Source organism: Pavona decussata, unplaced genomic scaffold (assembly GCF_977016875.1).
Source record: "Pavona decussata unplaced genomic scaffold, jaPavDecu1.1 SCAFFOLD_237, whole genome shotgun sequence".
NCBI lineage: Eukaryota > Metazoa > Cnidaria > Anthozoa > Scleractinia > Agariciidae > Pavona > Pavona decussata.
This window is the reverse complement of record NW_028145642.1, coordinates 1098178-1237591: the sequence shown is the minus strand read 5'-3', so window position 1 is coordinate 1237591 and position 139414 is coordinate 1098178. Positions and strand designations below refer to the sequence as shown.

At 39.7% G+C, this 139414-nt stretch overlaps 8 protein-coding genes, 2 long non-coding RNA genes and 6 pseudogenes across 15 annotated transcripts; 10 read left to right on the top strand and 6 right to left on the bottom strand.

The window, feature by feature from the left end:
- Window positions 1-16527: 16527 nt before the first annotated feature.
- Window positions 16528-17815, top strand: LOC146457800 (uncharacterized). 2 transcript variants are annotated; one of them, XR_014858379.1, is made up of 3 exons: window positions 16528-16693; window positions 16989-17190; window positions 17600-17815. XR_014858379.1 is itself a non-coding variant. In XM_085091495.1 (3 exons), exons 1-3 carry the CDS (start codon window positions 16787-16789, stop codon window positions 17768-17770), a joined length of 423 nt encoding a protein of 140 aa, XP_084947621.1. In that variant the 5' UTR covers window positions 16528-16786; the 3' UTR covers window positions 17771-17815. The 2 variants fall into 2 exon arrangements, 1 of the variants encoding a protein (XP_084947621.1); XM_085091495.1 differs by having other exon boundaries at window positions 16528-16836.
- Window positions 17816-22820: 5005 nt separating this feature from the next.
- Window positions 22821-28989, top strand: LOC146457799 (uncharacterized). The gene is made up of 3 exons (XM_085091493.1): window positions 22821-23279; window positions 23823-24001; window positions 27245-28989. Exons 1-3 carry the CDS (start codon window positions 22970-22972, stop codon window positions 28457-28459), a joined length of 1704 nt encoding a protein of 567 aa, XP_084947619.1. The 5' UTR covers window positions 22821-22969; the 3' UTR covers window positions 28460-28989.
- A 125-nt stretch (window positions 28990-29114) lies between these two features.
- On the top strand, window positions 29115-33575 carry LOC146457798 (uncharacterized; annotated as a pseudogene). Its single transcript, XR_014858378.1, has 3 exons — window positions 29115-30805; window positions 31297-31386; window positions 31847-33575. The product of XR_014858378.1 is annotated as an uncharacterized LOC146457798 (transcript).
- Window positions 33576-33716: 141 nt separating this feature from the next.
- Window positions 33717-36055, bottom strand: LOC146457797 (uncharacterized). The gene has a single exon (XM_085091494.1). The coding sequence runs from the start codon at window positions 35722-35724 to the stop codon at window positions 34204-34206; it is 1521 nt and encodes a 506-aa protein (XP_084947620.1). The 5' UTR covers window positions 35725-36055; the 3' UTR covers window positions 33717-34203.
- Window positions 36056-43717: 7662 nt separating this feature from the next.
- LOC146457796 (uncharacterized) lies at window positions 43718-45020 on the bottom strand. The gene is made up of 4 exons (XR_014858393.1): window positions 44966-45020; window positions 44290-44652; window positions 43867-43923; window positions 43718-43725 (listed from the first exon to the last, which is right to left on the bottom strand). It is a non-coding gene; the product is annotated as an uncharacterized LOC146457796 (long non-coding RNA).
- A 113-nt stretch (window positions 45021-45133) lies between these two features.
- LOC146457795 (uncharacterized) lies at window positions 45134-45967 on the bottom strand. Its single transcript, XR_014858390.1, has 3 exons — window positions 45863-45967; window positions 45696-45743; window positions 45134-45271 (listed from the first exon to the last, which is right to left on the bottom strand). It is a non-coding gene; the product is annotated as an uncharacterized LOC146457795 (long non-coding RNA).
- Window positions 45968-53620: 7653 nt separating this feature from the next.
- Window positions 53621-57342, top strand: LOC146457794 (uncharacterized). Its single transcript, XM_085091522.1, has 2 exons — window positions 53621-54094; window positions 57106-57342. Exons 1-2 carry the CDS (start codon window positions 53873-53875, stop codon window positions 57325-57327), a joined length of 444 nt encoding a protein of 147 aa, XP_084947648.1. The 5' UTR covers window positions 53621-53872; the 3' UTR covers window positions 57328-57342.
- A 17782-nt stretch (window positions 57343-75124) lies between these two features.
- On the bottom strand, window positions 75125-75871 carry LOC146457793 (uncharacterized; annotated as a pseudogene).
- An 8253-nt stretch (window positions 75872-84124) lies between these two features.
- LOC146457785 (uncharacterized) lies at window positions 84125-137222 on the bottom strand. 2 transcript variants are annotated; one of them, XM_085091536.1, is made up of 4 exons: window positions 136854-137222; window positions 130594-130757; window positions 87849-88036; window positions 84125-87546 (listed from the first exon to the last, which is right to left on the bottom strand). In XM_085091536.1, the coding sequence occupies exons 3-4, from the start codon at window positions 88008-88010 to the stop codon at window positions 86560-86562; spliced, it is 1149 nt and encodes a 382-aa protein (XP_084947662.1). In that variant the 5' UTR covers window positions 88011-88036; window positions 130594-130757; window positions 136854-137222; the 3' UTR covers window positions 84125-86559. The 2 variants fall into 2 exon arrangements, with proteins under 2 accessions (XP_084947662.1, XP_084947663.1); XM_085091537.1 differs by lacking the exon at window positions 136854-137222 and adding an exon at window positions 131523-131663.
- LOC146457792 (uncharacterized) lies at window positions 88225-91843 on the top strand (annotated as a pseudogene).
- On the top strand, window positions 96447-99400 carry LOC146457791 (uncharacterized). Its single transcript, XM_085091546.1, has 3 exons — window positions 96447-96582; window positions 97217-97308; window positions 98170-99400. Exons 1-3 carry the CDS (start codon window positions 96447-96449, stop codon window positions 99253-99255), a joined length of 1314 nt encoding a protein of 437 aa, XP_084947672.1. The 3' UTR covers window positions 99256-99400.
- On the top strand, window positions 110522-116002 carry LOC146457790 (bifunctional 3'-5' exonuclease/ATP-dependent helicase WRN-like; annotated as a pseudogene). The gene is made up of 3 exons (XR_014858387.1): window positions 110522-110771; window positions 111626-112478; window positions 114500-116002. The product of XR_014858387.1 is annotated as a bifunctional 3'-5' exonuclease/ATP-dependent helicase WRN-like (transcript).
- LOC146457789 (uncharacterized) lies at window positions 120994-122178 on the top strand. The gene is made up of 3 exons (XM_085091545.1): window positions 120994-121240; window positions 121351-122130; window positions 122165-122178. The coding sequence occupies exons 1-3, from the start codon at window positions 121234-121236 to the stop codon at window positions 122176-122178; spliced, it is 801 nt and encodes a 266-aa protein (XP_084947671.1). The 5' UTR covers window positions 120994-121233.
- On the top strand, window positions 122251-126100 carry LOC146457788 (uncharacterized). 2 transcript variants are annotated; one of them, XM_085091497.1, is made up of 4 exons: window positions 122251-122585; window positions 123172-123298; window positions 124203-124675; window positions 125022-126100. In XM_085091497.1, the coding sequence occupies exons 1-4, from the start codon at window positions 122253-122255 to the stop codon at window positions 125133-125135; spliced, it is 1047 nt and encodes a 348-aa protein (XP_084947623.1). In that variant the 5' UTR covers window positions 122251-122252; the 3' UTR covers window positions 125136-126100. The 2 variants fall into 2 exon arrangements, with proteins under 2 accessions (XP_084947623.1, XP_084947622.1); XM_085091496.1 differs by having other exon boundaries at window positions 124200-124675; window positions 125022-126091.
- Window positions 126122-128082, bottom strand: LOC146457787 (uncharacterized; annotated as a pseudogene).
- LOC146457786 (uncharacterized) lies at window positions 130792-132976 on the top strand (annotated as a pseudogene).
- Window positions 137223-139414: the final 2192 nt, after the last annotated feature.

The window sequence follows — 139414 nt, the reverse complement described above, 5'->3', positions numbered from 1 at the left end:
TGTTTTCCATCCACAGCTCTGATACAGTGTAGGAAGTACCAGATTTCTTCAAAACCTCTGGAGATATTCTTCCAGTCTTCACTGCATTGTGGTTTTCGTAGATACACCTGGTGTAGGGCATCCCGTATGGCTGTGCATGTTTCCTTAACAATTAGTGATACAGTTGATCGAGATATTCGATACGGAAAAGACAGATTGTTGCAGCCCTTCATATGCAAGATAGTGGACAGTCTGTGTGAGACGTTCTGTGGCACTAATAGCTTTCCTCATTACAGTACCACAGGAAAAAAAATACGTACTCCAATATGGTAAATCTTTGGTAATAAGGTTTATAGAGGTCCAACATTGGATAATCATTGGTTAAATTTAGAATACCAATAAAAGTCCAATAACATTCCAAGAAAGCAGCATTTGGTTTTCCTTCCTAGAATGACAGTTGGAGTATCATTGGAGTTTAATTGGAACAGAACACATGTAGTCTTCCAACATTGGATGATAACGTAAAATCAGTGGAAGAAAATTCTTCAGAAACCAATGATAGCACAATGATATACCAAGCTTTTACAATATGCTTGCTATATTAGGAATATCATTGTGCTATTATTGGAATGAAATATTCACAAGTTTCCAATATTGGATAATATAAAACTATTGGAAGACAATTCTTCTGTAACCAAAGAGAGCACCATCATACACCAAGCTTTTACGATATCCTTGTTAAAATTGGAATATCATTGTGCTATTATTGAAACGAAATATTCACAAGTTTCCAATATTGAATGTAAAACCATCAGAAGACAATTCTTCAGTACGCTTTTAAGAAAGGGAACTAAAATATCTTGATTTTCCTTGTTTGTATATTATTTTATTGATAGGGATAGATCTGATGTGGAAACTACAGTCTGAAAACCCCATTTCAACAGCACATTAAGGTGACTCGACCCAGGCCATACCAATATTTTACAATCTCCTTAAAAGTGTTTTATTCCTTGTCCGATCACCATAAAATTTTCACCAGTAATTGGCGTTGGATTGAAATTTGTAAAAATGTAGTTTTAAGTAAAATCGATATTACTATGACAACAATAAACAAACGAAATGGAAATTGATAAAAGTCGAATTTTGCGCAATCTAGACCCACTACTAAAAATCCGACACTACGATGTTACAGTTTGGTGATTAGCAAATAACCTCCGCGAGAAGTAAAAAATTCTGTATGTTTGAATTCAAATAAAACGTAAATATATTTCAAATCTCGAACTTTCAATAGCCGTGATAAATTATTTAATAAAAAAGTTTAAAACAACTTAAGTTAACCTTGAGTAGCTTCACAATGTTGCTTAATATCATATTTCGATGCTAGGAACGTTTGGTGTATTTTCATTCTTGTGATCTTAAAAAACCAACCTGCTTTCTCAACACCTGTCTAAGCGCAACTATATTCTAAATCTTGACTTTTAGCGCTTTTTTGTATATATCTGAAACTACTCGAACGAATTCTTTTAAAATCAAATCCCATAATCTTCACGATGTGTGTAATAATGTCTGAAACTTTCATTAAGATTGATTTACTTTAACATTTTGAAATTTTGAGGTGAACCTAGCCTACGAGCCGGCCAAAAATCTGCGTTACAAATTCACTGTTTTGACGTTATGCTAATGTTTGCTAATTAATGCGCACGGTACATACCTCCATGACCAGTACATTTCAGCGTGACAGAATATTTCGTAAAAAATTAAGCCGCATGTTTTTCTTCTTCGGTTGGTGTTTTCAAAATGCCTTCGGTAAGAAAGTATTTGCAAAGGAAAAGGAAACAGTTTGCCAGAAATATTGCTAGTCGTCATGATAAGTTTGTTGAAGAAAATACAGGAAGGTGACATCAGGAGAAACAAAAAGTTATCAAATGCTGGAATACAGAAGAAAGTGCTTACGAGCCCTCAGAGCTAAGCGTTGGAAGAAAGCCGGGCCAAGAAGCTCACAACAACTATCGAGCCAAGAGAGCATGGAACTTCGCTCTGCACATCCTAAAACTTTACCAGAATTAGATGAAAATTACATCATTAATCTAAAATTATTACGTGAAGGATTAAGGCAGTGCCAAAAGTGCCATGCTGGACCATTATCACTCCACGACATATGCAAGACACCCATGCGTATAGGACTTGGTGTGGTTTTGCATGTTAAGTGCAAGGATTGCAAAGAAGAGAACAAGATCAAGCCATACCATTCTCACAGAACGGGGAGACGAGGCCCTAAAACAGTCACATTGAATTCAAGGGCAGCATTGGCAATGATTCACACTGGTCAGGGGCACAGTCACCTGAGAGCCGATTTATCTATACTTGGGTTGGCGCAATGACCAGTGCTACATTCAAAGCAAGGGAGCGTGAAGTGGGATCAGCCATTGAGAGTGTCTGTCAGGAAAGTTGCGCACGTTACAGGGCGAAGGAGAAGGCAGAATCTGACATGGTAGACAGCAATGGGGACGCACTTATATCAGTGGCATATGACGGGGCGTGGCAGAAGCGCGGAAAGGCACAAGATTAAATAACAGGGTTTGGGACAGTGATTGGAGAGTCCACCGGAAAAGCTCTTGACTATGGCATCAGATCTACACGTTGCCGCAAACGTGAGATTGCTGGTGAATCAAACGCAGTGTCGCATAACTGCAGAAAAAATCACAGCCGCTCTTCAAAGTCTATGGAGCCTGAAATAGCGGTGGCGTGCTTCAACAATGCTACAAATCTTGGTCTTAACCCATTACGCACCAGCCGTTTCCAGAGGTTTTTCAAAATTCAGCAAAATTGGCAAAGTGGTTATTTCCTACCCCATGTGCAGTAAAAATACATAACTTAGAGGGCAAAAAAAAACAACACCCCTTTAGTCTAAGATAGTTAAAATTACTTATTATGGAATAAAATACACTAGTTGCCAATTCAAAATTTTCCAAAAAACAAACTAAAAATTTCCAAAATTTTGATGAAATTTGATCCGCGCGTCACATGGATCAAATCTGATCCGTCTCGAGAGCATGTTTGTTTACGCAAGATTACACAGTTGTCACGTTTTCTCAATAAAAATAGAAAGAAAAACACACAGAAAGCCTTCCTAAATGAAAAATTTATTCAGAAAAGTCTTTATTTACGCTTTAGAAAGAAACGCGTATGATTATAAAGGCAAGACGAGCGACGCGCAAGCGATTTGAAGGAACAACAACTCTAATTCCAAACAAATTTATCGGCCCGTCCGGGGTACGTTTTTCAAATATTTCACAAAAACTGTTCAGAGTACAAAGAATCAGTCAATTAGAATAGTATTTCAGTACAAATTCACAATCAAACCTGTAATTTTTTGGCTGTTGAATTACTCTAGAAGTACTCTAAATTTTTGCAGAAAGTCCGAGGCCTGAATAATGATTTGACCTGTCCACTCGCTCATCGCCTAGATAAACGGCAATTCGTACTCGAAGCGCAATTTCTTCGCCGTTACTTCTCGGATTTTCGCCGTCGAAACTGTCAAGTATTTCTTAGCAGTTCTTCTTTCGATTTACCATTTCGAAAAGATGTGTTTTCCTTTGGACAACGCGAAAATCGGCGACTAAAAATTTAGCCGCGCGGCCCACAAGGGGAAAAAAATTGAAATTGGACACCGCTTCTAAAGACAAAAAGCTCTCTTGTCTGGGCCTCCCTAAGACCTAAGAATATATGCGCAGTAAGTGGATTCTGATTGGTCATTCCTTTCTGAAGGCAATGAGAACAATAGGGGACAAAAAATCTCTTCTAGGGAGGGGTAGGACCTGAACGCGGACCCAGCACGAGGATGGCCAAAATCACGGGTGGTTTTGGCAGGCACGGTGCATTATGGGTTAAGTATTCTTCTTACACCGGTGACAAAGACGCAACAACGGAAAGTCATGTCAAATGTCGAGTTAATTATGAGACGGCGAAGAAAATGGATAAAAACCATGCAACCAGGACACTGGGAAGTCGGTTGTACAGTGCACAAAAGACTGTTAAGGGTCTCACTTCCGTAATTATTAATTATTTTCTAAAGTTGTTTGCATATTGCATTTCAACTAAACAAGAAGAACCAAAGAAGATAAACCAAGGGCTAAACTCCTTGGTGTGCCACGCACTTGGCGATCATTGCAAATGTGACGTAAGCTGGTGTGGCGCTCTCAAAGATCCATCCAACTACAAGTTTAAAGACTTGCCAGGAGGGAAGCTGTTGTCAGATGAAAACCTTCGAGCTGCAATAGAAAGTGCCGTAAAACCATTTCAAACAGACGAATGGTGTGAAAAGCTTGTGAATTGTGGCTCAAGCCAGGCAAATGAATGTATTAATGTAATCGTAGGAACTAAGGCTCCCAAAATAAGACACTACGGAAGTTCAGAGAGCCTGAATTTCTACGTGGCGTCAGGGGTGTGTCATTTCAATGAGGGCTATGGATATCTGACCCAGACCACGAAAGCCCTTTGGATTAGAAGAGTCAAAATAAACCTCAGTGTTTGTATAAAGGCAATTGAAAAAGCGGAAGAGGGAACAAGAACGTAAAAAGAAACCCGGGGTGAAGAGAAGGAGGAAGGAACTGAAGAAGATGAAAATTACAAAGAAGGAACGACTAGAAGGAAATGAGGGAAGCACGTATGGAACTGGTATTGGAGTAACTGAAGAGGGAAAGACTGTAACGAAAGAGATTATCGATGGGTTACAGAAAAGTATGTCGCAACAGGAGATAGACGAGATATGCAGTAACCTCGATATTGAATCCTCATCAAGAGAGTCTAAGACAGTTGAAAAAGACGGCGTGTTCTCCTATTTTTCCGTCGACCTGGAGACGACAAGCTTGAAACGCAACAGTGAAATAATAAAAATAGCTTGTGTCTCTGTTGCAGATAATCATTCTTCTTTCAGTACCTACGCTGTTCCCGACAATAACGTATCGGCTCATGCAACAAAAGTGGATAAACTGTCCACTACTTACTCTGGTGGAAAGAAGGTCCTTCTTAAAGGCAACGTCGTAGTTTCTGACATTTCCGAAGAACAAGCCGTTCATAATTTTGTTACATTTTTAGAACAAATAAAGAAGGCATCGAGTGGCTCCACAATGGTGCTCATTGCCCACAACGGAAATGGTTTTCACTTCCCAGTTTTAGTTAATTCATTGGCAAAGCATTCCCTTCTTCAGAGGTTAGAAGATCTGGGAGTTCTTTTCTTAGACAGTTTGAAAGTCCTTGCGAGTTTCAATGAGTTAAAAGGAAAAGGCAAAGAAAGCCGAAGCTTGAGTCTTCCGAGTTTGTATAATAGCCTCTTCGCTACAGACTTTGATGCACATGATGCGCTTGGGGATTGTAAGGCCTTGTCAGAGGTTTTGTTAGCTGTGATTCCTGGTGAGAATTTCGTGAAATATGGCAGTCTACGTACCATGGAAGAGGTGAAAAATGACATTTCCAAACGATCTGTTATACGCAGGACAATAATTTCCCTTTAAGATCTGCCTGTCTCTAAGGGAATAAAAGAAAAGTTGGCGAAGGCAGGAATTGGTCTACAGCAACTCAATGAAGTATTTGCTAAACATGGAACACGAGGACTTTTGAGTCTTTTGGCAATTCCACCAAATGGATTAAAGGCTCCACGTGTAACAAAGAATAAAAACATCCTCACAAGAATAATCAATTTCTTTGAGAACAGACGTCAATAAGAGCCATACTAGTAACTGTTTCTTTTTTTTGTTTCGTTTCTTTTGCATGTAGTTTTAGGGGAACGTCAAACAGCGGGTGAAAAATTGAGACGTCAAAAGCGAAAATGTTATCATTTAATGAGATGCAATAAAATTCTCACTGAAATGTACTGGTCATGGAGGTATGTACCGTGCGCATTAATTAGCAAACATTAGCATAACGTCAAAACAGTCAATTTGTAACGCAGATTTTTGGCCGGCTCGTAGGCTAGGTTCGTCTTGAAATTTCAAAATGTTAAAGTGAATCAATCTTAATGAAAGTTTCAGACATTATTAAACACATCATGACGATTATGGGATTTGATTTGGGACTGGGACTGGACACTATGTGGTAAAGACGTGTCGTGTTGAGCTCCGTGCCGAGCAAACGTATTTTCGACTTAGAATTAGCCTTACTCGTTACCACTCATTCTGTATGTCTGGTGTACGACTTAGATCAGGAAAAAGAACAGGCAAAGCAGGAATTGTTGAGCGGAAACCAAAAGAAAAGTCAAAGGTAACGAGGGAAGAGTCGACCATGAACGACGCCATTCTTGAAGAGCTCAAATCCCTTCGAAGTGACCTTACAAAACAATGCAAATAATTAGTGACGAACTCGCAACTTTTAAAAACACCACCGATGCCCAACTTGCGAAGATTGAAAACGTCATTTCAAAAATTGATGAAATCGACCAGTTGAAGCCGAAAGTAGAGAAGCTCGAAGAAGATGTTGGCGGCTTGAATACAACGCTAAATGAAACAGAGAAATCTTTTCAAGAATGTAACATGGAGTTGAAGAAAAGAGTAGAACGCTTGGAAAGATATTCACGAGATTTTAATATTCGGGTGCTGGGTGTGGCTGAAGAGGATGGCGACAATTGCTTTATGATAATACAGAATTACTTTACTCTTCTTGGTTTCCAAGATGACATCGGCAAAATAGAAAACGTACACCGTACCGGCAAGAAACAAGATGGCAAACCCAGACAAATCATTGCTAAACTCTATAGCAGACCTTTCAAGAGACAATTTCTTCGTGTCGCTAAGAGGCCTGAAATTAAAGAAGCATTGAACGGAATTCGATTTGTGGAAGATTTCACTCCTTATGACTTCGAAACCCCAAAAAAAGCACTCCCAATCATGAAAGAGGCTTTCGACAATGGCAAGAAGGTGCGATTTACAAGAGAAAAGCTTTTCATAGACGGTAAGACAGTACCTGCTGAATAACTGTTATTAAATTTGCTTACTTCGGAGCACAACAATGGCAACGCTCTTTACAATTAATTCCTGGCGATGAATTCGCTTGTGTTGAGACGGCCTGTGCCAAAGGGCACAGGAGCGAACTTTGTAAGCTCTAGAAAAGTTTTGTTATTCTATTTTTTAGTATTCGCTTTTGTTTTAAGATTAATTCTGTGTGTACTAAATTTTTCTGTTTGGTTTGACAACAAAAGTTTTAATTGTAAGCCTACAACTATTAACATATCTTTACTTCGTGCATACAATATTTATTTTCGATCCGTCCCTCCTTGTAGTCTTAAGTTTATTTTTCCTTTGTTTGTATTTATCCTTACACATGGTAGTTGGTAAATTTCTCTCTCTAAATGTAAGAGGCATCAGCAACTTCCGTAAAAGAAGGACAACTTTTACTTGGTGTAAAACACAAAAAGTGGATGTCATTTTTCTGCAGGAAACACATTCCACAAAGGATAATGAGTTATTCTGGAAAAGGGATGGGGCGCTCCTTTCTATTGTTCGCATGGGGCTAGTAACCCTCGCGGGGGAGCGATACTAATAAGGAATAATTTTGATTGCACAGTTGAAGAAATAGTCACGGACGTAAATGGTAGATATATTATGCTCAAGGTACTCTTGAAAGGTGAACGGGCTATTTTAGTTAACATATATGGTCCAAATCAAGATAATAGATTAGTTGACTTTTATTATTCGGTTCTCCAAAGTATAAAGACAAATGATTTCGAAACTGAAAACATCATAATGGGTGGGGACTTCAACTGTTCGTTAAATCCTATTGTTGACAAAAAAGGTGGGATTCTTGTCCCCAGGCAGTGTGTAATCAATGCCATAGAACATTTACAATGGGAACTTGACTTGCATGATATTTGGCGTATCAAAAATCCCACAAAGCGGAGTTATACTTGGAGTCAATCACAACCTTTAATTTTTTGTCTTGGATTACTGGTTTATTTCAAACTCTTTATCAGATAACGTATGTGATATTGATATCATACGATCAATAAAAACTGACCACTGCGCAATTATTATAGAATTTAAAGATGTCGGCGATACTGTCAAGGGCCCTGGACTTTGGAAATTAAATTGTTCTTTTTTTAAGAGATTATTTGTATGTTGACGAAATAAATCGTTTGATTCCCACGTGGATACAAGAAGGAAGGGTAGATCTGTCTGATCCGCGTTCAGTATGGGACTGGGTTAAGTATAATATTAAGAAGCATTCGAGAAAATATTCTATGAATAAATGCAAACAAAGACGAGAAAAAGAGCAACAACTTAACGAAGAACTTCAAACAGAGCATTTAGTTTTTGAAAGTGACCCATGTGAACAAAATTTGGTTGCTCTAAATATCTTGAAAGAAAAGATGGAAAAACTGGATGAAGTAAAAGTTGAAGGTATAATTGTAAGATCCCGAGCACGCTGGCATGAACACGGGGAAAAGAACTCTAAATATTTTCTTAATCTAGAGAAACGGAATTACATTAGAAAACATGTTTGAAAACTTCAGCTAAGTGGCGTTATCACATCAAATCCTTTTGAAATTCTACAAGCAGAAAAGGAATTTTACGAAAGTCTGTATAAATCTCGCCGTGATGGTATGCAACAAAATGAAGCGTACTTTAATTACGAAGAACTACCAATACCAAGACTTTCCGAAGAATGTAAAAAGTTTGGCAAAGGATTTATCACCTTAGAAGAATGCTCAAAGGTATTGAATTCTTTTGCATTAAATAAGGCTCCTGGGAATGATGGATTACCAGTAGAATTTTATCGAACTTTTTGGGACTCAGTCGGAAAACGTTTAGTGGAATGTTTCAATGAGTCTTTTATAAAAGGAGAAATGAGTCCATCACAGAGACAGGCTGTTATTACGCTTATTGAGAAAAACGATCAAGACCGCTGCGATCTTAAAGACTGGCGACCAATTTCTCTTCTAAATGTTGATGCAAAAATAGCCTCTTAAGTCATTGCGGAAAGACTGAAGCGTGTTCTGCCAGATTTAATCCACGAGAATCAATCAGGACACATTCCGGGTAGAAATATTTGTGATAATATTCGCTCAATCCTTGACATAATGGAATATACAAAAGACAAAAACGAACCTGGTATTTTATTTTTTATTGACTTTGAGAAGGTTTTGACAGCTTAGAATGGGACTTTCTTAATAAATGTCTCGAACTATTCAATTTTGGACCGGATTTTATTAAATGGGTAAATATTTTCTACAAGAATATTCAAAGTTGTGTTATAAATAATGGTCTGTGTTCCCATTACTTCAGAATAGAGCGTGGAGTGAGACAAGGAGACCCTCTCTTCTTACCTGTTCATAACAGCGGTTGAATTTTTGGCTATCTCCATAAGAAATAGAGAGAGTATCAAAGGGGTCAAAATCAATGGTTTAGAGACTAAACTTTTGCAGTTTGCGGATGATACGACAGCTATTTTATCGCGCTTGAACTCTGCTAATGCCCTTTTTAGCTTACTTGAAGATTTTGAGAAAGCCTCTGGTTTAAAACTGAATGTTAAAAAGACTGAAGCAATGTGGATTGGTTCTCTTAGGAGCTGTGAAGATCAACCACTTGGAGTTAAATGGCAAACATGTGTTACATTCTTAGGAATACATATAACGTATGACGTCAAGCTATTAGTCGAGAAGAATCTTAAACAAAGACTGAAGAAATTAGGAATACGATTAACCTTTGGAAAGTCAGACTGTCCATCCATGATAAAGTTACTATTATCAAGGCCTTTTTCCTTTAAAAAATGTGACCTTGCACAGGAAAACGTACTTTAACGCTTATCCGTTAAACAGGCAATGCCGTTAAGTATCCGTTAGTCATCCGTTAAAGAACTCGATCAAAAACGTTAGAGGCGTTAGCGTACCCGTTAAACGTTCACATCAAACCGTTGGCACCGTTAGCGTAACCGTTAAAGAGAATTTGGTAGCCGTTAGAGCGGCTTAGTAAGCCGTTAGGAAAATCCAGCATCCGTTTAACGTGTAAAGTAGCCGTTAAGAAACTTTGCATCCGTTAGAACAGATGAAGCGCTCTCCATCCTTAAGTCTATCCGCTAAACGATGTCACAAAAACAGTTAATATGAATCTTTTGTTAATTCCCAAGTCCTCTTGCTCTACAATAAGATGTCGAGAAATAACACCCGAAACTATTGTGCATTTTTTAATCAAGGAAATGCTGTTTTCAAGTTTTGATTCGAAAGATTAAAGTACAATCGAGCATAATTATGTGCAGCGTACTGGTAGCGATCGCGCGTGTTTCCATTCTTAGCTTCTTCCATTTTTTCGCTTCTTTCACCGTTTATTACTGGGTTTAGTGGACAGGTATTCCAGTCATCTGTCAGAGGAAGACACAGTTACAATTTGAAATGAAGAAAACGTGACATTGCCTTTTGAGATTCGATGATCTCGATAATATTTCTGCAAATGTGTAACGCTACGCCCAAGATGTAAACAAAGTCTGCTCAAAGGCACGCAAACGGCTACGTTGAAGTTTCCCCGGTTCCTTGCCGAATTCTACTGTAAACGTTGTACGTTTTTAAATAAGGAAATGCTTTTTTTTTTTGTTTTCATCATTTTAGTATCTGGGTAACTTACCTTGGAAGTCAGATTCTTAGAACACTGAAAATATTTTTCTCTTCGAAAAATTCGAATTAATGAGTCGCGACTCAAGTTCATAAGCCAACTAGACCGAGCGACTCGATTATTTCTCGCTTGGGTTTGATCTGTTATTCGGTTGAGAAAAGCCTGTTTTCAGTCTGTCGTGAATTTGACGCTTGGTTTGTGGGCAGTGTTGGGTTTAGTTTCGTTTGAGTCGCTTCACTCGTTTCCTTCAATCGTTTCGTCTCAGGTTTTCGCTTCTAACTGTAAATCTTTATCGTATTGTTTTTGCCATCGGCTGCGCCTTTTTTGTCATAACTCCACCGTTAAACGCTTTCAGGTGGCCGTTAAGCAAACCGTTAAACGCTTTCAGGTGGCCGTTAAGCAAATCGTTTAACGCCTTTGCAGCATCCGTTAGATATTTTGCTCAACCGTTTAACGGCTCAAGCTATCCGTTAGAACTGATTGCGCAACCGTTAGAATGCTTTTGCAATCCGTTAGGCATTGCGTATTATGCGTTAGAACGTGAGAACAAAACGTTAGAACGCTTTGGAAGCCGTTAACCATCCGTTAGCTATCCGTCCGTTTTTACCCGTTTAACGGATAAGCGTTAAAGTATGTTTTCCTGTGCAAGGTCACAAATGATCTACCCTAGCTCTGTGCTACCTACTCCGCCTGAAATTATAAAAGAGTTTAATACTTTGGTGTTTCAATTCTTATGGAATGGAAAAGATAAAGTCACTAGACGTTCTACTTGCGAGCCCTACGATTCTGGTGGTATCAGAATGGTTGATTATAAAAACATGATAAAAGCCCACACAAGTACACACACACACAAAAAAAACCTTTGTACAACCTTTAAAATTTATTGCGAAACTTACTAGTGAAACTTATGTAGAAGTATTGTTATACAAAAACTGTACGCTGATACTCTGTCAAGCTCTCCCTGGGCTTTTTTTTCCTTTTTTTTCTGAGTGTTTTAATAATAATATTATTTACAATTAAGGTTGTAAAGTAAAAGCGGTATAGGTAACCTAACAAAGTTAACTGTTTATATTGAAAAAAAAAAAAAAGGATTTAATTTTAAAAGAATTTGTTCGAGTAGTTTCAGAGATATACAAAAAAGCGCTAAAAGTCAAGATTTAGAACATAGTTGCACTTAGACAGGTGTTGAGAAAGCAGGTTGGTTTTTTAAGATCGCAAGAATGAAAATACACCAAACTTTCCTAGCATCAAAATATGATATTAAGCAACATTCTGAAGCTACTCAAGATTAACTGAAGTTATTTTAAACTTTTTATTAAATAATTTATCACGGCTATTGAAAATACGAGATTTGAAATATATTTACGTTTTATTTGAATTCAAACATACAGAATTTTTTACTTCTCGCGGAGGTTATTTGCTAATCACCAAACTGTAATATCCTAGTGTTAGATTTTTAGTAGCGGGTCTAGATTGCGGAAAATTCGACTTTTATCAATTTCCATTTTGTTTGTTTATTGTTGTCATAGTAATATCGATTTTACTTAAAACTACATTTTTACAAATTTCAATCCAACGCCAATTACTGGTGAAAATTTTATGGTGATTGGACAAGGAATAAAACACTTTTAAGGCGATTGAAAAATATCGGTATGGCCTCTGAAAAACTGGGTCGAGTCACCTTAAACCAAACCTTGAACCATTAATGAGTCGGTGGCAACTCAAAACGTGCAAAAATTGGAATGCTAAAACTAGAAGATGAATTATAATACATTTACACATTTGTGCATAAAGCTGGATTCCCTTGCAAAAACAGTCCTATTTTATTTCTATTTTATGGCTATTTTAAGGGGCGGATTTAGGGGGGGCGAGAGGGCCCGGTCCCCCCTTTCAGCTCATCAGAGTTTTTTTTTTGGTCCAAATGTACAATAATTTTATCATTTTGTAAGCAGTCTGTTGGAGCTTTTGATTTTTTAGCTAAAGCATGAATTTTCGCTAATAGGATGACAAAAGTTGTGCGAAAAAGCTTTCAACTTTACAGACGTTAATATTATCCTTTTGAAACACCCACACAATTCTGCGTCTGCTGTTGATCGCCCCTCTCACAAGTGCAACTGTGGAACGTAGAAATTCATCATATGATTGCACTTTGTGAAGAATGTTTATCGAAGCACCATGAGGGAAGAGCGCCTAAACGCACCGTTGCTGCTCTTTATTTACGAGGAGATAGCTTTGGATTATGCGGCATTCGTTGATGACTATGCCAAGCATAACCAGCGACGAATGACATTTATCAATCCCCTGCAGTGACTCTTAAAGTCATTTTGTTGAGATAAATGAATGCAATTACACCATAATGCAAAGCTAAGTGTCCTTATACAGTAATGCCATAGCCTTCAGTTATAGTGCAATTGCATTCAGTCCATTTCTTCATTCGTTTCTTACAAGGCTGTTGTGACTTTTGAGCGAAGAGTCACAAACCATGCATCATTATAACTAACTTATAATTGTATTCAATATGGAATCCTGATATTTTTCTTTCCAGATTGCATGTAAGAGTACCAAAATTTTCGGGGGGGGGGGGTGGGGTGGCATGCCCCCAGACCCCCCTAGAAAGTAGCGCCTAAGACGCTACTGAGGCGCGCTTACGCGCGCTGATTAGTATTCTTGTTCAGCCCCCACTTTCAAAAAATTCTAGATCCGCCACTGATTTTAATCCTATCACATCTATTTTTATACTATTTTATTCACACTTAATTATATTTTATTTATATTTTACCTGGTAAGGAAAATAAAGCATCTATTTTATTGGGGTTTTACTTTTATTTTAAACCTATTTTAAAGCAAGATTGAACCAGGTGGGGTATTTTATTTCTATTTTTTCATAACAAGCTGAAAAATAGCTTGTTCAACAGGCTATTTTAATCTTATTTTAATTTGAAACATCACTGTTGCTCAGTAAAATAGCAATAAATTAGACTGTTTTATTTCTATTTTTCTGCACATAGGATTGACTATGGCTAGTTCCTTTGGAAAATATGAAGAAAATAGGCTATTATAATCCCATTTTATCGATGACAACCTTGAACAAATGGCAAAATAGATTTAAAATACTATTTTATTCCTATTTTTGCAGGTAGACTCTATTCCATTGCAAAATATGTATAAAATAGTCTATTTTAATTCTGTTTTTTTCCTATGCAAGGTTAGCCTATCATACTTTATTTCTATTTTATTCAGCAATTCAAACTTGGCTTACAATGTAAGTAAAAATGTAATTTTGAGCCGGCTGTTTTGTACTCACACAAACTGGAACTAGTTCCACTATACATTGGAATTCATAATTCACAGCTTTTTTCTTGAAGGTTTTCTGAACCATACATAAATGGGCAAATTAAGACACTGAAATGCATTTGTGAAAATACTATTACCTTCAATGAATCTCGAGCTCATTAAATGCCAAAAACATCAGCAATGCTTTGAATCGTAAATCGTTCAAGTACAATGCTAGCTTTTTACAACGGACAAAAAAAAACGGTGAAGTCACTGCACAGCAACAATGGCAGCCATCTTGGATTTCAGTCAGACTGGGAAGACTAGGCATGAACAAAGCTATTTTGGTTAGCAACCATGCCACTGCAGGCTCGTAGAAAAACCGTTTCATTTTAGATTTTAAGCAGGATTCAAGTTTACAGGGATCTTTCCCCTGGTTTTTTTACTTCTGTTAAGCTAAGAATGATGGCTTCATGCCTCATTCATGTTTTTTTTGTCAGGGTAGCATTGAAACATTTAGTTATAGGCACATTTATAATAAAATTCTTTGTGTCCCCTCATACTGCCTGTTTGTCTCTTTGCGTGCAGCCAAGGGGCAAATTGTCTCCTGAGGCAAGAAAGCGGGCTCAAACCCTGTGGAAGTTATTGTTTACCAGTAGTTGTTAAAACTCAATAAAAGAAAACTTAGTGACTAAACATTTTCTGACCTAACCCTACCACACTTTTTTTGAGCAAAGTTCAACAAGGCAGTTTATACCCTGATAATACCAGATTGTTAGCATTCTTGCCATCTGTCAAACTCTCTAAGCCAATTGCCACTTGCAATAGCAAGTATGCTGATAAAGGAGATGTTCTGATTGTGAGTGGGTCAGTACATTTCGCTGACCCCCAGTCCACAGTCTACGCCAATGGACTACCGAAATGGACTACCTTAAAATGGACTGCTAAATGGACTACCCTAAATTACCTACCTTGAAAAATAAAAGATAACTAAAGCTTGGTTGTTTTGATCTATCTCCGCCATCTTTTCTTTTTAAATGCTGCTGATCAGCTGTTCTGCAGGCGCATTTATTCGTCGCGCAAGATGGCTGACACGCTGGATGGTGAGTGAAAATTTGAATTTTTTATCGTTTGCATCTCTGTCCTATGAGTAAGTTTTGGAATCCGTGCACTTGCAAGTTGGAGACCAAATCTTTCCTTGATATTTTCTTTACTATTTTTTTTTTGTAGACGATTCCTTGCCTGGCTTTCTTAATGCTCAAGATGATAAGTGAAAGATTCTATTAAGGTTACTGTTTTTAGGTCTTCTCAGGTCAGGTGATCACCAACGTTTTAAGACTTTTAACTAATGCATAAACTGTTTGAAAATTACCTAAGAATTTGTGGGATATCGGATGTGATATCATAAACGATTATTTTCTTCAAAACATAATGTGGTGGCTTTTTTTGTCCACCTTTACCATGTTGAAATGAGTCAGTCTTATTGTAAATAATTATTATGCACCAACTAAAACACACAAGAAAATCGTTTTATATGCTACTGACTTATTGTGATGTATTGTGATACACAAAAAAGGAGACATTTATTCTTATGGCAGTTGTGAAATTTTTTGTAGATGATGATAGGAGTGAACATAATGATGTTGTTCACCAGCTCAGTGTGTTGTTAGATGAGAGAGATCAAAAAAGGTGGGGTAGCTGCCTCATTTAGTTACCATTTAAAAGAGGCATTAAGATTGTGGTCTTTATTTAATATCAAAAAGTCAACAAAATCATGCAAAGAGGTAATATCCATAGGTCATTGGCAATTTCAAGGGGGGTGGGGGTGGTCTCAAAAACCAATCTTACTCCATTTATGTCTGTAATAAGGCTAACCACGGGCGTCATTTGATCACTTCTGTTATATTTTGCAGTAGCTGAAAGCAAAGTTTATTTACATTATACTTGTCAAAAAACTCGAGTCATTATTTTCAAGGTCATGATTTGCTTCCACAAGTAACAATTTTGTGCACTGTGTTCGGTATTTCTTTCTTCCTTTCCAAAAAAATTAATTATGCACAATATTCTGCACAGTAAGTATGCACAATAAAGGGTTAGGTGAGGGTAACTTTATTTTCTGTGCATGGAAAGTTTGCAAATTAATTTAAGTAATAGGCACTATTGCTGCGATAGGCCATACAAGTTCTCATGGAGATGTTATTTCTAATCTATAGAGCCACTAATGTAATAGTATTGAGTGAAGATGAGGCGCCTAACACTTGTGCAGAGAGTAGCAGCTTCCCTCAGAGCATTGAGGTACATTAACTTAGTGCACTTTATAGGAGGAGTTGTAAGAGTTTGAAATGTCAACTGGATCCCATTCTTTCAGAAAATGTGTTACTCATAGAGGCATGAATACTTTTCCCCACCCCCTATTTTTTTTCGAGGTCCCTATTTTAGGGTTCAGGGAAACTCTATTATCAACAAAATTGTATTGGTTGTTCATTGATGCTATTGACTGTTTAGCCATGGTTTAAAATTTTATTGAATATATTGTTCACTAAAATAAATGTCTGATCGCGCAAAAGAACTTTCTTTTGATGTTATTGAATTTACAATGCACGCAAATGAAAGTTGCTTTGACGAATTTGAATTTCGCAAGACGTTAATGAAAGTCTTGGGACTTAATTGAATGTTCACATCGGGGCCAGACCACCCCTTTAATGGGTCATCAGCGCGTGGGCTTTCATTTTCAAGATGGCGGTATGTGAGTGCGCAAAGGCTTCTGGGCGTTCAAGAATATGGACCTTAGGCAAAACCGGTCGGTTTCAACCGAACATTTTGTAGCCTGGGTACAATACAAGCGAGTAAGGCGCCTTTTTTCAGATTCTCCAGTTCAGTAGCTTTCTGTTGATATACATTGAGGCTATTTTATTGAAAACTTTACAGGGAAATTGACTATGATTGGAGTCAAAACTGTAACAGAATATTCAGCTGAAGAGTGTTCAAGGTGGTGCTGTCCTATTATGATTTTCTCTTAATGTAAAAACTTTTATTAAAATCGAAAGTCATATGAAGTTTCTTCGATGTCTATTCTTATTAAATATGTACATATTTATGGTATTTATCCCAATGAAAAAAAAAATCTATGGGTCCCTTTAGGTTAGGCCCGAGTGGCCGAAGACAACGCTTCCCGCTTGCCAAATACAACCGCCTAAGGAAAGAGAGAACACAAGCTTTAATTGAATGTGATGCCAAAATAAGCAGTCTGAGGTCACAACTACTTGAGAAAACGACAGAACTTGAAGCTCTGAAGTCGAAACTTCATAAAACTGAAGAACGTATTCGAAGAGGAAAGCAAAAGGTAATTGTTCATTTCATTTTATTTATCATCGCTGCTAGCTTGTGACTACGTGATAGTGATCATAAGATCATTTTTCAGTAAGCTTAACATTTTGATTGCATGAGTCAACAATTCAAATACGCCCAAGTTCCCCCTTGAATTATATGAAACTAACAGATCATAGACTTTGTATAGTGATTCGGTGACAAATTAAAAACAAACTAAGTGTAAATTTATTGTCTCATTGAATTTGGAGTCTCATTGTTTACCTCTTCAGGTAAGGAGAGTTGAGGCTATGATCTTATCTACAGACTTGACACAGTACTTGTGGTTACCTTTTCAATTATACTTACTTTTCATATTTATTTTTACTTTTGAACCATTTGTCTATAATTTTGCTTGAATTAATTTCATAATTATTTATACACAGCTTGCTGAATTGGAAAATGTAGAGGATGATCATGATGGTGGTGATCAGGCCAAAAAGAAAAAAAACATGATGACAGAGGGGCCACTATCTCAAGTGAAATCCATACAGCCAACAGTGAAAAGCTTAATCTTTCTAGGAAGCAGTTCTTCCCACGGAGAAAGAAGACACTAGCTGCACTTGGTCCCATCCATACTAAGTCTTGTGCTCAAGCCAAGGTAAAATTGCCCAGAGAAAACAAACCGGTGCTTGATGGTATGTGGACGACATTAACATGCACGGCATCAAAACCTGAGATGACCACTTATATTAAGAACTCAAATATTTGCATGCAAGAAATAATTCCAAGTATTATCAAAGGCAAAATTACAGATTCTATCTGTCATCAGTCCTACGTCACTACGGAGTACCATGAGAAGCACGCGCGCTAGCTTATTGGGCCATTGTACGCTCGCTTTCAGAGCCAACATAACGGAACCCTAGTGGTGAGTATATTCGACAAAAGCAACCATGAACTATTTGTTCTTATTTTCTTTGCCCTTTTACTATATCCATAGGCTTTGCCGTAACCTCTTAGTCACATTATTATCATGTCAGCTGACAACGGTGAACTTGCCCCTAATAGCCAACCAACAGACAGCCAACATGGCAATAATTCTCAACATGAGATTGCTCGCCCTGCTGAAACAGGTTCATCTAACAGCCAACCTGGCGAAACACTAGCGAAAAACGCTTTCCGACATCAGTGTAAATATGGGTACAATGGCCTCTCTATTACAAACGATTGTTGTGCGCCAAGACTCAAAGCGGGAAAAGAAACGGCGGCATGGCCTCAACGACCTTTCAGGCACCGACTCTGAGTCTGAAGACAACGACCACGAGAGGTCAAGTAAAACCGGGAGTAAATGAAGGCGCGAGGATGACGAATTAAGTCTTTCGCCCTCGGATGCAGACATCACTGAACTCCTTGCGGAGTGGAACACCAAAGAGGTCGAGGTGATAGCTAAAATAGCTGTCGAGCCGGCCAAAGACAAAGCCAGGCTTCTCAAGTCTCTCGAGGCTGACTTCATTGACGATGAACTTGTTGGCGCCAAAATAAACCAACGCTTGGCTTACATAGCGTCCAAACGCTGGGGCATTACCCTCCCCAGCGACAAACTAAAACCACTGCAGGCTAAACACGTTAAACCAGAAAATTGCTCCGACATAACCATGTTAAGAGTCAACCCAGAAATCTGGGAACAACTGAATAATTTTAGGCGCAAAGCCGACCTGACAGTCAGCAACATAAAAGTCTTACAGAAAGCAACCTTTGGCATTCTCAAAGTATGTGATAAATAATATTAATGACTCAGCAACCGACCACAGATAAGGAAACACTGGCTGCTAACGTGGACGCCATTGCCCTCTTAGGACACGCTGTTGGGGAACTTTCCCGCTTACGCCGAGAACAGATTAAACTAGCCCTTAAACCCGAATTTCATTCGCTTTGCACCCAGGCAAACGGGTCGAGCAGTCGTTCCGATCTGCTATTTGGGGCCGACTTAGCAAATCAAGTATGTGATGCCAAAGATACAAACAAAATTGGGAGACATAGGCGTAAGCAAAACTGGTGCGACACGTTTTTCGCGCCCATACAATTCCCATCATGATAAGCGCAAGCCACAAAAGAACAATGGCAGATACTACAGGGCTGGAGAGAACAAGCAGCCTTTTTCGGGGAAGGGCCAGAAAAAACCCACCTTCTCCAAGAACCGAACTGCGAGGACATAATACAATCTTTGGAAAACATTAGAAAATCGGTAAGTGAATTCCCCTCTTTGGTACGTGATGTCAAGGAATATTTGCACAATAGATGCACTTATTTTAGAGCCGGTTGCATAACCAAGTACATTAGCAACTGGCAGATGATTACCTCTGATAAGGAAATTCTGACGTCCGTCAGAGGGGCAACGATTGAATTTGACACCCTACCGTAGAACACTAAACGCCCACTATCTACTTTCTCTGTTGAAGAAAGTGGTATTATCGACAGTGAAGTTGCAAAACTGCTGTCTAAAAACATTATTGAAACAACAGTTCATGCTCCTTATGAGGTGATCTCCAACATTTTTATTAGACCTAAGAAAGATGGAGGCCACAGACTAATTCTAAACCTCAAGGGATTAAACAAATTGGTCACTTATCACCATTTTAAAATGGAGACACTTCAGTCAATAGTGCGATTAGTAGAATAAAATTGCTATATGGCCTCACTAGACCTCAAGGATGCTTATTATACGGTTGGCGTGAATCCCTCGCATAGGAAATACCTACGTTTCTTATGGAAAAATGTTTTGTATCAGTTCACGTGCCTACCCAACGGGTTATCTTCTTGCCCCAGGAAATTCACAAAATTGCTATAACCGCCGCTTACCGAGTTACACAAAAAGGGTCACATATCAGCTAGTTACATCGATGACCTTTACCTCCGAGGGAGAACATACAATGTTTGTGTCTCTAACGTGATTGACACCTTTATTCAATTTGATTTGTTGGGGTTTACAATCCATCCAGACAAATCTGTGTTTATCCCATCCCAACGCTTGGTTGTATTGGGTTTTATTATCGACTCAGTTGCCATGACTATCACATTGACCCCTGAAAAGGCCTTGAAAGTTAAAGAAGCTTGTGCCACCCTTCTGGGACAAGGCCTTCCGACAATACGACAAGTAGTCTGTGTGATACGAAAACTTATCTCATCATTCCCTGGGGTCATGTATGGACAACTTCATTATAGAGTCCTTGAACACACTAAAACCGTAGCTCTAAAATCCGCCAAAGGCATTTTTGACAGTTTGATGTCCTTAACGGGAGGTTGCAAAAGGGAACTCCAGTGGTGGGTGGACAACATCGTGAGTTCCCATAATGTCATAACCCATGGACAGCCCTCAAACATCCTCACCGCCGACGCATCCCAGCGTGGATGGGGGGCGGTTTACAATGACACAAGCACTAGAGAGTTTTGGTCCGATGAGGAAAAATCGCATCACATAAACTACCTCGAATTATTAGCAGTGTTCAAGGGCCTACAAACTTTTTGTAAAACACATTACAACACCCACCTTCGAATTCTGACTGATAACAACTACAATAGCAGTCCTAAACCACATGGGGACTAGCCATTCAGACCCTTGCAACCATTTAGGGAAAGAAATTTGGGAATGGTGCATCGAACAAAACATATGGCTCAGTGCTGCTCACATCCCCGGGGTTCGCAATATCAGGGCTGATTTCGAATCAAGACGAATCAACAATAACACGGAATGGATGCTTGATAGTGACTCCCTAAACAATGCACCGTTGAAACTAAGCTTGCGCCCGAATATAGACCTTATCGCCTCACGACTAAATAATCAATTTCCTCAATATGTATCGTTTAAGCCTGACCCAGGCGCAGTTGCTGTTGATGCTTTTTCACTGAACTTACGCTATCTTAAATTCTATGCTTTTCCCCCATTCAGTGTAATCAGCGCATTTCTTCAGCAAGTGCGGGAGGACCGAGCATCAGGAATTCTTATCATGCCCAATTGGCCGACACAAGCTTGGTTTCCCCAAGCCATGCAGATGTGCGTGGAGCCACCGATTACACTCCATCCAGCCAAGCACCTCCTTCAACTACCCGGGAAACCCGAGTAACTACATCCACTTCACAAGAACCTGACGCTGCTAGTATGCCACTTGTCCGGGAGCAATTACAAAAGCTAGGTTTATCCCCTGATACCATAGACATCCTCATGGCCTCTTGGAGAAAATCCACCGGGAAACAGTACACAACCTACCTCTCTCGATGGGTGACCTATTGCAAAAACAAACAATTGGACGTCGCCCATGCCACCATTAACGACGGTCTGGATTTTCTCACTTACTTTACAAACAAGGCGTCGGTTACAGTGCTATCAACACTGCACAATCCGCTTTGTCCTCGGTTGTAACACCCGCTGATAAGACCACTTTCAGAGAACATCCCCTGGTATTGCGTTTCTCAAAGGAACTTTTGAACTTAGCCCATCTCTGCCCAGGTACTCCACTATATGGGACGTTGGCACTGTCCTATCTTATCTCTGATCATTTCAGGCCCTTAACGACTTGACATTAAAACAACTTACACGGAATCTTACAATGTTACTTGCTCTTGTCACGGCACAGCGAACTCAAACACTCTCCAAACTGGACACCTCATGTATGCAGGAAACCACGACCGGAATTATCTTTACGATACGGGACACCCTGAAAACAACTCCACCTGGCAAACACCTTGCGCCCATTGAAATCCGATCATTCTCCCAAGACAGCCGTCTTTGCCTGGTAACCCACATAAAACATTACATCACGAAAATGCACTTGCTTTGCAGCGACTCATGCCTCCTGATTAGTTATACGAAATGGCACAAGCCCATCACCAACTCTACTGTTGCTCGATGGATTAAATCAACGCTCAAGGATGCTGGAATCAACGTCAGCATATTCTCAGCACATAGTAGTCGAACAGCCTCCACCTCTTACAGCGCCAACGCACAACTTCCTCTAGTGGACATTCTCAAGGCTGGGGGATGGGCGAACGCTCGAACATTCGCTGAACACTATAACAAGCCTATTAGCGGCAACCTGGGTCAAACTCTTCTGACTCATTTTGACTCTGTTACACAGACTAACTAGAAAACGGAAATGTTTTCTTGTCGTTGTTCCATTTACCAATTATCTTTTGTTATTACATAATCTCGCTTGTCGACACATTTGTCTCGCAATGTCTTGATTGACTTAATTAAACTCCAGTTGCTTTTTCTCTTGTATGACACGCCACATCCTCCTTTTTAGACCACGTACCCGACTTATTTTTGGTACGTCTCATGGTCATGTTGGAGCTCACAGGCTTTGAACTCTCATGGTACTCCATAGTGACGTGGGACTGATGACAGATAGAATTCTCCAATTAAACGAGACTTACCTGTAAGTTGAAGTTTGATTTGGATTCTATCTTGTCATCAGTCCGGAACGAAGGAGTAACATGCCCTCCCTTTGGAATTTACCCATCCCTACTCCTTCGTTCCTGTGATCTCCAACAATCCTTTTCTTTAAATAATGGCTCAGTAAGCTAGCGCGCGTGCTTCTCATGTTACTCCTTCGTTCCGGACTGATGACAAGATAGAATCCAAATCAAACTTCAACTTACAGGTAAGTCTCGTTTAATTGGAGAATTATGAACACGCAAAGGATAATAAAGTGAGAAGCTTGCGTGTACTTTATGAAGGAGGCCTCATAAGCAAGAGAAAGTACACAAGCATTAGGAACAGTTCAGATGTTGTGGGAGAAACTGAAAAGAAAAAGAAAAACATGAAGACAGAATTTATGACAGGATGCGAAGTTCCAACAATTTTGTCCTGCAAAACACTCATGTGCTTTGTCAGAAGCATGGAAATTGGTGAAGTGTTATCCTTGGATAATCTGCCCAGTAAATATTCAATGGAATCAACGTCTGGTGTTTACAGGCCATTGAAGCCTTTTTTGCTGAGGCTTGCAGATCTGTTCTTGTTTCTGGACAGCAAAACCCCATGCCTACACTGGTTCAATGGAGAAAAAGGAGTTTTGCACGTAGCAATTGGTGCAGGTGGTGCTCCCTTTGGGAAGGATGATACAGCAACAGGTAAATTATTATCTTCGGATACTACCATAGACAGATATTGTATCACTAATTTAGTGGTAAGACAAGATGATGTTACTCAACTGTTAAACTCAGAAAACCATGAACACCCGAAATGTTTCAGGAATGCTGATTGTGCAGTGACCTATTACATGAATTCTCAGGACATGCAAGCCAACCTCGAAATCACAACTAATTACTGTTGCTGTTTACGGTTCAGTTTTCTCACCCCTGATTGGCTTTATCCTAATTGTAACACTATAACATTACATAAATATTTCTGGTGACACAGTTTTCATTAAGTTTCACAGTAAAACACACATTTGAATGAAATGTTTTTTTGTATTTTAATGTCAAATATTTATGTTATTAATTAAAACATTTGAGCTCTGTAAAATATTTAAATAATTACTTATGATCATTATAATATTATTATCTATTTCCTAATCAGAAAAATTGTGATAGTATTCAATACTGTGAATAATTTGCCACCTTTTAAATTATATTTTATTTTGTTTGATGAAATGTTTTTGTTTTCATTCATAGCATACCTTGTCAGCATTCTGAACCTTCTACATAAGGTGCAGAGCTGCAATGACAACCACCTTCTTATGGGTGCTACTTGTGCTGAAGATACTCCACTAATGAAGCAGTATACAAAGCACTTGGTCGAAGAAATGGAGCTCATGGAAGGGGCTACGTTAAAAACTGATCAAGGCCATGTACCGTCGTTTTCATCTAAGCGTGGACACCTGACAGAAAAACATGTTCTAATTGGGTGTAAACATGACATGTTTGGCTGCCAAACATTTGAAGTTTGAAGGGTTTTTGACCACGTTTTCCAAAATGGCAGAAAGAATGGATATCGAAGACTTCTTCGAGGAAATTGATCCAGATCTGTTGAGGTATGCTTCCGCTTTCCGTAAATGTGGGTCCTCGTCAAGTGTAATGATGAAGTATTGGCGCGAACAGGATTTTCAAAACTTAGGAGTGGAAGTTCCAGAAGGACATCGACGGCTTATCCTGAATATGTAACTAAAATACGTACTCCTAAACTGAAGTCGGGAGAGAATCGATCTTTCATACTGGTAGAAGGCAAGGTTGATGAAAACTTAAGAAAAAGCAGTCTTAATTCAAGGAGACATTTCTGTGGAATTTCAGGCAAGCGCATTCGACGAAAGCGATCCATGCCAGCCATTGTCTTCCAGAACTCAGACCAAAATTTCTAAGCCTCACAAATTTGGTTTGTTGCCTCCTGATGAATGGTACATTCAGAGCAAAGAAGATGAACTGAAAGCCAAAAATGAAGAAACAAAGCGAAAGAAAGGAGAGGTAGAAACCATGCTTGATCGAATAAAGGGAGCTGCCTCAGTAATTGGCCGCGCTGGCCAAAGGTGTTCAAACTGTCATCAAAAGAATCACACAGTTAGATCATGTGTGGAAAAAAAATGTGAATCTTCATTCCTTTGTGGTGACCTGTCCAAACACCCCGATGAGAAATTGGTTTTCCAGGAGAAGAGATGCGTTATTGCGACTTTGGAAACGTCCGTTAAAAAGATTTCCCAAGAGTTAACTGCCCGACAGGCTGCGTTTTCTAGTGTCACCAATTCTGTAAACAAAAACTTCGAGGATATTCTGATGGAAGAATTCCCCGATTAGTATAAGGAAAATGGCATTCGCAATTGGCTGAAAATTCAGCAAGATGTGGCTTTCATTAACAAGAATTTCAAGTTAGGTACATTGCCTTCACGTGAAATTGTTAAATCTATCGTTGAAAAGAAATACCAAGATCCTCTTGGGTTGACTGCGCAAAGGTCAAGCGCGCGAAAACAACCAAACCCGTGTTCTCCAATGGAATCCAAACACATCTTACGGAATCCAGTTTCCTGATAAGAAGGGCAAAAGATCTCCAGTAAGCTTACTTACTCCTAATTCAGAGGAAGAGGAAGAAGAGCAATTTTAAATGCCCATGAAATTGTCCTTAGTCGATGAGCCTTACAGTCAGGAGGTATGCGCGAATGGAACTACAAGTCAGACAAACAGCAGCGAGGAGGCCGCAACTATTGTTATCTCTCAGTCGAAAGAAGTCAGAACACTGAATTGCAACAAACATTTGAAATATATCAGCTGGGCTCTTCAAAGTAATCGTTTAGTTTAGTTTTTTCTCCGGTTATTTTCCAGTATGAACTTATGCATATGGGCAACATTTTGAGAAGTTCATAATTTTTTCAAACGTAATAGACTCCGTGGCACCACTTGTTTGTTACACTTTAACGTTGAGTTTTAACTTAAAAGAGGAAAAAAAAAAGTTCATGAAAGAAAAAAACCTTCAGTCGATAGTTTATGGTATTTCAAGTCTTCAGTGAAGTGGCAAAACAAAACTGAGACTGGCAGCCTCGGTGAGGTTACTTAAGAAGATTTTGTCGTTGAGTTAGCATGTTACATGTTCATTCCCTCAGTGATTACCTTTCTTTGCTTCAGTCCTATCATGTGGTTACTTCAGTAGCGGTTCTGATGTAATTAAATAAAGAGGAGACTAATCTACGCAACAAATACATTTTTTTAATTTGTCATTATGAACTCGTTTGTTGTTTACAGGGTCACGCTTCACGCTTGCTGACATGGTGAACTGATTTGTTCACGAGAACGATAACAGAATGAATTAGAGAGAGTGTGACGACTCTGAAAATTGAAAAATACGCAGCAACAACAGCAACTCAGTATTCAAGGTAACTCTCAAAGTTACAACAACAGAGTTTGTCCGCTTCTTGTCAATCAAATCAAATATCCAGTGTGGCGGTAATATCCGTGCATGTCAGTAGCTTCTAGATCACCGACCGGACACCATACAGCATATTCCAAATTTTCAAACACAATAGATCTTGATATTGGTATTTCAAGAGGTATTTCAGCTTTGAAAAAACTTCCTCGTCAGGGTTGAGGTCAGGAGAATAAGCTTGCAAAAACAAGAGTTCCATTCCCACATCACTTAAAAAACTGCGAAGAGCTACTTCGGCATCACCGTGATGGGCGGCAAAATTGTCCACCACTATAATGTCTCCAACTTCCAAAACTGGTCTTGAGGTATTAGGATCAACTGTTTGAGATGCTTCGGAGAAAAATCTCAAAAATTCAATCGAATTTGACGCACCTCGAACAATATTTGCGTACTTCAATCCATCAACACCGGCTAGAAAGTTGAGAGTAATATTCGCGGTTGATAAATAGCATCCCACATCAAAACACTGCTCGCCCACAGGAGAGTAACCATAGACTCGGTGTCCACTATCCGGCAGTTGAAATCCGCTTTCATCAAAAAACTTAACGGAAGAGGGATCTTTATTGCACAAGTAATCTAAGAACAGCTGTGTGTAGACAAGGTTTTCATGCGTGAACCTTTCACCGGCGCACTTTCCTAAGTGCTTAGGCAAGTAGTCTTTACCGCTTGATAGGTTTTTGCGAACATGTTTTGACAGGGTAGAAAGTGACAGCTCACCGCAATCACCAAAGTTACCCAATTCCAATTTCATTTAGAGAGGTGGATCCCTTACTTCGGACAATCATCTCCAATAACATGGAATCACCGAACGACAGTTTGCTTGGTGTTCTGATGTGCTTTCTTGAAAGTGGGTCAATATTGCCTGTTTCGCGATATTGTTTAGTGTACTTGTGGACAGTTGAACAATTTATACGATACCTTCTAAATATTTCGCTTATTGGACGCATAGCCGCCATCTGAATCACGTCATTTCTGAAATCCTTGGACAGAGGAATGCCTGGTTTGAAGTTGCAGCCGTATTTGTTTATCGAAAACATATTAACAAATTTGTAAACTTTCAAACCTTGGCGCGAAAGTTTGCTTACCGGCTGTAAAACTTCAAATGTTTTGTTACCAAGCATGTCATGTTTGCACCCAATTAGAACATGTTTTTCTATCACGTGTCCACGCTTAGATGAAAACGACGGTAGTTGAATTTAGATTTCAGCTAATCCCAAGTGACATGAAATGGGTTTCATCCATGTCTGGAGAACTTAATAACTGTGCTGTTTACTTTTCACCCTTTGCCAATGTGAACCAGACTAACAAATTGACCATTGGTGGCTCAATTGGTGGACCTATAGAAACTTGGCAACCATGGAATTACAAGAAGAGAAGTGAGGTTGCAGAGAAAGTTGAGAAGGTTAAAGCTAAACTTAAAGATCCTGGGGGGAAACAAAGAGCAGAGGTCACCAAGTTCATTGCTGAGCAAAAATCTAGGCAAGAATTTGTTCCCCAACTGGGCAAATATGTGGATTTGGTTAAGACGGAGCCCCTCCATGCCTGGCAGCAGTGGTTTTTAGCCATCCTGACAGTGGCCATGCAGTACACTGACCAGGCTAAACTCAAAACAGCAACAGTGGTGTCAGATCTTCCTATCACATCACCACTGGTAGCATTTCTGAACTGTGTGCTGGGAACTACAAAGTGTGGAAGGCTTTGCAACAGCTCCAACAGGTGGTTCAGTGAGAAGAGAAAAAAGGGAATTTCTTTCTCTTACAGATTCACTGGACTGGAATCAAAGAAGTTTTCATGGAACTTCACTTACCTTATTCAGGAACTACTGAAGATAAACAATCTATCAAGTGGGTCTGTGGTGAAACTGCACACATTGGCATTTACTGGTGTAAAAATCAGGGATGCTGCTGCCATTTACTCCAGGGTAGATGTAAACAAGCAGCAAGTGGAGCATTTGAAGATCTTGGGCCAGCAGTACTTCACAGCAAATTGCCTGCTGTTAAGTGGTGTGAATCCAACTGTGCGGACAGTGGGATGTGCTATCCCATATCACACCGACCAGTTGCTGGAGAAACTTGGGTTTAGACGTGGCCTTAACTCCATGCAGGGTCAAGAGGCCAAGCATGTCAAGCAGGCAAAGTATGTTGAAAACACTTGCAATGTCAAAAAAAGCATGAGGTGGTGGATTGTGTTCCGCCATGAATTTGTTTGTCTCTTGTGGCTTAGAGAGATGGATCCTTTCAGTAGAGTTGTTCTGCACAAGAGCGTTGCGTATGCAAATATCAAACTACTTATGTTGGACATGCAAATAACAATAACAGAAATGCACGAGAGAATGGGACGCGCTTCGCAACAATTGGCCAGAATTTCCAGATGCAGTAGGAAGCATCGACGTTACGCCACATGAAATTCAGATTCCCTCAACAGAGCCACAGAGAGAATTTTATAGTGGACACAGTCACTTTCATTTATTAAACACTCAACTAATCTGTGACAACACAGGTCACATTCGATTTTTACAGACAGGCTTTCTTGGAGGCATGCATGACTCCCAAACATTCCACTTAATGGAACCTGTTGGTCCAGGGCAGGTGCTAGATTTGCCGAACGAAGTAGTGCTCCTAGCTGATAAAGGGTATCCTGATAATGTTCCTTTGCTAACACCGTTTCGTCAAGCACAAATACGCGCAATGCGGAACAACAGAGAAAGACGTAGGGCAAGAAAGTTCAACAGAGAGCTTGCGAGAAAGCGCGTTAGAGTTGAACACATTTTCAAACAACTAAAAGATTTCAAATGTACATCATCGATCTCGCGTCACCCGAGGTGGTTGCTGCAAAGTGTAATAGAAGTTTGTACCTTTTTAACAGAGTGCAGAATTACTTTGTTTCAGGGATCACTTTAGGAGGTTGCAAAAACAAACAGCTCTGATAATTAAATCAAAATAACAACCACGAAAGCAGTTGTTTAATCAATAGCTATTATGAGGCGTTGCGTGCATTTATGGGGCGCCGATTGGGACATTATTGTATATTTTAAAAATATATCCTAAACTTACAATTTATGCTAAACTTTCGGCGTTATGGAGTGTTCTCAGTATGAACTTTATGCAGAACTCAAGAATTATGGCCAACTTTACTTGTACGGATGTGTGGTAATGTTTTAGTTTGTCCTAAACTTTTCTTTTGAGGAGCGTTTCAATTTGAATTTAGGCCAAACTCGAAATTTATGGTCAACTGAAAATTTATGCTCAACTCAATATTTATGGCATGATGCATCGCGCGTAAACAACCTGAACGGGAGGGACTGGTGCGGGTGGCCGCCATCTTGGACTCGCCTTCTTTGATACAAAATGGCGGATCAAGGCGGCAATGTTCGTCAAGCTTTAGCGGACATCACTCGCCAGGCGACTTCTCAGCTGCAAAGATAAGAAGAAAATGTAAATGGCCATGGAAATACCATTGAAAACCAGTTAACCAACCCATTGGAAAATCCTTCTCAACAAACGGCTGGAACATCCGCACTAGGTCCACAAGCAGCGTCCTTGCGTGCACGTGCTTCGAGCATCAGTCGTTCTGGAGAAGCTGTGAGGCAGTCATTGCGAGAAGCTTTTCCGTCATTGTCGGGCAATTCAGGAAGACGAAAGTCAGAGTTCAAGTCTAAGCAAGGGACTCGTTCTAAGGCACCCGCTTTGGCAAAGAAGAAAACATACTCACCGACTCACCGATCGAGAATAACGCTGGAAAATGATGGGATCGTGGTGCACGAATTTCCAATCGATAGGTCATGGCAATTTTGGTTTCTAAGTGTGCCAATTTCAAATTTGCCGAAGCATGCTATGGTGAAATTGTTCCCCCAAAAGTTGCAGATGGGATTACAATGAATGCAGCACGAGTTCTAAGCATTTCAGGGCAAGGAAGTATTTATCTTAGACCTGACAAAGTTCTGCACAAGAACTCTGAGGAAGTTGATGGAGACTCAGATTTAGACAGGTGCCCCTGGGACACATTGGAGGATGATCTGGGGGATGTCAAAACACCTGAGCGACCACTGACCACAGAACCCCAAACAGTTGCTGATAGTGATGGGCTTCCATCCACTTTTTCTGGTGCTTCTGCGATGGATCAAGAGAGAAGCTTCCTTGTACTAAAGGAGATGTTCCCTGAAACGAAAGAGGAAGAATTGAAACTTGCTTATGACTGCAGTAACTCTCTGCAAGAAGCTGCGTCCTTCCTTGCAGACAGGAGTAGTAGTCCTGAGCTCGAATCACAGATCCCACTCATGAGCCTGGAGCTATTGATAGAAAAGTTAAAGGGGAAGTTGAATGATGCTTTCGACCGGAAAAAGCTGCGAGTTGATGAAGAAGATCTTGTAGCTGATGCTGTGGCATTTTACAAGAGGCCAGACTTCGACCCTAAAGCTGGCGTGCGAGTTGTTTACAGTGGCCAACCAGCCTCTGATACCGGTGGTGTTTCTCGTCATTTCTTTTCAGATCTCCTGCATAGGCTATCTGTGACTTATTTTTTAGGAGAGAGCAGAAAGGTTCCTCTCTACAACACTGATATTTTAATTTCAGGGCTAATGAAGATTATTGGCACAATCATTGTTCATAGTGTGCTGTATGGGGGCCCTGGATTCCCATTCTTTTCTTCAGCATTATATTGGTACCTTGCGACAGGGAGCGTGGATGCAGCCATACAGCAATTGTGCTTTGACGACTGTGCAAATCCCAACTATAAGGATGTTGTGCTTAAGGTAGGTGTGTTTGTGTGTGTGTGTTTATCCCACAAGCTTTTATGCATATGTTAAGGGAAAATATTTGAGTTATTCCCCTTATCTTTTACTGAATAGCACTGCATAGTCCAAATTTTCTACACCAATGAAAACCAACAGCCCAGAAATGTAATTTGGCTAATACATAGCAGTACTGCAGCAGCAAGCCATCATTATGTATTTGGAAAGAGGGGTAGACCTTTTCTTGGAGGGGGCTTGTGGGGCTGGGGAGTTAGGGGTGTGGGTGAAGAGTGAAGAGTCATAGCCGCACCCTCAACTGCTCTCAACCTAGGCCCCATATCCCCAAAATAGACCTGCCATAGGCTGGTTTACCCTTTTTCACTCTTTTTCACTCCCAATACTATAAATGATACTTTTGCAAACTCACACAGTGCTATTTCCATTGACTGTTTGAGATACATTTACAACCGTAAGTGTTCTGAACTTTTCTAAGGACTTTGGTGTCTGTTTAGATCCAGAATGCTCAGAATGCTGATGAAATCTCCATGGAGGAAGCTGTTACAAATGTTATGTCTGAGTGTGGACTTACAATGGTCTTAAAGGTTGGCAGAAAGTTTTAAACTTGCAGTTGAACCTCCCTTTCTGACCACGTCTTGTAAAGCGACCACTTGTCTGTGATACAAAATTGCCTTCTTTCAGTCAAATCACCATATCTATGACCTATCTTAAGCGATCCTTCTTCTAGGTGACCACTTTTCTGGCATTTTAGGTGGTTGCTTACAAGAGCTTCTTCTAATGTTTTACCATACACGCATTTGTGTCAGTGATGTGTAGTATAGACTGTTATGTTACCGTGTATGTTATATTCTAATAAATTGTAAAATTATTCTGTTGCCATAATATTAATGTTTCCAAGATGAGAATGCTGTAACTAATACAGTTCTGAACACTGCATTGTAGCATTATACTTGGTACTTTGTTGAGGTTGAAAACTGAGAACTTGTATGTGTTTAAGTTTTATTTATGGCATTTGTTGTTGTTCCCTTTTCTCTGTCTCTGTAGAATGAGAACAAGACCTCTGTAATACAAGCCATACTTTTCCATGACGCAATTGGAGGAATGAAGACTGCACTTGACCAGCTTAGAGATGGTTTGTCATGTTTGGGCTTTCTAGAGAAAATGAATAAATATCCTGCGCTCTTTGAAGAACTTTTTGTCTTCAACGGATCATCTCTTACAAGTGAAGCAGTCGTTAGCCGTCTCAAGTTCCCTACCTCTAGGGATGATGAAGAGAAAAGAGTGAATGGTATTCTGACAGTTTCTATTGGCCTCTTCTCAGGATACTTTAAAGATGTTTCTGACCTTTGTAACCGGTGCTCCTTCCCTCCCATATTTTGGTCTGCAGACAATATCAGTGAAATTTTCTGAGCAACCATCTATCTTTGCTTCCACTTGTCTGTGTGAGATTACACTGCCAAAAACGTTTGTCAATGGAGATCATTTTAAGTTGTCTGTTGAGGCAGTTTTGAAAACATGTGGAAAGTCATTTAATTGTATGTAAAACATACTAGCAACTTTTTCAAATGCTACTCTTGTTCAAGTATGAGAGGTTTTTGTGAACTTTCTGCTTACACTGAAATGATTAAGCCTGGTGCATTTTGTGACACAAAATGACCATTTCCACTGTGGTCACAGGGAGAAAATTTATACCTTTTGAGTCTTAAAATTTGTTTGAAAGCTTTACTGTTCATGTTATCTAAGTTTGTTACCTCTGATTGTCAGGTTTACAGTCATATAAAAAATTTGCACATACAGATTTAATAGTGGATATCATATTCTTTATTACAAATTGTAATTTCAAGTGGGTAGCACTGTAATTTACAATAAAATAAATGTTTCAGTTATTTTATGTGTGAAGTCTGTGACAAAATTTACTCAGTGGGTCTCTGATTTTAAATTTCTGTCAGTGGTAGATGATCATTTGGAATGATTTGAATTTGGCCTGTCATGCCTAAGATTTAAGAACAATCAGCTGTTTGACTCTGTAGGTTCACTGAATTTTGATTTGCATGTTGTTGCTTATGAGACAGCACACTATTCTGTGAGTCTTGTGCATATTGGTCTTCTTGTAAATATGCGGTGAGAATTCAAGATGTTCAGATTTTCAAATAGTATGTAAAGCATGCTGTCGATGAATGTTTTGTGATGCGTTTGTGGTTTTGCATGGTTTGTGTTTTGTAATTAAACTGGATTTGATTTCATTGGCAGTGTTTACATGTTTTCATGTAAGTTGAAGAGACAGACAGGTATCCCTTTCTCTTTATTTTGAGCTCAGTTTATGCTCAATAATGAGGCTGAAGTCAAAGTTAACAGCCAATGACTGTTAACTAAAATGCGATTCGCTTCTTTGCCAATGCGATCCTTAATTTGACATTGTGGGGTTGGGTAGACACCTTTTGATCCCTTCATGGTTTGTTTCATGGTAAATTTGCACATGGTTTGGCAAATGGTCAAGAAAAACCATTGAAAATTGTTTGTCATATATGAAGCCCAAAACATTGGAAGATTTTAAATTCTAATCAGACATAACATGTAAGCAATCAATGAGTTGATTAATCATTAGGTGTTTACCCATTGATAACCCATTGGGTACATGTTAAATACATATCTTCTACAATACTGCCCATGTAATTAGAATTTCTTGCAACCTTCAGGCAATATTTTATTATCGTTTATTCCAGAGTGGTTGCTGCCATGAAAAATGTCTCTCTAAATACAAAAATGGAAAGAAAATAATTATGGCAAGTACCGTATGTACTTGAATAAGCGCCGCCCTCGAATAAGCGCCGCACAAGAGACACGAAAAATTAAATAAGCGCCGCGGCGCTTATTCGAGTAAATACGGTATACGCAGTCCTCAAATTTATCCAATGTGTTTTGTTTATGTTTATTTCCTAACAAAACCAAACATGAACTGAATTATGTACACAAAAGATGACACAAAATAACTGACCATTCTGTTTGAATGAGTGCCGGAAAGAATAACAATCATCACAACACAACAACGGGAAAATTTATCAACCACAGCATAAGCCAAAAGTAAGTGTGTAAAATATTCTCAATAGGGTGTAAGCGGTGAGGTTTGCAGTCACAGGGTGGAGTGGATAGCTGATCAGTGAAGCCATAAGTGACCAATGATTAATAAATGACTTGGTCTATCCATTAGTCAAAAATTGTTCATTTAGTATTGCCTCCCCTTTCTCACTGTTCAACTCATTCTATTTCCCACTAAGGGGCTTGTTCGCAGGCTACATACAAGCTGCATACATTCTGAGGCATAATGACCCACTGTTTCACCTACATTTTTTCACCAAAGCATGCAGAATTACGACTGTACAGTATTCATTTAGTTGCTTTCATCAGCAGTTGACATTAAGAAGCTGGCAAATAGTGTTCACAGTTTGTAAATAACCACTGATACTGTCATCCCCATATCCGGAAAGTGTAGCTTGCAAAATATCAATGTCTTCATCTGAAAGGCCCAGCAACGTTTTTGGAACAACCACAGTAGCTTCATCATTCTCTGCAGATGACAACATGTCATCAACGTTAATGGTATTGTCATCTGTCAGGATGCCATGTACTGCTGGACTGCAGGATAAGGACTGTTGAAGAACACCCTGGCTCCAAAGCTGAAGAGGGGAAAGGTTTTTTCCGGTGCTAAGGCTGTGATGGTTCCAGTGAGCAATAAACTCTTGGAGAGACCTGTTGATTCTTTCTTTGTAAACAAAATGGAGAGCAAACAAATGGACATCATTGCTACTGTCTAAAAGTCCATATCTTTCCAGCTCTTCAAACTGCTCAATATACCCACGCAAGACTCCACTGGTTACATCTCGATGTAACCGTTCAACTCTCTGATTACGCACTGAGCTGCCTGTGATGACACTTCCTCTATTAAGACCTCTCATCTGAAGCATTGTAGTTGCCACACCCACGTTTCCTAGCCCATGGTCACATCTAACTCTGGAGGGTAGACCATACTGTCTAACTGCCTCTTCAAACAAACTTTGCACTGTCCTTGACGTATTGTCTGTGGCACAGTATACATACAAAATAACTCTTGAAAACCCGTCAATAGCAGCATGGATGACAAATCTCCATTTTACCATCTTTTGATTGCTGTCAAGATGCCATTGGGAATTTGGAGATCTTACGTGGTAACTCCGTCTCTGAATTACCTGCCGCCATCTCAGAACAGTGCCAACAGGGTCAATTTCCCGCAAGCATTGTCTTAAGCTCCACCTTTGAATCTTCAGCCCCCTGCTCCTTAAAGATCCCAGCATCCTTGTTTGGCCAATTCCTGGGGTTAATGTTTGTATCTCACACATTATTTGTTTAAGGTCATCGTCAGATACGCAAGACCAGGAAAGTTCTTCACTCATTCCTAGCTCCTGTCTCCTTCGATTTATTGTTTTTCTTGACACCCCAAGAATTTTGCCTATTTTTGTCCACGAAAAATGTAAATCTCTGAGGAACTGAAGCTGCTGAACAGAAATTAAGTACCTTGGTCTCCCTGTATTTCCAGAGTTCTCTGTAGGGCACGAGTACAGTTCTTTATCCCGTCCTCCCTCTTCAGCTGCCTGAGCCCCAAAGTGGCTTCTAAGTACATTTAAGTGACGGCAAAGAACATTCATGTCAGCGTTAAACTGACCCAGTTCCGCGTTGTTTGGGTTTTGAGAGCTCAAGTCCCCAGATTGCTGAATGACAACATAAAGGGTCTCACAGGCCTCTTCCAGACGACCTTCCAGTAGTTCAAGTCTGTCAAGGTTGCCATCTTCATCAGACGAAAAGTACGATTCCACTTCAGACACAAGTTGCCTTGCAGCAGTGAAAAAAGAAGCAAGACTGTTAGGTCTTCGTGTTACTCTCGCTGCCATATTGTATTGAAGATGGCGGCCACCCGCACCAGTCCCTCCCGTTCAGGTTGTTTGCGTGCAATGCATCATGCCATAAATATTGAGTTGAGCATAAATTTTCAGTTGACCATAAATTTCGAGTTTGGCATAAATTCAAATTGAAACGCTCCACAAAAGAAAAGTTTAGGACAAACTAAAACATTACCACACATCCGTACAAGTAAAGTTGGCCATAATTCTTGAGTTCTGCATAAAGTTCATACTGAGAACACTCCATAACGCCGAAAGTTTAGCATAAATTGTAAGTTTAGGATATATTTTTAAAATATACAATAATGTCCCAATCGGCGCCCCATATGCATTTCACGTCTGTTATTGTTATTTGCATGTCCAACGTAAGTAGTTTGATATTTGCATACACAACGTTTTTGTGCGGAACAACTCCAGTGTTTCTTACCGACAAGAGAAAAAAATAATGCTTGTGACTCCTACATCCCCAAGAGGGTGAAGGCCCATGATAACAGATTTTGTCATTGTGGTCTTTCCAAGTCAAATGTACATGACGATGGTTGCACAATTTACACATGCAATGTGATGCAGCTAGTCAGGCAAAGTGTTGCTGCTGGAAAAGTTAACAATGAACTCAAGCAGATCCTTGAATAATAGGTTTTTTGCAATTTCAGTTAACCTTAATTAAAACTAGGATTTGTTGTCATGAACACCCACCACAGGCAGTGAGGAAACCTATCCATCCAGTTAAGTGTTTCACTTGCCTGCCAACACAACAGTTTTTCAATAACAATGTAAACAATGTTGTTAATTAATATTTTTGAATACAGTGTCTGTATATTTTTGTAATAAGTTCTTCACTTCAGTAGATACTATCCAAAAAATAGAACCCACAAATATTGATAAGCCATATGGCTAGCTAGCTAATACGCTAAGATTGCTAACTCAATTTTGTAGGGTCTTGACAATCTGCGAGCCAGCGAGCCATGCGAGGCAGATGTGCGAGGCACTGAGGTTAGCCTAAAAACACTCCGGTTAGCCTAAATAGCACTCAGGTTAGCTTAAGTAGCTCCCTGGTTAGCTTAATGGTTAGCATTTATGTTAGGGGATGTTCGGGCCTCGCAAGCCTCGCATGTTTGGTTCGCATGGCTTGCCTGGCTCGCACGTTTGGCTCGCAAGCCTCGCACATTGGCCACACTCATTTTGTAAACTTGTGTAATTAAATGTATATCAAGCAAGTATTATAAAAAAAATTTTTTCTGTAATTAAATGTATATCAAAAACACTAAGAATCAAAATAAGGACTTATCTAGTGCTGTGGTACACCACTCATGTTCCAGTATCCATAGTGAAATTTCACGGTCAGAACTTCGTTTTTCTTGTGAAATTTCAATTCCAGTGGCTTCTCAGCCAAAACAATCACCTCACACCTCTCCATTTCACAACTGAGTGGCTTTTTAAAGATATTTTCTAGGTCTACATCAGCATTGCAATGTCCATCCTCTTGAACAAGTGTCTGGCCTTTCGGAAATCATTGATTTGTAAAACAGTTGGGTGTTCGTCTCACTAAATTCATGGCCAAAATCTGTTCGGTCCAGGATATCTTTTGAGATACCTAACAACACCTCCACTGGCATGTCTATTGTGAACTCTCCAAGCAATGGATTAGCCAGTTTCGGTCTTGAACTGAGCCGGCGTACAATTTTGGCGTGGATCTTTCTTAAGGCTCTGGCCACCATTCCGTGTGCGGGCAACAGCCGCTGGATGTTGCTATCTCGAGCGCTGACTGAATTTATTATCCAAGACTCCATAGCAAGATCAAGCTCTTCGAAGAAGTCATTCACTTTTTTGATTCCATCCCCACTTGAAATTTGTCTTTAGCAGTCAGATTTAGCGCGTTGCAAAGCAGGTCGAAGTGTTTCAGCGAAGTTTACTTTGGCAGCCATGTTGGATTTTAGGAAGAGGAATTCTAATTTTCCGCCATCTTGAAATTTACCCCTAAGTAGTCGCGGGCTCCCGAAGACCCATTGGAGGGGTGGTTTGGCCCCAGCGTGGTTTACAATCATGCAGATATCCTCGTGGAGGGTGCATTTCGCACAATTGAATGCCGATTGGTGCAATTGAACGTATTTTTGCATTATTGTCTGACTTTTAGTGCAAATGATTGCGTATTTTCAGTAAATGAACAGCAAAAGGTGTATTAAGTTAAGTTCCTAAGAGACCAGGTGAATGATGGGGTGAAAGGTCTCATTAAAGAAAGATTTTTATCCAGGTTTATTTTGTTTTCATTTGGTATAAATTTTGTAATAAATGACTTATATGGGGCTGTAAGTGATAGTTTTTTAAATAGACTCTACTTTGATACGCACATCTGTGTTTATGACAACAGCTGAATTTAAATATATTTCATAATTTAAGGGCCTAAATTTGGCACATTATTTGGGAAATACGGTACATATTTGGAAGGCACTCATATATGTTAATAGCTAGTAGTAGTTGTTAGTAGTAGTTCATAGTATATGTTTGATATATTTACTTTCAGTGGTTAGTTTGTTATTCAGTTGTTATCTGAGCATTATTGTTTGTTCTTGTGCCATATTAAATGTATTTTCCATTCATATCTATAGCCAAGTGATTCATGTGATGAAAAATTGGACGTTTCCACCTCACCACGAAAGTATGTAGGGGGGAAGTAAGGCTCTTTGAAGGGCATCAAGGGTGCAGGATGGTAACGCTGAAAAACCTTGAAAATCCATTTATCATACCACTGCGATGAACTGTAGGATTGATAACCCCGAGTTGATTTCCTCACGAATGCCTTACTCCATTCAAGAGAATGGAACATTTATCATTGACCTTAATTCCTTGGGCCATAGGAAAGATATATTTTGCGATGACAATGGAGCATGGGTCATGAAAGGAAATAAAGAGAAGTTGTATTCTGTTACAAAGAACTCAAATGGTCAAGTTTCTTCATTGTGCAAGGTTTCATCAGAAGCTGACATATCAGTAAGAAGGCGCCTATACACTTGCAAATCCTGCCCTCAATTTCACAAGACAATTGTAACAATTGATTCTGCAAAGTCAATTGAGAAATGGTTTCCTTTAGTGCTTGTTCATTATCACTGGGAAGGGAAGCCAAGAAAGTTCAAAGTTGTTTCAAACGGTAATCGCAAGCCAGTGTCCTCGGTACCACCATATGTAAAGACAAAAGAAAGCACAAAGCAGGGTCTTTCACAAAACCTCTCAGAGAACAAGACCAATCCAAAAAGTGCACTTTTCAAGACAATAAAGGATAGTGGCGGGGTTTGTGGTGCTGAGAGTGCGAGTTCTTTGTCAAGAAATGTACGACAGGTGAAAAACATAAAACATCAGCTGAAACTTACATCCACTGGAGCATCAAAAGGTAACAGTGATCCACTGATGGCCGTACTTGACCTCCAGAAGGGCTCGTATTCAGGATTTGTTCGTGAAGTCACTTGTAATGATCTGTCGACAGTGATGCTCTTCACCAACCAAGAAATGGATGACATCATTCGCTTCTGCTGCCATAAGAAACGGAACTTTGTTCCGGAACTTGGCTTGGATGTAACATTCCAATTAGGGCCAATTTATCTGCTTGTAACCACTTACAAAAACCCCTTGCTTACTGTGAAGGGTACCAGCCATCCTCCTTCTCTTCTTGGGCCAGTTATGGTATGCATGACCAAAGATGAGTCTACATACCTGTCATTCCTCCACTGTTTATTAAGAGCTGTACCTGGGTTGGGTAACTCTCTTCATGCAACTGGAACAGATAACAAGTCTGCCCTGCGTAATGCCATCACTGCTGGTTTCTCTCAGTCACACCCACTGCTCTGTTACTTGCACAGCAAAACAAATGTCAAAGAAAAGTTAAGGCGTTTGGGACTGTCACAAGCTCTCAGTGGACGAATTCTTGAGGACATCTATGCCAAAGGTAAGTGGACGAATTCTTGAGGACATCTATGCCAAAGGTACTGGACTTCTGTGGTCCAATTCTAGGGAAGAATTTGATAGGAGGGTGCAAGTTTTAATGGATGACTGGCACAGGTTGGAATCATCAGAGCGCAAAGAGCCAGAGTTCGTGGAGTACTTCCGGAAGTTTAAATTGGAGGACCTAAGGGACAGAATGGCCAAGTATGTTGTGCACGAACTAGGGCTGGGGGAGGAGCCATACTTGCAGAATATCCCAGAAGCTGTAAACACCATGTTAAAGAAGTGGAATAACTTTGTCCCCGAGGAGTTAGATCGTTTTGTTGTTTCCCTGTAAAATTTTGTTGAATCCAATAAAATGGAAACAGAGTTAGCTTGGTTTGGACTGTCAGACAGGTGGAAAGTCTCTGATGAGTTTAAACAGCACATTCCAAGTCAACAATATGGTGAAATGACGAGGGAGGAGAGGGAGAATGCAATGAAGGAGATAGCAAAGCGTTGCCCAGACCCAAACGCCTTCAAGAAGTATAGAAGCTTCAAGTTTAAACAACACTCATCAAGTTCTTCCTCCCACACACCATCCACTGTAGTGCCAGTTGCCAGTTCAAGCAGCATTGGTGACCTTGTGCAACTGGCGGTTCCGTTTTCCAGGGAAGAAATATATCTAGCCTTTCTGAAAAGGCAAAAGCCCTTATCCACAACAAGGGCTTGCGAGAAGGCTTTCAAACTGGCTCAATCTTAGTTGACAGTAGTGCCTCACTTTCTTGCAAAGTCCAGCTTTTGAAGAGTGGAAAGTGTTCCTGTTCTTGTATTTTTTTTTCCAGTCGTAACAGTATCTGTCATCACTGTGTCGCAGTTGCCATCCACACAGGAAGGATAAAGCAGATAGTTGCAAGTTTCCCAGGAAGGAGTTTAACTCAGGTCAGTACATCATCTGCACCCAAATCAGCTGGAGCCAAAGTGCCACCTCGCAAGCGTCCACGAGAAGAGCCAATGGTACCACCCCAGATTGTTTCGGACGACCACCAATTTACATCCTAAGCACTTGGTGATGCAACTGTGGTCATAAGGAAGAGTGCCAAACCCAGTGACCCACCACCTAATGCACTTCTTGTGCTGAAAAGTATCAGGGGGGGTATTAGAAAATGTGCTGGATGTAAGAGGCCACTGTCCACAACTATTGAGGGCTACCATGAGAAGGATGACAAGAAGTATTGCTTTGGCCGTTTTGAGGCATAAAACTTCTGGAACAAGAAGACCGAAAGGTACCAGGCAACAACTTCCACACGGCATTACCACCTAAACCCAGTTTGCACCAAGGTGAGGCAGTCTGAAGGTCCATTACAAATCAGTGCTGGAAATGTGCAAGTCAGCCACAACCTACGAACAATAATAGAGGAGCGATTTTCATATAATCTCATTTAAGAGCAGACCTGACATTCACTGTGTGCACATACAATTAGCCTATTTTTGACTTGCAACCTTAAAATTGGAACCCATTTTAACTGACATTTTTTTAAAGAAATCAATTCCAAGATAATGTTCAACAGTAGCCCTGACGGAGATGGGGCTGTTACCAAAAATCGATTATTTTTCGTTCTTTATTTGCAAACTTTTCGTTCTGCTTGAAGTTGAAATGACACTGACATTGAAATGGGACAATTTAATATGATATTGTTCATATTTACATTTGTCATATTTCCGTTGTCAAAATGTATGGAACTGAAATGAACACTGGTGATTTTAAAACCAATCGAACAGAATTATACTACATAATAGAACGGGTGGCTATCTGAAAAGAGATAAAAGGTCAGCAAGAGCAATATATTGAAATAGCAATAATTATATTAAAAGCTGGCACTGTTTTGGTTTTTCTTGCCTAATAATTTTTTGGGTTGCAACAAAGATGCCAGTGTTGCTTTTCTACATGTAGGTGTTGTTTCAAAAGCAAGAGAATTGCACACCCTCAACCAAAATGATGAAATTTTGGTGTGCCTGGTCCCACGGGGAGGAAGGGGGGGGGAGTACTCCCTTTATGGGCTATATAGGTATTTGTGGCTCAAAAGGGTATAGTTTTTTAGCCGTTTTAGTCAGAGATAAGGTATCAATAATATATTTTGCCCATTTTGGTCTCAAATAGGGTATGGTTTTTGCACTCTAGTCTTGCACTGGGTTATTTTTTTAGAAGAAGCTACTTTTTCATCATTGTTGATGAGACCATCAACAAACGCCCTTCACAATGGGTCTCACCTCAGTCTGAACTAGGGAACTAATTATAAGGCAGTTCTGAAACAGGGTATTGATTTAAGGGTCAGGGTATCAAGTTTTTCTTCAGGTCATAAATACGGTAGGGAAAATCGTAGATTTTCGTATTAAATAAGGTAATGGTTTTGGGAAGCGGGCTGATCATGTGTCATGTGATCTACGTTTGAGTAGTATCTTCTTTACTTACCATATTGAGCAAGGAATCATCTATACAAGATTATAAATTCATCCAGCATGTCAGCCATCACGCCTGACGGATGAAAGCGCCTGCAGATCAGCTGACAACCAGCATTAAAATAAAAACCAAAAAAGATGGCGGAGATCGATTTTTCCATGGGATTTTCGAGACTGGCATGCTTCGATGGAGCTGCTGCCATTTTTGTTTGTAAAAGCGAGCGCGATCTGGGGAGAGTGTCCAAACTTCCGAGGGGAGGGGAGCGGAGTTGGCCCAATCCGGCTCTCCTTAGTAGTTTAGACACTCTCCCCAGATCGCCCTCGCTTCTACAAACAAAGATGGTGGCAGCTCCATCGAAGCATACCAGTCTCGAGAATCCCAAAAATAAGGCATCTGTGGACAATCTAAGCTTCAATAATCTTTTTATTTTTCAAGGTAGGTAATTTAGGGTAGTCCATTTTGGTAGTTCATTTAGCAGTCCATTTAGGTAGTCCATTTCGGAAGTCCATTGGGATAGTCCATGGACTGGGGGTCAGTGAAATGTACTGACCCGATTGTGAGTGCCTTGCTCTGGAATCCAGATCTCATCTTCTTTCTCAAAACAACGTCCTAACACAAATTTTCGAGGAAGATTGTAAGCAACCACCCTTACTCTCCATACATCATCAGTAACTGCTTCTCTAACCATGACCATGTCATTCACAACAGGATAATAAGGCAAAACAACATTTCCTACTGTAATTGGGAACAGTCTTCTCATAAAGTCAATAACAAGAGAGCTTCCAGGATCAGTAGTCAAAGCCTGCAACGTAACCTTCCTGCTCACATTCTCCAGTTCTACAAATAGATAGTGATTAGTTTTGTTTAACTTTTCTGTTGTCACTGTTTATTGAATGTCCATTCCGCTCAAACTTTTTTGCTTTAATAAAAGCCCTTCTCTGACCTAGAACTGGCACTGTGAATATAGTGTGAACCAAAACAACAATTTCGCCATCACCAGGGACTATAACAATGACATTCTCTTTCTCTCTATAAAGTAAACCACTATAGCCATGTTCTGGTAGCCAAAAACTGCGACAACAGTTTCCTTGTTCATCAACTTCACACATTTCACTTGCACAGCAGGCTGCTATATTCCGCCTTGTACCTTGAGGTAGGTCACAACTTTGAAGACCACCAACAGGAATACCTTTATGACCTTGATTTCTAACATCAGCATTCATGGCATATAACAGTTTTTCTTGTGAAAGAGACCTGGCCCATAACTAAAAGTGAAAAGTGAAAATGAGGATTAGAATAAGATGTTACTTAAAAATACTGAACCAAACTTCAAGGGACAAAAAAACTATTCTTATTGTAGCCCTCTATAATAATTGGCGATTAAAGTTCATTAGAGTATAGCGTTTAATAGTTACTCATGATCGCTATATATGTTCTTTGCATCTCAGCAAAAACACTAATACAATTTTCGAGATAAAAGTACAGAGTCATTTTCAAGACTAGCATGGTTAAGTGAACTTGTATACATTTCAAAATTATCCGTTAATTATTAAGAGCAGGATAGCAAAACACAATGAAAAAACTTTTGGAGGTCGACTTGATTTTTTCTTTTTATTGTTCTGGGTTGTAATATCATTTACATGTACAAACATGAGACAAAAGAAAATAAACATCACACTGGTTTGGAAAATTTTAAGCGAAAAATAAATTGAACAACATAAACATGAATGTGGCAAGTAAAATAAACATGTGATACCTACCTTTCCAGTATCCAAGGCGGGTTGTAATACCTTTAGGTAGTCTGGATGCTCTGAATTCTGTTGAAGACAAAGGAGTGAAAATAAATAACCTTTTAAATGGAGGAACAAAATATAATTTTAACCACCAAGCAATTCAAGTATATTACAATATTCTAGGTGCGACTTATTTGGTACATATCTTTAAGGAGAAATGAAATCATTTTGAATGATGACATTTCAATATTATATTATATTACTGGACACTGTTCAGAGGCTTATCTGAAGAATGATGAGAATTAATTGATAAGGACATGAACAACAGCATTCCAGTAGCTGTGTGTGATTATAACATAAATATAAATACAAAAGCTCTTGACATGAGTGTTTCAGAAACAGGCCAAAGCTATTAGCCAAAAGATACATTCACTGAGTTCAGGTTTATACCTGCAGTCCATGGTAATTGCTGTAATCTTCTATCAACCTCACACCAATCTACAGGATTATCTTCATCAAACAACTGATGATCGAGGGCTTCTTTTACAACATTGAGTTGCACAGTGTGCATTTCATCAAACACCAAGTCCTTATCATAGCGAAAACCATACAGTGGCCATAGTAGGTGCATAATTGAGAGCCCAGTGTAACCACATTCCTTGGACATGTTCTCTCTGACAGCGACCCTCTCCTCCTGTTCAATTTCATTTAGAAGTGCAATTTTTGTTAGGATGTCTTTTGACTCTGGAGGAAATCTTGTATGGTACCTATTATTGGTGTAATAATAGTGACGAGAAGCTAGAAAATACTCACCTATAAAAAAATCATGGTAAGGTGTATAAATTATTATATGTCTAAATTTGTTTACATTATAAACATAATAAGGGGCACAATTAGAACTTTTGGGGAGCAGGGATGGCACACTCAGTCAATTTTCGTCCAGGTGATCTGGTGCTAACTTCAACCCAACTTTTCCTCTTGGCCCAAAACCAACACTTTGAAGTTTCAAACCGATCCTAAGCAGCAGATTGGAAAAGGCACTTTACAGATAAATGCTAAATGTACATAAGATCCATAAATTGTGCTTCCACTTCCGTTCGCTCTAAAAAAATGAAAACAAAATTACTTGTTATATCACAGCGCCTGCAGCCTTTCTCGCCACATTTGACAAATTTTCCCACTTCACAGAATGAAAACGCATAGCAGTAATTCCCAGTTACTAACTTTGAAACTGAACATTAACTTCAGAGAGTTCTGAAACTTTCACAACGCAAATAAAATTTACCATTTATGAAGGGTTCCATAAAAGGATCCAAATACACTGGATGTTTCTTTAGTAACAAGTAGGATGGAACGAAACCAAACACGTACACCTCATCAACGTGGCAGCGATCCTCCTTTGACATAGTTGCTAATCCAACTTCAAAGGCTCCTAGAAAAATTTTCAAGGGGAGGACTCTCTCATAAAAGTGATGGGTGTGCTTGCCATGACTATAATGGTTCAAAAGTGCAGTTCTGGTTTTCAGTGTCGATTTAATTTCCATACAGCTGTATTTGTAGATGCATGAACATGAAAATGTATGTAGATATATCATGGTTGACATTAAGGTAGACATTAATGAGAGAAAGTGGAATTCTACCCTTGCTAAATTTTTTACAAGCACCCAAATCACTTTCATATGGCAGTCCCCCTCCCGGAAAAGTAATTATTGCAACTTAATTGACGGTAGATTGCAAAATTAGTTCAAATATAAATATGCAGATCAAGTCACATTCACTTTCAATATTGTCTAGGTACATGTACATGGTACATATATATCTGTAATTCTCACAAATGTTTATTCATCTTTATTTACCACATCTTTTTCATGTTGATGAAAATGGCTGCCATCCATCCCAGTGTACTGTAAAGTGAATGTGAAGTAAACAAACATTACAGAAGCAGTCAATCTGTCTTGCAAAACTATCCCTAAGTTTATCCTGTCACAGCTCACAAATTGAAAACATTTAAAAAATCACTCACCATCATATGCTAGATTTCTTGAGTCGCCTTTGACTCTCTTTGGAATAACTTGAAAGATGTTGTGGCAATTAGGACATTCAACTTGCCTTAAATCACCATGAAGCAGAAATAACGAATAAACAGCCATCTACTGGACACTTAACAGGTAGAGTCCATTCCGCCTTAAAGTCCCAAAAGTATGCAAGTTGAGCAAAACAAGTACCATCCTAAAACTCCTTTTTGGGTGGCCAACCCCACCCCTCCTGTCTTTCTACAGGCAACCAGTGAGAATTTTCTTTCCAATGTGCTGTCATCTTTTGACACATGGAAGGTGAAGAACACCATCCTTTGACTTTATGTGTGATGCTGAGACAATAATGTGGAATTTTCCCCTGTTGACCACAGTGAGGACAGAGTTCTTTCTTGGTAGTGAGAAGACCAAACAAATTAGGGTGGCTGTTATCTAAGCAGATCCAGTACAACTTTGGACTCGACTCACGAATCCGAATTTCTCAAGGAGCACTAGTACATCAGCCCAACAGGATGGCCACAGAGATCTCCACTGAACATTGTCTTTGCTTGTGATGTCCTTTCCCCAAACAAGAAGATCCTCAAAGATGCTCCGGGAAAATCCTGCTTTACCCTTTATTTCTACCAGCCTCAGTTTGGTGTCGTAAACAAATTGTTCCATAATTTCTCCTTCCTCCAATTCCTCTCTCTCTCAGAATCGTTGTTTTCAGAAAACCCATCACTGTGCATGCTGGCATTGTCTGATGACAGATGCATGTCGCTTTCTACATCTCTGTCTCCATCCCAAACTGTCATTTCGTCTGCTAAGTTTCCTTATCACTTCGACAAGGGCTTCTGGCCAAAGCTGATGATGAACTAGAAGGAAATTCATGATAAGAATCTGACGCTCCAAACGCTGCTAAAGGCACGGAGCTTGATGTGCCTGATTCACAGGTATCAAATACTTCGAATGTAGAGCTTGACGGGATTGCTGCCTCATTTTCCAAATGTTCACTTTTAGCTTCTACCCGTTGGAGATGCCTCCATGCAGTCATAGGGTAATCAGCTTTACAGTTGCAGAGTGCACGTGGGCAGTGAATATGTGTGTTGCCTTTTGACAATATCTCATTTGCTTCAGGACTTGCCAAACACCTACATTGACTTCCTTGTTTCGTGGAAGTCGACATGCATTTTCTCATCAACAAGATCATGGTAGAAACCACAAGTAGATGTGTGGCCTTTTGTGGAAACGTGAGCATATATATCAAGCTTATAAAAGTGATAAAAACCTGTGCCATCTGCAGTACAGACGCTGGCCTAGTAAGTCTCAATTCAAATCTCCGGTCAGCAGAAGGCAACAACCTCAACAAAGTGATTCGCCTTCAGATGCTCCCCAGGGAAGTTCAGCTATCAGTAATGACACAGAGATTTTAAAGAAAAAAGTTGAAAGTGTATTGCAGGATATCTGTAAGGCTGACAGTATACTCCGTGGAAATTTCGTAAAGAAAGCGAACCACTATTCTTAATGTGTTAAGGGACCCTAAATTACATGAAACGTTTTAGTGGCAACTTTGGAACTCGCTCAGATGGGTTTAATGGGGAGTCGAAAATGTGACCTGTATATTCCATCATGGAAACGAAGCTCAAACAAAATATTTTCCATAGCTATCTATTATTTGCGTAAAATTAAACTAAAATAACCACAATTATGCAAATCAATGTTTCAATATGAAAATGCGATTTTAAGAGGTTACTGGGGTCACGTAACTAAGCTAGCACTAAAACGAGGCTCACGCAAAAACTGCACTGAAAAGCCCTTTAACGTCTCCTGCCAAAGACAGAGATTGATGAAAGTATTGCAGGTGGATTTCATCCGTGTAACCAAACATGTTTATATGGTAAGGGTTATGACGTGACCATGCTTGCAAAAAAACGAGGCTGGCATAAAAGCTGCAGTGGAGAGCATGGAACATTGCAAAAGGATAAGGTATGAAGTATTGTTGCCTGATGACAGCCATGCATTCAAAAGTGTTTATAAGGGTAGGGCCTAAAGATGAATAGCCTATCATGAAAATGAAGCAAAGGTCATATAATAATAATTATAATAATAATAATAATAATAATAATAATAATAATAATAATAATAATAAGGAGAAGAAGAAGAAGAAGAAGATTAATAATAATAATAATAATAACAATAATAATAATAATAATGTCTTTATTAATTTAATTAATCCAAAAGTCACAAATTTAAAATTAATTGGAATATTTGAAAAGGGCTTACTTTAGAAATTGCCACCCCTCCCAAAAAATATAAAATACCCTTGATGCTCTCAAAATCACACAAACACGAAAACTAGGAAAAAAGTTTGCAGAGTGATACACTAAATAACATGCTATAACCACAAAATGTGGCTGACCATATTTTGAACATTAAGAGAAAACAGAATTTTGGATTTCCTGTGGTGCACATTTTAGGGAGGGCCTGGGCTGTGCCTTCGTTTTTTGCGGTCAGCAGTAGTTATAAGAATAGAGGTCTGCCATCTAGACTTACAAAGAATGTAGCGAGGGTGGCTATGAAGTTTCCTCGCAATACAAGCATTACTTTAAATTGTACATCATATGCCAGATACAAACAGATGAGGAACTTCTGGAAAAACCTGTTTCAGACCAGAAACTATTCGATGCAATTCAGGAAAAATCTCATCATGGAGACATGAAGTTGTGGTCCTTTTTCAAAGGCTTTTCATTTGAAGAACTAGAAGAACGAGTATCATGGCACAGGAAGTCTTAGCAAGAAACAGCACATTCAGGCATAATAAAAAGAGCTAAAGAAAGGTATGAAAGAAAAACTGTCTGATCCAGACGAGGCAAGACAGAAATCTTGTGATCTGTCACTGGAAGCTAAACAGCCACTAACATGTTCAAAGACATCGCCATACAATCGAGGTGTGTGTTTTTTCTCTGATGGTGAGGGAGGATATCGCCAACCACTACACACTGTCAGTACATTGTCTGAAGGAAGTTCTCTGGATGCTGCCGTGACTGTAGTTGGATGCTCATGCAATTGACATCAAATATCATAAAAGCTCCTGGACAAAACATGTCACAAATGTGCTTCATAAACCTTGTGCTACATCAAACATCCAGCAAGCAAGTGATGTAGCAGCTAAGATAGAGTTTGTAACCATGACGGAGATGGCACTGAAGAGTGGCAAGGTAATGAATATGTCGCAACTACAGGCTGCATTTGACACTATCTTGCAGGAAAACAACGTGAAAGGGAAGACATGCAGTCCAAGGTCCAGGCCAAGGTAGAAGGTGTTGAGTACCATAAGCTTAAACAGAGCGTGTAAGCATCAAAGAATGTTGCGATTCAGTTATCTGAAACTGTTAATGAAGATTGTACAAGGAGTAGAAAACCTTGTATGATGCTGCTGTACTCCTTCAGAAGTCCTTTAAGAACTGTTAAAAGTAGGTATTCACTGGCTGACCAGAAACATTATTAACCTCTTACTAACTGAGCGCGAGGGCTGTACTAGGGAATATTGGCCAGAGGTCGTGGCATTACGGACCGAGCACAGCGACATCCGTACAATAACGGCTGAGGGCCAATATTCCCGAGTACGGCTCGAGCAAGCTAGGTTAGTTAGTAGTTTATTATATGCCACTCAGAGCAAACTTGTTTATTTATAAAGATACACTTTCGGTCACTTGAATTCAAAAGGTTTCCGTTGTAAGGGGTTGTTTGATGAAGCGAGCAACCCAGAAAGAACAAGCTATGGTACCACGAGTTTGAAAACAAATTTACTGAACGTTTACATGTAATTATGTTGATTATAGAAAAAAATTCAAGAACGATTTGTAGCAGAATTTGACGAAAATCTTACGGCTGCGGTTTGTTCTTGAAACACAAAAGGGTTTCGTTGATCACAGAAAATTTACTAGCACATCACAAAGTACAGATCAAGAAAAGGTTTCTGTGAAAATCATATTCAACTTTAAAAGAAGCAGTATTAAGTCAATCGTCCTTATCGCTCTTATCTCTGGCTCAGAAACCCAAGTGTAGGGATAAAAAACGCCACAGTCACCGCCACACAGTTCTTTAAATTGAAACTGGATTGGAGTCGCAAAAAGAGCATCTTCTTTGTTTTCGTCAATCGCCTGAGCGGCTTGCAGCTTGTTTCTTCTGTTGTGCTTGTGAACTTGTGACTTGTGCTTGACAGCTAGAACTCTTCTCGATTTTTCAAACTCATTATCCTTGAGTATGTTGAATGGATATTTCTTCTCAGATACGCATCGCTATATATTGCGCTGAAAACTGAAAAATGTTGCTGGCTCGTATTGACCATTTTTCCTGCGTACGTTCATACAAAAAGGTGATCAAGCTCGGACGCAGGTAGGCTTTCAATTGTTTGACTAATCAAGTCATTAGCTTCAATAAAACGGAGTAAAGTGTTCATATCAGTAGACGTCTTCCTTTTGTGTTTCCACTTTTCTGTTCATGACAACTTCACGTCGATTTAAGTGTGTACCCACGTTTTGTGGGTCGTTTAGTATTCATATATTCATGCTATTGTTTAGACTCATTGCCGATTCATCGGTGTTCATGTCGGATGTCACTCGGGAATGTAAGACAACTATAGAAATCGGAAGGCCCTTTGAGGAAATGTGTGACAATTTCCTTTTGTTTATCATCTGAGAACGAACAATAGCTCAGTTCGATTCACAAAAAAACTCTTTAAAGCTGTCGGACTGCAACTTTTCTTTGATAATCTCTAAACTTTTAAAGTTTATTTTATGCTTATGATCAAGCACGCACTTATCGGAACGATCTCGAATATCAAACGTAAACACGGCTGTTAATATCAAGAACTCAGAAATGCTCAGCGTTTGCAGTAATATAAAAAATCTAGGCCTTATTTGATTTATTTAAAGAAGAAAGTGAAATTCATCAAACAACTTTTTTACTCTGTAGGGAATAACTTCAATAATTCAAAATCTAACCGAGAAGGAGGAGTCCGCTGCGGAACTGTCAGAAATCTTGAGAAATCTCGACCACAGAAACTCATTCAGACCACATTTTACAGCCGTCAAATCGACCTTTTCGTTAAAAAAATACAAATAAAAAAGCAACTTTTCGGGATGAACTTAAATTTTATTCAGGACTCTCTGCAATAATACCTTCGGGAATTCACACATGCGTCGGAAGAAGACGGCTTTGCATAAGTTAACTTTCCAGTTCGAACGGCCGATGAACAAACAAACATCGAACTTCGGCCTACATTGACCAAAAAGCCTCATGCAAGCTCTCTTTTTGAAGCTCTCAAAATGCTCTATTTTCATAAATACATATCGAACTTGGAAATGTTTTGCAAAAAAAACTAAATGCATGTAAAGTCCGAAGTCATTCTATGCAGTTTATTCACACATCAAGAACAAAAGGATACAATAATAAACTCTGCCGCTCGTGGTCGCATAATTGCGCTATTGTTCCATTCCTTTGAAGTCGCTTTAGGTCCTTATCCAAAAGATCTCACTTTTTTCCAAACGAATGAAACCGAATTTATTCAACACGTTTTCGGTGGCTCTCAAAGTGAATACCTAAAGGACTAAAAACGAGCCTTCAAGCTACAAAATCCAGCGTTTTTTCCCATTTCTGAATGACACACTTAAATTGGCGTGAAGTTGTAATGTTGTTTATGAAATCGTCAATGACTTCCTGGCTTTTGCTGATGCCTGCTTCAGAGGTTTCTAGATCTTCAAGATAGTAAAATTTGCTTTGGAAATGATAGTCTTCTTCGTCCATGTTGGAATCAGTCCTTTGGGTAGTTTCTTTGCAAAGAATGAAAGTATTTTCAGGTTTTCTTTTAGCATTTTAGCTGCAAATTGTCATTGTCGTGAACAAAAATACACGGCTAATGACCTATCCATGCAAACATTCCGTATGGTAAACTAGAGGTTAAACATGATGATCTTGAACAATACACTCGTAAATTTAATCTCGAGATTCATGGAATCCCTGAACGAGAAGAGGAAGATAATATCGAAAATATCGTAAGACTAGGACACCTATCGGGTGTTAACATTTCGTGCAATGCTGTCGATATCGTACACAGATTAAGGAGGAAAACCAATGGTGCACCTCAACCAATTATAGTATGTTTCAGCAGCTACAGGTTTAAAAGTGAACTATTTAACGCAAGGCTAAATCTAAAGAAGCTCAACTTAAGAGAACTAAATGTGGAGAGGATCTCTATTAACGAAAATTTAACATCCTGGAGAGCACACCTTTTCAGAGAATCAAGGAAAGTAAAGAAAAAGTATCTGAATGGCAGAGCATGGACTATCCACGGAAAAATCTCCTTAAAGACGGATATCAACGCCAAAGTATGAAGAATCAACTGTTTTGAAGATTTAAACGAACTCTAATTCCAGATTATTGATAAAAAGGTCAACAATTTTAAATTTGCATACGATGTAATGAAATATTTCAAAAAAGCTAACCTCGCTTATTTGCGCTTGGGTTGTTACGGTTCATTGTTTCATTTTTCCAGAAGAGGTAAGTAACTGTGGGCTATTGTACTTTTGTTTTAATAGGAAAACATTCTGTTTTGTTTTGTTGAGCTTTTGTCTCAAGTTGTCAGTGATTATATGATTTGTATAAATGGCTGTTTTGAAGTTTTTGTCGCTCAATGTCAGAGGTCTAAGAAATAGGGAGAAAAGGCGATCAATATTCACATCTAAAGAACAAAAAGGCTAGTGTGTATCTCTTGCAAGAAACTTTTTCAAATCACAAAGACGAGAAGATCTGGTTGGCGGAATGGGGTGGTCAGATCTTTTTTTCCCATGGTTCTGAACATTCCAAAGGGGGTGTGTTCTAATTAAGCCAAATTGCCTATTGTCTGGAGAGGCAGTGGAACTTGACTCAAATGGAAGATTCATAGTATTACACTTAAAAACAGGCGAGAACACTTTATATGTCATAAATGTTTATGCCCCCACAGATAAACGTGAGCAAATTGACTTTCTCGATCTTCTTAGTAAGAACGTTATATCTTTAATTGAAACATCTAATCTGATCATCGCTGGCGATTGGAATATGACGTTAAACGCTGTGGACAAACAGGGCGGCTTGCTTTGGAAAGAATTAAGGTATAGGAATTCTCTGGTGTAGTTTATGAAAGTAGCCAATCTTATAGATATCTATCACATATTACATCCAAAAAATAGATCTTACGCATATGAGTCAAAAACCCTAAAGCTTAAATCTTGATTAGATTTTTTCCTAGAAAGTGGTAAATTTCAACCTGATATCATAAAAGTAGAAGTATGGGCTTCGATCGCACCTGGCCATAGGACAATATTTTTAAGCATGAATCTCAATGACGAATTTAAACGCGGCCCGGGTACTTCGAAATTTAATAATATGCTTCTCCAAGACAAGTTATATTTAAAAATAATTAAAGACTATGTATTCTGCAGAAATATGCTGAGGTTGATAATTAACAACTGCTCTGGGAATTAATCAAAATGGAAATAAGGTCAGAAACGATTCGCTATTCTAAAAGAAAGAATACGCTTTCAAAAACACGTGAAAGCGCTACTCAGAGTAAATTAGAAGAACTAGATGCGAAGATTTGTAAAGATGTCAACTTGAATCAGCATATATTAGCTGAGTATGAAAGTCTAAAGAAAGTGTTACGTGAATTATATGAGCAAAAAGGTAGAGGAGCTATTTTCATTCATGTTTTGCCGCAAAATTCCACAATGCGTGGGTTATGTAACCCCTTTTGTCAAATATTGGTTGCATAATAAGGTGTCAAATTATCATGTGCAATGTCTCCTTATTTAAAGATCTGAATCCCTGGATTTGGGGCATTACAAAAGATCTACGCAAGCCGGTTAGTTGGTGGGAATTTTCTTAGTCCGTCCACTTCACGTCGCCAAAGCTTTAAACCTCGTGTTTATAGTTCAGTTGGTTCTTCGTCCGTTTCACTTTGTCTTGTCTACTACTCCAGTATGGCTGTGCCTTTAGATCCGGCGGGCGCTGATTTGCAGGCTTTGGCAAATATCGTTCCGCCGCCCGCCCCGATTCCACCGGTCGCTCCGGCCCCACTAGCCACTCCGGTTCCACCGGCTTCTCCAGTTCCTGCTGTCGCGGACCAAGCTTTACCTGCTCCACCGGCTCCTAATGCGCATCCAGCGGGAGCGGTGGCTGGACAACCAGATCAGTTGAACGAGGTATTTTTTAGTTTTCAGTGTATTTGCTTTTCGCCCTAGTTTTATTTTTGCATGGTTTTGTCGTCGCTTCGTTTTTTCTCTTTTATCCCCCAGGGTTTTCTTTGTGTTCCTTCAAGTGTTGCGCTATTTTGGTTATAATTGCCTTCTCGTTAGCACCTCTTTTTTTTTTTTTTTTGCTTTTTTGTGTGTGAGCCATTGTACATAGGTGTGTCTAGCGCTATTTGGGTGTGCCGTGTGTCAGTTTCAAGCTATACGTTTGCTTGTGTGTCGAGCGCTATTTGGGTGTGCCGTGTGTCGGTTTCAAGCTAAACGTTTCCTTGTGTGTCGAGTACAATTTGGTTGTGCCGTGTGTTGGTTTCAAGCTAAAAGTTTGCTTGTGTGTCGAGTGCAATTTGGATGTGCCATGTGTCGGTCTCAAGTTTTTCGTTTGCTCGTGTGTCGAGTACAATTTGGATGTGCCGTGTGTCGGTTTCAAGCTAAACATTTGTTCGTGTCTCAAGTACAATTTGGATCTGCCGTGTGTCGGTTTCAAGTTTATCGTTTGCTCTTGTGTCGAGTACAATTTGGACGTGTGCGCCGTGTGTCGGTTGCAAGCTAAACGTTTGCTTGTGTGTCGTGTACAATTTGGACGTGCAGTGTGTCGGTTTCAAGTTTTTCGTTTACTCGTGTGTCGAGTACAATTTGGATGTGCCGTGTGTCGGTTTCAAGCTAAACATTTGTTCGTGTGTCGAGTACAATTTGGATCTGCCGTGTGTCGGTTTCAAGTTTATCGTTTGCTCTTGTGTCGAGTACAATTTGGACCTGCACGCCGTGTGTCGGTTGCAAGCTAAACGTTTGCTTGTGTGTCGTGTACAATTTGGACGTGCCGTGTGTCGGTTTTAAGTTTTTCGTTTGCTCGTGTGTCGAGTACAATTTGGACGTGCGCGCCATGTGTCGGTTTCAAGCTAAATGTTTGCTTGTGTGTCGTGTACAATTTGGACGTGCCGTGTGTCGGTTTTAAGTTTTTCGTTTGCTCGTGTGTTGAGTACAATTTGGATCTGCCGTGTGTCGGTTTCAAGTTTATCGTTTGCTCGTGTGTCGAGTACAATTTGAACATGCGCGCCGTGTGTCGGTTGCAAGCTTAACGTTTGCTTGTGTGTCGTGTACAATTTGGACGTGCCGTGTGTCGGTTTTAAGTTTTTCGTTTGCTCGTGTGTCGAGTACAATTTGGGCGTGCCGTGTGTCGGTTTTAAGTTTTTCGTTTGCTCGTGTGTCGAGTACAATTTGGATCTGCTGTGTGTCGGTTTCAAGTTTATCGTTTGCTCGTGTGTCGAGTACAATTTGGATGTGCGTGCCATGTGTCGGTTTCAAGCTAAATGTTTGCTTGTGTGTCGTGTACAATTTGGATGTGCCGTGTGTCGCTTTCAAGCTAAACGTTTGCTCGTGTGTCGAGTACAACTTGGGTGTGCCGTGTGTCGGTTTCAAGTTTATCGTTTGCTCGTGTGTCAAGTTAAGTTTGGATGTGTTGTGTGTCGGTTTCAAGCTAATCGTTTTTTCCTCGTGTGTGGAGTTCAGTTTGGATGTGCCGTATGCCGGTTTCAAGTTTGTAGTTTGGTCGTGTGTCGAGTTCAGTTTGGATGTGTCGTGTGTCGGTTCTAAGTTTATCGTTTGCTCGTGTGTCGAGTTAAGTTTGGATGTGCCGTGTGTCGGTTTCAAGTTTGTAGTTTGCTCGTGTGTCGAGTTCAGTTTGGGTGTGCCGTGTGTTGGTTTCAAGTTTATCGTTTGTTTGTGTGTCGAGTTCAGTTTGGATGTGCCGTGTGTCGGTTTCAAGTTTGTAGTTTGCTCGTGTGTCGAGTGCAATTTGGATGTACCGTGTGTCAATTAATTTCAAGCTATTGTTTCGTATGTCGAGTGCAATTTGGATGTGCTGTGTGTCGCTTTCTAGTTTAATTTATCATTTGTTCGTGTGTCTAGAACATTTTTGGTGTGCCGTGCGTAGGTTTTAGTTTTACGTTTGCTCGTGTGTCGAGTACAAGATGTTCCGGTGGGTCGGTTCAAGCCTTTCATTTGCTCGCGTGTCGGGCGCTATTTAGGTGTGCCGTGGGTCGGTTCTAGTTTCATGTTCACTCGTGTGTCGGGCTTTGTTAAGTGTGCCTATGGGGGTGCTGGCTCGTTTGCTCGTGTGTTTACAACGTTTTGGTGCACCGTGTGTCGGTTTTAGTTTTTTATGTCTGCTCGTGTGTCGAGTAAGTTTGAGTGTACCATGTGTCATTTCTATTTTTGTGTGTCAATCACAGTTAGCGTGTGCTGTGTGTCTTTTCGAACTAAACGCTCGTGTCTAGCTCTTATCGTAAGCCGTTAATCGACTTTAGATGAGTCAATCGCCGGTATGTCAAGCTCAATTTATGTACGGTGTGTTAACCTTAGTTTGTCGGCTGCTTAAGCACCGGACTTTCGCTTTTCTGTTTATCACGATTTGTTTGCTGTTTGTTTTGGTACGCCTTTTACGTTTTTGGTACGCTTTTCAGCTTAGCGTTTTCCCGTGTGTTTGGTTTTATCAAAATGTCAGCTCATGGGCTTATCTCATATTATGTTTTCTGTGTCCACTTTAACACGTCTCATTATCTAGCCTTAATGTTATGCTGTGTGTTGGTAAATGGCTTTATGTCCTTTGGTGCGTCTGGCTCTTATTGTATATCGTTTCCGTATTCTGGCTATACGTTCGCTTATTGTGCGGTGTGTCAAGTTTTGTTTATTGTTCATTTGGGTCTCATGTAAAATTCGTCGTCTTGCTTCGTGTTTTAGTTATCCTTTCTTCGTGTATCAGGCATAGTTTTGGTTTGGGCGTGTGTTAAACGTTCGCTCGCGTGTCAAACACTTCTGGTGTTGCCGTGTGTCGGCCTTTTGTTTAATGTTGGGTGTGCATGATGGTTCGTTGTTTTTGGTTTTTCGCATGCTTTTTCTTTTATAGTTCACCTTGCCAAGTTAGTGCATGGGTTGTTTATTTTCTCTTTTTACGTTCCTATTTTTAGTTGGAGAACTTAAAATCTGAGGTGAATTTAAAAGAATTAAGTAATGAGAAGTCTGTCGAAACAACCCTCAAACATGTGCGTCAGCTTCTCTCTCGTCCTCCTTCCATCTTTGATGCATTCGCCACATGGGCAGCTTCGGAAGAGCTATGCGACACTGCTAGAGAAAGGGTCATGATCGGGCAAATCGTTTCTCCATTATCCTGCGCCAGACAAGACCATTGATGGGTTCTCCAACTTTTCAGCCTGTTCTGCTTAAAATGGTTGGCTCTGAAGAAGAGGTTGCGATCGCGAAAGAGATCCACAAGGCTGTTAAGCAGTCTCCAGTTACAAGGCTTAGAGTCCCCTCAGCTCCCCCAGGTTCCAGTGCCACTCGTCAGCCAAGCCTGGTAGTGTGCTTTAATTGTGGCCGCCGGGGCCATATTGCTAGGTCATGTTGGAGGCCTCAGAATAGCCGCAAATTTCGTGGAGGAAAAAAGATGTAATCTTTTGGTTTTGTTTTCTGGCTTAATAAATTTATTTCCTTTGTGTTACTTTTGGCGTGTTTGTTTTCTCCCTCTTCTCTTTTTTCCTCTCCACTTTCCTAGCTGTGTCCAGAAGGGTAATCTCAATTACGCCCTATAATCCGTTTACGACGGGTTCCTGGTCCGGCTCGGTTAGTGGGGTATTTCCTCTTTCGTTTTATCAGTTTTATTTATTCCTCTGTAAGTCTGGTTTTTCGTTTTCCCTTCGTTTTATAGGAGTTTTCCAGTTTCTGCCAGTTTCACCTTCAACAACGTTCTAATCCTGTGTTATGGTGCGACAGGGAAAATAACCCCACTAGCTGGGCTGGGACACTCCCGTCATTAGAGATGGTTCCTGAGGGCCGAGTTTTCGCTTCTCCGGAGATGCTTCGTTTTCGTGATCCAAATTCGTTTGTGGCGGGAAACCTTTCCTCATGTTTGGAACAATGGGACCAAACCTCTGTGGGTTACAAGCAAAGAGACTTTGTACTGGCTATTATTAGGGACGGTGTGGATGTCTTCGATTTCTTTCCCCCTTTCAACGGTAGTTTTCAAGGAAAAACTTATCGCAGCGATTTGCCTCCTCGCATGTATTTCCCAAATTCGGTGTCCTGCCATCCATTGAAAGAGTTTATTTCTGCAACCATTAAGGAAAGGATCTGTAATGGTTCAATCAATGTCGTTGGCTGTGTCGGTGAAGTTGAACCACCTCATTTGGTTATGCCAATAACTGTTGAGCCAAGTAAACCTCGCATGTGCCACGATGAGCGCTTTATTAATTGTTGGATCAAAGATTGTCCTTTTCAGCTTGATTATCTCACGGACCTCTGCCGCTATGTCTACCCTGGCCACTATCAGACAACGTTTGACGACAAAAGCGGTTATGATCATATCCGCCTCAATCCTCGAAGTTATACCTTCTTTGGTTTTGAGTGGCAAGGTTGGTTTTTTACGTACGCCTCTCTCCCGTTTGGATAGAAAGCTAGCACTTTTGTGTACAATACAGTTGGCCTGGCTGCCACCCATTTCATTAGATCGCTTGGAGTTCCTTGTTCTCAGTATATTGATGACCGGCATGTCGGTCAGCTGCGTTTACGACCATCGGCTAGCAGTCTGTGTGTTTTATCAAACTATCAATTGGCTCAGATGGCGGCTTTCATCGCCTGCTTCGTTGCTATATCACTTGGATACTTCAATGGCCTCAAGAAGAGCTTCTTGATCCCCTCAACGGCACGGCGCTTCCTAGGTTATATTTGCGATTCAGAAAGCAAGCTTTCCTCCTCCCTCAAGATAAAAAAGAAAAGTTCACGGAATTAAGGGAAGCCATTCTTAGCAAGAAATTCGTTTCTCTCAAGACGCTGCAGAAGTTTGCCGGGAAGACTACATCTTTTGCCCTCCTTGTCCCTGCAGCTAAGTTATACACCAATTGTGTGTATCATGCCATTTCTCGAGCTATTAAGACTTCTACCTGTCAAGTTGAACTGTCACCTTGTCTTCGAACTGAAATTGCCCACTGGCGTTTTCTTGATAACTGGCAGGGTTTCTTGCCTTGGCGGAACGAATCTCACTTACAAGTTCAACTGTTTTCTGACGCTTCTATTTTTGGATGGGGCGGTTGCCTTTTTAGTCCTGGTCGTCCCGAAGTCGTGATTCGTGGTTATTGGGATGAAACTGATCGAGGACGTCCCATTATTGTCAAAGAAGTTCAGGGCCTGCGTCTCACATTGGAGAATCTTTTTCATCGTTCAGAGAATACCAGAGTGGATGTCTTTGTAGACAATAAACCCCTAGTGTCTAGTTGGGAGAATCAAGTCTCAAAGTCCCCGGAGGTTTCTAACATTATGAAATCAATTTTCCAGTTTTCACTTTGTAGAAATCTTTCTATTTCTTTGCAATATGTTACCTCCAGAAGTAATCCAGTGGATGCTCCTTCGCGCACACTCTCAGACCTAGATGCTTCGCTTGATGTTAGGCCGTGGAATTTGGTGGAGTTAACCTTTGGGCCTCGTACCATCAATTTAATGGCCCTCCCTTCTAATGTTAAGTTGGATCGCTCAGGACGTCCTTTAAAGTTTTTCTCCCCGTTTCCTTGTGTTCAGGCCCAAGGAACCAATGTCTTTTCTCAAGAGTTAGCTTCCAGCGAGAACGCCTACGTGTTTCCACCTTTTACGCTTATTGGCCCGCTCATTAAGTACCTGGCTTCGCAACCATGCCCTTATACTCTGATTGCTCCAGACGTCTCGCCCAGGAAATACTGGTGGCCCCTCCTCCAGCATCAGTCTATCGCTGCATTCAAGTTAGGCCAAAGGGGAGAGAATTCGGTTCTTCTATTCCCCGTTAAAACAGGTCGTTCTACTTGGGAAAGCAGACCTCTTCAATGGGATCCCTGGGTTTTCCGCTTTGCTGCATCTTAGTTTATATTAAGTATGATTACGTACTTATGTCAAATATCAGCTCAAGAGAATTTTCTGAACCGTTTAAGACGCTCAAGATATTTGTTTGTAATGTTAAGTTTGTACTTACTCCTTTTTTGCGATGGCCTGCTCGTTCTAGACTTGGAACTTTCTTGTCTTAATAAATATTTTCTTTTATAAGGTATGCTTTGCGTTTTATTGTTTTAGCCCCCTCATTAAAGAGTCTTTTTGCTGATTTAGGACCTCCCCCTGGTGGCAAGAATCTGGTTTCCTACAGTCAGTTGCCCAAACTGTTCCTATCCAAACGATGCCTCTTTGCTTTTTGCCAACAATGCGGTTACACACGAAGGAAGGTGGCCAACGTTCCGGATTCAGAAAAAGTTAGTTTAGACCTTGCAGCCATTGACGACCGTCTCGAAGCTCTTCAGAAGGTTAAGAGTGATAAACCGTATCAGAAACAGAAATCTAGCCTTCAGCGTGATCTTGAGCATTTCCTTCACTCCTTATCCTCCCTCAAGTCTCTTCTGTCAGCCACCCCTCAGGATCTAACGAGATTTCTTATTTGGAAGGATAAAGGTGGGAAAACTAAAATTCATCTTCCTCAGTGTAAGCATTTTGGAGTTTCCGGTAAAGCTCGTTGCCACTGTCCAACAAGACTCGCAGCTGGAACTGTTGATAACTTGATTGGAAAGTTGCGCTCCATTTTTATAGAAGCAGGAAGGGGTGATGTTTGGAATGATGTTCTTGGTGTTGGAAACCCGGCAGCCCATCGCTCGGTGAAACAGTACCTCTCTTCAGTGCGTGAAGAACAAGCAAAGGCGCGTGTTTTTAAAAACAAGCTACTCCTATCTTCTTTGAGAAGTTAACTAAACTTTGTTTATATCTCAAGGGTTTAGTTTTTTTGAAGGGCGCAACCGCTGTCCAACGCTACCTCTATGCAAGGGATCTAGCCTTTTTTTGTCTTGATTTCTATTCAGGGGATCGTGCCTCAGATCTTGGCAAGATTTTTACAAAAGGAATTGTTTCTCTCCCGGATGGGAGTGGGTTTTTGTTCCGTCACACTTTTGGCAAGACCTTAAGGGGTGGTGGAAAAACCAATACTTTCACGGTAAAGGAATGCCCGGACCCCAAGACCTGTCCAGTAGCTAATTTGAAATTGTATGTTAAATTATGCGACCTAATGTCTGTAAATTTGAGAGAAGGTTTTTTTATTTAGGGTCCTCAACAGCAGAAATGAAATTTCTGAAGAGCCTTTTGTTGGTTCTTCCATAGCCAACAGGCTTGCTTTGCACCTTCGTTCAGCTGGGATCTATGATGGGGAGACAATGCATAGTTTTAGAAGTAGTTGTTCAATCACTCTATCCTTGCCGGGCGTAACCGCAGAGGATGTAGCCAGGCATGTTGGGTGGTCTTCTACCGTAACGGCTGATTACTATTCGCAAACTGGCAAAGTGATGAATTCCGATTCTGTAGCAACTTCTTTGGCCATGAGCACCGCCCTAAGTCCAGTAGAGGGAGGACCGCTTGCTTCTGTGGTTACTCAGGTTTTCTCTGAGAAAAATGATATGAGGAACCTTTCTCTAGCCTTTCCTTAGAACTTATTATTGCATTCAATCTTCAGCCAGGTGTTTTTTGTTATCATAAAGGGGGGAGTTCTGAGTTTTGGGGGAGAAATTTGTTTTTTGGGTCCCTCGTTGCCTTTAGCCGCGGGAACTGTTTGGGTTTTCTAGCTTAAGTAACAAGTTGCGTGTGCGGCCAAAGGCCACAATCTTTTCCCCATAACTTAACCACGCTGAACAATGAGCGGCATAATTAATGAATGAAAATGGTATGATATTTTCATTCATGTCTTGCCGCGAAATTCCACAATGCGTGGGTTATGTAACCCCTTTTGTCAAATATTGGTTGCATAATAAGGTGTCAAATTATCATGTGCATTATTGAAATTCCAGGACTCCTTGTGTTCATTGATTTTGAAAAAGCCTTTGATACAATCGAGTGGTCCTCTCTACAGAATGCCCTTAAACGTTTCAACTTTGGTCCGGTTATTCGAGATTGGGTCTCTACACTCTATAGTGATGTAGAAAGCGCGGTTATTAATGGGGGCTACACGACCAACTTTTTTAAGATTTCAAGAGGACTTTAACAAGGATTTCCGTTAAGCCCTCTACTTTTTGTGTCGGGTGCAGAAATTCTTGCTCAAAAAATAAGACAGCTGCCGGGTGCCGTGGTATAGAGCTACCAAAATCGAAAATTAGTCAATTTGCAGACGATACAACCCTCATCTGCAGGGATACAGACACGCTAAAAGAAAACATGAAAGTTTTAAAGCAGCCTTGAGCCGCGAAGTTGCTAGAGTATTCCTTTGTTCTTGATATTTTTAGGAACTCTGCGGAATCACTGCAGACATTTGATGGTTTTGAGTTCTTCGCAAAATACTTGCTCCTAGAAAAGAGATTCCAAAATATCAAACCGAAAAAGGAATAAAAAAAGAAAACAGGGAAACTCAGCGTGGAAGTCGCATTCTGGTAACACTTAATGACGCATTGAAAAACAATAACATTAGCTCTTTGGCCGATGTACCACATGCTCTTTTTGACCTTACTAACTTTTTATATACAGTGATTCTCTAAGTAATTTTTAGCTGAAAAGCGAATATCTTTCATAGAACGCTGTAAACAAATCAGCAAATCCTTGTATCCATTTCGCCAACGGAATTTGTTTATGGATTGTTCGTTAGTTTGCAAGACGGAAAGTTGTTTTTAAAAATCTTGATCCTGAAGCGGAGCGTTGCGAGTCAATGTGATCATGGTGATTCATTTCTCTAGCTTCCCCAGGGAAAGATAAAACATCTCACCTACTTCAAAGAGTTTGCGATCTTCGGAAACATGCCTTATTGTCGGAAATTGTTCGACAAAAGAGAGAACAATAGCTTGAATATATGAATACTTAACGACCCCAAAATTTGGGGTACATACTTAAATCGGCGTGAAGTTGTAATAACTACACCAAGTAGGTTACAACAGAACCTACGAATGTGAAGTCTTGGTCTAAGCGGGGTCATGATCTATCCCACCATTGGAGTAAATTATTTAAAAACATTTATAAAATCTCCATTGATAATAAGCTAAGAGAATTTGCCTTTAAACTATTCCAAAGGATCTTAGTAATTAATAAAGAACTAAAGAGATTTAAAATTAGAAATGACGATGCGTGCGTACAGTGTCAAAACGCTGATTCATTGGAACACACTTTTTTGGAATGCCCTGTTAGCATTAAGTTCTATCAAAAAGTATTCTCAGAAAACACACAAATAAATTTGCCGAACGAGCAATTCCTGTTTCAAAATTATACAATCTCTCCCGCTGTGCACCGAAACCTGCCCCACCAACTAGATTTGTTGCTTCTTTTCACAAAGAAATATTTATATGCACGCAAAATGACTGAGTCACACCCTAGCTTTTTGCAGTTCTTAACAACCCTAAAATTCCAAAGGAAAAGTGAGAATCTAATATAACTTTCCTCTCTCTATAAATACATTTGCTACAAAGACCTCCTCTTTAGTTGTCTAACTTCCCTAAACGTTTTTTTTTTCATTCATCTAGTATATTTATTGATTTATCTTATAATTACCTATCTTTTTGGCTTCTTTTTCTCTATTAAATGTATGTGTACTGTCGAAAGCACTGTAAATATTATAAGTAAAGCGAAATATTGTAAGATATTGTAAGTATTGCGAACACTGTAAGTATTGTAACTTTGTAAGTACTATAAGTAGTGCGTAGTACTGTAAATGTTGTATTGTCTTAGGCTAATTAAAAAAAACGGTTCGTATGGTAAAATCTTGACCAAGAAATAACAAATCAGGACGCAGGGATTTACCTCAAGACTACTTTGCCATATAACTACAAAGGATAATTGCCCAGAGGAACTGTACTGCTTCTACAGATGGATAATCCAAGGACCATGCCACCCTGTCTGTTCAAGAAAAAAGCACTGAAGTTCACAAACGGGCGATACATCTGGCCCAGACTACCATATCAATATGCTTGATGCAATGACAAGTCAAGAACAAGAAGTCTGAAACAATACAATATACTCAAAAAATGTCAGAAAAGCTTGCAGTGGGCCTTGCTGTTCATCAAGCTATATGAACCAAAGAAATTGTAAACATGCTGCACGGATAGAGGCACAGGTTCTTCATTGTATGGAACAGTGTGGTGGAGTGTATCTTCCCCCAGACATAGTGAAGGGTAGAGATGTGTTCTTTGCTATCGCCAATATTGACTTCGCTGAAGATACCTAAATAAAAATTCGCTGAAACGTTTGAATATTATTTTTGAAAATAGTTCACCAAAAGGGTCTTTTGGGGCAAATAAAAAGAAATTCTAATTTTCACTTCTGTCGACAGATTCTTGAAAGTGACTGACAACGCTCTTAAAGGCTAATTCCAATTTTCCCCTGAGTTATGTATTAGTACATTATTTCCCAAATCTTGGATTTGACACAGCTGCTAACCGGCAACAGTTATTTGATATGAAGCTATTGCTACAAGGGTATTAGAGTTGCATTTATACAGTACAAGTGAAAAGAAAACTAGAAGTAGAAAAAAATCAGACACGTGGCGTTGACTTGTATTATACATTAAATTAGATAAATGTTTCATTATGGCATGTGTTTATGCGGTAAAAATTAAAGCTAGGCATAGTGAATTTATAATTAAATTGATAAGGATATACCGGTATCCCAAAAGATGAGGTCTATGGAATTTGTTTTGTGAATGCTTTATTATCACGTTCCACATGCTCATGATACTGTCATGACAGTCACTACAAATGAGACACAAAGATCCCCTTGATTAATTATTTTCAAACTTGAAGATACATACCATACACCATATATGAGAATTCGGTGACCTAACGTCCTTGCATTAAGTCCAGAAAACACTGTGTTTATTCCTTCTTTCTCCACGGTGTGTGAGAAATCCACTCCCCACTTCCATGACAGAGTGCCAAGAAACAGTGTTTCTACCATGCCTCCTTTGTGCCTCCCTAACATAGAGATTCTTGTGCCTGCTACTTTCAACGAAGAAAAATACACCAACTGTTCTTTGACAGTGGTCAAAACTTTCGACATGGCCAAACCTAATATAATGCAAATGTTCCCTTGAATAGACAGCATATATCCGCACTCAATATAAACTGGGACAGTGATGGTGTATGGCAGCTGTCTTCCTTGCCTCTGGTGGTCAGCAACAGAATTTACACCAACATCAAAGTTGGAACGGATTTCAGCGCTCAAAAGCAAAGAAGAAGCAAAAGTAAGGAGACTTAACAACATGCAAGCTCAACTAGACCAAGCGAATGCGGAAATCTCTTCACTATGCGAGAAAGTCAAGTCGCGTGAAGAATTGCTAGAATACATGCAAGCAGAACAAGAAGAAGTCAAAGAGAGAGTAAACACGTGCGAAGAAGATCAAATGAGAAATGAAAATGAGCTAATTAGACAAAGTATTTACAGCAGACCCTGGAACTTTATATATGGAATAAAAGAGTCAGAGAGTGAAAACTGCACTGATTTTTTTAGGGAAGTAATGTCATCAGCTTTAAAGATCAATGAAGACAAGGTCAGGTCAACAAGATTTTGCAGGGTGCATCATTTAGGTTAGTCCAAACAAAACCGAAGTGAAAAGCCTAGACCTGTCATTGCTCGCTTCACTTGTCAAGAAGATCGGGACCTGGTTTGGCAACAAAGATACAACCCTAAAGGCAGTTGTTTCAAACTTGCCAGGGACTTGCCTCCCGCGGTGAGAGAAATTATAAAAACAATATTAGTGCCAGCAATGAAAGAAGCGAAAAAGACAAAAGGCACAAAGGCTACCATTACAGGTGACCGACTCACTGTCAATGGAAAGAGATACACCTTTAACCAAATTCCTAAAAAATGGAAAGGAATTAAGGAAGCAGAAGAAGAGCATCTTTAATTTTAATGTTCGGACTTGTTCTATTTCATCTAGTCATAGCTTGTCAATTTAATATACTCCATTTGGACAGCCAAAGAACTAATGCATTCTTTAAAGTGTTGTTTATATTCACTAAATTAACCTTACGTTTATATCCAGTCTGAAATGCGAAAAACTAAAATGATTCCTTCATGTTCCGGTCTTTTTAGACTTTTTAATGTTATATTTTTTCATTTTATTTTCTGGACGCGTATTTAAATTTGTTTTACTTTTCTTTATACACACTGGCGTTATCACAGTTTTTCGCTTCAAATTTTCCAACAGATAGTGTAATCAAGCTCCAAAAAAATGCAAATTCCAACATTCTGTTCTGTTTCAAACTGAGAAAACTGTTAAATCTTATGAGTTATTCCATAATCCTCTGGGAACAGTCATATTTATTGTAATAATCCCAAATGGATAGTGTCATTGATATCAAAGGCCTATCTTTAAATGGTAGAGAATTAAACAAATCTCTGAAACGTTGTGCTGCCTTAGGTGGCTACATCAACAAAATTGCTCTTTTGTTTTTTTTTACAAGAAACTTACAGTTTAAACGAATGTGAAAACGCCTGGCAAGCAGAATGGAGAGGCAAAGTATTCTTCAACCATGGTAAAAAACACAGTAAAGGAACCATGATTCTCTTTCATCCTAAATTACATTTTAAGATTGAAAAACAAATTGTCAACAAAAACGGCAGATATATCATTTTATATGGGACGTTTGCAGACACTCGTATTGTTCTTGCCAACATTTACGCAACAAATGACGTAAATCAACAAGTCTCCTTTTTCAAGGAATTACAAAATCAGAAGAATATTCAGAAGAAACAATCATAATAGGTGGCGATTTCAATTGTACAAGGGTGGCAATCCTAACTCCTGAAAGCTACCAGTAGTTAAAGAAATTAATAAATTATGTAACCTATATGATTTAAACCACATCTGGGGTCAGCGCAATCCAAATAAAGAACAATTTACGAGGAGAAATAAGTCTTTCAAAATACAATGTCGACTTGATTACTTTCAAATTTCAAACAAATTAAACGACTTAACCGATAAATGCAACATCTTATATGCGCCTGAAACAGATCACTCTGTTATCATCCTTCACATTAAATCCATAGAACTCAAACTAGAAAAAGGTCCGGGTTTTGGGAATTTACTCAGTCTTATTTGCATCCAAGGCACTTGCAAACAATGAGCTAAACTGGCCCATTGCCACAAAGAAGCTTTTCCCTTCATTTTCGCTTTGCGAAAATTCCAACCCTTTCTTTTTGGGCGGCGCTTCACCTGGCACACAGATCATAAAGGTCTTCAGGAATACTTGTGATCCCAGAGGCCATAATGCCATACGCAAGAAGAGTCGGAACAATTTGACTTTGAAAACCACAGACCAGGTGTCACGAACGCCCATGCAGATGCGCTGTCCTGTATGCTTGGTGTTCACTCATTAATGCGTGGTGGAGTGTTCAGTCTGGCAGAATTTCAAGAGTGTAATGTAATGGTATGAACAGTACAATAAAGAGACATATTGGTTGCGATATAGCAGCACACCGGGTACATCACAGCAGGTACGATATAATGCACCACGAAGAACGATCGAAGCACATCTTTGTCCATTATCCCCCACCATCCATTTCAGTGGAGGGAGTTGTAGTGATTTCTCTGGGGACAAGCAACATGATCAATGTACTCGGGCATCTTGTGACCTGTTATTATGTTTTTAATACCTTGAACCCCACCAAGTGTAGCAATGTATTTCTATTTTGTGAACCAACACCTTTTAACAGACACCAAGAAGCAAGGAAGAGAGTGGCAGCGCACAAGTTCATCTCTGCCCTCTCACAATGCCAATGTTTGTTTAAAGGGGCGCTGTGATGGACTCACCTCCAAACATTTGATAAGAATTACACTATTTTATAAGGTCTTTGGTTAAAAATAAAACACAAAATTAAAAAAATAATAATTTATGTTTAAAAGAAATGATTTAGAAATACATGAAACAAGAAATATGAGTGATAGGAACCGACGTTTCGGTGCATCTTGCGCCATTATCAAGGTTACATAATTAATGATAAAAAGCGGTTTGTAAAAAGGCTAAGTTGAAGCGAATTTGCATAACATAGCGGCAAGCTAATTACTTAAATACTTTAGCACGAAGAGAATCGGACTGCACATTCAATGTTGGTTTACAGCTTCTAAATCGCGCACCATGTGTTGAAACAAAGGTTTACGTTAAGCCGACAAACACAGGTCTTCTCCTGCACTATCATAGCCATGTGGACAGCTGGTACAAACAGGGTTTGCTCGTCACCATGCTTGATCGCGCGCACTGGCTAGAAATGGACACATTTCTCAGAGGAGTGTGAACGCTTGAGAGGAGTTTTCCGAAAGCTGAGGTATCCAAATCACCTTATTGATTCTGTCATCAACAAGCTTATCACCTCGAGAGTCGCAGCGGACCAGTCTAAACAGCATACCGATGACGTCATCCGGATAGCTATCCCCTATAAAGATCAGGATGCTGCAGTGTCTGTCAAACGGCAACTTAGAGATCTTAGCAGCAAGGTGGGAAAGACCATTCAACCCGTGTTTACTAGCCGTAAGCTTAATCAAGATCTAAGCCTGCGTGAGCCCAAGCCCAACATTGTAACCCAGCAATGTGTTGTTTATTTATTCAAGTGTGACCTGTGTGATGCAGGTTATGTTGGGTATACAAAGGGCCACCTTCACACGCGCGTTGAGGGACACCGTCAAAAGGCGTCATCAATCTGCAAGCATTACTACAAAGAACATAACACTGCTGTTCCGAAGAATTTCTTAGCACACTTCAATGTAGTCAAGAAATGCATGAACAAATTTGACTGCCTTGTAAATGAAATGCTGTATATTCAAGAGCTTAAACCAACATTGAATGTGCAGTCCGATTCTCTTCGTGCTAAAGTATTTAAGTAATTAGCTTGCCGCTATGTTATGCAAATTCGCTTCAACTTAGCCTTTTTACAAACCGCTTTTTATCATTAATTATGTAACCTTGATAATGGAGCAAGATGCACCGAAACGTTGGTTCCTATCACTCAAATTTATGTTTAAGTTTTTTAATTAAATACTTGCACATTGCTAATTTATCAATATAATCATATTACCGTGTAGCATGAAAATTTTGCGGGTTCTAATTTTTGCGGATTTTGCGGATTGACCTCGATCCGCAAAAATTATTTCCCGCAGAAAAAAACACCCGCAAAATAAAACGCTGCAAAAATTAACTCCCTTCAGTCAAATTTAGAACTCCGCTTTTAATAGATTTATGCCACTGGAACATTAACATGATTTTCCATTGGAAAAAGCAACTAGAGCTGTCAAGAGTAAAGCAATTCAGTACATTAGATTGGCACGGATGGGTCATCCGAAGGAACGCACAGACTTGAATCAGGTGAAGCAGACCAACCATTTTCTAGTGGCGCTTCTGAGACGGCCTGCACAGAAGTTCAACTGAACTGAGTTCGACTGAGTCTGTCTCATTGCGTTACAATAGGGCATAGTTTTGCATTTTAACAGGCCGCTTCCAGTTAGCTCTCAAAGTTGTCTACTAGCTGGAGTACATCTTTCACTCGAAAGCCCCTCTGTATGCGTAAGGCTTCAGCTACGGAAAAAAAATTCATACCGCTTTCTTATAAAAAAATATACGGCAATACCGGTCGTGGCAAACCATATTAACGAAACTGTGTTTGGCTGTGCATGGTAGGTGTAGGCTTTTTGTTTTGTCATTATTCAGTACCTTTGCGCAGTAAGGTATTACTGTGATATGTCTCTAGTATGTAACTAGAGTGAACTGTAACCCAATTGACTATACAATAAAAGTAGAAAATATTCAGGTTTCTTCCACTTAAATATTCTGCTGCTTAAACCAGACGGCATCGCAAAAATTAGTTCCCAGCAGAAATTTAAGTCATCTCGAAACGCAAAAATTTGTTCCCGCAAACCACAAAAAATCGCCAATCCGCAAAATAAAACTCCCGCAAAATTTTCGTGCTACACGGTAGGAATTGACATTAATGTCACAGATACTATAATAGTGCATTGACAGACTGGAATTCCTTCCAGAAGACATGAAATGTTTACCTTTTGATCCTTTTTAAATTTCTTTAGCTAAAAATTTTAAATCTCAATAATTTTTTTCTTAGTATGACATTTCTTAGTTCATCCATTTTTAATATTTTTAATATTTTGTCATTTTTTTATTTTTTTTATTTGTTTTATGCAGTGCTCCATTGAAAACCACATTTTGTGACATAGGTCATCTGTAAAAAGAACTTTTCTTCTTTCTTATTTAGTTAAAACAAAGTATGTGAGAAACTGGTGTTCAGATACGAAAAAAAACATAACTTTATAGGAACTAAATAGGGTGAATGTGCGGAGTTACTTTGACTCTAATACCAGAGTGACAATAACCCTGATTATGGAGTTAAAATAACTCTACTTTTTTCATGGGCCAGAGCTAAAATGACTCTCTCGTTGGAGCGTATACAAATCCGAAATTGCAGTTAAATGTGGGAGTTAAAATGACCCTCAAAAAGGATTATCTATAACAAACAGTTTTTACTCCACTTTTAGAATTACGGTAACTCCCTTAAGGAAATTATAAAGAAGTTAAAATAACCCGAGAAATGGTTATTTTTGGTGGTAATTTAGAGTTGTCCAGCATGACGGTAGAGCATGACATTGCCTGCATGGTCCTCACATGCCCTGTAACTTGTGTATCCTTTGTAATAAGTCTGTGTCTGAAAGCACTTCACACCTAGGCGAAGCAAGATAGTGTAATGCCTCAAATTTCACTGTCAAAATCGCAAGAAAGGCAAGGGTGTTGCGACATACGAAGCAGGGCCACATAAGCTAACCGGAAACTCAGTTTTGGCAAAACTCTTCTAGAAATTCATGTCCGAATCACCACCACCATGCGTTCAAGACCTATTTAAGTTCACATTGTTTGTTAATGATAATATTGATAAAAAGGATATAAAAAAACGTTTCAAAGTGAGCAAGTCGTAAATATTTAGACAAAGGAAAGCTTACCTCTCAGAAAACACATGTTAGTTTTGAAACACCTATCATTTATCAACTTCCCTTTAAACTTCCTACTGATTTGTTAACATTTATTATTCAAGCTAAGTACGTGATTTCAAAGTCAAGGCTTTCATGAAATCGTGATTTTCACACCTATGTAATAGTTCCAGAATTTTGCAGCTAGGAAGTTGTCTTTATTGTGGGCGCCATGTTTCTCACATCGCCCTAGTTTGTTCACCTAGGGTTGGCAATAAAAGACGACGCGCAAATCCTTTAGTCAGAGATTGTTAGTGAAGTTACACCGCTACCGTGCTAAGATCAGAGGATCTAAGTTACCGCTTTTTCAAGTGTATTTTGCTGTCTCTCTGCTTCCTTTAGGTGGGAGTCATCAACCAAAGTACGTAAGTTTTTATTGTTGTAGTTATTTGCCAAGTCGCAAATTTTTAGTCTTTTCGTTATCACGAAAAGATTTCATTTGGTTTATCTAGTTTTGTTGAAATCACTTTCACAAGGTCTATTATTGCCGAAGCTTATTGTCAAATACTTTTTTAGTCTGATTGTTACATGATTACCAAATTGTTATCCTTTGACGCCATAATTAGCTATTTGCAAGATAGCCGTTGATATCTTCATTTGTTACGACAAGAGTTGTTATCGTCTCAGTTTTATCAGTTTCAAGTATCAATTGTCACGTGTATTTGTTTCACGCTATGATCTTGTAAGTTTTATAATTGAAGGTCTGAGAGCATAACCGACTTATGTCGAATTTTCACGTGGCTTTCGATTTCGCACGGATTTGTCCGAATTTTGGCTCTCCCTGTTTTGGAAAACATTTCGCGGTTTTACAATCGTGGACAAAACTCCTTGAGAAAACCAAACACGAACAGAACAAAAACCACTTGCTTTCTTCTCCCTCCCACCCCCTCCCCCTATGGAATGAGATTCGAACACAGGCAGCCAAAAAACCACTCACTTACTGTTTCTCCCCTCATAATTCTACCACACTTACTTCTCCCTCCCCCCCTCCCCCTTATGCAATGTTGATGTGGGAAGTGATGCTTGCCAGGAAACTGTTCGTGACCCAAAAGACAACATTGAGTCAGGGGGAGGGGGAGGGGGATTTGGTAGTTTGCTTGTCTACAAGTGAACGCGCTTGGAAGGCGATTATTGTTTTTATAGGTTTTGTCCACGTCAGACTCGTTTTCCAAATTATCGGTAGGCTAAAAGTTTCCACTGTCCACGAGCCGTGTTTAGTCGCACCAGTTGATGTTTCTATAAGTAACGTTTGAGATGATATCATGGTTTGCTTTTGCGGGTTGTAACAAGCCCAAAATAGATCAAGGCAGTCAGGATAAACAACTTGCGTATCGTACTGGCTAGTTGGTGTCGCTTTTGTTTGGTGAAGTTTGTAAACGCAGGACATCTATGGATCTTTTGAAAAGTTATGAAATTGACGAATGCAGTTCACAGGAACTGGTGGAAATGTTTGGGGGCTTCACACTAGACCTTGTAAGTATAATCTAAGTGCACTTGAAACCTACTTTGAGTGTGAAGGGGTAAAACCTACCAACTTGAATTTTACTTAGTGACCATGGAAACTTTCGTAGTTCAAAGAAGCCGAAGTACGCCGCCAAGTATGGCCAACACCACACTTGAGAACATACTTGACCAATAGGAAAAGGGAAACCAACTGAAAGCCACGTTCTGCTGTGCCAGGAAAGATAAACATTTTGCCGTGAACTAAAATCAATCCAAAAAAAATCAAAATGGATGGCTGGAGATACGCCTCGCAGTTTGAGGACTCCGTGGAACAGTCTTTTTTGTAAGTAAACAAAAAACAAGGAAAAGCCGATACAAATAGTTAAACTTACGATCTTATTTGAATTTCATCTTAAGAGACAGCGTGAACCATCGATTTTCGTTTCATCCGGCACCAAATGCGGTTCTGCAAAACCAGCAACTTTTCCAACCTGGTCATTAAGGACTTTAAGATAGGACGACTACAGACTACTGACTACGGTAGGACGCGCCAGCCCATACAGATCGTGGACTGGCGCGAGTACGCTGAAAGGGCAGGAAAATCGAAGTGCATTTTGACATTAAGATTTCCACTACGCGATGTTAGACTACGGATGAGAAAATAGTAAGTAATAATAGAATGCACACTTGGAGTACATTAAAAGACAATTGTTTATTTCTGTACCAGAGATTACAGAGTGAAAACAGAAGCTTCTAATACTTTGTAGACCGAGAAACTAGATCTGCACTGCCACTGAAAAGTAAACACAAATGTTAAAATTAAGCTTAATTGCTTATGGTAGCAATATCGATTTTAAATGTGTGAATCATCTCTAAACATAACTTACCTTGTAGTATCTCCTTCCTTAGACATTGTGATTTCTGCGTTAGAAAAGGAAAAACAATAAATTACAGTAAGCTTATGACAGCTTAGTGTGCTATGTTTACATGGTCGTCACATCGTACCGTGTCTGTTAATTCGCGGCGATAAATGAACAAAAACACATTTGCTCCACTACTTTAACTCAAAAGAAAAAGGCTTCGGTTTGTTTCACCAAACATTGTAACATAGAGAAGAAAAACTGGCAAGAAACAGCAAAAAAAAAAAACTTACGTAGTCGCCACTACGTGAAACACACCGACTACTCCCCGTAGCAGAAGGACTACGACCAACGCGGGAAACTCGCGTGCTATTGATCATGCGCAGTCTGACTCGATCCAGGCGCCGACTCACGTCCAACCGTAGCCGTAGTCCGTAGTCGTCCTATCTTAAAGCCCTTATTTATTTGCACAGCAACAACTCCTTCAACAAGTACAGTTTCCCGCACCGACTGGTACAAACACAACAGCCTCCGAATCATCCAAAGGAAAAGGAAAAGAAAAACAGAAAGAAAAACCCAAAGCTGCGGATTGGTCCGTGCAGGAGTCGAAACATCTTCTTCATGCGTGGGCTCCTCGGTTTGAAAGACTGAAAGGAGCCTCCAACAAAGCGCGTACTGCGATTTGGAACGAGATTTTCGAGGAATTCAAACGCAGCTGTGATGGAAGCGAACGTACTGTGCCACAAGTGAAGAAGAGACAGTAAAATTTAGAATATGAATTCAAGCCGCTTAAACTCAAAGCAAGCAAAACTGGCGAAGAAGGCCTGAATAAAATTTAGGAGAACTTTCCCTATTACAGTATTTTTGACCAAACTATCCCGCCAAGATGGAAATTGAGAGTTCTTCTTTCATTCCAAAATCGTCTGATGCCAGCAGTACTCCACAACTCATTTCTTCCAGTGCCGCAAGTGCCGCTAGCTCGGAAAACGAGGACAGGCCTTCAACAAGTGCTGGCGTGAAACGTGGCATCAACCAAGTGCATGGAAAGGAATCACGGAAGAAGAAACGAGGAAAAAGTGAAGAAGCTAAAGGCACAGATGACTGGAGTGCAGGGTTCAAAGAAATGTGGGAGAAAAGTCTTCAACTAGAAAATGAAAGGTTTGAAAAGTCAATGAAAATGTGCGTAGAGAACCAGAAGATGCAAATGGAACAAACAGCGTCTCTTTTATCCGGATTTAAAGATATAATGAAGGATTTGATGAAGAAATCGAGCCAATGAACGTTTGTTCCTGAACTGTTTACGTTTTTTCTGAGAATTTGTCATTTGAACTTTTCCGTTGTTTTCTAAATTCATCCTAAAATTAAACTCATGCTTATAAACGGACACGACTGAGTTTCCGTCTTTATAATTGTTCATCTGTTGACATTTGATAAGCCTCAACTTTTAATAAATTACTAGTATGCACTTTTCCTGCTTGTTACAGTTTTAAACCATTTTCAGTAGTCGTTTCATAACACAAGTTGGAAAAGACACGGAAACGCGGCCGTGGGGAAGGAAACCCAACAAAGTCAATGAATTAAACAAAAAACAAATCAAACTTGTTTCTATGTTTCTTTTCCCTCCGAAAAAAGACAAACAATTTTGATGTTTTTACGGGATAACTCAGTTATTAGTAAATTCAACACACTCAAGTGATATTACAAGTTATCCCAAACAAAGTTCTTTAGTGCTTCTCTTACTTCAGCACCGCCCTCCCGTAATGACCCTTTGTTGTCATCTTCGGAATCACTGTCATCTGAATCGCTATCGCTGCAATCATACAAGTCACCGTAATTGACACAGATGTTATGTAAAACACATGCAGCAAGAACAGTTTTAGTGAGTGTTCTGGTTTGTTGCTCAACTTTCTTTAACTACAACCGCCAGCGTCCCTTGAGCATGCCAAATGCTCTTTCAACAACAGACCTTGCAGCACTTAGCTTTTTGTTAAATTCACGTTCATCTGGTGTAAGATTCCCTCTATCACGATACGGTTTGACAAGCCACTTCAACAGTGGATAAGCGCTGTCTCCTATAATGAGAGGGGGGATTTCTGTACCACTGACAATTTTCTTTGGTGATGTTAAAATTTGTTCGTTTTCTCCTAAATCAAAGAGGCCACTTAATCTCAATACCCTGGCATCATGTATGCTTCCAGGATACCGGAAGCTAACATGAATGAATTTCAAACTACAGTTAACTATGGCCTGTAAATTGACACTGTAATGCTGCTTCCTATTGAAGTAGTCCTCATGGTTATCTGGAGGTGCGTTTATTTCGATGTGACAACCGTCTATGGCACCAACTATTTGTGGAATCTTGTATTCCTCTTCAAACTCGCCCATCAGTTCCTTTAACTCTTGCCCCGTTAGTGGAAACTTGATAAACTGATCTTTTCGTCGTAGAAGGGAAAGTTAGAATTCGGAACAGATAGTTTTAGCAGTAGACATCCCAAGTCCAAATTGCAGTCCACAGCTTTTGAAGCTATCCCCTGTTGCTAGCCTCCAGAGCGCTACGCCAACTCTTTCTTCAACGCTAACAGGTGAACGCATTCTTGTGTGCTGCTTCTGTGGGTCTCCGCGTACCAAATCACACAAAGCGTTGAACGTTGGACGAGTCACGCGGAAATGCATTTTCCAAAGCGGATCCATGTCGCAGTTAGCTAAAAGCAGTCTAAACCAATTTTGTGGACGAGGCCATGCCCAAACCCTGTGGCGATTTCTTTGCCGAAAACCACGGTGCTGAACCATTCTCGACAAAAACAGAAGACGTCGCCTGTTCTTTTGTGTTGTCGCAAAGTTCTCGTAAACAATAAGGAACCTATGCATTTCCTGCAATGTTAAAACTCTCTGGGTTAAAATTAAAGACAAAATAAAGAGTAAACAACATAAAACGTTTTTCCGTTGCAACGGCTCCATGATTTCCCAGCGAGCAATCGCATTTCTGATTTTACCGCGAAAGATGATTGACAGCTTGTGCTTCAAGTGTATACTTTGTCACCAGGTGTGAAGCCAAGTTTTCGAAAGTGCGACTTGAGATTTTCAAGTGCACTTGAATCAAGTGCCTACTTGAAACTAACTTAGCTTGTAGTGTGAAGCCAACTGTTGTCCAAAGAATCCCTCCTTGGCAGTGATGACTGTGTTGTGGCGAATTTTTCAATTCGATTATCAAATCCCGCGGGAGCATCAGAGACAAATCCCGCCATGTGCAAGGTGTTTTGCAAGCCTTAGTTGTGGTTTGCCAGGCTTGTAATTTGGTATGTAACGATTAACTTGACAATTTCAAGGCAACGATTCAATAAAAGTACGATTAACATAGATTTTCAACGGTTAACCTTTTAACCTGTTAATAGAACTGCCGTTAATCGTTGTTAATCATTGAAATGGCTACATGTCTTCCTGTTAATCGTGTAGAATGCTAATATTTTGCGTTATCAAGAGTGATATGTCGACAAACGGGACAAAGCTGCATTTTACGCCAGGAAATGGACACATTTTCTCTTGGAGAATGCAACTGTTTACATTTCGGACATTCCTGTCATGTACGTAGTAGTTTGTAACAGAATCAAATAAAGCGTGACAGCATTCTTTTCGTTGCTCCCACGAAAAACACCGCTTCCGTGTGCCGTGTTTCAAAGACGAGTGTATATTGAATACAAGTATTTAATCCTCAGTGCATTGTCCTTTTGGTCATCCAGTGTCTATAATGTTACCGATATATCTTTACAAGATGGTAAAATTTCTCAATGGCATTAATACGAAACACAAAGCGGCGTGAAAAAATACTGGACAATGGTTTTCAATCGAATTGCAGTTCACATGCAAAAGTTTGGACAAATCCGAGCTACATCGAAAAGGGGGCTGAAATTCGACATAGGTCGGTTATGCTCCCAGCCCTTCAATTATTGTTTTATTCTGTTAGATTTGTGTTTTATGCCTTATCTAAGTAGGACGTATTCTTAACTACCACTTTCCAGTTCGAACCTACTTGAACGACTACTACTACTATTTGTATCTGCTACTACTACTTGCGATCTACTGGTTTTCTCTACCTAGTCAGTTGCTACCTATTGTGAACTAGATCTATGGACCTGATCTGTCATTAAATCAGTTTGAATCTACCGAGTGGAGTTTGAATCATTTATCATCTTGCATCGCGCTACCCTGTAGTTGTTTGGGATTTAAGTCAGAAGCAACCTCTAGAATCTTTACAATTACCTTAGTTTGAATTTGGCGGTGAACCTTATTCCAATCAAGCAAACCGGCAACAAATTGTGAAGGAATTTGAAAAATGAGGCGATGTCTTGGAGACCGCGCAATAGCCATGACCCGTGTCCGACAATCGGATGCGAGTTGTTTATCTGTGGTCAAACAAAACTGCCACCGCTCTACAAAGGATCAATTAATGTAATTAAGACACTATGGATATAAAGAAGGCATGTAGCAGCGCAAAAGGCATCGTGGCTAAGAAGATTAAGGAAATTTCCGGTCTAATGACTGAGGAAAGCATTTAAGATGAAGTAATAATTAGGTCAGCTCAATTAGAGCAAGCGTTTAAGAAATTTCAAGAGGGACACGAAGCGTTTCATAGTCAATTAGAAGATCCAGAGATGATCGGAGAATCTGGAAATTATTACGAATCAGTTCTGAATAAAGCAGATCAACTACAAGAAAACGTAGATGTTTGGCTAGCTGGGGTGGAAGCTTCACGGTTACTAAGATCTTATGAGATAAATCCCGAAGACAGCATTTCAAACACCAGTTTAAGGACCGTCATGTCATGCTCATCACGCCCATCGCATTCGTCACGCACATTGCATAATTCTTCTGCTAGCGCCGGGCAAGAGCCGCAGCAAAAAGGGCTATTTTAAAAGCTGAAGTCGCAACGCTTAAGAGGCTACATGAGATTGAAGAAAAAGAAATGAAATTACGCTAACGCAAAACTCAATTAAAACTTTGGAACTGAAATAGCAACGCCAAGGCTGAGGAACTGGTTTATGAGCACGCTGAGAGCAAGACAACGGCAAGGTAACTTCCAGAAAACGAGCAAAATAAGAAAAGCGTTTCATTCTTGCAAACTCTGGGAACACTGCATGAAGAGTGGTTTATCAAAGACGAGGCAGCTGCTGTAGAAGTCAAACCAGACTTACATGTACCCATAGAAATCGGTCATGAAAATTTAGATCACTTGGTAATAGATCTTGAAGTCAGCCAGCCTAGAAGGCTACTTTGTCCTATGGAAGATTCCTGCCTAAAGAGTCAACGCCTTCCTTTAAGCCCAAAAGCACCTGAATGGCAGAAAAAGACTCCACAATATTCGCCATTTAATGCAGTCACTAAAAGCACGCCTTAGACTATCCACCTCCCCACCTGTAAGTGGTGATATACAGCCTCTCCTGAGACAACAACAAGATGCTATTATGGCATTTACACTACCTCAACCCGAAGTTCCTGTCTTCACCGGCAACCCAGTGGAGTACTGTGACTTAAGCGGAGCCTTCGAGAACCTCATTGAGAGAAAAAAACAGCAGCCCCGGCACAAGGCTTTATTATTTTCTGCAGTACACAAGTGGACAGGTACAAGACATGGTGCGAGGGTGCCTAGCTATGCGGAAGGATAGAGGCTACAAGGAAGCAAGAAAGTTAATGGCAGAGAGGTATAGTCAGTCATACAAAATTGCTACAGCGCACTTCAACTGTGTTATCAATGGCCAGTCAATCCGCGCTGAAGATGGTCTCGCACTGTAGAAGTTCTCGATATTGCTCACCAGATGCAGAAACACGTTAAAAAAGATTGACCACCTAAGTGGTCTAGAAAATCCACAAGGTCTGAGGAAAATCGTAGACCGGTTACCTTATCCACTAAGGCTAAAATGGCGCGAGCTTGTTGACACTATCACACAGAAAGAAGCAAGAGACCCCAACTTGAAGGAGATCACAGACTTTGCTGAGAACAGATTGAGAGTGACCAACCATCCTATTTTAAGTAAGGTTCAAGGTGAACCAAGCCGATCCAGCAATCTCAAGTACAATGACAGGTCGAAAAGGGATGCAAGGCCATTTGCAGTGGAGGGTTAGCCGAAGCCACCCTTTTTGCCATCAAGCACTCCAGAGAGGAAATTATTAAAGTGTCCTTATGCAACAAAAATCATTGGCTTTCACAATGCAGCGACTTTAGAGAATTACGTTTAACCAACCGACTCAAGTTTGCTCATGCTAAAAACTGTGCTTCAATTGTTTAGTATTGGGACACTTTGTACAAAGCGAAGCTTCTGTCTTATTGAAGGCTATACGAAAAAACATTCTACCTTTCTACATGAGAAGGAAAGAACTCAGGAAGTAATGCCATCACAACCAAACCAGACTAACGGGGCTACAAGCACCGAAATAAACGCAACCACAATGCAAGTGAGTAATGGCTGCGTCCAAAGTGGGACATTTCAAACATCCAGCGACTACTCCATCATTGGACTATCAATTGTGCCTGTGAAGGTTAAAGCAAAGGGCCAAGACAGCAAGGTGCTAACATACTCGTTCTTGGATTCCAGATCAAACACTTCATTCTGCACTGACACGCTGCTCCGAAAACTTGATGCCAAGGGAGTGAAAACCACCCTTTCACCTACTACGATGCAAATGACCAATGAAGCAATTGAATGTTCTCTCGTTAACCTAGAAGTTTCCGCTCTCAGCGACCACAACGTAATAGAGCTATCCATGGTTTATTCTAGACCCTGTCTTCCCGTATCGACCGATGCTATTGGCACGCAAGAAGACGTGAACCGCTGGGCACACCTTAAGGGTATCACAGTACCCAACATCGAAGCAGAAATTGGCATTTTGATTGGAAACAACGTATCACAAGTACTGCAGCCAGTGGAAGTGAGGAAAAACAGAAATGGTGGTCCCTTTGCTACACATACCATTCTTAGATGGGTGCATAATGGACCCCTTGCACAGATAGGACCTAAAAGGCCAACCGCTAACTTTGTTAATGCTGATGCTAACCTCAGCAAGCAATTTGAAGATTATTGTAGTCTAGAGTTTAACGACTCAAGCTACGAGCCCAAGATGTCGATGTCACAGAATGATCGACGTACCTTAGAAATCATGGAAAGTACAGTGAAGCTTTCGAATGGTCATTATGAAATCGGTCTGCCATGGAAAAATAATCCGCCAAGTTTAGAGAACAACAAGCCCCAAGCTGAATCCAGGCTGCAGCCACTAAAGCCAGGCATAGTCAATCGATAAACTGATAATCGATAACAATCAATAGCACTCGATATCAATCGATACCATTTGATACAAATCGATAAAGAAAAAAAGTTGTGTGTTCGATTGATATCAATTTCCAATGGAAATCGATAAGGATTGGTTATCAATTGTTATCGATTATCATCGATTTTTATTGGAAACTATTTTTGTCAATTTCTACAAGTTAAAGATTGACACGATGTATTTTCTATGGTTTGATCGAGCCATTCAATCGTGGATATGCAACGCAAATATCAACAACCTGATACTAAAAGAACAAGAACAATAACAGAAATAATTTGGTATGTTTATCGATGTTAAGCTTCAGCACTGTGCAAAGAAGAAGAGGAAGTTGCGACCAAAGTAGCAGTGTCCAACCCTCTTGTCTCGCTATAGCAATGCCATAAATATGATGCTAAATACACAACAAAATCAGTGTTTTTTATAATTTCATTTAATTGCATTAAGAAAGAAGCATAGTAATAAATCACAGAGTAAGCAAGAAATAGAAAATAATCCAGTAGCACAGAAGTAATCACTTTTGCTCCATAAATATTGATTAGGAAGAACACATGTAAAAGAAGAAGTAATTTTCTGTGTTTTTTGCCGTCATAAAATAAAGGCTCAACTCGCGAATTGTGATATATTATTGTTTGGAAGTGCTTTTCATCATGACGGTCATCGTTAGGGCATAACTGATTGATCTTTGGTCGAGGTGAACGAGGTGAAGATTTCAAATTATTCACGTCAATAATGTCCTGATCACTGGATACTTCTTGTGTTGATTTTTTTTAAAACTTGACCCTGACAATGAATCTTGGCTACAATTTAAGGATGGATTATCTTTCGCTCTCGCTTCCTTTAACTTGGAAACAAGGACAGCCTTCTTGTCACTAAGCTTAAAAGGAACCTAGACTGGGACTGACCTTCGCAGAAGGTGGTCGTGTTTTCGTTCGCTCTGTTATAAGGTTCATTTATATGTCACATTAAGACGTATGTAGCCCTCCATTACCTAAAATTATGCCGGACAGCTGTGCCAAGGACAAGAAGAAGACCGCGGCAAAAGAAGGACGCAAAGACAACGGGAGAGTGGTTCACAAACGGATGAAGATTGCCATAGCAGTGGCAGCCATTGCTGTGAAACTTCGGCTAGATTTCTGGAGATGAATGCCAAATAAGACAAACTTTTGGGTTTATTCAGTGAAATGGAAGACCTGAAAACCCGCTTGACAGTAGTTGAAAGTGATAAAAAGAGTCTAAAAGAAGGGATGAAGTTCATAAATGAAGATTTGGAAGAAGTGAAAACGTCAAAGACCAGCATGGGCGCCATTACAAACAAGAATACAGAAGATATTGAATCTCTTGAGAGAAGCTTTCTTTCTTTGAAACGTCGCAACATTAAGTTGGAGGCCTATACAAGAAGAGAAAATATTAAGATTTTTAACATCGAGGAAAATGAAGGAGAAAACAGCAATACAGTCATTAGTTCGTAACGTCCTCAGGGTAAAGATGAAAATTTCAAAGGAAGATGAGGAGTACATGCATTCGCTTCAAGCGTGTGCACCGCATAACACCCAAAAGCCGTCATGGAGACCCAGACCAATTATTGTCAAATTTAGCCATTACCAGGATAAGGAGTCTGTATGGTCGTTTGTGAAGAATCTAAAAGGACCAAACATGGGAATTGCCAATGATTTTCCAAAGGAAATAGAGGAAATTCAATCAAAGCTCTATCCCGTCTTAAAGAAGGCGAAGAAATCCAAGCAATCTGCATTTTTCAAAGTCGACAGATTAATAATAAATGGACAGGTCTATCGAGGTAAGGAAACAGAAGATCTCGAGCACTACGGCGCAATAATGTGAACGACTGTTTTTCCAGGGGAGGGTGCAACAAAAAGCACGCTATGGAATCAACCCTAATTCTGTTGACAGTGTTGATGTGTAAGGAAACCGCAATCTTTCTCCAGTGTTCTTTTAGTCGTGTTTATGTTGTCTTGATTTTGATCTTTCAGATCTCTTGGAGATGTTTAATACGTGATAAGTTCTAGTTTCCTTTCTCATGCAGTTACCGTTTGCTTGTCTTGTGCAGTTCTTTTACAATGTTTTTATATATCCAATCCGCCCGAGAACTGGAGACTATTTACGCAATTTTCTTTATCAAAATTACTAACATGTTTGGTTCCCTCTGCATTCAATTCCTCTTGCACTGAAGTTATAGATAGTACTTTGAGATTGATATCACTAAATGTGAGGGGCATTAGTAATTTCAAAAAGCGTAGGATGATTTATACTTGGTGTAAAAAGAAAAACACAGACATAATATTTTTGCAAGAAACTCACTCAACGAAAGAAGTAGAAAATCAATGGAGAAATGAATGGGGTGGGGAAATTATCATGTCTCACGAAAACTCGAATTCATGTGGGGTTGCAGTCTTGATGAAAAAAGGCATTAAGGCATTGTTCACTCAAAAATTATGGACCCTCAGGGACGTTTCATTATTTTTAAGACAGAGTTCAATGACAACTTGTATGTTTTGATCATCGTGTATGCTCCGAACAAAGATAAAGACAGTGTTAAATTTCTAGAGGCGTTAAGAACAACCTTACCAACAGAAAATTTAGATACAGAAAATCTTATTGTAGGTGGCGACTTGAACTGTCCGATCAATCCGATTCTTGACAAGAAAGGGGGATCATTATTATCGCGTAACTCAGTTGTTGCAAGCATTAGCTGTTTTCAGGAAGATCTAGACTTAGTTGATATATGGTGTGTCAAAAATCCTGTTTCCAGGAGTTTTACATGGAGTCAAAACTCTCCAAACATTTTTTAGCCCTGATTACTGGTTAATATCTAACAATTTGCAACATTTAGTGATGTCGACTAGCATAATCCCTGCTATAAAAACAGACCACGCTGCAATCTCTGTAGAACTTGGAGCTAGAGACAACCAGATAAAAGGTCCCGGTCTTTGGAAAAAGAATTGCTCAATTTTGGACAACGAAGACTATATAGAAGACATTACTTTAAAGATCCCAAGTCGGATCGCTGATGGGGAAAGGGAATTGTCCGATAATCGGACTATTTGGGATTGGATCAAATATAACATACGTGCACACGCTATCCAATATTCAAAACGGCGTGCAAAAGAAAGAAGCGAACTAGAGATTGTTCTACAAAATGACTATACAGTCGCAAGTCAAAAGTATGAATCAAACCCATGTGATAGCAATGCGAATCAATTGACTGCAGCTAAAGAAAATCTAGAGCTATTCTATGAACAAAAAACTAAAGGAATAATTATTTGTGCGCGAGCTCGCTGGCATGAGTATGGTGAGAGGAGCAACGAGTATTTTCTTAATTTAGAGAAGAGGAATTATGTCAAAAAACACACGCGAAAACTGAATATTAATGAATCTATAACAACAGATCCTTTTATTATACTGTCTGAACAAAAGCGGTTCTATCAAGATTTGTACTCATCAGGTAATAACAGGAATGTGAATAATAATGCTGTCAAGTTGTTTCCAAATCATTCAAATATTCCTAAATTAACAGAAGAGCAAAAGATCTTCTTTTGGAAGAATGCGAATTGATTCTTGAAAGTTCTCTAACAACAAAGTCCCCGGGAATGACCGAATCCCCATTGAATTTTATAAAAAGTTTTGGCCTTTAATTAGTGAACCCTTTGTTAAATGTGTAAACGAGTGTTTTGAGAAAGGAGAAATGTCCTGTTCTCAAAAACGCGCTGTGATTACTCTGATTGAAAAGAAAGGAAAAGATCTTACTTTCATAGAAAATTGGCGATCTGTTTCTTTGGTTAATGTGGACGCAAAAATTATGTCCAAAGTCATAGCTTCCAGAATAAAAAAATGTTTTACCTTGTATTATTCATTATAATCATACTGGATACGTTAAAGACCGTTACATTGGTGAAACAATAAGATCTATTTTTGACATAATGGAATTTACTGACACAGAGAATGTTCCTGGTAAAATGATCTTTATAGATTTTCAAAAGGCGTTTGACAGTGTTGAATGGGATTTCATATTAAGTTGCCTTGAAGCCTTTAACTTTGGCCCAGATTTTATTCGATTGATTAAAACATTCTAGAAAAACGCCCAAAGCTGTGTAATAAATAATGGCACCACATCCGATTATTTTCTTCTAGAACGCGGTGTAAGACAGGGGGACCCACTTTCCCCATATATTTTTGTTTTGGCAACAGAAGCTCTGGCAATTGCTGTTCGTCAAGATGCAAAAATAAAAGGTCTCTCTGTAGGAGGAGAAGAGACCAAATTGCTTCAATATGCCGACGATGTGACTGCAGTTCTTGCAGATGTTAGCTCAGCTCAAGCACTTTTCGACTTACTGGAAATATTTAAGAAAGCATCCAGCCTAACAATAAATTTTACCAAAACTGATGGTATGTGGATTGGATCCTCCAAGAAAGAAAAATAAAGCAAAACCATTTGGTATCAAATGACCAAGCGAACCAATTAAGGCTCTTGGGGTCTTTTATACTTATGATCAAAAGTTACTGCTTGAAAAGAATTTCATAGAAAATTTAGACAAGATAAAGAAGCTACTTAATGTCTGGTCCTCTAGAGGGTTATCTATTTATGGTAAAGTTACCATAATTAAAAGTTTGGTGATCCCTAAGTTTGTCTATTTAACTTCGTTAATACCAACCCCAAACGTAATCGTTGAACTGAATCGATTACTCTATAAATTTTTATGGAATGGTACAGACAAGGTTACTAGATTGTCAACAATAAATGAGTTTGAGAAGGGTGGCTTAAGAATGATGACTGGAATGTATGATTAAATCCTTGCGTCTGGCCTGGTTAAAAAGAATATTAAGCGAAAATGAGGGTACATGGAAAAATTATTTACATCTTTTGGTTAGTTTAGGAGGACTTTTTTTTTTCAACTGCAACGTCGACATCAAAGATTACACCATCAATTCTCTTTTTTATTCCGAAATTTTAACCTGGAGGTCAGAGTTTCGTGAAAACTTTGCGTCAAATAAGGACTGGTGTAACATTATATGGAACAATAAAGAAATTTGTATTAACAATTCTCCAATCTTCTACAAAAATTTCTTTGATTCTGGCGTAGTTCTGATGAGTGACGAGTGTGTGATAAGGTCATGGTTTTTTATCTCTAAATACTTTTTCCATAACTGTAGAAACTTTACAGGCATCCACGCAAGTCTTCCTTGTTCTCTTGGAGTCAATGATTTGACGGTAAATGCTTGGTATAGAGCATGTCCAGCTGTAAGATAAACTTGTGTTCCAGTTGTCAAATCGTCATTCCATTTATGGAGAGTAGTACAAATACGGTTTCAGTATTCTTATAGCCGCATCAACATTCCGCTTGTCCCCCACATAAACATCACTTTTCCAAAGCCCTGAATCGAGTTTATATAGTTCATATATTTGTATGAGATGCTCGATCTGTACAACATGTTCACCTAAAAGGAGTAGTTTCCGCATGTTAAGCAGCTGATTGCGCTAGCTTTTAAAGAGATGTGTCCCGTCGGGAAACATGACAGAAGGTATCATGTGAGTATTGTATGTGTTTAACATGGCCGCAAAATTAAAAGTTGGATACGAAAGCGAAAGGAAAGGATGGAATCTTTTGAAAACGTTTCCAGGTAAAATTTTTCTAACCTTTGAATCACCCTCTGCGCCAAGTCCTACAAAATGCAGACCATTTTCTGCTGCTTGTCTTTGAGCCGTGCTATACCAGTCCTTCACTGTGAAAGATGTTTCGTCTTTCATCACAGGTGCCAGCGCAAGAATAAAAAACGGGCCTGGTGCTTTCGGTGGTGCCAAGTCACCTGTAACCTGTAACCTGTCTAGCTTTAACGTATCTTTCACTCTTTAAAGGAGAAATAATGTCATTGGCATTTCTGATAATTACTTTATCCCCAGTTGCATATCCATAAATTTCATTACCTCTAATTGGTAATGATGGAAGAACTGGAGTATCATCAATAGCTATTTGAAAGGGTGCATGACATTTCATTTTATCAAAAAAGATTTTGGCTCTTCCAGACGTGGAATCTTCCAACTGATTAGGGATTTGATAGGGAAGTCGAACTTCTTTGAATAAAGTGGACAGACTTGGTCCACGCAAGACAGTATTAAGCTGACGAAGGAGAGCAGGACCTTTATAATCTAAAACAAGAGCAAAAACCGATTTACTCTCATCTTTCCATAACCGCTGCCCACCGATTTTACCGAAATTATTTATTATATCCGACAACACTGAAGCAAAGACTTTGGTATCCTCCTTATTCGACTGCAGCAGTTGTGAGAACTTCGTAGTGGTAGGATTCAAGAAAAATGAAGCCTGATTGGTTGACGTAGTTGGAGTTTTGATAACTTCAAGAACCTTGTCCTTAATAGTGAAATGGTCTACCATCCGAACTGCTAGCATTCTAACCATATTGCTTAGCAGATCACTTAGCTCTGTTTCTTTAAACATTCTCTCCTTTAGAAAAAACATCTTCTCATTACAATCCAACGTAAGCTCTGATTCTGAAAATTGTGGCGCTATTAGTAGACTGCTGAAACTGCTTAATCGATCATCTTTAGCCCGAATTCCAGCGACAATGGCATTACTGACGACTGAGAATGTCCTTTCTTGGATTATTTCGTTTTCCCTTTCAGTAGTTTGGAAAATCGATTTATGTTTTTCGCCTATTCTTTCAATAGCAGTTTTCTTTTCCAGCTCATTTTCTTTTACTGAGTTTATAACCACTGATTCAATTGAAGCTCCAAGATGCTGTTGAAAAACATTCTCTCTGGCAAGCACGGCCTGAAAAAAATAGTGATGTACAATATTCTTCAGGTTATATATTCCATAACCATGAGCCAGGACGCTAGCTATAGAATGCATATAGAAATAAATATTTTTATTCTCATTGAATTACTCAAAGGAATTGCAACGAAAAACACCCGTGCATGATGGGGCCGGGGCTATAAGGTTACTAGTCTAAGAAACCCCATGAAAAAAATAAAAATAAAATGCTTGAAACACAGAAGAACAGCTCAAGGAGGCTTATTATCGTTTTTCTGAGTACAATAGACTTCACAGTTTCTATATAAATATAATTTTACCTTCTCAATGTGATCTTGAGTGTCAAAAGTTGGCAGTGGCAAAAATGTTGAGGACGCTTGGAAAAACCGCGATGGCGCATTTCGTCCACTCTGTGTGCCTTTAGATAAACACCCAGATGTTGTTGGAGAGCGTACTGTTTGGCCTTTACTGGTTTGTGTCATGAAGAATCGCCTTATTTTCTGTTTTTCTAAGTAAAAAAAATTAGCAAGTTACAATCACACTAGTACTCACAGCGGTGTACGCTTAATTTGGTTACTACTTGGTTGTAAGGAGATAAAAAGTCACGGGACTTAGTAACCAGGGTTAAGGACATCACCCCACTCATCATTTTGGGCACTGGTGCTTACTGAGGTAATGAGCAGATCTTTGGCAAGCATGTCTGTTTCAATCAAAGTTAGTTTTGAAAGTGAGCATAAGAACGATATTTTAGACCTGTTGAGAAAATTCGCAGCAAACAACATGATCCGTGTCGACATTGAAGAACTTCCTTCGACACCAGGTTTGACATAAAAGGATAACGTTATTGTTGTCGCCAACACCGACTAAACCTGTGACCAACCAGAGGAACTAGCAAAGGTAGAGCCCCAAACAGAAGTGTTAATTCCAAAACAAATTGCGGCCAATGTTAAGAGATGGCTAACTACCAACAACGTCGGTCAAGTACTGTTTGCCAACAAGGTGCTTGACAGAGCGCAATCTACTTTCTCCAACCTGATAAGAAATGCACCGGCAACATGACCACAGGAAAAAGATTTGGGAGCAAATGCACAAGTTTTTGTTCAGTCCTCAGCAGAGAAAAGAACTGGTCATGCTTAGCAACAAGAGTAAGTATATTTTTGCTCGTCAGTCTTCGTAGGTTTGTAAAAAATAATTGAAACCCTAATCACGTCCATTTTTCCTTTTTTCACATTTCAGAGTTGATCCAGATGGACCTGTCTATGAACAGCCAATGTTCATTGTATTTTACTGGAAGGTGCTGAGTCTATTCAGCATCTTTTGCTTTCATTGCAAAGAAGCTGGGCCATCAACCACAATGAAGAGCCTAGGAACAATGGTTGCTATAACACAGCATTGCTTAAACTGCAAAAGAACTTTGAATGGCAATCCCAGCCCACAGTCCATGGAAAAACTGCACTTGGAAATTTGCTCTTGAGCTTTGCCAATTTGATGGCTGGTTCATTGATAAGTAAAACTCTCCTGATGTTTCATCACATGGGTCTTTCTTTCTACTCTGCGAGGACCTTCTTCAGGCATCAACGGGATTTCATTTATCCAGTTCTCCTTCGCTACTGGGAGGCTCACAGGACTGACATGGTCAACAAGCTGAAGGCAATGAAGGATGTGGTGTGGACAGGAGACGGGTGCTTTGATTCCATGGGGCACTCAAAAGCAAAGTATGGTGCCTATACCATACTTTGCATCACCATTATGAAGATTGTGCATTTTGAAATTGTTCAGGTATTAAGCATTATTAGATTAAACAAGCATGTTTGCACATGCAACAATTTCAACTATCCCCACAAAGCAACACACAAATTCAGTAGTTTTTTCCAGTTAAAGGGTGGGGCCAACACTAACATTGGAGGCCAGCAGTTTATCATGAGGCCACAGAAAACATGCATTTTATAGATAGAGAAATACATTTTGGGGATTTAAAAATTGTAGGGGAGGGAACTGGGCAACTACAAGACCATAGTTCGTCATATAGTTTAAAATATTATGTTATGTATATCATAATAATCCTTGGTTATTACTTCCTGTTAATCAAATGAGGCTGGTGGCAGCCAGCAGACGGAAAAAGAAGGATGCAAAAGGTGTTTTGCTTTCCTGAAACAGCTTGGCCTGAAAGTGTCAGTGTTTATTTCAGACCGCCATATCGGCATTGCCAAATGGATAAATGACTCCTGTAAAGAAACTAAACATTTTTTGACATTTGGCATGTTGCCAGATCAATTACAAAAAAGCTCCTCAAGGCCAGCAAAGAAAAGGGATGCGAAATTATTGCAAGTTCGATCAAAGGGATTCGCAAACATCTGTACTGGTCTGCCACCTCAACTTGGGCGGGATTTAATGCACTGATTGCTGCTAAGTGGAATTCCTTTCTACGCCATGTAGCCAACAAGTACACTAATCATCAAGACCCCTTATATTCAACCTGAAATCACGGAGAACTAGAACAAAGAAAGTGGATAAAGATTGGTAAGTACTTGTTTATGTAAATCTCCAAATAGACCAATTGTATTGTATGGTAGTATGGACTATGAAGATGGCTACCACTCAGGTTGTCGCAGCATCAGTCTATTTCACCACCAACAATTCTTTTCAGAACTACACTCACCCGGACGATCACACTCAGCAAAGTAAGTATTGTATGGTCTTAATTATACTTGACATTGAGCTAACAAGGCTTCAGCTCAGCATTCCAGATTGCACTGCGCCGGCGATAAGTCTACCAAACTGTGCTGTCAGAGAGGCTTTGGATTAATTTATTATATAATCTTTGCAAAAGAAAATATGAATATTGATTATTTTGATAAAGATTGATTACGTTAGTATATGAAGAGCTGAGAACATAATTTATATGTTAACTATTTCTTGGGTTGGAAGAAGTTCAAGTACACCCCTCTCTAACATTAATCAAGTTTACAAGTAATAAGCCCTTGAAGGCCCCTCCCCATGAACTTGTAGTACCTTACTAAAAATTGACTGTTGTATAAATTATGTGTTATAGGCTCTGCAGGATATGAGAAGCTTACTCGTGTATTGACTCCCACAAAGCTTCTGAATGACATTAAACCGTTATCTTCAGATGCCCAGACCAGTTGGTTAGAGGGTTTTCATGCCACTTTAAATCACTGGCATCCATGGTTGGGAACATTCTGCAGGTGAAGTGTGATAATATTATAATACAGAAGACTTGCATTATATCAGGCACCCTTTATATTTGTATTCCTGAGTGGGATGATTTTTACTGGGGAGGGGTTCCTTTAAAGTACTTTTCAGGTGAACAATGTTGTTGTAACGATTCAAAATACATAGTAACCTAAATTTGCCCAAACCAACTACCATCATTATGGACAGGTCCTAATTTCAGGGGTGGATGCAGAGGCAGAGGAGGGTGGGGGATGTTGAGGGCTTATACATTAACACTTTACAGTAGGACGAATTGGCACCCTTTGTGGATATTCACTGATAGGTACCTTATAGGCATGTTTTGGCTAGCCTCCATTTGAATGAAAATGTCCAGAGAGGACACAAATAGGAAAGAATGGTGACCCATACTTCAGAGTGTCATATCCAAAATTACAAAGTTGGTGAAGAAGTTGTATGTGACCTCAGGACTCCCCCAACTTATGGTATGTTTATTTCACTGACTTCAGTTAAGATTGCAAATCTAAATGTAGCCAATAAATTCGTGGTATGAAAATGTATGCCAGAGTTATCACAAATTGTCACTGTGTTGTTCTTCAGGTTATGTGGATGACATGAAAAAGCTACTGTTTAGTTTGTCAAGGGCCGAAATGAAGGAGACCTTTACCCAGTATTCATCTAAGGCTCCTGCGTTGCTGACCTCTCAGTTCCCTGACAGAGTGGGAAAAGCAAATGCTGCGAGAGCTTACGAAGAAAGAACACAGAAAATCACTCAACTCTTTCCAACTGGTAAACTTCGCTTAACGTATTACTCAGTGGGTAATAAGTCCAACTGGTAAGGGGATTTACAAATCATCAGTAGACTTTTTAGGTTCATAATGTGGTTCAAGCAATAAAAAAGTCAATCTTGTCACGTTCCTGACAACAATGCACTTTAGAAACACTCAGGGACTATTTGTTCTTTTATGTTTGTAGCTTTGTTTCTTTAATTGCATGATTATCGAATATCCGTTTTTTGGCAAGCTGCACAGTTTTTCTCATGATTATTTCCTTTACGTCAAAGACATATATTAAGGTCCTTCTTCTGTAAGCACGTTTCTCAGTTATGAGGAGTTTTCAAACTGTAAGGAGTTCACGGAGCTATTTGTAACGGAGCCTTTAAGAGAAAGTGGAGTAACTTGTTCTCAACCCTGGAGTCAAGATCAGACGTAAGTTACGCTTGTAAAATTCCATGTATTCTTTCCTTTCATTTTTTACGGCGTTGAATTCGTAGTTTTTCCGTTTCTTTAGACTTGAACAATTGTAATCTTTCTAGTTTTCACTGCAAGTGTTGTAAATAGATGGCTCAGCATGATCCTAATAAACGCATAAGTCTTGCCGCCCTTGCCTTGTACTTCACTGTGGGTGACCTGGCCAACTCCAGTACACAACACCCCGTCTCTGCGGTACTAGGAACGCGACAGTAAAAAGTCTGTTCAAGAACAGATTGAGGTAAGCCATGACTGAGTAGAGCTTAAATCAGCGCCAAAAATGTTTAGTTTAGTTTAGTTTATTGTAATTCATTACAAGGAAATAAATACATAAATTAACATATGAATATAGAAAAAGAAGAACAACAATGCTGTGGCGTGACCAGAGAGACTAACAGGGCAGAGCCCCCATTGTAACGTATCCCCTAGGCTAAAAAAAATTCATCATAGAATTAATTAGCCTGCGTAATATATGAAATAATTGACAAATCATGGTGGTCAAGAAGCCGATACGCCAAGCAAAGGAGAAGTCCCAGCACATCAAGAAGTAGTTGGTTGAGATCCCAATAAAAGAGTTAGAACATTGCCTAGAAAAGCGTTAGAAAATGAAATCGATCAGAAACATCGGGAAGCAAATGTCGTGCACAAGATGCTCAAAGACGTCATATGATCTACTGAGGGGATAAACGAAGGATCGGTTCTGGACGAAGTCTCACATGACCTCGAAGGGGTCTCTGGGGAATTAAGCACTAAATTGCAAGAAATAAGGAGCCTTTAAGCGCAAGATAAACACCATTACTTTGGGGATGTACAGTACTGTGCAAAAGTAATGAGAGCGAAATTTGTCGAAATTCGTCCTTTGTTCTCACGAATTTTCAAGGAAATTTCGAACGATATTTTGCGATCTTTCTTCGAAAATTCAAAGAACTTTTGATGAAACGAAGTTTTGAACGAGCCAAATGGCGAAGAACTTTTGCATAAGCGAGAGGAAACATAGAGGAATTTTCGAAGAAACGAAAGGAACATGGAAATTTCGTGACGTACGGACAGTAAGATAAACATTATACTGTATCACCCGAAGTCTACGCTGTGACATGCATGAACTGTATTTGTAGTCATTTTACCGCGTATATTTCTTTTGCTCTACAGTAGGAAAGTTTTTTGCGACATACATACATGTAGAGATAAACTTCACATCAGCTAAAAACATCATTTTAGTTGAATGTGATTTAATCTGACAAAAGATCGTGACCTTCAAATCGGGCATCTTTGTCAACTCAAATACCGCAAAACACGGAGAATTATGTAAAGGTTTCAAATTTGGGTTCAAAACCAGGATGCGCATAAACATTGAGGGGGATGTGGGGCACTTAATCTGGTAGATGAAAGAGGATACAAACAAAAAGCGCTGAAGCACTGTTCCTTCCACCACGTGCGAGGACACAAGAAAGCAATCATGAAGCGAACGGCGGACTGTGCGTTGTCAATTTTACCACCTGCAACGGCAAATTTATCCAGTGGACTTTCTATTTCTGTTCTGGGTAAATGTTTTCTCATATTAAAGTTTGCCAAACACGTTGGTAAGACGTGGAATCCTCCTCAGATAAACCGTAATAAAACAAACTGCGTGACATTTTGTTTACATTCATTTGAGCGATGGTATGGTGCCCAGACTTCTCTCTTGAACTACGGTTGCCATGATTACATATCCATCTATTGTTGTTGAGATGAAACCTCGAGTGAATTGAATATATTACTGTAGCTTAAAGCGTCATTTGAAGAGAATCGTTTGCCGAAAATTCGATACCTTTCTCTCGAAAAATCGAGACTGACCTTCCGAAATTTTGCTCGAGAATTCGAACAAATTTTTTGAGTTGTATTTTGCCGACAAGGCCGTAATTTCGAGCGTGTCAAAACGATAGCAGCTTCGAAAATTCGCGGAACATTCGTTCAAGTTTCGTGTCCTTCGAAATTTCGCTGTTTTTCGCTACCTTTTGTTGAATTTCAACGAAATTCGCTCTCATTACTTTTGCACAGTACTGTAGAAGTTCGTCTCGTGGAAGAGAGCCTTACTCTCGACCAAGCAATAACATTAGTACAAGAAATAACAAATTGTTGGAGACAAGCTTGCGTTTATCTCGTCACTTGTGCCGTAGCAAATCCTCTGCAGGCTTGTCCACAGCGAGTACCACGGGCACAATGAAAGCGCTCGCTTAAGCGGCAGCGGTATGGGAAAGCGCGGACTATGAGAGAATGGTCGCGGGAAAAGAACACGAGTGCAGAAAACGTGAAGCAGAAATTGAGTGGACATGACAACAAGAACACGTGGAACACGCAAAGGAGTTAGCAATTATCGCCACGGAGAAAAAAGTCGCAATAGCACATGCGAAGCTCAAAGCAATCGAGCAAACTATAAATGAGGAAAATGGAGAAAATGCGAAATTGGAAATTGTGGGGATTCCAAAGGCTTAAAACAACAAAATAACATCCACATGGGTTCATTCTTTTTCAACACCAGAAATTCCTCCGCCTAAACATAACTAAACAGAACGAAGCACTCTTCTAGCGAGAGACCCCGAGAGACAAGAGAACACACCTCTCAAGGGAATTTCCCTTGAGACTACAAGCCAGCGGGAGAACAATGGCGAAAATTCGTGGCACATGTTTCCGCAGTCGTTTATCACAACAACACCAATTAACATAACCAGGTGTCAGCTAATCGAAAAGTTGACATCTGCAAATCAACAAATAGCTCCGAGATTGGCGAAACAAAATCTTCCGAAATGTCACCCAGACACCTTCAGCAGAGATCCCAGGTTTTTTCATCCGTGTAAAGCGGCTTTCAAAGCAATGATGGGAAATAAACTATCTGTGCAGTTTCACCAGTGGAGAAGCTCAACAACTGGTTGACAATTACCAGAAGCGAAAACAGCATGACCCCAGCACGCTATTGAAGAACCTATGGGAGGAGTTGGAGAGGTATTTTGGCAGCACGGCCATAATAACTAAAGAATTGCTGGAACGTTTGAACAAAACCGCCACTTTCAGTGAAAACAAAAATGTTAAGCTACAAGAACCTGCCGATCTTTGCGCCGATGTGGACAGTCAATTGACCTACTTACCAGGTCTTGCGTGCCTAAACTTTCCAAATACCACACAGCTGATTGCTGAGAGGTTGCCTCCTTCTTTATGCGAAAAACTGGAGAAGGAAATCACTAGGTACTCGGAGAAAAATGGAGATGAGTACCCTGGCTTTCATGTCTTTTCCAAAGTAGTTCAAAGGCATTCAATGATTAAAAACAATTCAAACATTTTCGCAGGCGCCACGCACAGTCCTATCAGCTCATCAACCTCACCCAATCGGAGAGTTCAGAGTAAGAGAACACTTAAAACGAAATAAGGGCCAGCTTGTGTCAAACTGGAGTTGGCCCCACCCAAAATCGAGGAGACAAAATGATATTCCTTTCGCAAACGAGGTGGTCTTAGCTTAGAAGAGTGTAAGGCTTTTGGCGCTAAGACCCTAGAAGAGAAAACTATAATAATAATAACAATAACAATAACAATAACAATAACAATAATAATAATAATAATAATAATAACAATAATAACAATAATAATAATAATAATAATAATAATAATAATAACAATAATATTTAATGAGGGGGTCCAACTCGCCAGGGCGGTTTTCAGTGGAGCCCTCCTAACCTACCTAAATACATAAACTAACAAAATACAAAATAGATAAAAGTAAAAAAGTTCAAGTTATCGAGTAAAAAATAAATACAAGATTTAAAATTAGTCAAAGTCTTTCAAAAAAGCTTTCAGTTTTGCTTTGAAAACAGATCCTTAAGGCCAGACTTTGCTATCACTGCCTAAACGAAGGTCACAGGGCCAGTGGCTGTACAAAGAAAATACAGTGCAGCATATGCAAAGACGATCACCACATCGGGCTACTTCAGAAGGAAAGGCCAAGGAGATTTGCCGCAAGCACGGAAATCGTTGACACCAAGTGCACACTTGCTTGTACACCTATCAAGGGTGGCGTATCATGCAACAAATTGCTATTGGTTGATGTGAAGAGCAAGGAGGAACCAAATACTGTCCACCAAATTTACGGTATCGTTGACGAACAAAGTGACTCGTCCTTGATCAGCAGCCAACTCGCCAATGAGCTAGGAGCAGTCCGTTCGGAGGAAAAGTACTATCTCACCACATGCAGCGGGGAGAAGAAGCTCAAATATGGACGGCGAGTCGCAGGTGTAACCATACAATCCCTGAATGGAGTAACGTCAGATCTGCCCACCCTCATCGAGTGTGACAGCATTCCTCATGACAAGCGCAAGATTCCTACACCAGAGATGGTGAGGAGATTCCCTCATCTTTATGAGATCGCCAGGGAAATCCCACCCCTGGCATGTGCTCGCTTGCCACACCAGTCTCCTCTCTGCCAATAACAGGGAGCCCTGGGAGAAGCACATGGAGTCAGAACATTACGAGTTGGTACCGTGCCCCAACCAGTTTAGAATCAAGGAGAGCTTGATGCCATCTTTCACACAAGACTTGGCACAAGTCACAACAGAAATGGAATCACTCACACAGAAGAAAGTGTCAGGTAAAATAATTGGTGTCCAACATGCCTCAAAAAGTCTTTCCTGCACGTCATGCAAAAAGAAGGTTACAGTGAAATCGAATGGAAAGATCGCAAATTGTCAGTCCTGCAAGATCAGCACCACAGTGGCAGACGAGGTCCTGGAGCATTTAACATAAACAACACACGGCAACAGCTTTTTCACTACATTCAATGTCCCGGCAATAAATCAGAGTGCATTCAAGCGATGCGAGGGAAATTGTTCTTGCAATTGAAGAGGTTGCTGCTAATTCTTTCAGAATGGCTTTGCAAAATGAAATTGATACTGACAAATCTCATGGGAAGACCCCTGACCCTGATGGCTTGATACCTCTCTCAATTTTATATGATATGAAATGGTAAAAATGTGAGAGGGCAAATATTTCGCTGACAGGGCATGGAGAAATCATGGGATCCAAAACCAAAAGTCCTCGACTACTCTTGTGCAAATAAATTTTCGGATCTGTGAAAGTGCTCGGTTAAAAGGTAAAGAACCAGCTCAGCATAACTGCCGAAAAAATCACAAAGGTTCGTGAAAATCAATGGACCTAGAAGTAGGAGTTAAGGCTATTTAATAATGCTCCTAATCATGCTGTAAAGTACTCCGTTTTCACTAGAGATTATGACAGTTCCACAATTGCTAAGATTCATGAAGAAGTGGCATACAGTGTAGAACAATTATCCGACAGCACTCATGCAACAAGAACACTTGTGAGTCACCTCCACAAGATCAGGTCGAGAATAGCAATTCCCTTGGAGAATCTGTCCTGTCACAGAAAGTTATGGATTATTTTCAGAAATGCTTTAGCTACTGTTTAAACCAAAAGAAAGGGGATCCAGAAAAAAATGAGAACTTGACTTATTACTATTGTGCCCCATGCATTTGATGACCACAAAAAAATGTAGGGAAAACAAATTGAATGAACTGCTGCAAGTGGCTCCAACATCCTGACTTTCTCCCACAATGATCTCCCAAATGGCAAAGATTTGAAGGGAGAAAATCTGAAGAAGAATTTAACCAAATTGTTTCAAGTATACAGTGGAACCTCGATTTAACGAAGTCACTGGGGACGGGCCAAATTTGTTCGTTAAATCGAGGGTTTGTTATATCGAAAACCTCAATATAACGAACTTGAGGGGAAACGACCAAAATGTTCGTTATATCAAGGTCATAGTTAATGATTGATTTTTAACACAGGAGACTTCTGTCACGCAATTCAATGCAATTTTCGTCACACAGAAGTGCCGCGTTTTGAGAGGCAATTCATTTAGTATGGTGGCTTTCAGTAGTAATTATTTTCACTTTTGAGCAGACGCGCAGCTTTTGTTTACAAAAAAACGACACTTTCAGAGTGTTGATCTGTTCAGCGTTTATCTTCTGTCGCGTGTTGACATTGTAATTCGTTATATTGAGGTAGATTTTACGTTTGGGCTTCAGGATTATGTTTGTTATATCGAAGAATTCGTTATATTGAGGTTCTATTTCATACATTTTACTGTAACTTTGGCCAGGACATAGAATATCGTTCGTTATATCGAGGACTTCGTTAAATAGAGGTTCGTTAAATCGAGGTTCCACTGGACTTGAGTAACACTGTTATTAGCAAACTTCTGGAAAATGCCTCCTTGGAAAGTAATGAAAGCTTACACAGCACAGTAGGTTCCAAAGTTCCTAAAATAATAATAATAATAATAAATTTAACCTTGATAACTGAACCGCTAGTCGAACAGATAGTGGCCCAGACGCATGAGCTCCCGGATGACCATACAATTAGAACATTGCAGCAATGTAACCATAGAGATAAGGATGCGCGCCTTAGAGAAAACCTAGAGGAAGTAAAGAATGCTCTTCCTGAACAAACCAAAAGAGCTACCGACCTTGCTGCGGAGAAAGGGGCACCTAGCTGGCTAACAGTCATTCCTGTTAAAGATATGGGTTTTACCTTAAACAAGAGAGAATTCAAAGACGCCATTCATTTGAGATATGATTGGCAAATAAGCGACATCCCGTCTACCTGTGTTTGTGGAGATATTTTTGATGTAGACCACGCCATGGTATGCAGACGTGGAGGCTTCATTATTCAAAGACATAATGAACTGCGTGATCTAGAAGCCGAAATGCTTAAGATGGTGTGCAATGACGTCCAAACTGAACCGATACTTCAGGAGATCAACGGAGAAGTGCTGACACCCGGTACAAACAGAGCAGCGGATGCCCGACTCGACATTCACGCTCGTGGCTTCTGGGATCGGCAAGGCTCTGCCTTTTTTGATGTAAGGGTTTGTTACCCGAACGCAGAGTCTTATCGAGGCCTCACCCCAAAACAAATCTACCGCCAGCATGAGAGTGAGAAGAAGAGAATGTACGCCAGCAGGGTGCTAGAAGTGGAACAAGGATCCTTCACTCCACTGGTATTTACTGCCACCGGAGGAATGGCAGGTGAATGCATGAGATATCATAGTAGACTGGCTGAACTTTTATCCACCAAGAAGGGAGAGAATTACGGTATTACAATGTGGTGGATTCGCGCCAAAGTCTCATTTGCACTCCTGAGATCTGCGCTGCTATGCTTGAGAGGCTCATGTTGTACGCGAAGAGCACCGCTGAAGATTGCAGATACCGACTTTGAAATCGATAAAAACCTGGCTAGATTTTAGATTTTAGGATGAGAACGAATTTCTCAGTTTTTTTTTCTTTATCTTTTCTTTTCTTAATTTTCGCAATTTTAGCTGGACCGTATTTTAACTTCCAAATATATATTTTAGTGATGATGCATGAATTGTAAATAGGTTTTTAATAGTTATAATAGTTTTAACTTGTAAATATTGATTTTGCTCCTAATATTTTTTAATAAAGTTTAATAACAATAAAAAAAAATTATTATTAATATTATTATTATTATTATTATTATTATTATTATTGAAATTACTAAACAAAAAATACCTCTAAATGACTATGAGAGAGAGAGGCTCAACAGAAATGAGAGTCAACCATTGAATTTAAAAAACAGCGTACACTGAATTATTTGAAAAGGAAATCAAGAAACAAATCTGAATCAAATCAAGAGGGAATTGGCTAAGAAAGTAGTACTGCTCTAACCCTTCACACTGAACTATTACTAAGAGAAATAGTCACACAACCAGAATCGAAAGAATTCGAACAATTTGTACTCACCTTCAACGAAAGACCTTCAAAGAAGTATATCACCTGTACTGTCAATGAAAGCAGTGCTAGTAGTTTTGATTTTCTAATGTTTGACACCGAAACAAGCTGTGCAGGTAAGCAAGCTGACATAATTCAATTAGCAGCCAAGACAAAGCAAGGACCCTCGTTTTCTAGATTTACTACACCAACAAAAATAAATTTCTCCTCATGCTTCTCAGGTTAACAAATTCAAAACAAGATTGGTTGGTGGGAAGAAGATTCGGCATTGTGAAGGCAACCCTTTGCAAACATTTCCTTTGCGTGAATGTCTGATTCTTTGTTGATCTCCTTGAGGATTCAAAGCGTTCCAATTCTTGTGACAAATTGTAGTTATCGGCCATAACTCTGTGTCTTTCAATACCTATATCCTGCCAGTTGAGTAGAATTATCCCAATTTCAGAGAAATTATCTTCTGTTACGCATGCATACTAAGGAAGGCATGACTACTAAGCTCTATTTTTTTACGTTTCAAGGCAATGTACACAAACAAGAATTTTTCAAAATCTACTCACTAGAATTTGATGAAATTTGACAGAATTGGTATTTTCTTCACATTTCAAAAAATGAGAACTCGAGTGCAGAAGATGATGAGAGTAACTTCTTGTCAACCTCAGTGGTTTTTGAAAGTGCTTTTTCAGAACACTCAAAACAATAATGACAAACTTGCACTTACACTCTTTCATCACTAGGTCTATAAACTGGCTTCATTTTTACCCGATGTTAACTCCAACATCATATCAGAGGAAGACTATTTTCCATCTGCTAGACAACAAATCCAGCTTCTGCATTACTTATCACACTGCCTCTAATAAGCTGATCGAAGTTTCACTTGAGACTATTTGAGAAATATTATTGAAATGTTGACTTTGGAAATGAGCAGTTTGAGCCCTTCAAAAAGCTTCTGCATTACTTATGACACTGCCTCTCATAAGCTGATAAAACTTTCACTTGAGGCTCTTTGAGAAATATTACTTAAATGTTGACTTTGGAAATGAGCAGTTTGAACCCATCAAAAAGCTCAATGTTATCAAAATTTAATAGGAAAAGGACCTATTTTCAATTCAGAATGTTTAGTTCAGTTACAGTTCATGTTTTTTATTATGATAACTATTTTTAAAAAGAAATATACATGTTCCTGTTCTTTTTTCATAATTAGTATTCTTTATTATGACACTGCCTCTCATAAGCTGCTAGAAGTTTCACTTGAGGCTATTTGACAAATATTAAATGTCAACTTTCAAAATGAGCAGTTTGAACCATTCAAAAAGCTCAATGTTATCAAACTTTAATAGAAAAAGGACCTATTTTCAATTCAGAATGTTCAGTTCAGTTCAGTTACAGAAGTAACAGTATTGTGGAAACAATGACGAGAACAGCAAGCAAACTTCTCAGTCACAGCAGAAAAAAAACACCGATTTTGTTTTTCATGCCAATGAAAGCCGTGAAGCGCAGGACAATGACTGAAGCAGCCAGGTCTGAACTTTCCAAACACCACTTATTTCCTCCAACCAAAAAGAAGGAGAATAACAACACATCAGCAAAACCACACATTCTGTGCAAAAACAGTCACGCCCCAAAGAATGCTAGTGGAAAAATGGCGAGTGCAAACTGTGGGAATTGGTAAATTATTTGCATTCCTTCCTGGGTTATGTGTAAATAAACACTTCAAAGGGATCATAAAATTGTTGTTTATTTCAACAGGTTCCTCATTCGCTCGTTAACAACAGGTCCACAAAAATGTCTGGATACAGAATAACTGACCTTGGTTTTTTCCAACAATCTTTAAAATCATGCCAGCACTGCAAATCTGGTAAAATATGCTTACACGCTTTTTTCAATAATTTTTAACTGTCCAAAGCAAACTTTCTACAAAATGTTTTGAAATAGGTGAATAACTTAAATTTTGGTCCTATCTATTTTCCTAGGCCGCTTTCTATTACTGATGCAGTGACAGAAATAAAGAAGGATGTGCAAGTCTTATTTCTGTCACATGCCATAAATGTGGCAGAACAAGTCGAACTAAGGAATTCAGGAAAACAATCAAAATTCACTGGGCAGCTTTATTCTTAAATTTAAAAAAAGTTAAAATTGCAAACAACAATAATTATTTATTGAAAGCTGTGTGCAGGTTCATGACAAAATCTAATGACTTGAGTTTATGAAAGTCTCATAAAAGTGAAATTGTCTTCAATCATCCGTGTTGCCATGGAAACAGCCAAAAGCGCCACTTTTAGTCATAAATAAAAATCTTGATCACTATATTTTCCTTTTGCCAAAGCTTCAATATTTCTCACATAATGCCTTGCCGAATGACATATACTCAAAACCTATCAAAACTGTGTTCAACACCTTAAAGTATTGCCAAAAAGACCTGTCAGTGAAATAAATGTTTTACATGTATAGGTATCTCATTTGATTGTTTAGTTTACAAGGCTGTTGCCTGAGAAAAATTTCAAACAACCCACAAATCCAAACACGGAGGAGTTAGGAACCCAACATGTGTAGTGTTAGCTGCTGCTGCAAAACATTTAGGTAACCAGAACATTTTCCTGGGGGCACATTTTTTTGGTATGTCAGAGGTAGCGTAAACATATCAGTGACCTATGCCTGACTTACCAAATTAAATAAATATATATACTTAGCCAAGCCTAAAAGCGGAGCTCCACAATGGAACTCTGCTTATTGTATGAACGTAATAACCTTATGAGTTCCTCATCAATTCTGCAGTTATATAGTACATTTTAATGCATATGCAGCTAACTGCTCATCAACAATAACAATGTAAAACAGAGGGCAAAAATTACTGAATGCTGATTTGTTGTAACAGAGGGCAGTTTTTCATAATTTTCCTTTCACTGAGGGCAAAATTACTTACTCCTGATTGGTCTGAGCGCGACAGTTTTACATTTTGTTAATTTCTGCATTTTGTGTCCAAAAAAACAAGTTCTTTGAGGTTCTTTCGAAGTTCGACTCTTTAAGGCGGGTTGTTTGTACCAAAAATACATGGAAATAAATTGCTGCAGCTAGGAAGGAAATTCCTAAAGGTTAATTTTGGTGTCTCTCACAAGAAACAGTAAAGGTTATTTGTGTCAAAAGCTAAAAACTTGGATCGGATTGATTTTATTTTGTTTGGTTGAGAAATTGAAATCATTCATGGCGTCCAAGTACTTTCAACGAACGATAACCGAGCATGAAAGTGTTCTTTCAATGGGAGGCAGGAGCAGGAAGAAATTACTCCGCAAGTTCCTTCTTTGGATCCATTGTTTGCTATTTTAATCGATCTATGTTCGTGTGATTTCCAAGCGGTAGGAAGCTTCACAGCGCAGGTGAACAATTAATTGATGCCTAACATTTGATTTATCGTTGTTAGTTTGCTCCTGAATTAAACTTGTATTCTCTCTTAATTACAAGTGTATATTGGGAACTGCTCTCGTCGGTTTTGTTTGTTTTGTACGCTACGAAAAAATGAAATAATTTGTTGGTTTGCTTGCGCCTTCGATGAGTCTTTTACTTACTGTTATATGTGCCAGTCGATTTGTTTTTCCCGCAGCTAGTTGTCGTCTTCAAAATTATTTTTTTTGTTTTGTTTTTTTCTCAAATGCAGTTGCCGATTCAACTTCCCGCCAAACAAACGCGGCCGGTTCGCGGCTGGCAGCGTTGTTGGCCGTGCATTTTCCCGCCAAAAAACAACCCGGGTTACAGCACATATGCTCATTTATGTAAGCCAATGTAAAATGAGACACTCAAACCCTGTGCCGCAACACGAGTTTTTTTCTGCACCCTTTCCTGTTCTTCCTCTCTTTGTTCGTCACTCATGTTTCGCCTGTTTGCTACCGCTCTCAATCGCTCTCTTTGACGTCGAACTTTGCTTCTTCGTCGCCTGTTTTCTCGATCTCTTTCTATCTCCCTTTCTTTGCCTTATATGTTTGTAGACTTATTCATAAATTGAGTTTGTGTTTTGTCGTACACGTCGTCTTCAAAATTATTATTATTTCTTCTCAAACGCAGTTGGCGATGCAATTTCCTGCCAAACAAAACGCGGCCGGCAGCGCAGTTGGCCATGCATTTTCCCGCTGAAAAAAAAACCTGATTTGCAGCACAAGGTTTGAGTGTCTCATTTCATGTTGGCTTACATGGAGTAGCGTACGTACATATGATGTACGGTCGGTCGGACGGAAGTGACGTCATAACCAAACCAAAATTTCTCGCACTGATGGGTTTACCAAAATCTCTTAGCTATGAGGCTCCGCCGTGCGCGCCTATGGCGTGCGCGCGAGCTCGGCTATTAATAATAATAATAATAATAATCTTATAAGAAACGATTTGGAAATACATGAGGCAAGAAATATAAGTGATAGAAACCAATGTTTCGGTGCATCTTGCGCCATTATCAAGGTTACCTAATTAATGATAAATCAAAGGCTCCTGTGAGCCAACTCGTGAATGCAGATGACACATAGTAATTGCAATTTAGACGGCTACGGAAACTTCCTCAAAAGCTAAAAGAAATTATATCTTTGCCCGATTATGTAACGAAAAATGACCATTCTTGTACTATTAAAATTATTGTCAAATTATTCTGTACAGATTGAATAAGCCGATTATTCTGATGCGCCGATTAAAAAATATCACGTGTTTTTTTTATTCAAAGTTTATAGGAGCACGCCATGTGCAGCTACGTCATGCAAATTCGTGTGATAGTCCGCGGCTACTGGATTTCGCGATCGGGCTAGTGGATTCTAACCATCACTTGCCCGATGGGCAAGTGAAGTTTTTTTGGGAATTAAAATTACAAAATTACTGTAGGGCAAGCCGATCTCACAAAGGGAAATATGTTCAACAAAGTATCGCATTACGATTCATGCCCGACATAAATGCGTGAAATTTTTCCTTTGGAGTTCAGTCCACGCAATCCTCAAGTAAAAATAATGAACTATGACAAGCTCTTGCTAAATAAGAATTATTTATCGACCGCGTCCTCTTGCTTTCCCATAAATTACCAGTTGTAAATTTCGAAAATGAAACATTTTTTCCCTTTGAAACCTCTATGAAAGCTGACAAGATCTTAAAAGTGTTCATTTCACCAGACATTTGCATAATTTTGTTTACGACGTCAATGATGCGTGACATGGCACGTTCCGCTTTCGCGTGAAAACTGACAAATAAAATTATTTTTTAATTAAATTATTTTTAAATTAAATTATTTTTAATTCTTGAAAGAAACCGCACTTCGTAGAAAAAAACGAAAAAATCCTATAACTTTGCTCAGATTCAACGAAAAATCCCCATTCTTACACTAAAATGATTGTCAAATTATTCTCTACAGAATGAATGAGAGAATTCTGACGCGTCGTGAAACAAATTTTCACGTTTTTTTTTTTTTTCACTAATTGAGTTTACGACCCCGGACTTTCTGAAAAACTGAAAAAACTTGAAACTTTGCAAAGATTGAACGAAAAATCGCCATTCTTGCACTAAATGATCGTCAAATTATTCTCTACATATTGAATAAGAATTTCCTGATGCGCCATGAACAACAAATGTTCGCGTGTTTTTTTCCACTAATTGAATTTAAAACTCATTCACTGCGCACGCCCGAAAGTTAACGACAAAACCGACTGATCGACTGATCGACTGATCGACCAAGTCGAGAGTCAGCTATCGCTATAACTCGTTCATTGCGCATGCGCGCATTCACGAGTTAAAAAGGCAGTTTGTGAATAGGCTAAGTTGAAAGCGAATTTTCATAGAAAAGTGCCAAGCTTATTACATGAATACTTTAGCATGGGGAGAATTGGACTGTACACTCAGTATTGGTTTAAGATCTTGAATACACAGCATTTCATTAACAAGGCAGTCAAATTTGTTCGTGCATTTCTTGATTACATTGAAACGTCCTGAGAAATTGTTTCGAATATCAGTGTTATGTTCTTTAGAATAATGCTTGTAAATAGATGACACCTTTTGACGGTGTCCCTCAACGTGCTTGTGAAGGTGGCCCTTTGTGTTCCTGACATAACCTGCATCACACAGGTCACACTTGAATAAATAAACAACACATTGCTGGTTTACAATGCTAGGCTTAGGCTCATGCCGGGTTAGATCTTGTTTAAGGCTTGCTGTTGTTGCAATTGAAAAATCAAGTTGTAAAGAACTACCAGCTGCTGCTGAAAGGAAGTTATTAAAGCTAGTAAGGAAAGTAGAAGGACCCAAATTACATGTCGTCGCCCGCCATCTCACTTTCATTCTCCACTTGTTAACCACCCAGATAGAAATTTCCGCATGTAAACCAAAGTTGTTTCGCCTTCTAGGATCTTCCTATGACTATAGGTTTACGCTCGTATTTCTCCCCAAAGCTCAGTAATAAAGGAGCAACCTTCTTTCCACGAGGTTGAAGTTGATGGTAGCCTGTGTAGCAGTCGTTTTAGTTTCCTTTAAGCACAAAAGAATGCCCTTGGGCGTCTTTCGTGCTTAAAGAAAATGGAAACAAATGGTAGCAGGCTAAGTCAATGGCGGATACTGTATGTTGAATATGTTAATAAATGGTGTGCTTTTCACTGAGAAAACATAAAGCCAATGTGGAAACCAAAGCCAAAAGTGACACACCTTGCACACTAACCAAATTAACCTACCACGCAACAGAAGATGTAATTTAGGTGAAGGCAGCTACGCAAATCAACCATGCCTTGGAAGCAAACGTTGATTTTCCTTGCGACACCGATAATAACGAAACACCAGCGGTCACCACAAAAGATCTTGAGGATATTCAGGTTAATCAAAGTGCCACAGTTCATGGTATGGTTCTTTTTGGAGATCGAAGAGCAGAGCCTGTCCCTACAAAAACCCATCTAATTAAAAGGAAAGGATTTGTGGATGAATTTGGAAATATTCCAATCATAATTTGGAAGGAGCAGATCGAAAGGACAGAGGAGGGTTTTTATGAAATCCATAACATTCGTCTTTAACAGTTTAAAGGCATAAAATACTTATCCTCAGCAATAGAGACCGTCTTTAACAAATTAACTGAAATCTCCTGGACATCTCTGAACAACAAATCAAACACACAGCAGACGAACTCAAACAAATGAAGTAACCTGTGACAACATCCAAAGCGTAGACATAAAGGTGTTTTACAACTGTGTGACTTACTCCAAGAAGGCCCAATTTCAGAAAAATTTGCCAATACTCAGATGTATGGACTGCCAGTCACAATTTCTCATCAAGAATTCTACGAAAACTATGACAGCACATATTTCGGTCAAAGGTGACCAAAACCACATGGTATTAATTGTTCACTTCCACATTGGAAGGTATTATTGAAAAGTACAACAAAAGCTAACGATGAAGCGGATACCATAGAAGAAATAGATGAGCACAAGCTATGTGAAGTTATTTTGACAACAAAATGTATTAAATTGCGTGTCAATAGCACAAACACTGTACTCGGCATTTCTTTTGCCTGATTTCATTGTAGTAAACAGGAGTTTTTTACCATTGCATATTTAAGTATTCTTATCAGACATTGATATCCGACATTCATACGTTTATTTTAGCCTTGTTTATTGTTTCATTAGACTTGAAATCTTAAGTAATCTAAATTCTGTTTATGAAAGCCCTCGTTCTCTGGCTCTGGCCATAAATGCCTCCAAGAATGTCAACCAATCGGAGGACACTGTTCCCATGTGTTCCCGGTTGAGTTAATTTTCCTGACAAGTCAAACTGCTTTGACAGTATTTCTAAAACGTTTCTGTTACCATACTTAAATGTAACATTTCTAAACGTTGTTTCAACTAAGTAGAATAATACGTAGATGCAGTGGTTCACTAAAATTTATCATGGTAAATCATATTTTGCTTGTTGAAAATAAAAGATGAAAATTTACTTAAACTTGCTTATTTATTTTGTTTCTCATTCCGACCATGGTGTAACAAAATGCTTTGATAGCAAAAACACTAGCCCTTACAAACTGTCATTCCAATGACTTCACGGATTGTGAGCTAAAACAGATACATTCATCGTAGCCTGAATCAGTCTCCCCAAACACATTAATGATGTCTCAAATCAACTTCAATACAATTACCGTAGCTTTCACTTTCATCTGTCAGTCAGTTCAAATAAGCAATGTTTTCACAATGAAAAAAAACGTCCCTGCATTCTTATCAGTACAATTACAGTTTCATAATTTTTTTTTCATACATGCATCTATTGACATGTACATATCACCCCTGGGAAGGGGCACTCTATAAATAGAAAGGACTGGGGTGCTTGTCGTACCTTGGGTTTGGTACCTCTTTGGCTGTTCAGCCTCAAAATGTCCACAGCAGCAGCTTCTGATACCTTTAAGGGTATTGAGCCAAAAATATATGTGTGTTGTTTTAGAATTGTTACCTCCTAGGATTGAAAAAAAATTCAGGCCACGCCCACAAACCAGGAACTTGGTACCTCTTAGTATTTCTTTATAGAACCACTGCAAACCATAAATGGTCAACACTTGTAACAGCCATCTACCTGTAGCCCGACTTACAATCTTAGATGGTCTTGTTGGTTATAAAGACGAACTGTAGAAGTAGGAGTCACACAAGTAAATCTTCTGATTCAAGTTCTGTTTTGTTGGGTCTAGCCAAGAAGAGGTAGCATCTTGCTCTTGCTCAGGTTAAGACCAAACAAGTATCATGTGAACAGGAGCTAAAGTGGAAAAATATCTGAGCAGCAATACGCAATGGAGATCATGCAAGCACAGATGGAGGAAGAAAGGGCAGCAGTAAGCTTTAATCATCATGAAAAAGTTGAAGGACAAGGCATATGCAGCAATATGGAGGATTACAAGGAAGATTAACAGAGTTTGTACCTGAAAATGCTTATGTGGGTGGAACCATGAAGAGACTGATACTAAATCACACATTTTGCCCATCGTAGACCCAGCCATACCTTAATTTATCCCTATTTAACTTATTGTACCACAGTTTGGTCTTCTACTTATGTAACAAACTTAAATCGCATTTTTCTTCTTCAAAAACGAGCTGTGCGAGCTATGACAAATTCTAATCACCTTGCACCTTCTGCACCTTTATTTGCACAATTGAATATCCTAGATATTTTTAAAGTGAATTCCCCTTATATTGCAAAATTTATGTCTTCCTATCACCAACGTTTGCTGCCTTTGCCCTTTTTAAATTTATTTCCGACTGGTGGTCAAATTCATAATTATGATACTAGAACATCAGCTCATTTTCGACCTCACACCTGCCAAACTAATGTCAAGAAATTTACTATACTCTATAGAGGGCCAAAAATATGGAATGCTTTGCCATTATCAATTACGTCTTCTCCTGGTCCATCCACCTTCAAAAGAAAGCTTCTTGATTTCCTCAGTTAATTGCATGAAACGTCCGACTCTGTTATGGCTTTATAGTCTTACCACCGTATGTTAAAAAATCTAAATACAATGTCTTTACTGGTCTTAAAGTCCTAACATATCTCCGAGGAGACCACTCAGTATAAGCCCAGGGGTTTCTTGAGGTCTCCTCGCCACTTCTTACTTCTGCTTTTACTATTATTATTTACAAACTTTTGTACGATCCTAGTCTATTATTCATTGTAACTTTCTATGTTTGTATTTCGTGGTGAATAAATAAATGAAATAAAATAAAAAATAAATCTGTGCATGGATATTTATCTGTAAAACCACTACCAATCTTCTAAGAGCCCACCCAGATGTTGCTTGTGCTTGAGGCTGAGAGTCGTATGCAGGAACCATCTGAACCTCAAAAGACGCGTGTAGTCATGCATTATATCCAGAAATCGCCCCAGTCATCATTGGTGAACCCACCTAATTATTGTACCTAAGCTCCTACAAGGTTGGTGATGGCACACTCCCCTGAAGAGTTTGTGGTACTCAAGCAAGAAGTTGCAGAAAATATAGCAAGAAATAAATGGCAGGTCGCTTGTATGTGCAAGGTTCAGTACATGCACTCTGATGGAGACCCAAGAAATGTTTTTCTTGCCAGCAGAGCTGGCAAAAGAGGCAGGCAATGCAGTTTGGAATCAGGATATTAGGTGTCACATTCAGTCATGTGGTTCAGTTTTTGTTTTCTTGCCATACGAAGCAACAGCTTTTTGTTCATTCTCCACTAGAATTGTTTAAAAAAATCATTCCAAAATCATTCTAAACAAGATATGCCGCCGAAATCGAGGGCAAGAAAACACCTGTTGCCTCACATCCACAGTCCAGAAAAGGAAACCAGAAAATGTTCCCGAAATGAGGATGAACGGTCTGAGCATTGGCGAAGCGGTTCGAAGAGTTCCCGCCATAGTTCCCCACAGAGGAAACGTCGCTCTAAGTCAAAGAGCCGTTCGGATTCTCCAGACCACACACCATCTTAGGCAAAAAAACTCCTTGAGGCCCACGAGAAGAGCGAAAAGCAATCCTGCAGATTTCCGTCTGGCAAGGATTGTGGCATAAATTATCACATCAAAACAGAGTTGTCAAAATGGTGGACGATGTCAATAAGATGAATTTGGCTTTCGAGCGAGTTTTAGAGTACTTTAAACTTCAAAATTTAAAAGATTCTCAGCGAGAGGCACTGCAACACATAGTTAAAGGTCAAGATGTGTTCGTTATTCAACCAACGGGGTCTGGAAAATCATTCAGTCCAAACGGATTGTTTTCAACACAGTAAGACCTTTCTCAAATGCGAAGTCCATCGCACTTGCAATTTCTCCCCTGCATCTCTTATGCAAGACCAAGTGCGGTACCTTAAGTCAGCGGGAATCAACGCCAAGTTTACAGGGGACGAACAGGAGAGCGAAGAGGCCAAGCAAAGAGTGGAACGTGGGGAATGCCAAATAGTGTATGGCTCACCCAAAGCATTTTTATCTACCAAAAGATGGCGGCAATGCTCAGCAATGATGCCTACAAAAAGAGATTGTGTTTGGTTGCAGTTGATGAAGCTCACTGCATTTCTCTCTGGTAAGTGTATTCACCTTATCGCATTTCCCTTTGTATTTTGACTCTCGTCCTTTTGCATTGACTAAAGCTTATTTTTAAGATGTAAGCTTAAATACTCTTTCAGAGACGGCGGAAATAGAGCCTGATTAAAGTGAAGCTATTCTTTACATTAACATGTGGACAAATTCTGATTGTAAAACGTGGAATATCTAGATGAAACATACACTCTCACATGTAATCGATTTGCATTATATGATTAAATTTCAAAGTAGGATGAGATAAAGTAGCTGTGTTGTATTTCTTTAAAGATATTATTTTGAGACAAACATGTGGTATATCACAACCAGTTGCGGTGCTACAGATACTTCCTTTCTTAGACATATATATAATCATGTGTATTTAATTAGTCTTCAGTTCTCTTTCTGGCTTGTGTGTGTAGTATGTATTGTTAATAAAAATTACAGCTGAGAATAATTTTTTTTGTCTAGGATTATTCCCAAGTTCATGTGTCCTCTGATTTTAAGTGTTTGAGATTATGAATACCTAAGGAAAGGAGGCAAAGCAAATGGAGAATAAAACTAAGTTGAAATGGAACATAAATGCTATCCACAACTTTAACTTAAGCATTGGTGTACCTCAAAAATCTAAAAAAATATATTTTATTTCATTTGTCTTTAATTGACTTACTTATTCCCCCTGAAAATAGTGGGAAATGGCATTTCCTAAGCCCTTATAATAAAAAAGATTTCGGAGAGCATGCCCCTAGAGGCTTGTGTCTTCGGCGATTGTTTCACTACTCCTTCCTGTGCATATCTAACCAGAAAAACCACGCTACACCCCAGTTAACTTAATGTTATTGAATGTTTCCATTTCAGGGGTTATGCAGTGAAGAAAAGGGAAAAAGCTTTTTGAAAACGGTTTGGCAGGATCAATGAGATCTGCTCAATTGTCGGTAAAGTGCCTGTGATTGCACTGACTGCTACAGCGACCACTTCCACAAGACTCAAGATCATGCGGTCTCTTGAGATGAAAAGCCCAGCATTGATAATGGATAGCGCAAACAGAGATAACATAGGTAATGCTCTTCAAGTTATCACCCCTAATCCTGCTCAAACATTTAAGACATTAGTTAAAGAGCTAAGGAGCACAAAGGATTAACTGACAGGACAATTATATATTGCTGGACAATTAAAATCACCACCTTTTTATATTCTTTCTTCCTGTCAGAACTTGGTGATGACATGTACATTGACAATTCTGGTAACCCTAAGAAGAGGACTTTGGAAATGTTTCACAGTAGAATTGATGATCTCAATAGAGATCATATTTTGGAGTCAATGGGGGAACCAAATGGCTCAGTCCGTGTCTTGATAGCCACGATTGCCTATGGTGTGGGCATTGATTGCAAGAATGTCAAGACAGTTCTGCACTATCGCCCTTCTTACAACTTTGAAACATATCTGCAAGAAATTGGCAGGGCTGGTAGGTCAAACTATGAAATGTGCAAGTCTGTGGTTCTTTACTCGAGCCTTATGACGAAGCACTGTTCTGAGGAAATAAAAAGTTATGTGCAGGAATCATCTACATGCAGAAGGAAAATACTCCTTAAAAAACTTTGATGTGGACCTTGAAAAATTGCCTTCAGCTGAACCAGCCCATAATTGTTGTGACTTTTGCAAGAAAAACTGTAAATGTCAGGGGGACTGTTGTGATTTTGTTTTCTTTAAAGTGTATATGAAATAAAAAACAAGTTTGACTTATTTGTTTGTTTATATCCTCATTAATCGAAATATCCGGTTTTAAACTAACTAAAGCTCTTTTATGGGGTATTTTGCTCGCCTCAAAGTTCGAAATTGGCGCTTCGAAGTGTCTCCATCTTGCGCTCGGTCAAAGCGATCAGATTTCACCGGATATGACGTAGCCAGTGGTTCAGAAAGCACGAAAGCATATGCGATAGAACGAGTACATGTATTCAGAAAGCACGAAAGCACATTCGAAAGCACGAGTATTATGGCGGAGGAGAACGCAAAGAAAGGGGGAAAGAACTATTGCTCGGCCGGTGGCTCCGGTGGAATAAACTGCGATAACAAGACAGGGACACTGAACATCACAATGCATTACTTTCCGTCGGACGAGAAGTTACGTGCAAAGTGGACACGTTTTGTGCGCATTCATCAAAAAAATTTCGTCCCCAAGAAGTCCTCATGTTTGTGTTCGGCTCATTTCGATGAGAGCTGTTTTATAAACAGTGTAAAAAGGAAAGAAGATAGGCCTGCGCGACTCCCACTCGCGTGTTTTTAGCCATGTTCAGTTATTGTTTTGCTATAACGAGTATGTCTTTCAGGGAAAGCCCTCTCTTGTATGAGCGGTGCTCCCTGTAAATTTTCTTTTAGCGCCGTATTTTCTTCTTATTAAATACCATTTATGGTTTGGAGGATTTGCGTGATAGTCACTGAACAAAGCCATGTGCTTAATCGCATGTTTTTGATTTTGATCTCAAAGGTCATTTCTGGGGTTTTTTGTTTTATCTATTTGACCTCTTGTTGTTGCTGTTTTAGCGACTGTCGTTCTTATGCCGTTTTGTGGCAATTGGTTCAGGCTTCGTATGGCTCATTTCAGTGTGTCTTGCGGCAGTATAGCCTCTCTTTTTATCTTTGTAAGGATAGGATTTGAACCGTGTAATAATCATTATCATTATCAGCAGCTTTTGTATTGCCGGGCCCGGCTATTTGCTTTTGTGGCAAGATGTTGTGTTACTTATCACGGTTATTTGTCTCTTGATCCTTTCTTTAGCATTGTAGCTTCTTTAAAAGCTGTACAATGCGTTAATTTGAGGGCTAAAGGCCGCTTTAGTTCAGTACGGCTGTGTTTTATTATGGGTTTTTGTTATCGCTCCGCTCAGCTCCTCTCTGTAACTGTGAGGTTTGCGGTGTTTATGTTGCGGGAGCTTAGTATTTTCCTCCTGTGTTTTGATTACGCCTTAGACTGATTACTGAGGCAATTCTTCTGCGTTGCTCTGGCTAGGGGCTGCTACAAGTCCTTCAGCCGTTAGTAAATTCTGTGGCATTTTAGGCAATAGTCAGGCAAGACCGCGGTTTCGATCCTAATCTTGTGGATCTCTTCAGTTGCCGATTCCTGAGAAATGATAGAGATGAGTTCTCAGTATCATTTCAAATAAACGCGCTCTTTTCTTAGGATTTATATTCGTTGGAAGGATCGAAAATCCCTCGGGGAATTCGAAAATTCTCTCGGGGAAAGACTATCTTGATCCTCCTTGGTGTCTTCCCAGTCTTCCTCCTCATCACTACTGTGAGCAAGCGGGGGACCTCCGACTACTTCCATTTCATCGGATGACTCGGTGCTGTTGGATGTTTCTTGGCTCGAAACGGACTCAGCAGAGGATAGCGTACCATCACTTTCAGACATATTTTCAAAAGCTGTATAGTATTCACTTTATCGTGGTCTGAACTGAGCACGTAAAGATATTTTCGAGCGCGCAAAGATATTTTCGAGCACGCGATAGCAGAAAACAAAGCGTAAACAGGGCCGTGAAACCACTGGCTACGTCACCAGAGCTAAACTCGTTACCAGTCTCCGGAGACACCACTTTGGGCATTTTAGTCACTTTGAACAGCCAAAACACGGTTTTTTACCTCTTTAGCACTATTCTTTTTCGTGCGTTTCGGAATAAGGGTATAACCACCTACCAATTCATGAAAAAATTTTTTTTAGTTCATATGCACTTTAAGTCACAGTTCACAGATATCCAAGAGGGTCCAACTGATTGTATTTCTAGAGGAGTGAGCGATGCTCAGAGGAGTAATCTACGCCAAACGTTGAACTACCTAAAGAAAGCCTTGAGATGACAATATTTGCGCAGAGTAAGACTTGAAAACGAGCCAATGTTTACTCCTGCAAAGTTGTCTGGTGCATTTGGAGATCTGCATGTGGCAATTGTGAGAAAATTTTCACTGTCACTGACATTGGGCGATTCCAGAAAATATCCGTACCCACCGACGGACGCCTTTTTGGAATTCCGAAGGCGCGGGGGGTTCTTTGAACTGGAATTCTGGAGGCATGGGGGAGTTCTTTGAACTGGAATTCCAAGGGGAAGAGAGGTGTCAGATCTGGGATTTCCAGAAGGGACAGACAAGAGTGTTCCTTAAAAACGCTAATATTGTGGACTTTATTAGTTTGTAAATAAAGCACGAACTGACGACACTGCTGATGGCCGCGGAAGCAGACAAGACAAGCATCAATCGATCATGCATGTGCTAGTCCCTGACAAAGTGAGGGGTCTCAGCCTGCTCAGTCCTGCTAGCAATATACAAGAGCCATCCAAATAACGCCTGTTGATGAAGTCAACTGCAATGAGCCTTTTTGCAGCGGTGAATAAAGTTGAGAGTTGCCAATCCTCTCAGTACGATTTTGTTATGGAATTACCTTCCAGCAAAGAGTGGTCTTAAAGGAGAGAACTCCATCTCCGGGATACTGTACGCAAAAAAAATTTGCTCCATAAAGTGGATAAAGGAAAAAAACCATAGCAGAATTTTGTCAGGAAGTTTATCCATGACCTGGTACTGGTATCAATCGTACGAACGGTACGTGACCAAAGAAAAGAATGAATATTATAAGAGAGTCCTGGCATTGAACAGAAGGTGTGAAATTATTGCGGAAATTAGCGGTATCCGGTCCCTGCCCTGAACATAGTGATTTCCTCTTCTGAAACATGCTTTGTATCAGCCAGCTCGATCGAGTGTTCACAGTTATAGTCAAGACTAAATTATGAACGTCTGATGAAGATATGTAACAAAGGGAAAGGTGGTGAAAACTACCAAAATAAGGGCACAGGCCTAAAAATTAAAGCGGTGTCGGTGTTTTGTCAAGTTTTCTTGCAGTTGTGTGCTCACACGTTATGATTTTACAAATTGTTGGCAATACAATGGCGGGTTTTTCAAAACAATATCGCTCTTTTGACGCACACTTAGGGTGGATTAATTTACATATAATACTGAAATTAGTCACCTTTTTTTCCTGAGCAACCTCGCATGGAGCGGCAGTTCTTTTAAACTGTGAATCTTTGTAACATGGAGGGAAAAAGTTTTGATGTCAATGTTGTTGTTGATGAAAAAAATTACCTGTCAACTTATTGCAAAAGAGGAAGTTGGAAATCTCACACTCACCGAGGTGAAGGGGACTCTTTTGGAAGACCTTTCCAAGTTAATTCCAGTAGATTATCGGTTTTTGAAGCCAGTCAGTGAAAATTTTAAGACCCCACTTGCTGGCAAGCAGGAGAAGCTGGTTACACTGCAAAAAATGTCTCGTCGAAAGCAACAGATAATTTTCCCTTCATCTGCAGACTATTGACGATAAGCCCAGCGGAGCTGATGATGGAAGTAGTTGCAGCAACGAGCAGGTCCCAATCAGAAAAGAAACAGTTCATCCAGATCGAGAGTTCGACGAGCCCGTACCAAGAAAGATGCCAAAGCAGACAACCATTGAATCTGCTTTCAAGATCTGCAAGGACCATCCTCTAGATCCACTAGATGCGGCTAGAGGAAGAGTTCATCTGTATTCTTCGCACGACATTGGAAGGGCTAGTGATGGTCGCAAAGAATACTACACATTTTGGAACACTAAAGTGCAAGAATTGTGCTCTGTCCAGAACTTCAATGGTTACAAAAAACAAGAGCTACATGGTGTTATAGACACGGCATGGCAAACGAGATCACACGAAATTTTAACAGCTAAAGTTGAAGCAGATCTTAAAAACTTGTTGACAAACAACCCAGAATCGCACACTAAAACCGTCACTAAAAACATAAAGTGTGTACAGGAAGCCAAGCGTGTGGCAAGGGAATTGAATCTACTAATTTGTCAATTAAAGCACCAATCGAAAAAGAAACGGGTGGCATGGCTGTAGCATGAGCCTTGGAATGCTGTGCGCTTAGCAAATTTAAAGATCAACATGTCAGCTTGTGTCAGCATGGGTCCATTGGAAGGAAATCCTGTACCTCAAATCATATGGGGGCTTGGACCATAATTATTGACTCACTACTAGATGAGCGGGAATAGGTAGACCATTATAAATGGATATATTGAAAGCCTTTGATAAGGTCACCCATACTCGCTTACTGTATAAGCTCTGCTTGTTTGGTTTCAGGGATGCTCTCATCCAGTGGTTTCATTTGTCTGATGGATAGCCACCAGCAGCTAACTGTGGTTGGTGCTGCTGTAATCCCTCAGGGGTCTATCCTGGGTTCATGTTTCTGCTTTGTCTAAATGACCATAATGAGCATTGTACCATGGTTGCTAATGATTCAGAAATTTACAAGAAAATGAAGCCCCAAGGCAATGCCACACTCTTATATCTCCTCACTCATTGTACCTCCAGGAGTGTCATACCATAACAACTTTTTAACAAACAACATTAGCAATCTCAAGGACAGGTGCATTAATCTCTGTACGAAGCTTTTCGAGACTGTGATGTCCAATACTGATCATAAACTCCATCACCTGCTGCCATCTAAGCATGTTCCTTGATATAACCTCAGGAGACAGCCCCTTTTCAATCGCCCAGCCTTGTTCACTTATTGTTTTATGAACACTTTTATCCCTTTTATGTTGTATAAATATTGTTTGCTTTTAGTGAATATTGATAACTTGTTATTAATGTAAGTCTAGACAACAACCTGTCGACAATGTGCGGGACCTGGCGGCCTTATCTCAACCTATCAGGTTATTCAGTAGTTTATGAATTGTGCACGAGGGTCGAGAGCCTATGACCTAACATTCTTAGTATGCAGCATGATAGTCACAGGATTACGTTTAGCCAATCATATGGACACAAGTTTCAGGACCTGTATATGATAAGGCTTAGTCAACCAGATATACCCATTCAATGTAAACTGTAGCACAAGCAGCATCTGGCTACAGCAACTTATATTTAGCTATAGCAGTCAGTAACTAGGTCTTAGTGGTAAAATTTTGTGTTAACAGCCAAAACACTTCTGTTTCAAGATTTGGATCATGCATCCAAACGAGTAGTGGTGTAAAACACCACTTGAGGAACACCACTTGGGCATGGCTTCAAAGTTTAGTAATGATTATGAGAGCTCCCCAAGGAATGAAGTTAATGATGCGCCTCTGGACAAGGAAGAGGACATAATGGCCTCACTAGTAGAGGAGTTAAAGGCCATCAAAATAGAAGAACAGGCCCTTTAGCAGCAGCAGAGTGAAGAGAGATTGTGTGCCAGAATTGCAGAAAAATGTCAGGTTATCGAAGAACTACAGCAGAGCAAAGTTCAGCATGAAAACCCCACAGCCGGGTCCTTCACCACAAAAGATCTATCAAAGCTTGAACTCAATGATGCAGTTGGGCACCAAACACCCCTGGATGACCTACTAAAGACCATTGACCCTGTGCAAGATCAGCAAATGGATAGTGCCACATGATTGGCACGACCTACTTTCAATTGGGCCCTGCAAGGTGATCAGAGCACCCAAGCATGGCAAACTAACTCCAGCTTGGCAAACTATCCCCCAACCATGGAAAGCACCTCAAAGCAATACGAAAATGTTCCTGAAACCAGGAAGTATGCCAAGGGTGAGAAACCTTTACTGATTATAAACTTTGTACATAACATTGCACCTCAAGACGAGGAAGAAACTCTCGGCAGTCAAGGGAATGGGAATGCTAAACTAGTCGTGACTTATGCGCCCAAAAAGCCTACAAATTAGATAATATTTCTTTGCAACAATGGGTACTAGCAAGTACTCGTATTTTTTATACCTTGTTATCACAGGGAAAATTAGTTTGTCACCTAGATATCCAGAATTATCTTGGCTATACAGTTAAGATTATGGAGTTATCAACAAAGTAAGAGTGGCGTTCCATATTATTATACGACAATGAGTTTCGTAAATTGCAGGCTATTTATAGTTTTCCATGGAGTTTCGACTCGCCCCACCTTCACACAGTAATGCTGCAGCCCATATTCAAGGCTAACGTTGCTAACAAATCCTGGCCATCTAATCCACCTTTGGCACAGACCGCTTTTGCATCCTTCACATCAGAGGGCAGGGTTATTTGTTATAATTTTAATGGACAGAAGGGCTGCACCCTACCTATCTGCAATTTCACGCACATGTGCAACCGAAAAGTAGCTGGGAAGGCATGAAGGTTGGCACACCTGGGATACTCCCACAAATTGGATGGGCCCCAAAACACTCAAACCAACTCTTGACTCCCGGTGGATAAAAATCCCCTCAATCGTGACTTTTGGATATCGGAACTTAAAGATGACGGAGGTTATGCTTTTCTTTGCAATGGCATATGTGACAGTATTGCTATTGCGTGACACTGTCACAGCCTCGTGCGTGTCTATGTCTTCCTCTCGCCTTTCGTTTGGTTACCACGGCTAGCTACCCATTTCAACTTGTTACATGGCTGTTAATGGTCTATTTATACTCAGTCCTTTAAATTTCAAATTGATGATGTCATCAAATTACTCAATTTTAATTATTACATGGCCAAGATTGACCTTAGGCACGCATATCACTCAATTCCGATCCACCTTTCGGGGCAAAAAGCTCACCAGAAATTTTTCACTAGATTAAGCAATCCGTGCGTTGCTAAAAGGCCACGTGAAGATTCACAGACATTGTTGTTTACCTTCCTTGGCGTTCAGCTTGACACCACCGCTTGCACTATCACTTTACTGGCTGACAAATCGGCCGAGCTGCTAGACTAATTAGCGAGTTTCAACACAAACAGCAGGCAACCAAAAAGCAACTGCAGTGTTTAGCAGGCAAACTAAATTGGGCCTGTCGCATCGTTTATGGCGGACTTACGTTTCTTGACACCATGAACGCGCTCAGCCCTTACGGTAAAGTTCAGGCTTGTCCAATCTTTTTGGGATGACATCATATGGTGGGTCAATTTCCTTTGAGTCTTTAATGACACACAATTGTTTCTTGACGGCTTACTACCATAGATTTGTTCACAGACGCATGCCCTACCGCAGGAGGTTATTTCAGGGGGCACTAGTTTTACCACCATTTTGCGCTGGACAGCTTGAGATGGCGGAATCTGCACATTAACCACGAGGAATCATTGGCGATTGTGTTAGCGGCTAAACGGTGGTGCAAGTTATGGTCGAACCAACACATGGTTATTTACAGAAATAATCAAGTGGCTGTGCAAATGATCAACAAAGGCACAACTGCTAAGGCTATTATAATGCAAGAATTATGTGCATTGTTCTGGCTGTCGGCTTTTTACAACTTTCACATTACCACGGTTTACTTACAAGGCGCCAAAAATTCGCTAATTCTATATTGTGCATGCACGAACCAAAGGGATTGTTGAGCTTTTACTCCTTTCTCTGCGATAACTTTGCACCAACCTTCACAAACGCAGTTCCGTTAGCTTGGCATGTGTCCCTTCACAGATGCCTCTTCATCTCTGGCAGATCCTTGAGACCCGATCCTGGCAGCACAACTTCACCACAAGATTCAGCAATACAGGCCACAGAACGCAGAACCCCTCCCTTTAAGTATATGCATTATGTAACGGTTAGTTTAGGTTGCAATAAAGGCTGCCAGATCCCAAACTTGAGTCTATATTAGTGTCGGAGATTGTGTGACTAATACAAACATTACAAGATAATTATTCCGAGCGAGACCTTTTAAAACATGCCATAATAGGATATTTAGATTGTAGGTGAATCACAGTCTGAAATCAAAGATGGACACATTCGAAGTATTTTCATATTGATTGACAGCTTGATCGAGTAACTTAGAAACAGGAGACCGTTGTTGACAGATCGTTCGTTTAACATTGTATTGTATGACATAGTTTAGTTGCCCAGAGAGAGTGAAGGAGTACTGTACCTGAGAACTGTGATTTTAAATCATCTAAAATCAAGTTTATTCTGTGATATAGTGAAGTTTGGCCCTAGGGCATTTGCAACATTAGGTCCTTAAGGCATTGTCTTGACTATTTAATATTTAGTATTACCATTCCTACTATATATTGTAATCTACTTATTTATACACTGTGCATCTGTTCTGTAACATCATGTTATTTTATCATTGCTTGACTGCTCAATCTGTTTCATGCATCAAAATAGAATGTGGCTTGATCACCTGTATGGTTGCCGAAATGTAGCAAAATTCGAAAAAGTATATTTTCATTCAATAAAATACATTTTCATTCGATGAAAAAATTCATTCCAAAATACTTCATTCGATAAAATCACGAGGTAACGTTAGGCCTGGTCGCTTAGCTCAAAGCCTTCGCGCCATTTGTCAAGCGTTGGTGAGGTTGGTTTGTTGGCGTTGGTTGTTTTCGGTTTTTACACACGAAAAATGGACATAAACCCGCTCCATAATTCGCTCTGAAGTAAGACAAGCCCTTGAAGAGTATTTGCAGTCGAGTAGTAGTAGTAGTCCTTCTGCCAATGCGAGGGAAACACCAAGGATGGAAGGTAATTTAAGACTGGAATCTCATGTTTATATAATTCAATTTTCAACTTCATTACAACAAGCTTACCCAGAGTACGTAACAGGATCTAATTCATGTTTTTATCATTCGCAGCTGCCACAGAAAACAATAGGCGACTAAACTCGCAGGTTGACCAGGTGGTAAACCGTGCAAGGGATATTCTGCGAAGCAACAGCTCCACATTCACGAGGAATGTTTCCACATCATTCCGAAGTGCTGCGACGTCACATGTTGCATATCCCAAAAGACCTCGATTGGCGGGGGCTTCGCGTTATACGAATGTTATTTCAAAAGAGGTATGCAAAACAGTTGTCCTGCTGGATAGTGTCGTTTCTATGAAAGAATACCCATTAACCAATGACACCATCATATGCTATGCTGAAGTTGATTTTCTTTCAACCGACGACAAACAACTGGTCCATAGTAAAATTGTGGCTGTGGTAAAGACCCAGCTGCTGGAAATAGGTCCAAATGACATTGAATTTGTCAAAGTATTACATAAGAGAGTGACCACAACCCTTATGGCCGACGGCTTCAAGTGGGACTGGAGGAAAATCAAAAATCTCTGTGGACAAGGCAAATTATGTGTCCGCCTTGTTAATAAATATCCAGAGGAGGATGCAGGAGATGAATGTGGAAGAGAGAGTGGAAGCCTGTTGGTAGGGAGTGGAAGCACGTCGGAAGAGGTGGGAAGCATAACAGCGCTGTCGGCAGAGAGGGGAAGCATGTCAGCGCTGTCAGCAGAGAGAGGAAGCATGTCGGCGCTGTCAGCAGAGAGAGGAAGCATGTCGGCGCTGTCAGCAGAGAGAGGAAGCATGTCGGCGCTGTCGGCAGAGAGGGGAAGCATGTTGGCACTGTCAGCAGAGAGAGGAAGCATGTCAGTGCTGTCGGCAGAGAGGGGAAGCAGGTCAGCGCTGTTAGCAGAGAGAGGAAGCATGTCGGCGCTGTCAGCAGAGAGAGGAAGCATGTTGGCGCTGTCGGCAGAGAGGGGAAGCATGTCGGCACTGTCAGCAGAGAGAGGAAGCATGTCAGTGCTGTCGGCAGAGAGGGGAAGCAGGTCAGCGCTGTTAGCAGAGAGAGGAAGCATGTCGGCGCTGTCAGCAGAGAGAGGAAGCATGTTGGCGCTGTCGGCAGAGAGGGGAAGCATGTCGGCACTGTCAGCAGAGAGAGGAAGCATGTCAGTGCTGTCGGCAGAGAGGCCAAGCAGGTCAGCGCCTTCAGCAGAGAGAGGAAGCATGTCGGCGCTGTCAGCAGAGAGAGGAAGCATTGCGGTGCTCGCGGCAGAGAGGGGAAGCATGCCAATAATGGGAGGAGCAAGTGATGATGAGGTATTCACTTGTAATTTGAGCTGTAAGTAATGTGTGGTAGAAATAATTTTATGTTTTCTTGGCTTGCTTCTCTTAACATGAAAAGCTCCCATCTTTGGTACGATCCAGTTACTACTAGGGTAGTTACCCTTTTCATCTAGCATGGGAAAAATCTGAATAACCAATAATTTATCTTACTAAGTTCCAGCACATAGATTGCCGGTAGATAGATATACAGGTAAATATAATAGCAAAGGGCTATTAAGTGAAGTCAGTGAAGTGCTGATGTTTAGGGTCAAAAAGTGAGTTACTTTCTAGTTAGAACTGCTGATTAAATGTCTTCTTTTTATTGGTTTGTCTTTTGATAACATGCATATGTACATTTCAAATACTATGAACAGAGTTTAGGCATTTTGTGAATTTTTTAGAGCTGAGTTCTCTTCTTTCTTCTTTATACAGCATATACCTACCATGTCTGAACATTCTTCCCAGGCACAAAAGAACATTTGAGCCAAGTTTCAACTATCAGCTGATAAAGTTGTTCAAGCTAAATTTGCTTTTTGTTAATCAGAATAATTGTCTGCAATATTTGTACAAGTTACTGCAGGGTGACTTTAGATGTCTTCCTCAAATGTTTCCACAACATGAGGAAGCTTTCCTAAGGGAAGTGATCAAGGATTCCTTGGATCTTCAAGAAGCTATTGATGCGGTACTGAACAGTGGAAATGAAATAGGTTAACAAACTAAAATTTGCACATGAACATTGTTGCCTGAAAAGTTATGTGTAGTACTGTATTCGATGATGTAAGCTCTTTCCAGAGAAGAAGGCACACCTTTTTGTCACATGAACCTACTATAATGCCCTAGCTAGCTCTCATGAGTCTGCTATAGCTCAGTGGTAGAGCATCTGGACTATAAACTGGGAGGTCATAGGATAAACTCCTGTTGGAAGAAACCGCTTTTTTATTATGCCTGTCACTGACTAAAAATTGATAATTCAAACTGTGTGGATATTTTTATAAGATGGGTAAGTTTTGTGATAAGATACCTAAAATATCAGCTGTTTCAAGAAACGAGCCGGGATAAACAGTTTGTTTAAGATGAAAAGATTAAATTTCCAGGATATTGCGGGGGACAAGGTATTGTTTTGTGCCAGTGGCCTTCAGTATCGCTTGAAAGGTAAATTTGCAGCATGGGTGATGTAGCAGAAGACCTTCTTATGTATAATCATTAATAATATTAATAATACAGCATATTGATAAATGGCTGCCTTGTGCCTCGATGTTTTGAGACAACTAGAATGACTACAACTCAAGAAGGGATTGAAGAACAAATGAGTCATAATTTGTAGCTTTAGGGCCGTATTCATATTCAAGGAGAAATTATAGGCATTTCAATTTTGGCGAAAACATGAAAACGAGACTTGGTAGGCTAGGTTGTCATTTCTCCGCATACAAATGTCTTAAAATAGAATGAACCATAACTCTGAAATCATTAAACCAAAAACACCCAAACTTATAAATATTTTGCAGTGCTTAATAAACTGATATCATAAACGTCTTTGGAAACATAGACCATCAAAACATTGCAGGTCGGCAATTTATGAATGTTGCATATATATTTTGTTTCTTTCAGCAGTCACTCTTGCAGAAATCCTACAAAGGCTGGAAGCCAAGATACTTACAGGTCCAGAAGTTAAGCTCACCATTGACCCAGGTGACCTTATAGCAGATACAATTGCGTACTACAAGGATCCCAAACATTTTGATGTTTCACAGCGTATTAGAGTGCAGTATAAGAACCAGCCAGCTATTGATGTTGGTGGAGTCCGTCGGCAGTTTTTCAACGATCCCACAAAAGCCATAACATCTGCTAGTTTCAGATTATTGGAAGGAAGTGATACTACCTGTAACAGCACCTCGGTACATTCAGGCCTTATGGAGGTTCTTGGGCGATTAATAGGAAATGGTATTCTACAATCTTCTGTCGGTTTTCCTTACTTTGCTCCGCCAGTCTACCGGTACATTGCAACTGGTGATGTCCACAAAAGCCTGTGTTATGCTACAGTTGATGATGTTAGAGATGAAGTGGCAAAGGAATACATGGAGAAGGTACGTTTGAGTGACAGATAACACTACCAAACAGTTTCCAAAATAAAGATACAGTGAAGGCGAAGAACCGAGGATGAATTTAGCCCCGCCACTTGTCCAAAATCCCCTTTCAAAAATGACATTTACGTGTTCTTCGATTCATTCTGGGTGCTTCATAGCTTTTCAACCGAATGGCATTTCCCCCAACCCCCTACATTGCCCTCCGCCATCCCAAGTTGACCGTCACGAATGTTACTTTGAGGGCAGATGGGGCAGGGGCACTACATGTACTTTTTTGGGTGGTGTACAGTAGTTTGAAATGGGTTCTGATGGGAATTTATGTAACTCAATATTTCTTATCGTATAGCTGGCTGGTGCTATGTCACTTGAACTACAAGATCTAAAACAGGACTCAGGCTTTATTTCCTTGTGTGATGAATGTGGCATCATGACATTGGTTTCAGTAAGTGTGGACTGGTAATAGTATAACTACCGTACCATTCACAGTTGTTGTTTCATTCTTGGTTAAAGGAAAATGAGAATAAAGGAAGTAGACACATTTCTTGCCCAGTTGGACCAGTTGCGTATTGGTTTGATGAGTTCCAAAGTACTCCCTGCTATAGAGAAGGATCCATTACTTTTTGAGTCTCTTTTTGTTTACAATGCTGAAGCACTAGATGCTGATGCTATCAAAGGTCTGATGAAACCAAAAAGTCCCCTCTCTGATGAGCATCGCAAGATATGGGACTATCTTTTCCAATTCCTAGATGAGTGCAGCGAGACAGGAACATGTACACTGGATGCTGTTTTATTTTTCTTGGATGAGAAAATGAGAGAGAGAAAATGAGATGAGAAAATGTCCTACTCTGACTTAGAAAATTATGGTGAGGGTGATCCAGAAAACGGTGAAAATGAGTTTTGTGAACTAAAAGTTTGTTATCCCTATTTATTGCCCTGTGTTGCAAATTCAAGTGCTAGTTCTAAAATTCTTGTTCCGAACCCCAACCTATTACTGAAATCTGACTTTTAATCAAAGATTGCCCGTTTTAAAAGGGCCATTTAATGAGCTACGTGAGATTAGAACAAAGTGGATTTTGAAAAGTACTTCTGGTATTTCATTGAGTTCACATCAGGTCTATAACAAGGGTTTTCGCACAAATTTGCAACGTACTTAACTACGATATCCATTTTGTTACAGTACAAGTAGAAGACCACAAAAATTGTGTTGTCTTGCAGATCTGAAGTCTTTCATGCGTTTTCTGACAGGATGCGAGTCAATTCCTGCGGCAGGAATAGAAGGCGGAAATATCACTATGTCATTCAGTGTGGATGGAACAATTTTTTCATCCACTTGTTTGCATCAGCTTGAGCTGCCCGGAAGAGTTAACTCATACTCAGAGTTTGAGATGGCATTAAAAGCAGTCATTGATTATACATTGGATGGAAAATCTTTTTTCATTGTTTAGCATTATTGGTAGTTGACATAGCAGTTTTTTGGTTTGTTGTTTGTAGTCATGGTGATCATGAGTGATCATACCTTTTATGCTTACAACTGATTTACCATCCAGTCCTCACATTGAACAGTTCCATAAATAGAATACATGTTGTTAATATTTGCCCAAATTATGTGATTATGTGTTGATCACTCATAGATGATGTAGTTGACTTGTCATATCTCGTGCTGAGAGATGCTCGATTCACAGAAGCAGAAACTCACAAAACACCAAAAGTGCAGATTTTCGCTGTCTAGTAATGGGATTTACCAGTCTATTAAAATAGAAATTACTGCAAAATATTTGTTTTTATTGTTCATGGCTGTATTTCCCATGTTCCTCACTGAGGGATGGGGGGGGGGAGGGGGTGTATAAAAATGCAGACTTGATCAGTTTGTTAAAAACATTGGAACGTAAAGTCACTTCATGCCCATTTTAAGTTCTGGTTGAACAGGAAAATCGTTCCATCAGTTCAGGTATCCCTTTCTTGAATTTCACTTAGGGCTTCAAGGGCTCTGATATATATGTCTATACCAAAGCTTTCTGGCTCAGCTAACGGATTAACGAGGTGACCAAATTCTTTAAACACGTTTTCATCAAGGGGGTTAAAAATGTCATCAGCAACCACTGACCCATGCTCCTCCAGTAGTGTTGGCCCCTCAGGATCATTTCCATAATATTCCATGTTGCAGGGTGTTGGCTCATTTGATGTGGGATCTGTATAGTGCCGGTTGATCATACCATTTGCCCACATCCTATTCGGAGACCAGTTGTGTTCAGTTCTTACTGGTCGCAAATTTGATGCACTGCAGAATTCATCAAGAGCGAAATTAATTCTTGGCAGAAATACACAGTGCAAGAGAAACATTTCAGTGACATTATTCGTGTGTAAGTACCCTCCTTCCTCTAGTGCATAAAATACTCAATAGAAGAGGAAGGATACACACCTGAACACATCCCTCCAAAGATGTTCAATTCTTTGATTCCGTGTAGAGGATCCTGCAATAAAGCTTCCCCTCCCTTCACCCCTCTCTTGGATCATAAACTGGGCAACCAACACATTTTCACCTCCATGATCACCACGGACACCAGATGGCACGTCATACTGGATAACGGCATTTTCAAATGAATGCATAACGGTATCCAACCGATTGTTGGTTGAACACTTCAGGAAGGTAATCATTCTTGAGAACCCATCGATACATCCATGAATCACAAAGCCCCATCGTATTAGCCTGTGGTGTCCATAAATATGCCACAAGGAATTAGGCCACGGCACACTGTAAACTCTGCGTGTTATGACTGCTGCCCATCGCAGGGCGGTGTTTGCGGGATCGACTCTATTAATGGCAGGGCGCACTTGATCCCGTTGTACGAGGTACCCCAAAGACCGTATATGTCCTATGATATAGGATTGCCCAGTAGTTACCCCATGGCGTGATATGTATCCTCTTATGAAAGTGGACCACCTTCCAGAGTTTAATCTGTACTCCACCACTCTCCGTTGAATGGTCCATCGGGAAACGTGCAGCACGCGAGCTATTTGTAATTACAAATTGTGGTTTTCCTGCTCCACTGACGGTGACAGAACACGAACCCATATCGGCCATGCTTGTAGTTCTCCCTCCAATTTCAGCCATCCTATTCCACCAATACAAGTGAATTTTAGAAAAGCATGCACAAAGTTCTTGGAACTGGTCAATACTCGCCATATTTACAACAGCGTCTGAAACACTTCTAAGAACTGATAACGTCATGTCCAACTGATTGAATAACACTGCTGCTGAGGGAAAGTCCAAGTTAACATTCAAACTATTGCACTCGCAGATGTTGAGTAGGGGGAAAAGCCTTGAAAAAAAGTCTTCCCACAGGGATTCGCTGAGGGCATCATCTTCGTCCATCGCCATGTTTAAGCCAAGTGACCAGGCCTTATGATACCACGTGATTTTATCAAAATATTTTTTTATCGAACGAATGTTTTTTTGGAATGAATTTTTTTTATCAAATGAAAATATATTTCATCGAATGAAAATATATTTTATGGAACGAAGGTATATTTTATCGAATGAAAATATATTTTTTCAAATATATTTTATAGAATGAAAATATATTTTATCAAATGAAAATATATTTTTTTCGAATTTTGCTACATTTCGGCAACCATACACCTGCAAGAGATTAGTGAGCGAAGAACAGTGGGTGCCAACCAGAGAAACAAGAAACATACATCTAACAGAAAAGGAAAGGAAGGTCCAACAAGTCAAAAACAAAATCTATGGCAAAATATTACAACTTGCTGAATGTTGTAATTTTAATTAGAAGAAACATCCTCATGGTTATTTACGCAACCTAAGCAGTTGGCGAAAGAAAGCCTGAATAAATTCAGACTTGAACCCATGACGCTTGCGATGCCAGTGCAGTGTTCTGTACCAACTGAGCTATACACCCATGAAAGATGAATAAAGAGAGAAAGATTAAGTAGCAGAAAGATGGTTGCAGTTATTATGTACTCACAATATGACCAGCTCCCAGTTGGCTTGATAGCTCAGCTCCATTCTTGCAAAATGAATGTAACTGGGAGAAACGTTCCGTTGTGCCAATGTTTTGATCTACTGAAAGTTTGACACCAACTGCTTTTGCAAGGCAACCCTGACTCCAACAATATGCAAATATCCATACAAAATTTGTTTGCATTCTTAACAACTTATTCCATGCATTCTGGTTTGCTGTGTTAGCAACACTGTACATGTCTGATCAAAATTTTTACCACAAATTAACATTTGTCTTTAACTGTCCAAAATGGCAAAAGAAAAACGTTTCTTGTCATTCTTCTGCAGTTTCAAAATTAAGCCCTAATCAGAGAGACATACTGTAGGGCTTAAAAAGAAACAAACACACATTTGCTTAAGTTTTACCTTGTAAACACTCCTACTAACACATTAACTTAGGACTACTCCATTTTCTTGTGGCCTAGTTTTAGTTTAGCTATTTGTGATTATGTATCTGTGGACAAAAATGACCTCTGCCGACAGAAAACATAAAAAAATTGAATTGTACTTCTGTCACAGCATGTCTAGCTTGACAGGCCATATATTAGCATGCGCGCCCTTCCCATTTTGTATTCATTTGTTCACTTGAACATATGGCGATTAAAGAAGATTACCGAGGAAACTCATACATGTTTCTGGACTCCACTCTTTGACAACTTCATCCAGTAACAAAGAAAATAAGGATCATTTTGCTTTTGTGCAAGAAAAACAAAAGTCCCCCTCATACTTGTCACAATAAATTCCTCTTGTTCTGCCTCTTTTTTGGGTCCTCTTATTTCCCGGGCCGTGAAGCACCAAGTTAAGTTCTAGATGTGCTCTTTTTAATTCATTTATTTTTTTTGTTGCTGTTGTCCAAAGACTTCATTTGTGACCAAAAAACGTGTCAAATGTTAGAAAGCAGATGCAAGACAAATGAATAAAAATATGACTTTGGAATTCATGAAGAAAAGTACTTCGGGAAGTCTTAATGAGTACTTTTAACTTATTTCTGTCCAGACCTGTGAATATCCGCACTTGAAGAGTGATGACCAAAACATTTGCAAAAGTTTGCATTACATGAGATTGCCACAATATTGGAAAGCATAAAACACTTGAATGTGGCCTACACTGCATATTCTCTTCCTCACCTTCTTTTGATTCAACGGTTGCTTTAAGTGCATTGAGGGTTTTGGAACCATCACAACAAAAAACTGATGGCAATGATAGCATGTCGAGAGGCGAAGAAAGCGATCTATATTGTCAGCTGCAGTATACAAGGTACAAGTTGAGGAAAATCTGTACTGTGTGACTGTGTCATTGCATTAGCACATGTCTGAAATGTAATGAAATGTCATTTATGTTTCGAAATCTTGCTTCTTGCTTCAGATAAGTGCCAGGATTTATATTTGAGTATAGGGAGATCCATATATTTGAAGAAAAGGGGTTTTTGGGACAACGGAGGAAAAAAACCTTTTGGGGCTCCTAACCAAAGAAATTTGGTTGTGTATAAGGATGTACCTTCTAATAAATTCTTTATTCATTATTTTTCAGCCAAAAGTGCTGGACCACAGGGAACATTTTCTCGGTTATCTAGCTGCTAGGCATTTCCTTATAATTATATATAACATATATTCAGAGTGAAGTATAATCGTATGTTCTATGTGTTAAGTCTTTAATAAAAAACAATTTGAAAATTTTTGAAAATAGAAGGAAATGTAAAATAAAGTTGTTGTTGTTGTTGACGCTTTGATTATGAGCTTACGCAGCGTTAAGTCAAATATGGCCCGAGTTGAAGCTGCTATCAGCTTCTTGTTAAAATATGGACTGTGTTACAGTTTAACAGTTTCCACTTAACACTTTCTTATTTAAGTTATGTTAAATTCAAACACCTATTGTTTACACACGCATACAATAGTACCTGTTAGTGGTATTTGTTGTTTCGTCTGTATAACACTATCTGTGTGCTCTTGATGGGAAGGAGAATTCTCTCATTGTGATCCTGTTCAGTTGGTGCTATCCTTGGTTTTTTCTTATAACCTCCCTCTCCTTCCTCTTCTGCTACTTCTCCCACCACTGGGCACCCTAAAAAGAGATAATATATTTTGTAACGTTTTGCTAGTTTCACAAGAGTATGTATATTAGGTTGCATAATACTGCTGAAGTATTTAAGGCATGCTTGTAAGGTGCTCCAAGAGGCTAGTACACTATTTAAGGTTTGTTTAGTTATGCAAGAGCCATTCGAGGCATCTCTTTCAACCGTAGTTTTTTATGCCATGTCAGGTTCTGAAACAGCGAGCGTCCCTCAAGCGTCTTTGGAAGCTAACAACACCGGAGACTCTGCTCAACCGAGTGCTCTTTCCTCGGATACATCCTTATCAAACACTGAAACTTTGCAGTTATTTTCCCAACTTTTGGATGTCAAATTTGATCAAAAGTTCGCTGCCTTTAAGCGCGATTTCGAGGACAAAGAAGCTGCCATACAATCGCAGCTTAAGAAGCTGAAAACCGAATCATAGGCTTCAAGGGAAACAAAGTAAAGTACGACCTTTACATCTCTTTGCACGACTTAGTGGACGGTGCCATTAAGAGCATCTCAAAAGGAAACCTTTCAGCAGCAATTTCCGAACTTGAATCGGTAAAGACACTTATTACAAAACGAAACAAGCTTATTCCCTTTGCAGATAAGAGTCCTGAGGGCTGGACAGCCATTGAAGAGTACGAATCAGATGAGTTGGCAGAGGATTCTGAGGATGAAAAGAGGCTTCATTCAGCAGAAAGACAGGCATTGGCCAAGATCCGCGAGAAGAAGCATAGGAATTCTTCTGCCCAACCTAGCTATACAAGTACCCGTCAGCCATCAAGTGAAGTTTCTTCTGCTGGTTCTTCCAATGCTCTTCCTGTTAATCAGCAGCTTTTTCGTGGGCAGTCCTTTCGCGAGCATCGACCTCAACCTTTGGACCAGTGCTTCAGTTGCGGACAGAGAGGTCATTGGGCAAATTCAACTTCCTGCCCCAGCCGCCTTAGAGGAACCGTTGCAGTCCCTTCAAGCAGCAAGGTCGCAAACTGACAAACACAATGTGGCATTAAAGAGATTAGGGAAAGATGAGTATAATTCACTGAATTTGGTTGCATGCTTAAATGACTTTGATCCAGTGGAACTTTTTGAGAACTCTGTTGATGCGTCTGATTTATCTAGTGATGTAATAAGTCCCGAATATCAGGAGGGGGTTCCTATCGTTAAGTTAAAGGTAGTCTTCAGCGCAATGTAGCTTTTTGGGAGCATATAGGTGCTTCTCGTTTCATTCGCATACAAAGAGGTATAAGATCCCCTTTATTTACACTCCACCCGCAGCGAGCTTTGGCAATTATCGATCTGCCACTCAGCATAGTGAATTTGTGGAACAAGCTATTTCTGATCTTCTTATAGCAGGCTCAGTGATTCAATGTGGGTGTGCCCCTACTATGGTTAGCCCCCTATCCATTTCCATTCAGGCTAATGATAAGAAAAGGCTCATATTAGACTTATGTTATCCAAATCAATTTGTTATGAAATCCAAGATTAAATTTGAGGACGCGAAAACCATGCTTTATTCCTTCATTGATTGTTCTCAGAATTGACTATTTTCCTTTGATATCAAATCTGGTTATCATCATATCGACATTTTTCCCCCAGATCAAGATTTTTTAGGCTTTTCCTGGTCTAAGGATGGTGTTGTTCGATTTTATAAATTTACTGTTTTGCCATTCAGTATTTCTACCGGGCCTTATATTTTAACAAAGGTTCTGAGGCCCTTAATATGCTATTAGCGTCTCCAGGCTATTAGAATAGTTGTTTATTTGGATGATGACCAAGGCGTATGTCCAACATTTCTAGACTGCTATTCCCTGTCTATGGGTGTGAAATCAGATTTGTCCCAAGCGGGCTTTATAGTGTAAAAGCATATGGGTCCCAGTTCAGTCTCTAAGATGGTTGGGCTATCAATGGGATTTAAAGCATAATTTGTTATCTATTCCTGTGGAGAAAATCGACAGGCTACTAGCGAGTATTGACATTGTGCTCCTTCAAAGTAGATTACCAGCCAGGCAATTGGCCTCTGTCACCGGAAGTATTATTTCTAATATGCTTGTTTTTGGTAATGTGTGTAAGCTGATGACCAAAAGTCTACACAGGGCTCTCGATTGCAGGCATGGGTGGGATTCCTGTGTTGAATTAGACCCATGCACTCGCAAAGAGTTAGAGTTTTGGAAGGATAACGTTTCTAACCTGAATTCTAGGTCGTTTCTCTATACTGTTCGTTAGCCATCTCACATCAATAAACAAGATGCCCGCTCCTATTCTGTGTTTTGTGACTATTTAGATTAGTTACAAAATATTTTATAATTGTTTCAGTGTGATTAGAATATAACAGAGAAATCTTACTGCCATACGAATGACATGTTGGAACATCTTATCTGTTTGAGTCACATTCTGCAACAACTGACAAAAAATCCGTTAATGCATAGCATATGAAGTTTGAAACCCTTCCATCATTTAATTGCTTACATACCTAGTGCTGCAAATAATTTTTTGTAAGGATGCAGAGACTTCTGAGCTGATTGGAAAATGAGGCTTTGTAAGTAAGTAAGTAAACTTTATTTATCCGGGGTGGCCCATCCAGCTACATGGCTGTTATCCAGAGGGGCCCTGGTAATAAACTGTGACAAATTAATATAAATATAAATTAATTTAAATAGTAAAGAAAAACTGACTTGTGCTGTTTTACATGCAAATGTTAAAAATGGTGGGTTTTAACAAAAAGTTTAAAAGGAGAAAGCGATTCTACTCTTCGAAATTTAGTAGGTAGTGGATTAAAAAGGATAGAACCCAAAAGTCTAAAGGTACATTTAAACCAATGCTAAGTTTAGCCTTGGGTAGTTGTACTGAGGTACTGAGCCATGTAAGCATTTAAAAACTAAAATACATTTGTGTATTTTGCGGTTTGTTTCTAAATCAAACCATCCTAATGTACTAAGACTATCTCTAGAGGAATCATGTCTTTGAATAATATGGGCAGCACAATTTTGCAACCGCTGCAAACTTTTGCTAGACGTAGCTGATAGTTCACCCCACGCAGTGTCAGTGTAACTTAGGATTAGCCCAATACGGGTATTATAGATACTTCACTGCTTTAAGATCAAGACAAGATCATAAAGTAGTGTCAACATGTTCTTTCCAATGAAGGTGTGTTGGACTTACCACAAATAAAGAAAAAACAGAGTACTGGCATATGCAAATGGACACCCACTTAAACAGGTGCCAGATTTTAAATACATACGCTCTTGGATATCCGCTACAGACAGGGATGTGAAAGTGAGGAAAGCATGTGCCTGGGATACAGTGAGGAAACTTGATGTCATCTAGAAATCTAACCTACCTGGTGAGCTGAAACTTACAAGGTCCCTCACCAAGATAGCCTTAGATGGGTGTTACACTAGAATGCAGTGTCACACACTCAATGTGAGTTGGAGTAGACAGATGACCAACAGTGAACTATACAGGGGGCTTACCTAAGATGTCAGAGGTTACAAGGAAAAGGTGCCCGAAAATTGCTGCTCATTGCTATAGGGATTACTGAGAGTGCATGCATCGTGTTCTGTTTTATGAACCATCGCATAACAGTAAGAGAAGAGGCAGGTCTGCCAGAATCTACATGGATTCTCTCATGTAGGACATAGGTTGCAATGTGGTAGAACAGAGGCATTGCATGCTGAACAAGAAGTTGTGTACTTCAGGGGTTCATCAAGAACCAATTAAGATTGACATGATGATGATGAAGTATTTTACATGTATATTATATTCATTGACAAGGTTAGAAAGAATGTGTAAGTAAGTAAGATCTTTATTGGGTAGACACAATTACCACCAAGGTAGTACTTTCCATTGTGGCCCCAAAATAAAAACAATTAAAATAAATCATGCCCATAGGACTCGCTAGCAGACTGCCTCAAATTCTGCCATAAAAATCTTTCAGGTTGAGCAGGGGACTGGGCTGAGTTGAAAGGACCGCAAGGTTTAGACATACAGTCAACTCATGATAACTTGAACCCTCGCTAACTCGAAACTCGTGCTTACTCAGACCAAATTGGATTTCCCCTTAGGTTCTGTCATACATTAACTGTAATTTTACCTTTGGTAACTCAAACCCTCCATAACTTGAACCTCCTGCTAACTCGAAGCAATTTTTGTTTCCCTTCTGGTCATTTTCTATATAATTTGACCGTTGATAACTCCAACTACGTTTTTTAAGCTGTGACAGGTCAAAACAAACAGTAGTATTATTTTATTACTATTTAAAAGCCTTTGTATTCTTTGGCTTTTTTCCCCTTTCTTGAACAAACAAAATGTGTCAGTCCAGTTAAAGTTCGTAGCACCTAGTCTTCTCCTGTTGCTTTGTTGTTGTTTTTTTTTGTTATGTTAAGTTCTGATTTTTAACTAGGAAATATTGTTCTATTTTCACTTTACTTCTGTATAATTAAAATTGATTCAAACGTGACACTGTATGAATGGAAATATTGAATTAGCACCCTTTTTTCTTCCTTATTTCCGGTCATTGATCTGAACTCCCGATAACACAAATCTTTTACAATTTCCGTTGAAAGTTCGAGTTATCGGGAGTCAATTGATGTAAAACCTAATGCTCTTGCATTTGATTAAGCCAAATTCTCTTCTACCTTGTCAATGAATATATATACATACATTAAACACATAGATGAATTCCATTCATATGAAATATACTGAAATTGCAGTCAGGAATGGACATAATGTAATCTAAAAGGAGTATGACACTGATACTGTTTTGCAACGTAAGAATTAAGAATTAATATACTGGCACTTTACTTAACTCTGTTTAACTTTATTTTTGTGTGTATTTATGTGTGTTTGTTCTTGTGTCCCTGACCTTAACATTTAAATATCTTTTCTTACAGCTGGCTGCCTGGCATTTTTAACTTTTAGGTTATTTCGGGCAGCCAGCACCCCTTTCATCTATTGTATGTATATATCTATATTTTGTTGTAATAATAATGGGGTGGAATAAGTATTGTTGTTGTTGTTTGTAAAACGTTGAAAACCAAACGTTTATAAAAACTTAACAAGACGTCTCAGCCGAAAATCTTCGGCCTTCGTCGGTTTAAAAAATGACAAATAAGCAAACACTTATCCAACGGTTCACAGTTTGCTACGATCACGACGCGTAACGAACGATCACCCCGCGAGAGAACAAATCACGTGAGCGAGCTATAAATTCCCGGATCATCAATATGTTCAATTCATTGCCCGCATTTCCGTCTTGCAGAGAATGCCAGGCCTCAAGGAAAAGTCTCTTGTGGTAATCACGTGCCTTGTTCTCTTGCGAAGTGATCGTTCGTTACGAGTCGTGATCATAGCACGCGCAAACTGTGAACCATTGGATAAGCGTTTGCTTATTTGTCATTTTTTAAACTGACGAAGACTGAAGATTTTCTGCCGAAACGTCTTGTCAAGTTTTTATAAACGTTTGGTTTTCATTGTTCTACAAGTCAGTGTCATACACATTTTTCATTTTAGATTGCATTGAATCCCATTCATCTTTGGAAAGTTAGCTGAATTTTTTATTTACAAACGTTCTCTAGTAATAATATTGCACAAAGCTGTTTGTGTGATATTTTGGAAAGCTTTTGCAATGGTGTAAAAGCAAAAATCCTGCGACAAGTTGTTTGCAAATTAGTCTTAACCAGACTGTGCATGTGCCCGAGCAGACATAGCACCTTCTTAAGTTTAGCAATTTGTGAGTGAAGGATAAGTTATCATGGCACGTTTGAAACCAGCAATAACCAAACACCTGGCCCCAGTTGTTCAAAGAGTAGACAACTTTTTCCAGCGGATAAGTTGCTATCCAGGAGATAAAATGTACTGGTTGGAGTACATTTTATCCGCTGGATAGCGACAACAACTGGGGCCTGTACGGTAACCTCAACCTAATTTATATTAACCTGCAACCTGCAGTTTACACTCTCCGTTAGTATGACAGTGGTGCATGGGGTTGGGCAGAAATTTTTCAAACTTTAGCCTACACATACTGTTCTCCCGAGCTGGCTTTGACAAGCTGCCAAGCCACCAAAGCACTAAAACGTTTCCATTATCATTGTAAATACACTCACTCTGATGTTATTTCCTGTAGAAAGGCAAAACCACTACGAGAATCCTTGAAATATTACAAATCTTCTGGGTCAAGTGAACATCCTCATCTACGCTAACATCATCTTCCTTCTCTGTTTATACATTTGTAGCAATTATGCGTGTTCTTTTGCTTTTTGCATGCTCCCTTGCAAGAAGATTTTCCGAGGAATGACGAGTCAAAAGGCCGTCCACCACTGAATCTGAGCCTTCTATACTACCACGTGCATTGCAGCGTGCAACCTTGGAGATGATTGTGGTTGTGTATGTTAAAATAACGCGCTCAAAAATTAACTTTACCGTAACAACCACAGACTACCCACAGGCAAAACCTGTTGATAGCTGATCTGTTGGTGGTGTTATGTTACATCGGCAAAGATCAGCCTGCGAAAAATCAATCTCGTACCCAGAGTTCTCAGGCTCTTTGTGCAGCGGTTGGTCACCAGGAGAGACTATGGGGAACTGGAATTTTATTACTGCAGGATTTCAGTGGTAAAAACAATGGAAGCCGTTACAGAGAAGTTAATTTAGATTGTTTTTTTTTTTGCGAAGTCCCCAGAGTCTCTCCTGGCGCCCACCGGCTGACCCCAGGTGGCCCAAGCTCAAGAAAATCTCTAAGTCCGTTGGTATAATGTACAGATTTCGTTTCATTTTGGTACTACAGTTTGGTCTTCTACTTATGTAACAAACTTAAATCGCATTTTTCTTCTTCAAAAACGAGCTGTGCGAGCTATGACAAATTCTAATCACCTTGCACCTTCTGCACCTTTATTTGCACAATTGAATATCCTAGATATTTTTAAAGTGAATTCCCTTTATATTGCAAAATTTATGTTTTCCTATCACCAACGTTTGCTGCCCTCGCCTTTTTAAAATTTATTTCCGACTAGTGGTCAAATTCATATTTATGATACTAGAACCTCAGCTCATTTTCGACCTCACACCTGCCGAACTAATATCAAGCAATTTACCATACTCTTCAGTTAGAGGGCCAAAAATATGGAATGCTTTGCCATTATCAATTACTTCTTCCCCTAGTCTATCCACCTTCAAAAGAAAGCTTCAGTTCTTGATTTCCTCGGTTAATTGTACGGAACGTCCGACTCTAGTATGTCTTTATAGTCTTACCACCGTATGTTAAAATATCTAAATACAATGTCTTTACTAGTCTTACAGTCCTAACATATCTCCGAGGAGACCACTCAGTATAAGCCCGGGGGTTTTTTGAGGTCTCTTCGCCACTTCTTACTTCTCACGCTTTTACTATTATTATTCACTGTAAACTTATGTAAGATCTTAATCTATTATTCACTGTAACTTTCTATGAATGTATGTCGTGGTGAATAAATAAAGAAAATAAATAAATAAATAAATAAATAAATAAATAAGGGCAAGGATCATCTTGCGCAAGTGGGATCGTAAATATTCCCATACAAAGTCTTATATTTTCGCCCCGGGGGGGGTACTCCCCTATATGGGCTATACGGGGACGTGCCGCTGGATAGGGTATGGTTTTTGGCCCCTCTGTCCTGAACAGGGTATATAATTTCAAGCGAGTCTGTCCCGGACCTGTCCTAGACAGGGTATGGTTGCAAGACTGTCGTCGAGTATTTGGCAATCCGAAATCAGAGACGTTAATAGTCTGCATTTATGGTCATTTATTTTAGTGAACAATGGTTCACGTCAATTGAGTTTCCACTTAAGGTTCACCGCTGTTAATGCGAAATTTTGGGATTTTTCGCCATCACTTCTGGGAAGTGTATTATTTTATCTGTTGTACGGTGATTGGTATTCGCGTTTCAATGCGTGGAACATCACGTCCGGTAAGTGACAGTGGGCCTTTAAATGTTATTATTATTGCCAATAAACACTTGTGTAACACAAGAGCTAGATGTTGTCCTCTGTCCTAAATAGGGTCTTAAAATTGAGGACATTGTCCTACACAGGGTAGGTATTTAAGGTTATTTTCGTCCTAAACAGGGTCAGGGTTTCAAACCCCCAGCGGCACCCCTACACCCAAACATGAGTCAAGTGCCCCCCCCGGGATTTTCGCCTTGACCGCTATTGCGCAAGGTGATCTTGAGAGATTGGGCTGCCTGTGGGGTGACCGTCGTTTACCAAACCTTCGCGACCTTTTGGTTCGAGCAAAACTAAAGAACACTAACACGACACCCAAGCTCACCTCTGGCACTTTCCGCTGCAACTCCACTCATGGATGTCTCACTTGCCTTTACATTGACGATGCAAGAACTTCGTACACTTTTAGCAACACCGGCGAAACAAGACAAATAAAACAACATATAACCTGTAATTCTACTAACCTTACATATATGATTGAATGTAAAAAATGTAAAAAACAGTATATAGGGGAAAGGTTCACAGAACACAGACAAGCGACAAACAACCCACATCACGCCAACTCCACAGCAGCAGTCCCTACACACTTCAACTTACCAGGTCACTCTTCTGCGGACATGCGACTTATCCCTCTCGAACTACAACCCACCATCAATGCCTCCCGCCGTAAGGCACGCGAGGCTTTTCT

Bases quoted from the DNA above. Each gene is read 5' to 3' on its own strand.
- LOC146457797 (XM_085091494.1), bottom strand. From the start codon at position 35,724: ATGGCAGCGAGAGTAACACGAAGACCTAACAGTCTTGCTTCTTTTTTC.
- LOC146457800 (XM_085091495.1), top strand. From the start codon at position 16,787: ATGATTGGAGTCAAAACTGTAACAGAATATTCAGCTGAAGAGTGTTCA. The intron at 16,837-16,988 runs GTGGTGCTGTCC...GGGTCCCTTTAG, and splicing joins TCAGCTGAAGAGTGTTCAAG to GTTAGGCCCGAGTGGCCGAA. The intron at 17,191-17,599 runs GTAATTGTTCAT...ATTTATACACAG, and splicing joins TTCGAAGAGGAAAGCAAAAG to CTTGCTGAATTGGAAAATGT.
- LOC146457799 (XM_085091493.1), top strand. From the start codon at position 22,970: ATGAAGACAGAATTTATGACAGGATGCGAAGTTCCAACAATTTTGTCC. The intron at 23,280-23,822 runs GTAAATTATTAT...TTTCATTCATAG, and splicing joins GAAGGATGATACAGCAACAG to CATACCTTGTCAGCATTCTG. The intron at 24,002-27,244 runs CCGTCGTTTTCA...AAAACGACGGTA, and splicing joins AAACTGATCAAGGCCATGTA to GTTGAATTTAGATTTCAGCT.
- LOC146457785 (XM_085091536.1), bottom strand. From the start codon at position 88,010: ATGACACAAACCAGTAAAGGCCAAACAGTACGCTCTCCAACAACATCT. The intron at 87,547-87,848 runs GTAAAATTATAT...TATTTTTTTCAG, and splicing joins CTCAAGATCACATTGAGAAG to GCCGTGCTTGCCAGAGAGAA.
- LOC146457788 (XM_085091496.1), top strand. From the start codon at position 122,253: ATGTCGGCACTGTCAGCAGAGAGAGGAAGCATGTCAGTGCTGTCGGCA. The intron at 122,586-123,171 runs GTATTCACTTGT...AAGTTACTGCAG, and splicing joins GAGGAGCAAGTGATGATGAG to GGTGACTTTAGATGTCTTCC. The intron at 124,676-125,021 runs GTACGTTTGAGT...CTTATCGTATAG, and splicing joins CAAAGGAATACATGGAGAAG to CTGGCTGGTGCTATGTCACT.
- LOC146457791 (XM_085091546.1), top strand. From the start codon at position 96,447: ATGGAGTCAGAACATTACGAGTTGGTACCGTGCCCCAACCAGTTTAGA. The intron at 96,583-97,216 runs GTAAAATAATTG...TTTTCACTAGAG, and splicing joins CACACAGAAGAAAGTGTCAG to ATTATGACAGTTCCACAATT. The intron at 97,309-98,169 runs GTGAGTCACCTC...CGTTAAATCGAG, and splicing joins CTCATGCAACAAGAACACTT to GTTCCACTGGACTTGAGTAA.
- LOC146457794 (XM_085091522.1), top strand. From the start codon at position 53,873: ATGGCTGTGCCTTTAGATCCGGCGGGCGCTGATTTGCAGGCTTTGGCA. The intron at 54,095-57,105 runs GTATTTTTTAGT...TCCTATTTTTAG, and splicing joins AACCAGATCAGTTGAACGAG to TTGGAGAACTTAAAATCTGA.